A 144,179-nucleotide genomic window follows, 5' to 3' on the forward strand; every position below is an offset into this window, starting at 1 on the left:
CAGACTTTTGTTTCTCATCCCTCATCATTAGAAGAAATCTTTTAGCATTTTTGTATATAAACACATTGGCCATAGTCTTCCTGGTATATTACTACTACTGCTGCTATTACTATTTTAATTTTTAGATTAGTCTTTTAACAGATCATCTTGCTTGACGATCATTGTCTCCACTTGAATAATATACACATTTAGTTTCTCTGTGAGGTGGGACCTTGATCTTAGGGTCAGCTCCAGTAGATGTGGCCTTCCACATGAACACCTTGGAGCCTGGGTATGTCTAGCTTATTGAGGTTTTCTCCAATCCTGGCAAGAAACCCTGAAATATGGAGCTGACAGATATGACATAGAACCTACAGGAGATCCATATCATAGTTCTGTAACACTTACTTTAGCATTATAAAATAGAACAGATGTGTAGTTTTCTTCAAAAGCTGATAAGTCATTGGTTTCTTCTGGCTTTGGCTTCATATTTTGCCCTCTTACCATTATCCTGGTTGACAGTGGCAGTAGCATGTTTGTCTGATCTAAATTATATGCAGATATTTTATGGAAAGTTTTTAATAATCTTCCTCAGAACAGGCTGTCTTTTACTATACTTTGCACAAGGTTTTGAGATTATCTGTGCATCAGAAATAACTGATAGGAACATTTTATATAATGAAACGTAATCATATACTTTATAAAGTAGTAGGTAAGTGGCAAGAAGCTGCTTATGAAAGCTGAGTTCACAGACTTCTGAGAGAGGCTATCCAGTAGTTATTAACAACAGCTGAGACTGGATAGTAAAAAACCTTCTCCTACTGTCCTAAATTAATGAGTACTGAATAGAATCCAGCAAAAATTCTGACAGGCAGTTAATAAGATGATGTCTAAGCTGCAAACACATACCAATAAATATAGGCTGAAATATATTCACTGCCCCAAATGTTGTTTTTGTTGCTTGAAATAGCTGAAAGAGCATCTAGATCATCTGGTCCTGCTGCCTGTGTGTCTGGCAGGAAACACCATATGGCAGTGAACCCAGCACTTCCTTGGTTACTTGGTGGAAACACCTTTCCAGCACAGGCTAGGGACCATTCGCTGTCTGGTTTGTGGCTAAAGTTGAATTGTACAGGTACGACCAGACCATGACAGTTTTCCTTAGAACTGGAGATCAGTCCAAGCAAAAAAACCCAACCAACCAACCAACCAACCAACCAAATGATTCAGAACTTTATCTGTGATTTCTTGGTTTCCCTCTGGTGTAGTTTTGCCAGGGGCTTGTTGGTTGTCATGAGGAACACTCTTCATGTGTAGAATCTTGCATGTGTCTCTGCAATGACCTTTTTTGAGGTGATTTGATTCTTAAGACAACAACCTTGAACCTAGCTAAGCAGGTTAATAACAGCTGAGAACCTGGAGCATAGGCTGTAATGCCAGCTGAGTAACCAATTGAAAATATTGTCCAGTCTGTTGGATGAATTGAACCTGTAAAACCGCAGGACAGGATGGACCACAGCTGTGATTGCTACAACTCTTTCTTCAAGGACACCAATTCAATTCTGAGCTGAACTAATGGTGATGAAAAGTTTCTCTAACTTTAACTGAAGGTGAGTTTAGTATTTTTTTCCTTTTTTTTTTTTTCCTTTCTACTTAAAAGTTAGGCATTTAGTCAAACTAGTCTACCTTTACAGTCAATGGAGATGCTCTAAACAACCGGTCTAAATAGGTACCTGACCTCTATGTCTAATTTTAGAGACCTGTGCAAAGTCGTAGTTATGTTTAGGGGCTCAGTGAAAGGCAGATTAAAGGGAACTAAAAACTAATGCTGTGGTATTAATATAAAACAGGCAAAGGTCAGTCACATTTCTCTCCTCATTCTGCTCCAAAATGACAAGGCTGGATCCACAGAACCTTCTTTTGCTATCATGGTATACTGGGCTCATTAAGCAAGCATGGAGGATTTTTTGCTTACTCAAAACACTTGGTACCACCAGAAACATTATATTCTTCTGATGCAGTTTACAAAAGTGGTTTTGTCATATGGCATTTCTACTTTCAGTTTTCATTGATAGTGGTAAAGGGTGAGAACCTTCATCCTAATCCCTTTCAATCTGAATCAAAATTGTTATTTTGCTTTTTAAGCTGTTTTCCTGATGCATTTTCCCCTAGTTCGTTGTGCAACATTATTTTTGCTGGTAAATAAAGGGTTGTTTGTTTGCCTTTCATTTTTATTTTCACATCACAAGCAACTTTCAAGGGAAATTTTCTCCACTTATTTCCCAGATCCAGATTTTCCAAGTAAGGAGATAGTATCTTGGCATATTTCCAGCAGTTTATTCACAGAGAGTCCAATTCCACTAATATGCTCTCTATTGACCATTTGTAATTTTCTGTGTAGTTTTATTACTGACTTCACACTGTATATCAATTGGCAAAAGCTCAGTGGTTCATTAACATTTGTGTTAAACGCATTAATTAACACACACACCCCCCCCCCCCCCCCGTGAAAACTAGATAGCTCTAGGTCATAACAGTAACAGGACTCATCCTCTTGCCATTACATGTCCAGTCCAAGGCTTTAGATGCAGAAGTTGAGTTTTATAAGGTGATAAAGTTTTTGTGTATGTGCCACCAATACATTGGCTTGTATTGGCCCAGGTACCAAGATGTAACTAGATGCAAGGCAGCTGCTCTTTTCACAGTTTTATGTATTTATGGACTAGAGTATCTAAGGAATCAGAGTGAGACTGGAAAATGTAACACATCATCTCCACACAAGTGCATACAGGCTGGGCAGGATACCTTATTTATCTCAAAAGCTGTTAGGTCATGTGTGTGGTCAACTGGACTGAGCCCAAAGGGTTCACAGAATCACAGACTAGTTAACATTGGAAAGGGTGACTCAAGGTCATTCAGTCCATCTGCCCTACTGTCATCTTCAGCACGTTCCTCAGGGCCATGTCTTGTCAGCCTCTAAGTATCTTCAAGGATGGAGACTCCACAATCCATCTGCCCTACCTAAGAGTGTCATCTTGAGCACGTTCCTCAGGGCCATGTCTTGTCAGCCTCTGAGTATCTTCAAAGATGGAGACTCCACCAACCTCTCTGGGCCACTTAGTCCAGAGTTCAGATAAATTCACAGTAAAAATACTTTTCATATGTTTTGGTGGGGTTTCTTGTGTTCCAATTTGTGCCCATCACCTCTTGTGCTGTCACTGGACATTACTGAGCAGAGTCTGGTTCTGTCTTGTTTACTTCCCCACCCCGCCTCCCATCAGGTATTTATATACATTGCTAAGATGGATCCACAAGGATCCGTGGGAAGCCCATTCTATTCTGAACTGGCAGATGGATACCAAGCAGAGTGTTCCTGGGCTGCTGAAATGGCAGCAGATGACTACGTGTGGGCCACTGAACCAAAACGGTTCAGTGGCCCACACGTGTGTAACTTCACAGATATAGTGAAGTTGTGAGACCTTGATCCTTCTGGAGAAGCAGTGGGAAGCCCGGCAGGATAGACAGGGCTGTCTAACATGTCACTTGATGTTTGTATGTGGGTGATTGATTCATGCCTCCGTTGTGTCTGTCGGTATGAAATGACAGCAAACTATGTCTGGATTGTCTTTGTGTGGGTCTGCCTGGTGTGCTAGATCCTAAATGAGCAGATCTCTGCCTCATGCTGTGGTGTAATCCTAGTAGTCCTTTCTCCAAAAGCTTGACATTTTGAGTTGCTTTGGGAACTCCATTTATAATTCAAATATATTTCCATTAAAAAAACACAACATGAACTTTGCCAAGAGCATAATGCCCTTTCTATTAAAGCTTGACGTTCTCAATAATCTCTTGTTCATGTCTTTTCCACGGGAAGGTGAACCTGAATAGCAGTTAGGAAGCCAAACATTTTGTTAGATTTGGCTTTTGGTGCCTACCTAGAAACTAAACTGTGTTTTCCAGCCAAATATAAGTGAACACTCAGCCTCTCTAATGTAAGTGGGAGTTCTGTTGTTGGACACATGGACAAATGTTACTACACATATTTCATCAATTCTGCTAATTCTGGGAGTTCAGGACACCCAGCATTTTACAGATTTGGTCCCTTTTTGGCCTGGTCACTTACTTTGAATGCAGATTTGCCCAAGCTCTCTCTATGCAGTTTGCATATAAAATCTGATCGAGATGGATTTTTTCCCCCTATTACTTCTTCTTTTTAATCATTTTATATGTTGCAGTGTCTCTACAAATTAGAGGCTACTTGTGCACATTGACATGTATTTTGACACTGTACTTCTGCAAATCTCAGCGGGTTTGTCTTCTTTTTGTTTTAATGGAGCAAGTGGGAAATTTACACACCAAAGTGAAGAGAGATAGGAGAGGCAACCTCTCATGTGACTGTATTTAAAATACTGATGAGTTTGTCACAGTTGTGTTTCCTCTGACTTTGGGGAAGAGCACACACAGAACTGATCAGAGGAATTCACTGTAGCACCTGGAAAATTGTATTTTCCAGAAGATTAGAGGGGTAATACTAATTGTTGAGAGTTCATTTGTTAGGGAACAGAGGTGGGGGTTGGGTAAACCAAGTTTAAGCATGTAGGAACTGCCTCCCAAACCATTGCCCTTTTCACCTGAAATCTTTCTGAAGTTTCTGCCATTGCAGCTTTGCCCTTGGTGTGTCATTGTCTAGAATTGCTCATAAAGTAATTTCTGAATGAAACAACATAGAATGAAGGGTTGACATCAGGTTCCCTAACAGTTTTGCAACTGAGTAAGTCCAGGAAATTGCTTTAAAAAATAATGTTGGTTTTTTTTTTTTTCAGTAAAAATTTTCAGATCCATTTGTTTTGGAAAGTTTGGCTAAACATCTAAGCTAGAGTGGCTGCAAGTCATACCTGAAAGAGGATGCTAAATACTTTTTTTTTTATTCTTGTTGTTTCTGCCTGGAAAGAGTCAAACCTTGTGCCACAACACTGGGATTAAAATCCAGTGTTGGCAATTAACCTTGGAAATGAACTACTGTAAGCTTTCAGGGAGAAGTTTAAAGAACTAGTTTGAGACTGCGGAGATGCAGACTTGATTGCTAGCATTGTCACAGCCCTTCTATGCAATCAAGGGCAAGGCACTTCTGAGGGCATACACATCGATTTAATCTGGTCATCTAAATACTAATTATACAGGTTTTTAAAATTTTCTAGGTTGTGTCTGTTGTCAATGGATAGGGACTAGCATTCCTATCACTTTTGCCCCTGTGGTCAATTGAGAGAGACTAATCTATGTAAATAATCCCAACTAGCTTGGATTCCTGCTTTCGGACAGTACAAATTGCCTGGCATTATATCTTTCTCTTGACATAACAAGCATTAAATCTGGTTAGCAGATTTTAGATGAGATAACTATTTAATATAATTACAGTTAGATGAGATAAATCCTACCTTTAATCTCTGTATAAACTGATTTTCTCTCTGGAATATGGGAATAGTATTATTGTTGTTCCTCTGCTTTGTATGTCTTATCTATTGGGTGGAAGTTCTAAGTCCTATAATGTCATAGACAGTTTTGATCGTTTTTATTTATCCAGAGATGGAAATTATTTTCAAGCACCAGATAAATCAGGGTTAAATCAACATAGATTTTATTGCCGTGAAATGTTTGATCAAATGTGGTCATTATCTTCATAGACTCATGTAAAACAGGTAGCTTGTATACGAAATAGAAATATAAAAGATTATGTTTTTCACCACTGAATTATAAATTAAGTTAAATTAAGTGGAAGGAAAAAAACCCAACCAAACCAAACCAAACCCCTAAACCAATACATAGGACATTGTTTGTTGGTGACCAAGTGCGCACTCACATTTAAATACAATCACAACAGCTGCTGTACAGAACAGAATTAATTGTACAAAATAAAGGAAAGGAAAGAATAGCAAAAAAAAAGATCAGACTTCTCCAAATGACCTTCACCTGGCAAAGGAAAATGACTTTATCTTCCTCCCCCATTCCCCACACAGCTGTACTTGAAGTCTTGTGGAACCTGTAATGAGGGCAGAGGATATTTTTATACAGTTCCTGTATAGTTATGTTTATTAATTCTTCCTTGTATTGCAGGCTTGTGTCTTCTATTTATGCTGTTTTTTCTTGTCCTTAAAAATAAAGAATTAGAGCAGCAGAACTACCTCTCCAAAGGAAAAATGAAAGTAAAATTATCTTGGAATTCATCAGCAGCCCTTTTGGATACCTAAGACATCTAAGACCAAAACTGCTTGTTGGTATTAGAAAACAAACAAACAAACAAACAAAAAGTTAGAGAAATGGGCTCTTAGGACAGTAAACCAGCCCTTCTTGAGCCTTGCTGCAAAGTTGTGAGCCGCAGCTGTGCCACTGAGTCACGTTCAAAGGAAGAGATGAGCTGGGGAAATATTTACACAGAGGTCCAGGATTTGGAAGGACTATACATTGTGCCTGCTTTGTAGCAGATTCTTTTGTTTCTAGGAAAAGGTAAAGAGAAGCTTCAAAGAGCAGATTCCTTGTTGATTTGGAGAGCTGAAGTCTTTTCCCAATGAATGTTGGAGTTTAGCTTTAAAAAGCAGTAAATTAAAGGTCCAAATTCACCCCTTGTGCCAGTTCTCCAAGGCAACAGAATGATACCTGGAAGGAGCTATAGGGCTTAAGATGGCAGCATGAAGGACAAAATTCTTGACAGTCTTCAGTTGTAGGTGGCAGGGTCATCACTGCTTGTCTGTGGTTCACTCCCCTTTACAGGCCATTCGAATGCTGTTCCAGTTCTCATCATCTGCATAAAACTCTCCCTTTGCTACACATCTCTGCCACGTAATGGTACTAATGGAGGGCTATATAAACAGATATCCAAATCTTAGGGCAGAGGTTGGAGGTGAGAACGTCACTCCTGGCTCTGCTAGAGACTTACCTTCTAAGCTTAGTCAACACATGAGCTGTTTGTACTCACAATGAGTAACACCTTGCTCTAGAAAGAAAGGCATGTGGTTAGTCAGTGTGTTTACTTTATGAGTAATTTGCTAATAAACCCAAGTATCAACAGCTGATCTTTGTGAGTCAAATGTGTCAGGGCTTAATACAAGAAATAAGTTCAGAGACCTTCTGCAAGTGTTTTGAGATTTGTGGTGGGAAAGGTGTAGTGCATACAAAGCTGAGCAGTGGGCTGAAGTACAAATAGGATCCAAACACTCAGACAGCACTTGAGCTATGAATCTGTTTTTGGGGGTTTCAAAAGTAATGGGAATTCATTGCCCTTCCCACAAAAGTTTGGACACTTTTCTGTACCCCTTTGATGTTTTTGACCTGAATGCAATAAACAATTCCATGATAGATCAAAGAAAGAACTTTTTTTTTTTTTTCCCCACATTAGGTTATTTTTAAAGTCAAAAAGGTACAGATTTACTAGAATTTGTTACCAAAGAGCACCCACTAACTTCAAACCATGCCCTTCCTTCAGGCTGATCTAATTCATGAATGTGTTTTTAGATGGCAACATTTCCATAGAGATGAGGAGTAATAAAATGATTAAAAAAAAAAGACAATATGGGAACATTGTGCAGATATAAGCGGATGAGAACTTAGGCTGAGATTTTAATAGGAACAACAGTGAATTCGTTGCTTAAAACCCCACTGAAAGTTCCAATTTGAAAAAACAAAGGCATTTTGACACCGAACAGCTCTGATAACTAGTTCAGCAGAAAAGGCAGTAATAATTACTTTTTCCTTTCAATAAAATTATTGAGTACAATTACAAATAAAACCCAGAGAGCCTGTGAATGTCAGCAAACTTGCAGCTACCTTTTAAAAATAATTTTGCTCTTGATACGTGTTAAAAGAAAACCCAGAATGTTTGGGATGTAAATGCAGGTAGCCTCTTAATGGTAAGAAAATAGAGCAGTCAATCAGGTTGAATCAGATCTGGATTGAACTTGACTTTGATAGGTATATGTAGGGGTCATTAAGTCAAAACCTGGAAGTTTTGGGGCTTCAAGAGTGCTCAGGTTTATTAATATTAATAGATTAAAGGGCAATCCAAGTCAAAACTTTGTTTTCTGCAGAACAGAGGCTTATAGTGATTATGTAACAATGAAAGATGCAAGTCCTTAAATAAACTATTGTTGGGACCTTGGACCATATCCTGAATAGGAAAATGTTTCAAATAATGCTGTATACATATTATTTCCAATATCAGACATTTGAATTTGATTGTGATAAAATGCAGCTTTCTCAACAGTTTCACAGAATAATCTACCCAGCCAGTCATTCCTGCTTCTGCAGAAGGTTGATAATTTAGCGAAGAAAACTGAAAAGGATTTTAAACATTTTTTTTCTGCTCTTTTTTCCCCTCCATCAAAATCTAATTTAAATTTATCCACATCTTGGAGTAGAAGACCACAATCAAATTGCTTTACAGTACATTTTCACGTGGTAAATCTGTGTATCTGACACAGCCAGACATATAATCTGTCCCCCTCCTCCTTTTCTCTCTCTCAATTTGGGCAATAGAAGCAGCAGAAAAAGTTTCCTTTTCAGTTGTAATCATGGTTACTACTTTCACATTGAAGTATTTAATGTTCTAGAACAGTTCCACAATGTTTCTGTTGAAGAGATCTCTGAGGATCATTCATTTGATTTTGGCACTTCTCCAGAGATGCTGGAGTGAAAAATTCATTGAGCAGAGTTTAAGTTCTGTTAGGCACTTAGCTGATCTTAGTATGTTAAGGAGGTGGAGTCCCATGGAGATACACCTGTTTCCCTCAATGCATAGAGGGTGCATAGATAGCATTAAAGTAGGTATCTTAAGTTATATACCTACCACAAGCAAAGACAAATCTGGGCAAAATCATAGGATTCCCCCCCCCCCCCCCAGATTTTTTTATGCAAACAAATAGGGACTCATTAGTTCCTAGTGTATTTTTCTCACCATGTTGGCAATTGCCTTACTGACCTCAAGAGGAACAGCATCATGCCATATTCACTCTGTTTTCTTCCTTACATTTGAAAGGCGAGGCTGATCTTGTCAATTCAGTTTGACTCCTTACATCATGGCTGCAAATGCCCTTGGATATATGTCATAGTCCCTAGGTTTATCCTAGAGCTGGTCATCCGAGATGTAATACATGCTAACCAGTTCTAGAAAGCTACGATGTAGACACGTGTATGAACACTTTTATCCTTGGCTTCCTTTATACCTAGCTGAGAAAAGTACACACTTCCAGGGCATGATTCATTGTTACTTTGAGGTGAGATAAACTGCATACTGTGAGTGCCTTTTTCTCTCTCCTGATTATAGGGAGAGGAGGGTGATTAAGCCAGTTGTAGTCACGTGCAATGCAAAAACGCCACCATTATGTTCCAACTATTATCTGTGAAGAATGACAGGCACTTCCAGATGATCCCTTGCACCCATCCTAGACACTTGGTGTGCAAGTCAAGTGGCCACTCATAGGTCTCTATTGCTGTCTTCTGGGATCCTCCAGGTGAGTCTAGTTCTCTTCTAGGTTTCATGTCCTATCTGCCAAAACTCTGCGTCTGTCTTAGATACCCTGAAACATCTCAAATGGCTCTAAACACTTACACGTAGACAACTATATTATTTCCTACCTTAGAAAGACATGAATTGTCCCTTGGAAGAAAAGGTCTGGTTCTGCTGATCTTAAAAGGAAGTTTAGATGGCCAACATAACCCCACCCTGTAATTCCAATCCTTCCTAAGTTTCTCAGTAAATTGATGTCAGAGAAACAAGAAAGGGAATGTAATAAAAGTCTTGAAGAAGAAGTTAGAACATGGCTGGAAAAAGACTCTTGACTCAAAGAGGCTTGAGCTCAAACTATGCTTCCAATGTTTTCTGTGTGAGGATGTGTGGCAGATGGTAAAATGTTTCAAAAGTACATTAGCAAGGTTATTACCACTTAAATGCTGTGGACTACGCCAATCTGTCTTATTTGTCATTTGTTTTTCTTTTCTTTTCTTTTTGGTAAGTGAGTGGATTCTGTTAGACCTCTGCACCTCAGCTGGATTTCTAAAGACAATAAAGCTGCAGAAACAAGCTGTTGAAGAAAAGAAAGCATCATAAAATCAACACAACACAAAAGGTGACTCCAATTGCCTGCATTGATCCTGTTGAACAGAGACCCAGGTACAGCAGACTGCAGTGTTGTGGGACCAGGGGCTGAGAAGATAGAGGATAGAAGCCTGTGCTGTCAGTTAATCTGAAGTTCACAGAGGGATCAGGGCTCTTATTGAAACTATCAAGGTTTTTTTCATTTTAGTTTGCCATGCTCTTTCACAAGACACCATGGCTGCTGCTTGAATGGTCAGGACAGATTCCCAACAGGTTCTGGCCTCATTCCAGTGCAGCTTTATTGTACATTCCCATATGGGGATGAGCAGCCCCCAACACTGAATGGTTCATTTGTCCCACGACCCAAGAATTCCTCTTTTGCCAGTTTTCCATATAGTTTTCCCAATGGTGAGTAGATCAGGCATTTCCGATGGATCCGAGGAAGCCCTTCTTTAAATCTATCCAGCATGCAAGCAAAGCCAGGATGCTGGAACTGCGTGTCCGGCAACCGACAGACTGGCCCTAACTCTGCTGCTGGAGAAGAAAGTGCTTCAGATTTCATGTGCCACCTCAGCCAAGTCCAGAAGTGCTTATAAAAAACAGTGTTAGTGTATCATTCAGAACAATCAAATACTACGTGCACGAAAAAGTAGTTTAGAGCAACATAAATTTAAAAAAAGTGACAATTTCATCACACAATTACTGTACACTGCTGTTCTTAAGGTTGAATACTTTCCTCTCTCACGCTGCCTCTTTCTCTCTCAATCTTTGTCTTTTTTATTTTCTTTTTCTGATTTTTTCTTTTTTTTTTTTCTTTCTTTTTTTCCCCCTTTTTTTGGATTTGGTCCACTGGAGATAAATTGCCCTCAATGATATATATATTTAAAAAAAATATCAGCAGCAAGACTCTTGAAATAGATTCTGTTTGATGTAGCTAGTCTGTCTTTTCTGTTTTGCCCTCTTTCACAGCAGCCTCTGAAGTTTTCCGCAGGGGGGCTTTCTCCGCGTTGGCGTGTCCTTGGCCGGATTCCGCCGCTCCTCCGTTTTTGTGCGATGTGTGCTTTTCCAAGTAGTTCAGCATTTCACTGAGAACAGTTTGGAAAGTGCTTAGGGCAGCACATATTGCAGGAGTTCCAAAACCATGAGTGATCAAACTACAAATGGGAAGGAGACAGAAAAAGAAAAAGAAATACACACACACACATAAATATAAATGCACTCTCATACATCGAAGAGTTTACAGTATACTCATTTTTCTATAGTGAAATTCAAGATTTGCTCCCTAAACTATTTATTACCTATGGGAGAAACAGAAAAGAAAAGAGTAGAGCCGAAGAGCAGACTCCATAGAGCTTCAAAGGCTGGCTTTGTAGGAGTCTCAGTTCTGAAACACTGTGGGACAGATCCTTGGTTGATGCAGATTGACACACTGTTGTTGACTTCAGAGATGCCCAGAGAGGATCCGTGCCCTAGGCTCTCCAGCACTGCTACTTTTTCCAGTCCCAGAAGATTTGGTTCCCCCCTTCTCAGGTAAATAAAACCAGTTCTCTGTGGTTTGTTCACTCTTCTAGATCAGACTCTTGAACAAGACCTGGTTATTCTATGTGGGTATATGACTGCATCTGTACTAGGAAATTAAGCAATGCCAAGGGTGCAATCTCTGAACCTTAGCACAATTGGCATGGTTTGGCCATATCTGTGCTGCTAAGCTCCCTCAGCATCCAACAAGGTGAAATCGGAACTGCCTGTTGGGAATAGTTCCGGGCCAGTGCTAACGCCCAGACAATGTTTCAGATAAGGCTAGTTCAGCCAGGCTAAATTCACAGACCATACTAACCAAATAACAGTAAAAACAACCAAGTTCCAACCACGTTACCCTGGTGGTGTTGTATTTGCTCGTATAGATTCACCCTATTGCACCTTTCACCCAAATCAGGTGTTTTTTTAAGATTAATTTTTCTTACTGTTTTTCTGCACTGTAAAGTAGTTGAATTTCAGTGGTGGTCCCCACTTAACAGCTGCTGAAACGATGTATTGATGCAGTTGCCTGTCAGAGCTATAGTGGGTTAATTTCATCTCACTTTAGAGTAGCATTTCAGTGCACACATACATATCTAGCCATTTGAGATGTTTTGGGTATCCAGCCTGGGTTCCACCTGCAGATCCAGAAGTGTGCAGGATTCCTACAGGTCCCACCTCTTAGATACTGTCTCTGTAAGGATGTCTCAGCTACCTTAGGGTATTAGAAATGGCACTAGGGACCAGTTTTTAGGCAATCGACTTCAGCCTTATTTGTCTACATATGTGAACAGCGTAAGATGTTCATGTGAGGGCCAGGGAAACTCAAGTCGTACTAGACATCTTAGTATGGGCTACCAAGTTATTCTCATCATTATAATGGCTCATTTTGAGAAGTGGTAAGTGAAAAAAAGCAACATCCAAATCCTCCAGATTTTTACTTTTAATTTAGAAACATAAATGAAAAATTATTACAAAGGTTGAAATGTCATTGCAGTTTTTAAAAGACTGGTTTCAGTTATCTCAATCCTGCTCAGGGCAGAAAGAAGACAAGAGGAACAGAAGCTGATTTGCGGTTGTGGACATATCTGAGAAATCAGTATCTTATTTTGGTTTGGGTGAGGGGGAAAAAAACCCCACCAAACCACATTACAGTGATTCTGACAAAAAAAAAATAATATTTCCATCCCATGACCTATAAGATCTTGTTCCTGTGGTAACTCTCTGGGTGTCTTAGGCACCACATCAGTAAACCCTGATCTAATGCAGACCCACACATAGGTTAGAAATGGGAACATTTCACTTCTGCAAGAACCCCTCTCCTCTGCTCTTTGGCTTCTCAGTCTTTCCAGCTATTTTAGAAAAAAATGAAAAAGTAAGAACCAAGGGAAAAGAGGTTATACAGGACATGGACAATTGCTAGGGTGCTGGAAGTATGTATATAAAAAAAAACAGTATAGAAATGGCTCCGAGATACCTTTTAGGGTGATCTTTCTGTCTGCTGGGCATGGGAGCCCTGTTTGCTAGGAAAGCTGGTGTCCTAGGGAAGACACCAAATGTACAGGAGTCCTAACCAATACGAGAGCTAAGTTTGGAAATATCTCCCCATTTGAGACTGGGAGTGGCCCAGTCTTTTATAAAAGGTCTCCCAAAGGCTATTAACAAATAACTGGCTTTTAGAATGTTTATCCACCAGTCTCCAGGCACTTTTCAAAGCAGGAATTTATGTTTAGCTCCAGTCAGTAATGAGAGGAAAATGATAATTAAATATTTACAAGGACTATTTTGCAGACATCAATTAATAATAGCACATGACTTAAATTTGGACTCTTGAAGTTTGGACTTGTAGTAATATCTGCATCTTTTTCATTTAGCATTAAAAAGAAGTAAACTTACCTTGCTTTATTCATTTTTTTCCTAAATGCCTAGCATACTAGGAAAATAAAGATCAACATCTTAAGTAATTTTTTAATAGTAAAATAGTAAAAACAAGATCAGCAATAGCATATAGGTAAGAGTATTTTTAGCCTTTTCAAGTCCTTTTAGGAGTCAGGTGATTCTGAGATTTTGTGTTGCATTTTATGATAATTTCTAGTCTTCATAACTCCAGAGAAATGAAAATGTGATGGAGCTTACAATAACAGAAAGCAAAAAAAGGAAAATTCAAATGTATCATTACTAATTATAATATCTTATGATTTTTACACTGCTTGTGTGATCTTCTGGGTCTCAATTTGGGGAACAGACTATACCGAGACATATATTTATGATCTTGCATGCAGAAGAAACTACTTTATCTATTTTAAAAGTTGGCAACATCTAGAATCATTCATTTCAAGTAGATGTAAATAGTAAGTTTAACAGAGGATTGAACAGAAAATCAATCTTCCAGCCTGCTCTCTTTGAACCTTCCGACTCCTGAGCAAAAGGAATAGTACTGTGTCCATTTGATAGCTCAGTGCACCCCGAAGAGGAAAGTGGGAATACTACAGTGAACACTTACAGAGATCGCCTCAGAAATGATCTGTAGGACTAGAAACAAGGGTAGAAAACTTTAGTGTTCTAAAATGCTGAGCAAGACTGTAGAAAATACCAAATGGGGCAAAATCTGATATTAAGGTTCATAAACATAGATACCAGCTTGAAGGTGTGTACATCAAAGGTGCCTAAGCTCCCATTACCATCAAAAGGGACTTCAGGCACTTTCTTACCTGTAAGAGTCTACAGTGATTTGAGATGTCCTATGACATCTGAAACATCTGCACAGATTTGCTAGTTACAATATAGGACTGAAGTCCACCTTGCTTCCAGGTATTTTGATGCCAGGCATGTTACCCTTGAGTATCTCACATACCCCTAGATGTCGATGTTTAGGCAACTGAATGGAGCCCTGGGGCTTTGTTCAGTGTGGTCAGAGAAGTCTGGACAACGATTTATACACAAAGTGGATGTGTCTCCTTTATGGTAAGCTGCACCATTCTTCTGGTTACGCTGTGGGGTCCCGCAAGGGGAATAAAAATGTTTCTGGTGCTGTTTCAGATGTCTTATAGTAAGACATCTGTGTCAGGTGAGCAGGTAACACAGAGGGTTTACAGGGGAACAGCAGCCTTTTAAAGCAGCAATGGACTGATGGTATACATCATAGCATCTAAGAAGATCTTGCATGCTACTGTTTACTCAGCTATATCTTCTCCTAGATCTCCCTTGACTACATGAGAAGCTTAGACATCGATCTTATATTGAAACATACTATATTGAAACAAACATATTGAAAAAGAAAAAAAAGTATTTTATCCTGAGCAGAATCTTAAACTTCTAGTCTGAAAACTAGTATTCATAGGAAAAGGATTTTGTGGGGTGGATTAGGGGTCTATCACCTTTACAGTTTAGCCTCTTATGTTCCACTAATCATAAAATATGGCAGTTTTTTTGAAGATAACATATTTCTTATAAAAAAGGCAACTCTTTTTCATTGAAATGATGCTGCAGAGTCTCATGGCAACTCTCAGTTCCTGATGAATATATTCTTTTCCACAGATGGGTATATGCAGAGCCTATTAATTTTCTCAAGAAACTTATTAAGAGAAACCATTTTATGGAAAATTTCTGACCAGGCCTCCTTGCTGTGCTCCTGTGAGGGCGTATTTTTTTAGCCTAGCTTTATGTAATGAGCATAAAAAGGCCAAGAGATGTTATCTTCTACTTTATGTTATGTTTTTATCAGGTAATTCCCCTTTGCCCTAATTTTGGTGGACTTTATTTCTCTACACGTTGAAGTCTTTGAAAAATCTAAGCAAGTTGGGTAATTTCCCTTTGCTGATGAAAGTAAGTTTCAAGTTGGGGAGAAAATCTGATTTTACATTTAAATCAGACATGACAGACAGAAGATTAATGGCAAAATATTCAAATGTGTTTCCTGAAACAAATTTAGTTGCCTGATTTTTCAGGCTGACTGAGCTCCCACTGAAATTGGTTCATTTTCGGTACGCTCCACACCTATGAAACAACTTGCTTTCATTATATTTTCATTTGGGTTTAAAAGTGTGCAATTCAACAACGGTTTCATAATGGAGTCTTCTGAGTATTCTCAGCCTTGTAGTGTACCTTATTGCAATTCCTAGAAACAAACTTTATTGTTCTGAAAAGTGAGGCTAAAATTTCTGGGTTTGGTACTGTGCATGGAGAGCTGCAGAAAGAAGGTGACGAATATCAGGCCAACATATTATAAATCTGTATGCTTAAGGACGTTCAGACCTGCCTGCGATTCTGCCCAGCACTACGATGCAGTTATGGCTGCTCATGTTTTAATGATGGCCTTACTTAAAAGTGAAAAGATCCAAGTGTGCCTGAAGGCTTGGACTCTCGTTTGGCAGCTACCTCAAGGACTCCTCCATACCCCAGGCTGGTGAAACTAAGACATGCAGCAAAAGAGACAGATTCCCTCTCAGCAGGTGGGTGGGTGGGGGGTGGGGGGGAAGAGGCCATCTGCACTGAATGTTTACACCCTCATTTAAAATAAATAAATGCTTCAAAAGAATAATAATGAAGGAAAAACAAGCTTGAACTTATTGGTCAGGCTTTCTCAGAACTCTGAATGTGAAAACCACTTAATGATTACCCAAATCTAACAACACATGACAGATGACAAATAACAAGGTGTGATAAGACTTTTGATGGCTGTAAAGGGAACAGAAAAAGATTTGAACCTTTTCACTGATCCATGTAACATCCTAAGTTAAAGGTGCCCATACTGAGTTAGAGGTGCTTCTGTTGATTTCAAGGTCTGTCCTGTGAAGGTTGCCTAGAGAATTAAATTGTGATAACTTTGCTTTGGAAGGTCAGTAGGTCTAACCACGACACAAGTTAGACTGATAGTCAAGGTAAGCACATGGCCAGTATGTGTTACAGGGATAAGAAGCCTACAGGATCAGGATCAGAGTGACAAACAGCACAGACGAAAGTTGTCTTGCAAAGCAGGCCCTCATGCTTGTCTTCTGTTCATAATCAGACAAGTGTATGAAGGACATGTTCTCCTAAGCAGATGGACCTCCTTTTACCATGTGTGAAAGCAATGGAGAAAGTAAGAAGATAGAGCTGATACCCCATACTTCTAAAATATTCCATTTCAGCTCTGTTTATTTTTGACTTTGAGACTGATTTTCCACACTAGGAGAATTACCCAGGCAACATACCTGAAACATCCAAGACTTTGACTATGGAATATTTCTGACCTATAGACCAAAGATGAAGCCACGGCACTGTGGCGCACATGGCACTCACAGAATCCCTCAGATGTTTGCCAAAAAATGTTTCCAGCATAGCACACTATGTTCTCCAAATAAACCACTGGATAACACTGTGACTTGCTGGCTTTGAAAGGGGAAAAGATGTACAAGCTGTTGGCTAACTGTGGATGAAAAGTGGCCTCACTGCTCATTACTACCTGTGGAGCCAAACACACCAGCGAGACCACAGATCCAAGATGACTAGACAGTTTTAAAAAAGAACGAGCGCATCACTCACACAGGCTTCAGCTCCTTCAGTTTATCCTTTCATTTAGTTAATGCTCACATTTCTGGTCTATGGGAAAGTGGAGAAATTAATGAGATTCAACCAACTTGCCACCATGCACAGACTTTCTCCAGCGAGGCAGCCAATGCAGCTGAGAAGCCCCATTGCCCTCCTCAAATGAAAAAGACCATGAAGTAGACATTGTAAACATGCTGATGACAAGGGACAATGCAACTTTGTAATCCAGTAATTTGGAAGTGAGGGGATGGCATTGCTTTTTTTGGGAAACATGAATGTTCCTTAAATGTTATAAGAAATTTTAAGTGCTGGATTAAAATAAAGTCAAACTCTCCAAACTTTTTTCCATTTTTAATAAATGTATATTTTCTTTTTCCTTGGTAATCGTGGAACTTATTTGTTAATAAAGAGGATAAAGAAAAGAGATATTTATCTGTTCTCTTGACTCTATAAATTGTGACTTCAGGGAATTTCACACCCTTTCAAAAGGATTTTGTTCCTCAGCAGAGCAGGAGAAGGTGGTTGAACCCTTGCTACGGAAAGATCAAAGAGATAAACCCTGGGACAGTGAGGGGGAGATCCTGGAGGAATGAACTCTAATACCTTTAGTAAATGAAGAGCCAAGGAAAGGAAAGGGGGAAGAAAAAGAAAAAAAAAAAAGGAAAATGAAAGGAACAATTTGTTGATTACTAGTACCCCAGCACTATAGGAACCAGTGCTGTCCCTCAGCTAGCTGCATCTAAAGCCAGACTGGAAGAGATTATGGAAATCAGGGAACTCTAGAGGGCACCAGTGGTGCTCCACCACAAACTTCATTGCGCACCAGGCTTCTTCCAGTTCGTGCATCCAAACAAGAGGGCTTCTGCTGCTAATCAAGATGACTGGAATTATGACAGCAGTCACTCTACCTCCTGATAAGCGAAGAAGCATAAAAAAGAGAGAACAATATATAAGGGGGTAAGCACATCTGTAAAGACAAGCCAGAAGTAAGCCTTTGGGCTTGTCTCTTTGCTACAATTTAAAAAACATGTTGAGCTTCAAAACTCATTTCATTGCTCCCTTTTACCCTTCAGGAAGGGGGTTGTTACTTTCTCACTGCTCCCAAAGTCTGAGTCTTTTTTTTTTTTTTGTTCTCTGTCATTTTTCTGTGTCACCTTGTCAGTGTGATGCCAGGCACTTGCAGGAGACTAACAGCTCCAGGCTCAGAGATTACCTAAACAGCGAACCTTTTGTCTCTAACAGTTTCATAGGAAAGGTGTTTCATATCAGCTGGACAGCTAGGCAAAACACAGAATATTTTGTGAGGATGCTGATGGCTTTCATTGTCTAGTTTTATTATTCTGAGTCTATTATTTTTGTCTGGTTTTATAAGGTTTCTGCACTGAAGGAAGTGTCACTTTTAAAAAAGTAGTTTTGCCTTTGCTGTGTTGCTGTCTTTATATTTTATATATAAAATAGATGATCTGGGTGTGATTTTGCATCTTGATGAAATATAACCTTGAAGGTAAAGGATCAAAGCCAACTTCCGTACTCAGTGAGTATTCGCCTTTCCTTATACGATGGATGATATTAGTAGGGTAGCTGAACTTTCCAAACATTACAGATTCTTATAGACACAGAGTGTCCCAAAAGCAGACATAGAAGATATGTCTATACCCAATTCTACACATGAAGAAAGTGAGATTAAGAGGCTGACTAATGAGGTCAGGGAGTCTGTACATGTAAGCCAAGAAACAGACACAGATCTCTTGAGTATAATCTCAGCAAATCTTCTCTTTTCAAGTCTTTTTTTGTGATGATTTTTGGCTTCCTGGCACAGAATGTGGGTCATTTGTTTTCTGGTAACTCTAGTTTTCATGAGATTTTGGGGAACTAAAAAAGACTTCTGCCAAAAATTAGGAATAAAAAGAATAAAAATCAAAGCTGTTCTGATGCAAGGGCAGGTTATGAAGGCAAAGACAAGACAACACATGTGAGTGTGACTTTCAGGTTGCCTGCTGAATCTGCAGGAAGCTCAGTTACAACATTTGAATGGAAGTGAGAAGCAGATACATGCTCTATCCACCCAACAAGAGAGAGTTAGGGTCTAAAATCAAGAAAAATACTAATGTAGTGTTTTGGACATTTGGTCCAGCTGGAGGCATATCCTAAACTCTGCTCCTTAGACTGAAGGCTGGTTTAACACTTCATCAACAGACTTAAGTGTGAAGTGAAGAAAGCATGATCTCAGATCCAGAACTCTAGCTCTGGTTTAATGCAGAAGCTACTACATTAAACAACAATGCTCATGGTCTTTCATTCTCAGCCCAGCCTTAAATTTTCCTCCGCAAAAGGGAACAGCTTCAAGAGGAGCAATGGAAAGTGAACATGCAGGTTCATGGAACTTTTAGAGTACCTGTAAGGCTGGTAGATATGATGGCTTACTCACAAAAGACCCTTGCACTGAGGGAAGGACAGATGAATGTGAGACAGAATATCTCATCTAAAACAACCCTAGATCCCTAGCTTCACCAGACAGGTGAATCACTCTGAGGTTCCTAAACCGAAGCTAGGGAATGCCTTTAGTCACTTGTGCCTGCATTAGCAAAGTGAAGAGCAGCCAGGCTCCTCCTCTGATCATGCGTGGTCTAGTGTAGCCTGGCCTCATCCCCATTATTCAAACACTTTAACCTACCAAGTAATAGCCATGTCTAAGCTTCCATCTGAGAACATCCTCTTGACTGAGATAAGGCTGACTGGTGCCTGGGAATTGTTTGGGACAGGAAGAGGTACTCTAGGCCAAATCCATAACCAGGAACCACAGCAGCAATCAGACATTAACAGACAATTATGTTCCAGTGTCCAGGACCATACCCACACAATTTACTGGATTAGCTTTCATGTATCTTTTTTTTGTGTATCTTAATTTCTACATGTCTCCATTCCTTCTCTGAAATGTGGCAGAAACATTTCCCTTCTTCACAGCAGGGAACTGTACAACTGAAAATGTTTCATTCATCTGGTCTGGTTCTCTACTCTGAAGAGGGTTGGATGCACTGTATGTCTGGGAAGTGCAAAAATAGTAGATGAGTGATACACAAGTTAATCCCAACCATGTCCCATACTGACATGCTTCAGATCTATCTGTGTGCCATTAACAAGAAAAGGATGGAGCTTGCTGATTGTGCTGGTCAACATTGTTCCAGATCCAGCAGAAGAACCTGTTAGCCTGCAATGTCACCATTCAGAGTGGCAGGATTATGGGTGTTGGGGGTTATCCAAGGCTTCACCATCTCCCATCACAACTGCCTGCACCGTATATTCTCTGAATGTGTGTCTCAGAGCTCTTGTGTCTCTAGACAGGCTTGTCTTCATCTGCTGTAGGACATGAATGCCCTGGTTCACCATTTCCAGGCATTTTTAAAGTGAATTATACTCAAAGCCTTATATATGTGTTTTGTTTACATGCATCTTTTTGCTTCCTCTAAATATTCCAAGCCCCTTTTTCCCTCCCATCACCCTGGATAATTGAGAGCTGTCTCTTGGTTTCACTGAGCATGAAACCAGGCATCTTTGCCTGATCTGAATCCAAAACCAACCAGCTTACAATGATAGATTTGTATAATATTTCTGTCCTGAAAAAAATAAAGAAAGATGAAATCTCAGCTTTACTGCTATCAGGAGGATTTGAAAATAGTTTAAGTTTCAGGAGAAATTAAAATCTTAGCTTTTCCCTTTTGTAAACACAGATACACACACATATATGCAAAAGTCTCACATGATTTTGTGTGGTTTTGGAGAGAAGACTACTGAATTATAAGTAATAGAAGGCATTTAAAAAGAAACGAAGGTCCATGTAATTTTTTTTTCCTCTTTCTTCTTTCCTTCTTTCTTTCTTTCTCACTTTCACTCTCCTTTTCCTGATCCTCACTCTATTTTGAAAGCAAGGGGTGAGGGAAATATGTTCCTCTAATTAAAGCGGTAGAAACTTTTGGGTTCTTTTCTGGTACTGGTGTGCTGACTTTGCTCTCTACTGTAGTAGACTCCTAAATGCATTTACACAGATCAGCCTTTAGAGGACAACAAAGAGACACAAGTATCAGGACAAAAAGTCTCAGCACTTAGTAATGGAAATAGATTTTCCCAGGGTTTTCTTGTTTGCCCTGTGGCTTAATGCTGATTCTGTCTTCAGAAACTTGGCACAGGGTAGCTCAAGTCTTGCCTTTCAGGTCAGATACACTGCACAGGATTATTCTACTTGCTCCTCTGCCTTTATCATGAAGGAAACAAAGAAGAGCTGAAGGACAGCTTGGGTAGCCCTGCAACATACCACCACTTCTTGAACCTACACTTACATATATGCTTAGAAATCTGAGTTGCCTCCAACACCTAGCCCGTGAGGTCAGTGGCTTATATGACCCAGCCCTGACAAGGCTGGATTTCTCTAAGTCTTAGTATATTATTTATAGCAAAGGTAAAGCACCTGACTGGGTTGTAATAAAGGCTGGTGGTTCCCTGAATTCTCAAGCTACATATATATTAGTGATACGTATGCATCACTGCACCCAGGAAGAGTTTGGGACACTGCTAGTTAGACCAGGCAACAAAACCACAGGAATTCCTCAAAAAAAGGAGCACAAGCAGGCAATACATGCCTGTGTCCCTGGCACTACTTCTATTTTCTAATAAAAATATAATTTCTCTGCAACGTTACCTTAAAATCTGCTGAAAAGGGAGAAATCTTCAATAAAGCATGTGTACTACTGCCCTGGCTTGGGTAGCGCACAACAGCTGCTGCTGTGAAGGTAAAGATCCATGGAATTGCCTGTTCACAGTCAAACAAGACTGGGAAATCATTCTTCATGCACACTGAGTTTTCTGTATTCAGGTCAGATGGACATCTCAGAGAGCAGCTGCACAAACGTGGCTGTATCAGGGGTGTAGGAAAGCCTCTGTTTTCCACGTATCTGGTAAAGCTGTGCAAAACTCAGCAGTTTTCAGGCTCACTGGCAGCTCCTTTGAAGATTTCCCCTGTTTTATGCTTTGTATGAACTTTGAGTTTGGAGTTTGAGCAAACCCAGCAATTCTGATCCCTTCATGGGAACTATTCTGTACTTCAGGTTGGACACATGTTTGCAGATCCTGATGAATTGGGACTTAGTGAAAAAAACTTCAGAGAAAAGTGTGAGCTTGAAGATTTAAAATAGAGGAAATGGGAAACACTGTTTCGATCTGACCTGTGCCAGCCTGTGAACCCTGGTCTTAATTTGATAACACTGAGCAAGTAACATCATGAGCAAGTGGAGCACATAACTCTGCATTTAACAGCTGTAGGGTAATTTATTCCTAAAACCCCCTCCTTTTTACCCCAAGGTGGTAGAGGCTGGATTCTGCTGTAGGTGTCAGGTATTATAGCTCTTCAAAAAGACTTTCATTATCTTAGAGTTTATTCTAATAATAGAGATTTGTGTGATTCCTGTGAATTTTTCTGGTCATTAAAAATTCTTTGACTTTCTGACATCTTATAACATAAGCATACACATATATGTATAAAATACCCACTTTTAATCTTGTGGTTTCTTTGCTGCCTTGATTATGGTTTACAAGGCAGAATTTCTGAACCTCTTCTTGTTACATTAAATCTGTATGAAACTATATGAGATTCCCCCAAATAAAAAATCATCTCATATTGGTTAATGGTTGAAAAACATGCTATATTTATGCTAAAAACATTCACAAAACCTTGTCAGAGATTCCAGTGAAAGACTATGGTTTGTCCTTGCCAAATGCACTATTTTGGCTCCATCCCAATCTAGAGATTTATATAGCATGGAGACAGAGAATTTATTGTGAGAAAGCCTACAGTTCTGGAATACAGATAGAAATGAAGATGAAAAATTCACTATTGAAAAAGGATGTTATAGAAATTGTGATGACTGTATGGCGTCACTACTTCAGATTTATGTTTCCTCTGCAAGACCTATTTGTAGAACACCAACAGCTCTTGGGCATTTCAGTCATAAATAACATTAATTTAATGTGCGTAATCAGTTCCAGCCACTTATTAAGACAGTCTAATTTTAGACTCTGACTATTGTAGATGTCATCAGAGTATTTGATGACTATAGTATGGAGGTCAAATCCTTCTCCAGCATACAGCTGCAAAGCTCATTATCTATAGATACATGATAATTGTGTTCATTTCATTGTATATAAATAAGGACAACCTGCTCTTTTGGAAATCTAATCTCAAGTGGGACCTGTGATCAGGGATGTGGGGGCCCAGGTACTTTGAGTATTTGAATTCTTGGTGTTAGGCATCTGCTTTTTTAGGCAGACGCTTTCAACACCTTCTTATGAAAAGATTCCTGACTGATGTATAATGGCAAGCAGCTATTTATGCTTGTGACCCGTAGGAAGCTGTGCTGTGCCTCAGACAGCAGTGAGCTTGTTGTTCCTTGGTTACAAGGTGTGTTTTGGGGTACCAAGAATTTCTTCCTCTTCTCCCATCCCCAACTGATCAGAAGAAAATTTCCTGTGACAGAGGTTGGTTCGGTCTGAGGCTCATCTCTCAAAGACAGAGAAACCAAACGATCAGCCAGGAGCAGTCTGTGTTGAAAACTTGCCTCAGAAAATAGTTAATGCTCCTGGAAAATATGGTGAATTGCATTCTCACATCTTCCCTGGCACCTGAGACAGGCTTAAGTGCCTCCTGTGATATTTAACCTCAAGAAGCAAGTAGTGGTAGGAGTTCAAATGACCTAGCTGTGAAGGCTGCCAGATACAGGGGATGGGAATAACAATATTTTTTTTGCCTACACTAGATTTATCTTTACAATGTAAGTGTCTAGTGTGTACTGATTGGCTAAGCTCCCATTCAGCTGGAGATCTAGACTAGACTGTTCAGTCAAGGGAGTTTATAGAGACTGCTTAATTGTAATGCAGATTTCATGGGTTCTACAGACAAGATCCCTAGAGACGACAGCAGGAGTTACACACCTGGCTGACATGGAAGCACCTTCATGTAGATGAGTAGAGTTAGAAGTCTGGGTCAGAAGCTCAGTCTGACCTCAGCTTCTCTACAGTAGGTGGAAAAGGAACATGGCGTCAGCTCCGCCTGTGGGTCTGGCAGTACTCATCGTTCCTGAAGCATAAGCAGAGAAGGCTGTCTGATTGAAGCCCACGGAAGTATCTGTGTAGGATCAAGACCTGTGCTCTACTAGGTGCCCATCTTCAGTCCAAAACTTATTGCCTACAGCAGGCATGAAAGTGCTGAATGATCCAGGAGCTGCCTACAGAAGCTTTGTACTCCAACCTACTGAAGTGTGGCAGAGAAAGAAGGATGGGAGCTGTACCAGCTGACAGCTTTTGTAGCTGAAGCCTTCAGCATGTTATCCTGACTGCTATTTCTTCTTTAAACACAGGAATCCTTGGGGACTAGCTACCTTGTATCACATTTACTTTGTGTGCATGTGATGGGGAATTATCTATTTTTCCACAAGGCTAGGTAGCCCATTAAAATCCCTCTATGAGGATCCTGTATAAACATCTCTTTTGCTGTGCAAGTGTAGTTAGGTATTTTGGGGTGCATGTGTATAAGGGAAAGGGTACATAGATGTAAGTGGTATGTGTATGTGTGTGCACATCACTGCATGAGAATGGAAGTGGGGGTGTCTAGGTATGTTTGTATACAGACCGAATCCACACAGGTATGTGTATGTATAAATAGGAATGTGTGCATTTGTGGACCACGCGTTATCCTTGCCTTTCCTTAGCCCCCAACAAATAGATGGAAATTGTGGGATGGTGGGTATTTTGGATTCCATTCAAAGTCTGAGGGACTAACCATCACACCTGACTGCTGGGTGCCTCATGCTCTATCAGAAACTTAATAACTAAATGATGCTGGGATGTTGGAGTATAAAAATTGCCTGTCCAGCCAATGAGTGAAGAATGGCTCATCTGGCTGTGCTGAAGAACCATGCAACATCATCCTAAGGCTTGGTGTTACAGTCTGTAAAATCTCTCTGGAAAGGTTATATACATGTTGATTTTTTCAGATATCAGCTAATGGCTAGGAAAAAAATAATCTGTAGCCTCAGCTAGTCATGTATTCCCCTCTGTGGTCTGAGCAAAGACAGGAGCACCTCTAGGATGTTTCATCAAATTTATCTTTGATAAATATCTGAGATGACCCTACTATTTCAAAGTGACCCTCTGGAAGTTCCCATATCACTCTTGAATGTATCTATCACATAGCCTAAAGCAAATACGTGAAACTGTATGTCAACTCCTGGGCTAACAAACGTTTCTGCTCCCGAACCATCTATACACTTTTATCCATAACCTGGATAAAATTCTGATGAAGTTTAGACTTGGTCTGTATGTACCATGGGTCCTTGTCTTCATAATAGCTTCTTAGGCTGTCTACACCAGTAAATTAAATACCACTAGGGCACAGGCCCAGGAACTGAGTCTAAATATATTAGCAGTCTCTGGCTTCTTAGTCTGAACCAGCTCACATTCTCACAGACCTTTCCAGTGTTGTTCAGGAATTAGTGCAGTAGGACTTAGCAGGTAGTGTACTTTGAGGCTAGTCTGCTTTGGAGGCCAAAGAGTTAATGGTATGGTCATGGTAAGGTGATGTCAAATGGTCTCAGTAGCATGAAGGTGGCTCTGGAACTATTTAGTTAATTGGTAAGGATGCAGCCTAACTGCTCTTCCTTTCATTGCTGCTTCGATTCATGCATATTGTTGTTGTTTTGGCCCTGAACTTGAATTTCTACATTTCTGGACCATCCGCTTCATTGGTGGGCTTGTGATTTGGCTCATATCTAGGCCAAGACAGCTTTCTGGCCAGATGGGGAGATTTGGCCAGCAGATGTAGAAAATTACTTACTCAAATTCAGACTGTGGTCCTAGAAGCAGGATGGATGCAAGTAACCTGAACTACATTGCTGGGCAGCCATGTGCTTTTAACAGGCACAGACAACAAAGGGATTATAGACATTATAGTCTTCTATGTAAGGGAACAAATACCATTATGATATCATATGTAGTCTTTACCCAAAATATGGATTTTAGTTAATTGTTCCTCTTTCAAAATCATACCTGAAATGTGTTAAATGTCTCTGGATGTCGAGGTCTAATATTGGAGTCGGTCTGGAGGATCCGAGGGGTGATCTGTCTTGACTTAGAAGGTCTTGGAATTCTTTACATATTTGTCTAAAAGGAAAGTTGAAAACCTTAAATAAGACAGGTGTAATCCACTCCATAAAGCTGATTCCCATAACATGGTCACCTTATCCTGAGTGATCTCATTCATAACAGAAATGTTTGGCAGAGGCATTGTCAAAGAAATTAAAGGCAAAGAAATCCCCCTCTTGCTTCCCTGCCCAAAATTCTCAGAGCCAGCAACATACAGAATCTCTTGAACAGGAATAGTTCCCCTCTGGACCTGTATTAACACTGACATTTTAGAATGTGATTTCTCTCCCAAATTGGGCTCAGTTTGGCAGTGTTAAGTCTGTTAGCTCACCTACATTAGAAGCAAGGGTTATGGCTCAAAGAAAATTATGAACTGGCATTAGAACATGCCTGAAGCCTTTGTGTAAATAACCCACTACTTGTACGTTTGCTTGTGTGCACTGGTTTATCTGCAAATAGAAGTCCTGGTCATTTTGGCTTTGCCTTCTTGATCCCTGACTCTTAAGACAAATGGAACACTAAGAGTTATGAAGGAAAATGCTACCTTTGCTCTCCTAGCTTCCATTTGTGTTCATTCTCTGCTTTCTTGAAAAGTCTGGGACAGAAGAACTGCTAGATCCTCAACTGAGACCTCTCCTACAGGTCTGCCCAGAGTGAGAATTCATTCTTGCAGCAAGATTTAAATATCTTATTGAAACATTCATGAAAGTTGCTTTACATTTCTACCATGTATCAGGCAACTTAAGGTGTCTACAGCAGTCCAGAGAATGTGTTTCCTAACAGTGCTTCCTTCTTGCTGGTGACTGTAGGAAGAGCTCAGTGACTCACTCAGCTGTCAGTGCCTACACAACAGACAGGCAAGTGAGGCAAATCCCATGATCTCCACTTCTTCTCGGTGGTGGTTTCCTGGGCAATATATACTTTCAGTAGGTAGGATGCGAGACCCCAGGTCAGCACCCTGTAACGGGAACTCAGGCTTTGTCTTGCCTGGTCTCCCGCCAGCGTAGTAGCCCAACTTCTTTGAAAGGATGCATGGTCTTGCTGTCCTCCCTCTCCCTCTCAAGTCTTCCCTTATGTTTCTCAGGATGCCTCAGCACCTGGGTTAAAAACATCCCCCGGCACGCCTCTATATAGAGCCTAACACTAGGAGAGACCTGAAAATAAGGCCTTTTCATTCTTGTGATATTGTTGGATTGGGTCAGTTCATAAATTAGTCTAGGAATATTCTAACAACGTACTTTTTTAAAAAAGAAACCAAATGAGCTCCACTTAGTGCACATCCTTAGAAGAGTGCTATCTGGACCATGGGTGAACAGCAACACCACTTACTTTCAATGGGTTTATGATACAGTTAATCAAAAAAAGGAGAGGTGTCTGGATAACTCTATCAGGACTTCTCTAAAGGAGGATATCACTCTCCACTGACTGTATTGGAAATAAAGGCACATAATGTGGGGTCAGGAGGGCATGATGCCTAGCAGATGATCAGGACACTCACTTGAAATACCTGATATGAGCCTGACACTCAGCTGGATTGACTTAATACTGGTCACAACCACTACACGTAACCTAGCAAACAGTGCCACCTAGTAGAGTATACAGTGCCAGGGCTCATTCTCATGCCCTCATGCAAATTGTCACCATCTGATGAGGTCCATATAGTCATGCTCCTCTAGCCTCCTAAACAGGGTGGCTTCCTAAGAATGGATCCTGGTGTGTGCTATCTCCCAGAACATGCTCAGAAGGTGTTTGGAAGAGTTCAAGGAGCCATTCTAACATTTTAATAATACAGACAATTGCAATCTGATGACTCAGTGTGTATGTGATTTACTTTGTCAGCATAGTTGCAACCACTGTACCTGGGGCCAATTTCTAATAATGAAGAGTATCTCTGTGGTCTGTGACTTCTGTTAGAAGACTCTTTGCACATATGGTCCTAGATAAAGTTTGAGTTCTTCGTTATCATCTTTTAACTCTTGTCCCTTGGAACAGGGGCATAATGGAAAATAAGTGGGTAAACTCAGCTTCTTGGTCTTTACAAGGTCCTCCGTTGCCAAGTTACAAGCAAGGAAACTGTATTAACCTGGTTGTACCCTTCATTATATCACCATTCTGTGACCTGTGGACATAGACTTTGGACACCATAGCTTTCTCTCAGCTGAGAGGAGAAGAGGTGCAGAAAACTCTTTCCTGCTGTGCTGCTGGACTTCATCCAAGTCTTATTTCTGTAAATGCTTGTCATCTGCATGGACCTAGACACTGACTGCTTGAAAAGACAGCATCATCTTAGCCTTTCAGGCAAAGAGAGGTATTCAGCAGAAATGTATGTAAATGCAGCATACAGTTTTAATGAATAAGGTCCTTAGAGGAAAAACAGTTCCTTTCAACAACTGAAAACAGTCAGTCATTTTGGCTTCTAAACAATCTGCTATCCCCAGTTGGCCCTGTCAGCACTGCTCTTCTCTCCTTGCTCCAACCTCTACTTTCTACCTGTTGAAAAAGTTCATCTTAAAAATTCTTATATTTTGACAAAGGAAAGTGTCAGAACCAAGTGTGCAATTAAGTTCCCTTCCATCTCCACATGTCAAAAGTCTTTACTGAATGATGGCAGATTGAAAGAAAAGAAAAAAACTTTTTTATTATACATGAAAACCTGTAAAAAGCAATAACCTACTTTTTTCAAGGGGATTTCTAGGCAAAGTGGTATCTCAGAGCCTCCACTACCAATAAAACATCACCTGGGGTAGTGTCAGGGGGAGGGGCTGGCAGTTGTTTGCCGAGTTGGACTGTGACTTTGAAAAAGCAAAGAAAGATGGTTATGCTGTCTTAGGGGCCACAGGTTAATAAAAGAAGTCCTGGTCATTCCTACAAGGGAGGCACCTAGTGATTTGTGATAGATGGTCAGATGTTCCAGTATATGACCACGAAAAGATAAAACACTCTGTACTGGATCAGAGCAAGAGCTCATCTAGTCATGACCCTATCCCTAGCAGTGGCCAAAGCAAATGCCTCATGATGAGTACGAGAGTGGGACAAATTTGTGCCCATGGGTCTGATATATTCAAAGTGAGGTGGAGCTGCCAGATATTCAAAGACCAGATATCAGAGAGATGCTCAGCAGGTCCTGTGCATCCAGTCTCAGAGCTCCTTTTTCAGAAAACTAGCAAATGAGTCCAGAGTCATGAGCCACATGTTGATTATTGTGGACTGGCTGTAAGCAATGCCACAATAAAATTGTTGTTCACACTATTCTGTTTTGGTCCACATAAATGTGTGGATATCTGTCACATGTAGAAGGCCTTGTGCTGTGAAACTCTTGTGATTTTTCCCAAAGGACAGTGTGCCGCTCCATCAAGTGGAATTATTGATATGGCCTTCAGCAGTTCTGCATCTGTCCTAGCTGCAACATGATCAGGTTCCATCCCCTGTTGTAAAGTCACTCAGAGTCTCCCACTCCTCTGCAAGGTGAACTAATACATGCTTAAAGACCCTCTAAAACCAAGTGCCAGCTTTTTCTTTTTAATTTAATTTTATTTTTTTCTGTGTGGATTGCACAGACATGTCCTGAAGCCTTTCTAAAGAGTCTAGGGTTAACAGGCCAGTACCAACACCCTTTGGCCAGAACTATGACAATTCAGACCCTTTTTTTGAAGCATCTTCCTCTGGAGTGCCCAGATAATCATCTAAGTCGAAGGAGGTAAGTGGAGAGAAAGAGAATCATAGGAGACCTTCTTCTCCCGTTGTTTACCCCTTTCTTATTCTTTCAGCTCTTAACCAAAACTTGCTTCACTCCCATCCTGCCCTTGCTATCACTTGTGTGCAGTGCTGTATACTGGCTACACAGCCCAATCATCTCTTCTTCCCATGATAATTACGAGGCAAGTCTGATTCTTCATTGTTTAGACCATCGTATTGTTGGAATAACTTGTTGCACCAACTTATACTGTCCTAGGCAGGTTCTGAGTTAGAGAATGTGAGAGAGCATTTCCAAGAGGTTTTGGTAGGTCATGTAGTTTGACACTATTAATGTGGTTTGTTCCATGATAGAAAATGATCCTGATTTCATTCACTGTTAATACCAACACATCCTCAGATGAGGTAGGGCAATGAAGACAGTGTCATCTGAAACTCAGTGACCTCTCTGTGTTAAAGAGGGCTACTGGCATCTGAAGTAGCAGTCTTTAGCCTTCACTAGCCCATGGACCACTGTTCTGTGCATGGCAGCTGAACTACTTCCACTCAGGGTGGGTGGATTGCTTGATCACAAGCTATAGATGCCATTGATAACACTGGGAGCTCCTACTGGACGCTAGACACTGCTGCACTGCAGACAGTAAAGGCTCTGTTCGGTTACCCACACATAGATATGTAGTACCCAACTCATCCATAACAACACAGTAACACAAAGAGACCTGTGTGCTTCTGGAGCAGCAGCTGGTAACCAAACCGGATAACCCAGTTCATCCCAAATGGCAGTAGGTGCCTATGTCTGGGCAACTGAATCAAGCCACTGAAGCTGGATGTCTGACTCCAGAATGGAATTTCACCTGTATCCTGGGAATCTTGGAAATAATTTTGTTCTTTTCCCTAGTTTTTCCTCAAGACCCCACGTGTGGAAGATCTCCTCAGTTCTGCCAAAGGCACACTTTCTCAGGGCTTCTGGCTCTGTCCCACAGTGGACAGTGGCAACACACAGAGGCAATGGCACTCCGGTTCTTTCCGTAGGCAAAGCTTGCCAGGAGTTATTTTACCATCCTGGAATCTCACTGTTGTTTTTGGTGGCAGCATAACAACGCACCACTTTTTCTGGTGCCATAACTCACAAGCACATGAGACAGGGCAATGGTGACATTACTAAATTGACAAACCTAGAGCTTACATATGCCTAGTGAATAATTGAAACTCCTGGCAAATGCCTAGAGTACTTACTATCAGACATATGGAAGCATGTCTGGGAAATACCATGCTAACGTTAGCTATGTCCTGGACCCATGTCTCCTGTAGTACCTGGACAGGACTGGTCTGTGAGTCACTGTTCTCCTTCCAGGCAGGAGAGGGCAGTAGCAGCACACACATTGACCCATCTGTCCCACTCAACAAGCACTTGGGCTGCAGTAGAGTACGGCCTGCCTTTGTGTTAGCGACAGACCTCTCTGCTCAGTTTGCTGGTGCTTTGAAGTGATGGAAGGGGGAAGAAAAGTAATTTTGTTCCTTGCAAGTGCAGGATAGCAGGCTACAAGCCCAGAGTTCATGGGGGTTTGGAGTAATGCTTGCCCACAACTCCCTATCTCAGTCGGTGGTGGTGAAAAAGTAGGTATGGAGTGGTGAGAAAGGGTAGTGAGACCCTTGTGTGTCCCTCAGTGGGACAACCTTTGGAGGCTAGAGCCAGAAAAGAAGGGGGAAGTTCTGTATCTTTATCATTGAGTAAGATTTTATCGATGGGACAAATTCTCCAGCTGGGGCAACCTGCAGCCTTAACTCTTGCTTAGGTTGTGCTGCCCAGCAGGACCATCAGCTCTTACAGAGTCAGGGGGGCAGATTGTTAATGGGCTATGCAGTGATGGGGAGACACAGCTTGCAGCCAGGAGATGCTTCTTGCCAGCTGGTTTATTCTCATGTTTCTGAAAGCCTTTAGGCCCTTAAAACAAATGTGGATACAGGTAACAATAAAACCATATTCCACTTATAGTATTCCTTTTAATCTACAAGGGACTTAAGACCATGATGTGTGAGGTCTTTCGTCACCTTCATTACCAGCAAATGCCCCCTGAGCCACATGGTGCTCTGCTTATCACCCCAAAGAAGGATCACAGGCTGTATTCACAGGATTCCTAAGCCTGAGATGTTTCAATACGTGTCATCTCTGGGTCACCTGCAGGCCAAAGAGCTCTAGATACAAAAGGGACACCAAGGCCAGGGATCCTGGCAAAGCAGAAGGACGCTGGGATACAAAGGGCAATCCTGTTGCTGGTCAGCCTTCTGCCCTACTACAGGCTCATTCCTCTCTGTTGGGTATTTCCCAGACTGGATGATTTCCAGACATTTCCAGCACTGGGATGGTGGTTTGGCAGCTCAGGTTTCTGGCCTCAGCTCTCCTGCAGCCTCACTGTGTAACACTGCAGTAATCACAGGAAGAGTATGAACAAGTTCAAGGTTACCCCATGCAGGCATATCACACACCTAGTGTAGGTTTACATTGTTCCATGCAGACTATTTATTCCTGTTTCCCATAGCTCATGAAGGCTAATTCCTCCCTCATCAAGGCTAATTAACCTAGATGAAACGTTATCCTAACACAATGTTACTGCTCCAGGGTGGTGAGTGGCTCGTTTAGAGCAGTCGGGTGTCTGTGTGTCTTTAATGGCTTTAGCAAAGCTCCCCTGCTGGTCTGCATTGTTCCAGTGTCTTTGACTTCAGGGAAACTCTTGCAATTTCCATCCAGAGTGGATCTGTCCCTCTGCAAACCAGCTCTCCCTCAGCAGACTAATGATAATTATCCCACAGTAACTAGCACTTCAGTAGAAGCTTAGATCTGTTGCTCACAAACAGGAGGCAAAGCCAGTCTCTGTCCTATAGATCTTACCAGGTAATATCCCCTCCTCTCACCTAAACCAAAGCACCTGAGGAGATATATGTGCCCCCTTAGCCACAGGCAATGAGAACATAGCTACAAAAATCTCGTTGTAGTCAATAAGGTTCTTACAGCATCTCTAAAGAAGCTTGCTCTCGCTTGCTGTCAGTGAGTACTGTTGTGATAGCAGTCACCGCAGTCTCAGCTCCATACTCCCACTCCTCCCTCCCCCAGCCCCCAGATCCAAAATGGAGAAGTGACAGACAGATTTCTTTTTTAGTTTCCCCTCCCTTCTTACTTTGTCGCTAGGATCATCTTTTTCCTCGCTGTCTGCTCTTTCTGTTCCATGTGCTGTCTGGCAATGTGCTCTCCTACTGCCTTGGCAGGGAACTCTGTTTCACAGGTGTAGCCGAAATCTCTGGCCAAATGTAACGCTTCCCCTGCGGTCAAACAAAATGGGTCAGTCAGTTTTTAGGGTGGTGGTGGTGGTTGTCGTTGTTATTGTTATTATTATTATTATTGTTGTTATTGTTATGCTTACAGAATTTCTTCCGCTCTTAAAGAAACCCCAAACAATAGCAAATCACTTTTGTAGACATTTATTCCCAAGCTCAGTTACAGATCTCAGCCCCGTTGGGCTCATGCTTAGTCATCAGATGGTGCCAGCTAGAAGCAAGGAAGGGTATTTCTCTCATGAGAAAATACTGGTGAAGACACTCGGGTTTAGCTCCCTCCCTTGCCACCCGTGAGTACTGGGAAGTTGCTCAAGTTTTGTAAGCCTGCTTCATCATTGATATTTAAGGCACAAAAATTAACAGAAGGTAGGAATATATAACTCTGAAGAGCTGAGATTCAGACTTTGGTGTTTCACTTCTCTATCTCTAAATGAAGAATAGCCTTCTACCCCAGGAGGGAGCTGTAGGGGTAACACACATTTCAGCATATTTGCTTAAGGGTTAAGCCAGCAGGCACAATACAAGTGCCCCATGCTAAAGATGAGTAGACCCCAAAGTAGGGCATGAGAAACAATCCTGTGTCCAAAAATATCGCTACCAAAATTGACCAGACGAAATGAAAAGGGATGACAATGAAGATCACAATTGATGTTTTATAGGTGGTGAAAACAAGGCAAAGGGAATACGTTGCTTGACTAGCCTTTGTGAGAAGACTGTGACAGCGGCAGGCACTGAGTATCTCCCTACCGCACCATGGAGACTGGACACTATAACCCAACTCCATGCTGGTGCCAAATGCCTCTGGAAGAACCTGCCCCCCTCCACTAGCTTAGAGAACCCAGAATTTCGTTTTAGGGTTTACTGAACACTCTGGCCTGCGTGCTGTGACTCTGACAACCTTGGTGTGGGATTTATCTGATCAAACACAGCTGCCTGGGGTGTGAACATCTGTGCCTAAGTTAGTTTTTCCCTGGTGAGAAATAGGCACTTCCAGATGACACTTGCTCTCCTCTCACTGTAGAAAGTAGAAATAGGTCAGCTACCAGAAGTGTATGTTGAAGCACATCTGCATGAGGCACTAACAGAGATGTCTCCAGAACAGTTTTGGGGTTAAGATACTGTGGGGTTTGTATTTTATTTTTCTTTTTTTCAGTTGTGTATTTGCTTGTCGCTACGAGAAGTGGCATTGGACCCTGGCTCTTTGGAGACTAGGCTGATGCTCCAGGTGAACAATTAGGAAGGATGCAGGTACTGTCACACTTCCCTTTGAGACATGTGCAAGTGGAATTAATCTCATTAAATGTCAGTATTGATGTCTGACCTAATACTTTCAAGTCAGTGGAGACAAATTAGCACTTGAAGCATGTGTCATCCTATACTAAAGTAGAAGGCAAAAGCTGATCAGAGGAATTACAGAAAAGTACGGGTTAGAAGTGAGCTCAGGAGATCACCTGCTGCTGAAAGCATGGCCTTAGATTAGGTTATTCATGGCCTTTGCGAGCCTAGTCTTTAACATTTCCGACCTTGGAGATTCCACAGCTTTTCTGAGCAACATAATCAAATTTTTAATTATTAATTTAATTTAATTTAATCGTTAATCACCCAGAAGTGCTGATTTCTCCCTATTGACTACAATGTGACATGAGAGGACAGACACAACTGTGATAGAGATGGTGTGACAAATCCCGTCCCCAGCAGGACTGGGTCTGCTCTGCACAGACCTGGCCAAGCCAAGGAAGATGGAAACTTCCACGGGAGTAGTGGTCCTGTGCCAGGGGCAATGTGAGGCACGAAGAACAGCATGCACCGACCTCTATTCCAGACTCTATTCTCCACTTTTTCAGTTTATTGTCTCCCCTTCTATCATTGGAGTTTTTAGCAGAAAAATACCTTTTGTTTCCACGAGCCAGTACTTTGTTTTGTGTTCATCTGAACTAATCGGATTCAAGTACTACTAAAATACATGCACTGCTCCCAAAGAATTTGTTTGCTGACGCCAATCAACAACAACTTTCGCAGCTGTAACCAATTTTACAGAAAAAAAAATAAAGATTATACTCAAAAACATTTGGATTTATTTGGATTTTTTAAACATGATTTCCCATATGCCTAAAACCAGTAAGAAGTTAACAAGTAACCACTATCTCTGAGTTGAAAGGAGAAATGGTTTCCACTTAGTTTACAGCTTCCAGAAAAGTAAAAGAATTTTTTGGTGAAATTAAAATGGATTTCAGTGGTATTTTAACAGTGAGGCAGAATGAACAGTCATATAGCTGACTGCCAGTTTTGTATTTAAAACATCTATCTCAGACTTCCTCATGGATGAGAAAGAGTACAAATTTAAGCCATAGCTTCTAAATTTTCTGTAGAGCCGCTTCAAAATTTCTACTTCAGCTACACCTTTACTTTTCCTTAAATAAAGACTTAAAGAGTAAATCAATTGTAGAAGAGCACCAGGGTTTGCTTTTCAACAAAACTCCATTAAAACACTTGATAGGTTTGTTTTCATGCCAGCATGGAAAGAAGATGAAGCTGTCATCAGGTGGAACTACCATTGTCCATACAGCTCTGTCCTGCTTCCAGTCAGACCCAAGTAGCAATATAAGGCCTATAATCACCAAATAATTTAAACATTTAGCCATTGGAAAAGCAAAACTTTATGTGATGAAATGTAGGCATTTATTTAACATGGTCAACAACAAACTGACCGGAATTTGTGTTCACTCAATGTAAAAGAAAAAAAGGGAATGAAAAGATGAATTGTCATTCAAACTTATCTCTACAAAGATGGTGTATATTATTTACTAGAGTTGAAGAAATTACACTAAAATGTTTTGATGATCTGAGAAAATTATATAAAAATATAAAACATGCCCACTTTACCTGGAGCTAGGATTATTATTGTGATTGAATGTTAATGGGATATGAAGAGGTAAAATCATGAGCAAAAAGAAACAAAATTACTTATCTGCTTGTGGCTATAGATAGCTAAAAATGTAGATAGAAATGTACCTACTGTGTTTTGTGAGATAATAAATAAAAAATGTTTAAAATATATTTTTAAAACATATTTTTACTGGAAATGGAAAGCTGATGTACGCTACGAATGCACATTAGCACTATGCGTATTTATTCACATAAGCACACACTTCCATATGACATACAGAGTAGGAATTCTAAATTATAACATCAAGTTCTGAATAAAAATACAAACCTGGACATGAAAACACTCTGCAGAACATGATTTGTGATATCTCATTGTTGAGCTAAGATAGAATATTTAAGCCAGACCAAATGATGATTTGGTGTTTAGGAGTGGATTGTGATACACTTCTGTACATATTATTTTTTGTTAAACTCTGTGAATAGAGGTCCCTCATATTGCTGTACATAGGAAGTAAGTCTGCTTGGTGGGGAAAGTAGTTTGCACAAAATGTTGTAAAAGATGGTCTTTCTTTTTCTACATCATAATTTGGACAAACATTGATTTTAAGGGAGAATGTGGAAACGTGGGAAATGTGAACGAACCGACCTCTTTTACCTTAGATTTTCTGCCTTCTGCCCAGTTATTATTTACATCGGGGGGATTCATAGTAAAGTAAGAAATGCCTAAAATCCCTGGCTTTTATAACCGATTGCCTTGTTTCAATCTAAATCGAATATCTCTATGTGCAATATCCCCAGCTCTTTCCTTCCGCAGAGACAAAGTATGCGTCTTGATCCTTTCTCCTCAAACCCAGCACATGGCTTTGCAGCTATAGGCAGTGCTGCCTTTCCTATATAATTTGACAATTGACCAGAAAGCTTTGCCTGATGGAAAAGGACAGTTGCTGAAACTGAATTGGCAGCGACAACTCTGGAAAGCCTCAGCGGAGAGACCAGCCGCGTACCTTGACAGGTTTCTGTGGGCAGGTGCATGGAGCAGCATGTATGTCTCCTGGGTCTAGCAAGAGTGAGAGATGCTCCTATCAGAGTGAAGGCAGAAGTTGCATCCCAGGAGAGGGACACTCAGCGTCTGAATCTCCTACTCTCTCCTCCTCCGGATGCTCTACCCAGCAGAAATGCTACCCAGGGGGAGGAGGGACAGGCTGGAGGTGGAGGGAAAGTTTTTTCTATTTGTAGGGTGAGAAGGGAGAAGGAACAAATGGAAAGACATTTAAACAAAGGTTGGTGGGGGAGAAGTGTGACAGTTGATAGCACGGTGAAAAAAGTAACAGCTGACCTATTTTTCTCAAGAGTTTTGGTCCCCAAATGATGAATGCCATCAATTCTGTGTCCTGGAAATTTAGTGTCTTAATTAGGTTTGACAGAAAAACAAACTCCAGACTTTTTTATAAGTGCTTTTTATGGTTGGATTTGGGGTTTTTTTTTGTAAAAAAGTTTGGTGGTTTTAAAATAATTCATGCATTGATTTTACCTGCATCTGCAATTACATTCATGCTATATCTCTACCTTATAAGTGACCTGTCCAAACAGAAGTGGACATCTCTCCCCAAATCATTTCTTGCTCCCACTTGTGAAGCTTTTGACTCCTTTGATCCAGCAGTAAGGCTTAGCCTTGGCAATGCTAGCATTTAATGGAGGAGCCTTTATTGTATCAGCTAAAATATAGGAATTTTCCTTTTAGAACTGGTAAGAAAAATGACCTTTCCCTTCATCTAATCTAGGCACTAGAGGGCATCCCTCACCTACGCGTTTGCGCGAAGATCTGTCCCGTACCGCTGGGGAGAGTCCTGCCACGCCGAGTTCATTCTCCCAGTCTGTCTTTCCACCCACTGTGCCGATTTATGTGGATGGCAACGTAAAGAGAGATGAGCTGTTCAAAGAATCCCTACTTCGGGTCCTAGAAGTCCCTACCTAGACACTAAAGATGCAACCTGACCAAAACAAGAATAATAGTAAACACTCAGCAGCCATGCTGAACCCCACATTAAGTAAGTTTGTAGAAAACAAGGGGCAACAGAATAATTTTCATGAAGTCTGGAAGTTTACATGTCCATGCAGCCTAGAAATTCATTGCAGTTCCTCTGCTGGACTTAGCAGTACTCCCCCAAACTCAATTATTTTAGTCTGTTTTAGAGAAAGAGAAGTATTAGTCATGCCAGAGACTTTTGAGATGGCTTTGGTCAATATACCTAATCATGGTACAACTAATTTTGTCTTTTTGTAGCTTAAACAGATATTCCAGAGGTTGAGCATATTCCTGCCTTACAGAGATTAATTAAAGGCCTCGATACATTGAAGACTGTGAACATTTTTAGTAATAATAAACTTAGAACCATTTGAAGTAATCAAAAATGACACAATCCTGGCTCCTTATGAGAAGTCCACACAGTGCACCTGATATTTAGGGTTTTAATAAGACCAAAAAATCATGATGTCAATTTCTGTATTGATGTCACACAGAAAAAGCCGATATTATTTTCTTCATGTCCTCTAAAACCCAGAATAAACCTGTGTCTTTGTATTCTGCTTCTTAAAGCAGCAGGAGCCAATGAAGGATGGGGTTCCTTGGGGAAACCGTGCTATGAGTTAGTACCACCTGGGAGTATTATCTGCATGTCCAAAGCGAGGAAGCTTATACCACAAAGAGTTCAAGGAGCACTGCCAAGTTTGGCCAAGGATTTGTCACACAGACAGAAAATGAGCTTCATTTTGTTTTCCGTTGGAACGTTAAACACACATGGTGGTGAATTTCCCAGAAATTCCAGTGGAAAAAAATTCATCGTTAGCATGTCTAGGCAAATAGGTCTCTGTCAAAGTGAGCTCAGTCTCAGTATATGTCTTTAGGACTCAAAGTAAGGCAGTCTAAGAACAAAAGCAATACCATGGGCTTGATAATAGGTTTGATATTGGCTCTGAGTAAAGGGCAGGGAGGCAAGAACAGCTCCATCCCTGGGAACGAGGAATCTAATTCTGACTTACAGTAGAGGTACTTTACCATCAGTACCAGGCTAGCAGTTGAAAGAGGGCTTCCTCACTCTCAGTCTCTCGTGACGAATGAGTAACTGGCCATATAGCTCTGTTTATTCTTCCCTGCTAAGCCCTGAGATGTATGAAGGACTGTGAAGGTAGGAACAGTCTTTGCGCCATAAACTGGTATTTTTTCCAAGACTGTAACTCCATTACAGCTTTCTCTTTATTACAAGCAGGTGTGATAAGGACACACCTGTATTTCAGAGCAGCCCCACTGTAGTTCTGTGTGTTCGGTGGCCCCTGAGAACCTTTGCCCCTCCTCCTAGATGCTGAAAAACCTCTGTTGTTGTGGATTCAGCACTCCATTGCCTTGTGGAGTCTCCATCCATTGAGACAATAGAAACCTCAGTAGACAAGGCCCTGAGCAACCTCTCCTAATTGACCCTGCTTTGAGCAGGAGGATTGAACTAGAGGATGGGCAGAGGTCCCTTCCAGCCTCAACCTTTCCATAATTCTGTGATTCTGTGGTAATATGTGCTGAGAACTCAGCCTACTTGGCTAGATCTGTATGGACCTTTCAGGTTATGATCCTAGAAGTGTTGACCTTTAGGATGAGCTGAGTGCTCTCAACATCAAGGAGGAGGGATCTGAAATTCCCAGAGCTGCTACTTGCAGCTAGACAACAAACTGAGTACTTAGTGGATTCACCCAGAATAGAAGAGATTCAGGTAGAGTTTCTTCCCTTTGCCTGAGGGGTTTGAACCTGCATCTCCCTGCTGAAGGTTTGAAGAGCCTCGCAGTATTTGGTGAATGATATTTAAACAACAAATAAAGGCCAAGAAAGTATCTCCTGGGCCTCTCTAGAGTTTATCTGAAAACAGATTTCATTCATTTATGTGTGGGGGGAAAAGGCTTGTCTAAATATTATGCCTTCTTATGGGAGAAAAAAAATAAATCACATTTTTGGATCAGCTCCAGGAAATTCACAAGTTTTTTAAAAAAGGAGGATAAACAAACCTACTTGTAGAGTTGGTATAAGACATTCATCTCACTCACAAGAACACTTGGATCATCGATTTGTAAGTCAGATCCCAGCACAAAAAAACACAGATCAATGCTGAGGAAACTTCAGGACCAAATCACTTGCTGGGAGCCAAGACGTCTCAGAGTGAACTTCCATTTTGCCACTCATTCTGTCTGTGGCTTTAGGCACACCAGTTCTCCTCTTTGTACAAAATACAGGTTATGATATTTAACACTGGCCAAAAAGTGTTGCATACAAGGAAACATTTTAATTATGTTTATATTATATTGCAATATTATAAACCCTACCTTCTACCAAAGAAGTCAAGAGTGTGACATTTGCTGCTTTTCTTCTTCCTGCAGGCAAATTCAGTCCCAGTCTGTCTAATTTTTCTCGCAAGCAGCGTCCTCCATTCTTGGATTTTGCTCTATTGTGAGAGAACAGTAGGAGAGAGAAACTTGTCTTTATTCTGCACTTTTTCCCCATGTTAATCGATGCCTAGAAATTGTATACAGGTTAGTGACAAATGTGTGGGGTAATGCCTGCACTAATGTCAACAATGGAAAATCTTGCAGAGCTGTACTCTGAACATCCTGCTCGCCTTGTACAAGTCTTTCATGTTGGTCCTTTGACAATGTTAGACATTACAATGCCTTCACAGGGGCATCAGATCCTCAGACAGCTTTCCACCTAGTGGAACCTGTGGTCCTGAATTGGGCACAGAGCCTGGGATTGCAATGACTGAATATAAATACTAACAGTGCAGTCGCTTATATCTGATTTAACCACCCCAAGCTCCAAAGACAATCAAGAGAGAAACATGCACTTCTAGCACAATTAAACAGATATCTAGAAAGAAAGGGCTTTAGCCATCTATCCCACCTGGCTATAGGAGGAAGCCCGGTAGCTACTCAAATGTAGATGTCTACATGGAACTCAGCTCTAGCGATCCCTCTATGATTTATGTGGAGACCTGGGTACTTAGAAATGTAGGCTACGAAGCCCAGTACTTGCAAGGAAGAAGGATAAGGCAATAGGAAATGCTGAAGCCAAAATCCCAGCCATTGCTGGTTACCCACGCCCCTATCCCAAATGCCTACATTACTTTGCTCTCAGAAAATGGTTCCTGGTGCATCCCACACCTGCTTTTCTGCAGTGTCTCAGCGTTTGAAATATCTGAGACATGCCCACTTACACAGAAGATGCAGGTTCAATTTCTTCCTCAGCCTGAGGGAATTTTAACCTGTGTCCTTTAGGCACATGCAGCAGCCAGCTGGCAGGGAATTACTGGTGTTAAAATGCTTAAACATCAAACAGTGACTGCAACCCAGATCTCTCCCATCTCAAATGAATGACCTGGTCATTAAGTGATAAAGCCATCACTACAATTACACATTTGCTTTTGTTCAACAAATATTTAATTAACCCCAATGGAGGTTGAGGAGCTCTCATCTTAGAATTATTAAGCTATTATGACTATTAAGCATGCTTAACTGGGTGTTCTGAGGTGCAGGTTCAAGTTCCTTCAGGCCGAGGAAGGAATCAAACTTGGAATACCACCATTTGGATAACCGGTTTTACACAGTGAGAGATACCACAACTTTGGCCATGTTGTACATCAGGAAATGGCTTCTGAGAACACTTTATTCTGAAGAAAATCTAGTTGGGAAAACACCTAGACAGTGACTGCTGACAGGGTGCAAAACCCACCCTGCCAGGGCTCTGGCAAACCGTGAATGGGATTTAGTTTTGCTACATCTCTGCTGGTCAACTACAGAACATTTGAGTCTTTTCTCTAGTTGCCACACCAACAGGTATAGCCTGACCAAATCTATTCATTTACACTCTCTGCTTTGTAAAGCAGAATTAGCGTAGCCAGGCTGCTGGCTGGGACCAGTCCCTGGCTTTTGCTAACTCCTGAACCGTGCCCAGGGTTGATTTGAAAGAGTGATACTTGGTCTGGGCCAAAAATCGATGGGGATTATTCTAGCATTTTAACAGAAGAAAGAAATTGGCCTCTGTGATCGGGCTGATGCCCTTGCATTCTTCATAGCTTGCACTAGTGTTGAAGTCTGTGGTATAAGTATTTAAAGCATATATTCCTCTGACTATTAGCTGAAGGCCTCTGCAGGGTGAAGCAATAATGGAAGAAAATTTGGGGGGATGTAGATTTTGGATGTCAGTGCCTATAGAGGTAGTTAAATGGGGCTCATGCCCCTGAAACAATTTTAAGATTTGATGATCTGTAGTCAGTACTCTGCAAGATGGCTCGAGACAGCTCTTGGAGTACTACATAACTTAGAATATCGCAAGCTGGTTAAAACGACTTTCAGTATAAGCAGGAGGATCAGTGTGGCCTTCAGTGACAGCAATGCAATAGCCCATGACTTTCCAGCTAGTTTTGATCAAAGGGCATTCAAGTAGCTTGTGCCATCTAAGCTGATGCCTCAGGGACATTGCGACTTACATATGCCTGGCTGAATTACAGCCGCCTCCTTGTTCTCCACTTGCAAGGTGGGACACAGACTGCCTCTTCCCTCCTTTCTGCTGTGGCTCTCTGGAGGTGGCTGCTCTGGTCTGTGAAGGGTCAGAGGCAAAACTGTACCTAATTACTTCCCTCCAGTATCTCATAGGATAAGGAGAGCAATAAAATCAGCATATTCTGTCTTTTCTGTACTCAAAAGGCATGCGGAGGAGAAAGGAAGAAAAAGGCATCCCTGCGCTCCATGGTTTAGTTTTCTATTGAGCGAGGGCTGTAAATACATTCGGTAAAACAATTTACTTTTAAATAGTTTCTCAAGAAGAAGTAAGATTTGTAGCTCTGGTGAAATTTTCTGCACATTAAGGGCTTTTCCTGTTTTGGTTGGGTTTTTGTTTGTTTGTTTTTTTTTAAAAAAAAACATTCAAAACAAAGCAAAGCAACACCTATCAGTCTCCGATGAATAAATGAACTGACAGGGTAAAAAAAATGAATGAGTTCACTGAAAAATGCAAACCTTCTGTGAAAAACATCAACACAGTCTTCATTTTTTGTATTTATTGAAAATTTCCCTAGAAATAGTTTTCACCCCCAGTCCATCTCCTGTTTTCCCACATGGTGACCACCTATCCAAGTAAGGAAAGGGAACAAAACCTATTTGTAGAAAACCCAATTACCGAAATTACAGCACTTTCTAGGACTTGTTATTCTCACCTTCAACTTACCTTCTCAAAATACCTCCTAAGAGGGAAGCATTGAGGCATTCTGGTGGTGAAAGGCGCCTCTTCACCTCTGCAATGGTCACTTTGTACTTGGAAGTGGAGCTGAGTAGGGATAAGCGGCCAGGAACAGAGCAGAACAGGTCGGTGGGGTTAACAACACAGGTGCCACCTACAAAACAACAGATGATTTAGGCTGGGGAAAACCTCTTGTTTTGACAAGCTCAGTCATGAAGAAAAATTCTGTTGTTCACTTGGGGCTGGTTTTGTTATTGTTTTTGTTAGGGTTTGGGGCTTTTTTAGGGGTGTGTTGTTTGTTGTTTTTTTTTTTTTTTTTTTTTACATTGTATCACATTGTTGCTTTGAGAAGATGAATGCATCAAAATTTCAGCCTGGGAAAAGTGAGTTATTAGATCTCATAAGCTTTATAGTCAAATTAGATCATTATGGCTCTTTGATATAATTTGATTTTATGCTCAGCAGAAATTACATAATATCATTGCAAGACTCTTGTACTGACTATGATTAACAACATAAGATTGAATCGGATTCAGGTATCATTCACAATTTTAAAAATGCAGTTGGGGAAAAATGTAGGATGTTGGCCCTGCCAAGAAATGTTCATTTTAACTCTCATAGCAGTGTTTAGGATTACAAAGATGCACCGGCACTATAGGTTTGCAGAGATTTGCAGCTAGAACGGCTTTCCACACCTTTGAACCCTCGTATACTCCTTCTAAAGTTAGGTCAAATCCTCAGCTGATATGAATGATTGAAATCTATTGAGCTACATCAGTTTATCTCAGGTTAGTTCTAGAATTATTTATTGAAAATGGCGATTACTTGGCCTGGGTCTAAAACTGCTGAATGATGACCAAATCTTTCAATGAAGCCTGTGATCAATACCTCCTCAGGCAAAATCGAGCTTTTAACTTAAAGTTAATATGAGAGAGAGCAAGAGAGAAAACTTTCTCTGCAACTGATCCAAGAGGATAGAACAAACTCCCAGGGCAAAAAAACAGCCAACCAAACATCCTGAGGACTAACACATATTTAATCACCAAGTGCAAAACACTTTTCCTTGACCTGCCTTCTCCAACCTGACTACAATAAAAATCTCTGTGGAAGAAATAAATCTTACCACTGCATGCACAATTCTTCCCTGAGGGATATATGAGAAAAAAGAATGAGCTGCATATGACAGTGATATAAATATCATAGAATTCAATGCACTACTACTAGAAGGAGTTCAGATGATTTATGTGAGGATGATGATACAAAGACCTTCTTAGAGCAGAATGAAACTGTGCTCATCATTCAAGCTTAAAAGAAAGATACTGTATTTTTTAGGCTACCAGAATTTCTTCTTTCCTGCAAGCACCTTATTTTTTTGCACAAAACCCCATCTTTTTTGCACTGCAAGAGCTCACTTCATTATGCTTAAAAATTTTAGTTTGCAATCTAAATTCTGTAGTGTGAATAGAATAGAATGGAATGGAATGGAACAGAATAGAATGGAATAGAAAACAATAGTTCACTTTAGGCAAGATCTTAACACCTTTATTTTCTTCCACATGTAAACCTTCTTAAAATTAAGGTGACTATGTGTGTTCCAGTTTTAGCAGAGACAGAGGAATATAACTGAAGGACGAAACTTAAAGGCAGACTATTGCTTGCTTGCATAAGGCAAACAGAATTTCTTTCCAAATATTTCAGCTCTTGAAGGTATATTTAAACATTTGTGCTGACAGCAACACCAGAAAATAACATCTCTTGGTATAAATCCCAGATGGGTGAGATCCTGACTCAGTACAGCAGGGTATTTTATTCCTTTTCTAATTATGTTACAGGATAGTTATTAGTGTCCACATCTCAGACAGAATATAGAGGCAAACCATGCATCGCCAAACGTATATACACATCAAGGGCACTTATGCACATTTTTGCACAGCTCAAAGCTACAGTTCATGAGCTCATATGCTCAAATGCAGAAGTCTGGTGCCACATGCCTAAAATGTTCTTGGTTTTTTGTTGTTTTGGTGTTTGGGTTTGTTGTTTGTTTGGTGGTGGGTTTTTTTTCTTCATATCTGAGGCAAGGCTGTGAAGAAACCTATAAATATTTTCAATCAACATTTTCAAACTTCTGGTCTGTCAGGTACATTTGTGAAGAGTGTTAGCACTGAGTAGATTTGTTTGTTTGGCATCTTCTGCCACGCAGTACATATGCACACGTGTACATACACACGTCTCGAGAAAACAGTAGCAATGTGTACATATTTATTTACTTCAATAAGTCTGTAAATTTTATAATGAGTGAGACTGTACAGAAATCAGTGTCATATTAAAGTGTATCTTCTTGCCAGGTTAAGCCAGTATGTGCACCATTTATGCCAGATAAATAATTGTTCCTTTAATCCAAAAACCTGTTACCCTGCAGCTGCTCCTACCCTAACCAGAATTTACTGGAACACTTCTCATTACTATCAAATAGAAGACTGTTTACCCTCTACAATATTTTAAAACATCACGCCTATGCAACCTGATCTTAAAGAAAGCAATTCTAGGTAAACCAGGTATGGGTTAAAAGTAAAAGAAAACAACAAGCCTAAGTAATTTGCTTTCCAGAATCATGGAGAACAAGTTGCAAATTACAAGAAGGTAAAATCTGTTGCATATAATTACTTCACCATATTAATTATTCATTGACACAGCAACAGAGAGCGGTGTGGTGCTTTCTAGATGAAGCTATGTCTTTGTCACAAACTGTGTGCAGTTTTGAAGGCACGGCTCTCTTACCATAAACACCACCTTGAAGAAGAGATGGATGAAGTCCTGGCCTTTACACCAGGTGGTAAACAGAAAAAGGCATGACAGTAAGCAAAGGGAGGGCTGCTGGGAAGAGAAAGGAAAGGGTAAATGCAACCACACTGGAAGATGAAGGGTTAGGTTTCTTGCCAAACACACACTTTTTAGTGTGTTCCTTCCCCAGTGTTCTGATCATGCATTGGAGCAGACAAATGATTTGTGAAGAAGTGCATCTCAATGGGGAGAGGGCAAGGTATGTTTTAAGTTGCGCTAAACAACAGTGGCAACAATGATCTTTTCTTTCCTGTCCACCCAACACCACTGTAGGTGCTGTTGGAAATGCCAGTCCTTGCTCAATTGCCAAGCCAGCCTTGTCGAAACAGGGTGTTTGAGAGGTGGGATGCTAACAGATACCAGCTGAACAAGCAGGACAAAATACCCTCAAAAATAGAATGGAAATAATGCCTTTCATGAGTCTAGCAGTCCAGCCTGGAGATCTCTACTCCTCTTAGCAGCTTTTACTTGTTTTAGCGATCTTTACAGACTAGCTTCTGGTACATAAGACCCCATCAGCTCATCAGATGAAGAGCCACACACATAGCCACTGCAAAGTAATGTGCCCACCAGTGCACATAAAGATGGAAAAACTGTGGCCATTGCTCCCTGGCTGGTTACCCACACCACTGGTCCTACTGCAAGGCTAGAAGAAAGAAAAGGAGAGCAGGCAGAAGGGGAGATAGCTGGCTGGATCATCCAGCAGATTGCCTCAGCAATTTTGTGCTTCGAGTACCACATGAAATGGGCCTGTGAATATTAAAAAGACTGTTTTTAGGACAACTGTTTATACCCACAGGGAAGTGATTACGTGGTCTGGCCTGACATCATCTGTTGCCATAAGGTACTGTGTTAGAGATGACTGTAAATGGTGATCGTTGCACTCTTACAGCCACAGAGGTCTAAAGACACAAGCAAGCAAGATTTAGACAAAGGCGAAAAATCTTTTATAGTGCAACTGATAGATTAGGGGAAAAAAAAAAAAAAGGGAAAGAAAGAAGGGAAGATTTGAGGCACACAAACCCTTCTTCAGGGCTTCTCTTTCATTCAACTCTATTCAATTGCTTCTTTCTTCATGACAGAGTCCTACCCTCTGATCTGTTACCTTCATGTTGGTTTCAACAAATATGATTGTTCAAAAGGAAAAAGATGGGTGAGGAAGAGATATACTTTGTGCAGCAGACCACACTTGGGCGAAAGACCCAGGACCCAATGCTGCTGTATACTGTATTGCCCCAGCCACCAAGTCACCTCAGGAGGTTATATATAACCTCATCTAGCTGAAGGTGTCCCTGCTCATTGCAGGGGGTTGGACCAGATGACCTTTAAAGGTCCCTTCCAACCCAAACTATTCTTTCAACCTTTTCTATTCTATGATTATTGTCAAGTGGTCTGAAGGAGAGGTATAATGAAAGACTATTTTCATTTTTGCTAGCTTACTTTTGGGACCCAATCCTTTTCCCTCTGACTGCTTCATGCTCATCACAACATACTCCTTTGTGTGAACTGTGCTTTTGCTTTGTTTCCCAAGCCTAGAATGAACAAAAGTTAGGCCATGTGATACTGAGAAAGGTAGTTACAGCAAACATGGAGAGAGTGTTTCCTCTTCCTTATTTCTGTCTCCCCATCAAATAGCACAAGTCAGTACAAAATGCCAACACAAGCTGATGATGGGTTGTGTAGATGACAGCAGCAAGAACAACAGAGCCATACTCTAACTCAACAGTCTTGTCAACACAATGAAAATCCCAATAACACATGATGTGAAAAAAGCTTGGTCTGTTTTGATTGTAGGTTTCTCTTTGTATAGATGAAGAGGACAATAGGGTGGCTGGAGTGCAATGATTTATTCTGATTTAGTTATGTGCTTGGGCACCTGCTGAAACGTAAGTCTCTCTGATGCACTCAGAGTTAAATATTTGTGCATCTTTTCATTGACAAAATCCGTATTCTTACATATTTTATGCTTCTCATAAGTAATGTTATTGCTTCATTAGGCATGAGAAAGACAAATATCTGTTGACATCAATGAATGATTTTTACACTTTAAGTACAAACATTTTTTTTAATGCAGGTCTCTAATTTTGTATAGATACACACACCCTTACACTCTGCATAGTCATTTCTTATTTGTTAATCATAACAGCTGCAATATGATGGGTATTTTACGTTCATTCAAGATAAGGTAATCCCTTTCTTCAAGATATTCATCCATAAATATAATGCACTTATGGAAAGAAACATCATAATAAACTGGTGACAACAGTGCAGAAATACTGTGACAACAGTGCAGAAGTACTGTTTATTTTGTTTTTCAGGATTTACATGTTTGTGTGCTTGTGTACATTATTAAGTATAAGCACGCCTGAGTGCCTACAGATTAATCTTACATAAAATATTAATAACATGCTATGCTTTTTATTAGTCTATTATTTATATCTACAGGTGTTGTTAGTGGGAGTCTTCAGCTTATAGTATATTTTCTGTTCTGAAATTCTGGCAAGTTTACAGTACATTACAAAATTAAAAAATGAAAATCTGCTTCTCCTTAGCTTTTTTTCCCCCTAGTAAGTAGCAAATCTAAGCAAGCAGTGAACTGTATAGAGTTTATTTAGTACTATTTAATCCTGTGTTCAGTTCCAAAAAGTCAATAAGCAATTTAAAATATTCTCCAAATTATTCTCACTTGACCCATTCATCAGTCTCTGGAGCTAAATGTTCAAAATTCTAAAACTCATCAATATTTGTCAGGAAAAATGTAAGTGCTGCTTTGTTTATCACTTATTGTTACGGTTTTTCTTAAGTTAAAAAACTTAGCATCATGTATGTAGTCTTGTAAACCAGCTCGTTCCATGAATGTAATTCTGAGATAATATCCCTCACTACAACATTCATGCTAAGAAAACAAAATCATGCCTGCATGCACAAAACATGTTTGTTTGTCTGTTTGCTTATAATATTAACCAGAAAATTCAACAGGACTGAGGGGATGGTTAGCCGTTTTTAAGACCAGTCTCTTACCTACATGACGTTTATAAGGCTAGTAAGAGTGTTAAGGGTTTTAAGCGTAAGCAGTGTTAAAAAAATAACTGGGGAGAAGCCAGGTATTATGGTGGGAAACAGAATAGCATAAACAAGGGGAGTTGTTACAGGAATTCAGCTTTAAAGACTATATGAACTTGCAAAAGGATGTTAAATCTCAGGCACCCAGGACCAGCCCTCTGTGACTGAGACGGTACCGACAGAAGCACAGCAGCACTTGTACAGTTCCTGGGGTGAAGGATAGGACCCAAAACAGAGCCAAAAGAAAATAAACCTACTGCTTTTCTCTTTCCTATGCACAAGCCATAAGAACTCAGCACTTTTGAATCCCTTTACTGGGCCCTCCCTGAGCCAGCGTTTGGAAAAATTACTGGGTGGTGTAGGTGAACTTGTGGGGCTGCAGGACGAAGGCTTGAGCAGGCTGTGCATGGTGTGGGTTGTGTGTGCAAAGAAGGGATGAGGGGCTGAGGCTCTGCCCCTGGTGTCCCACGAGTGGGGTCTGCATGGGGCCGAGGAAATGGTGTTGAGCGTGGGGGAGCTGTGCTCGTCGCAGGAGGCACTGGCAGGTTGCGTGTGGTGTGTGCGTGTCGGGTGCCCACTTGTGTTGTGCTTCGACACACTTTGCTCCCTGCGTGCGTGCCTGAGTTTGCGGGGTGCCAGGAACTGCTCGGTGTGGTGTGCATGGCTCTGAAATCGACACTGAGGCAGGCCAAGCTGGGACTGTGTGGGTCACGACAACCCACAGCTCGGAACGGAGCAAAGAAAAACACAGCGTACACAACCTCTACCCCAGCAGGAGAGGGGAGCAGCACAGACCCCCAAAGTGGGTGAGATCCCCACCCAGGAGCTTTCCATCGCCTCTCTATGCCCAAGCCTGGAACACCCCTTTGCAGCTCAACAAGGCAAAACAACCAACCAACCCAAAACCCATTAAAAAAAAAAACCAACAAAACCAAACTAAAGGAAAAGCAGCCTAACCCTCAATCTCACGTCTCTTCCCCAAACTTCTCCCAAAGGTCTGGCTGGTGCAGGACCCGGGGGGCGGCTCCGCTCCGCGCCGCCCCCCCCCCCCCCCCCCCCCCGGCCCGGCGGCGCGCTCGGTGCCCGGCAGAGCCCGCTCTGGGCGGCTGCTCAGCCCCCTCCGGCCCCTTCCCCAGCACCAACTCCGGCCCCCTGAAAGTCGCCGACCGATTTGGCTTTAGTCGGCTGGAGATTATCTCAGCTGGAACCGCGAGAGCCATTAATTAAGCCAGCTATTTAGGGTTTTAATGCGATTTAAATTGGCCCTTGGAATAGAAAAGAAAAAAGACAACAGTGCTAATGACAGTGCATTAGGATCGGAACACAATGACGGGCTATTACAAGAGTCCCAAGGCTCTTGTAAGGTTCAGAAGAGCCGGGCGAAGGAAGGGAAGAGGACAACAAAGGGAAGACGAGGAGGGGAGCTGCCCTGCTCTCGGTGGGCTCCCGGCCGGGCACGGGGAGATGGCTGGAGCGCGGGGACCCCCGGCCACCGCCCCGGGACCGCCCGGCGCTGCCCAGCGGGAAGGAGAGCTGCCCTGCCCCTCCCCTCCCCCGCGGCAGGGGGCAGGGCCGGAGGGGGCCGGGGGAGGCCAGGGGGTCCTCAGTCACCCTGCGAGGTCACTCTGGCAGGTAACTCCAGTCAGGCCAGGTAACTGGCCAGGTAACTCCAGTCAGTTTGGCAGAGCAGGGGATAGCAAGGTGAAGGGGATGGCCCCTCTGCCCGTTCCTGCATCCCGGGATGCCTGGAGGAGCCCGCGGTGGTGGTGGGGTGGGGTGACACGCCAGCACCCTAATTTTTTCCCTTTCATCTACACACAAAGTAACAGGGGAGAAGATTCGCCTGGGGAGAGGCGCAAAGCCCTCAGCCCCTGCCCTCACCCGCCTTCTCCAATCTCTGCCCAAAGTCTCATCCTTAATGACTGAGTCATTAGGCGGTAGTTTGGAGTGTCCAAAAGTAAAATTAGAATGGGGGAGAGGATCAAGGCTCAGCGAGTGCCTTTCAAATAAGAGGTGATACCACCACTAAGTACATAAAAGGCACAAGCGAAAAAGGGGAGCGCCTTTCCCCGGATTTTATTGGTAGACTTTATGGTGACTGATGGTTGAGCTTTTAAGAAGAGGGTGTTTTTTACTTTCTTTCTTTCTTTTTTCCTTCTTATTTTTCTTTCTTTTTATTTTTTTTTTTAATCAAATAAGATCTGAGGGTTGTTCCTAGCTAGGCACTAATGCATTCGGATGTCAGTCACCTCTAAGCGATTTGACAAACTCAAGATCTCTTAAAACGTGCAGAGTTCAGATCATATTAATTCCCCAAAAATGTTTTGATTCAAAGTAGTTTGTATTTTATGTTGCCAAGGGCAATCGAAAAAGAGCTATTGCCGATAGGTTGGCCCTTCTCTCTTCATGGCCCAGAGGCGATAGCAGTATTTAAGCTTCTGAAATTAGCCTGGGGCAGGAACGATGGATGATCACAAAGCGAAACAAGGGCTTTTTTTGGAGTTTGCCATCTCGATTTCATAAAACGATGCAGGCCAAATGTCACCGTGTTGTCTTTTTAATCCAAATATGTGGAGGTGAGGACACCAAGCCTGCATACACTTCATGTCCGAGGGATGGAGAAGGGATGGGTGTGGAAGGGGGCTTGGAGGGCATTTTAAAAAGAAGGACATTCCCGGCCCCTCCCCCACCCCCACCCCACCCCCACCCCCCCAAAAAAAAAGAAAAGAAAAAAGAAAAAGGTTATTTTAAAAAGAGAGAGAAGGTAAAAGAGAGACAGGAAAATCAAACAGGAATCAGGTTATTCTGCTTTTAAAATGGCAACCTAGAGAGGAATTAAAAGGGAATGGGTATGTAATAAAAGCCTGAGACGATTAATAGGAAAATATAAGAGGGGAGGGATTTTTTTAATGATTAAAAACCATAGACGACTCCTGTAAATAGAAGCTTCATTTCTTCAAGTGATTTCTTTTGAAACGAGCGATCTGAATATTCAACTTTAAGGCAAAGCTCCACTCTGTATGTACAACATTAATATGATCTCTGCAGAATTTGGTACTCAGAAATATTAACATATCAAAGCCGGTGCCTGAGGCTAGAGAAGCTATCGATACAGGAGCAGTAGGAAAAGTAAAGATTATTGGTTCTGATGGTTAGAGCAGGGAAGCTCCGGGCTAAATCCTGCACACCATTAACTGAAAGTGATAGCATGGGGATCTCTGCCCTGGACTCGGTGGCAAATATTTTCTCTAGCTAGTAATTAGCTCTCCAGCACCTAAGCCTTGCAAAAATCTTTTACTTTCCGAGCCTCATTAAAAGCAAACACCAAATCACTGCACTAAACAATCTAGAAGGCAGCTGATATGTGCAATGGCAGCCAGAGATGGAAGCAGTTTGTGATGTTTGTCAGTCTTATCAGTACTAATACCAGGACTGCAAACCATGGCACTTTCTTTAGAGATTGCTTTTTTTGAGAGAGGACTAGGGAACGCTGTATTCCTCTGGGAAAGTATATGGGAAGTTTTCTTTTCCCTTCCTTCCTTCCTTCCTTCCTTCCTTCCTTCCTTCCTTCCTTCCTTCCTTCCTTTCTTCCTTCCTTCCTTCCTTCCCTTCCTTTCTTCCTTCCCTCCTTCCCTTCCTTCCTTCCCTTCCTTTCCCTTCTTTCTTTCTCTTTCTTTCCCTTCTTTCTTTCTTTCTTTCTTTCTTTCTCTTTCCTTCCTTCCTTTTTTTTCCTTTCTTTTCCTTTCTCCCTTTCTCCCTTCTTTCCTTCCCTCCCTCCCTCCCTTCCTTCTTTCCTTCCTTTGCCCCTTTTCTTCCTGCTGCTGCATCTAAAGCACTCAAAACCAACCTTTAAAAAAGTGTATATATTAGTGACAAAAATAAAATAAAAAATCTGACACGAGATGTTTAAAATATTAGGGAAGCCGCTCTCGAGTTAATATATTCTTATTGATGTATTACTAGAAAAGAAGTGTGATTTATTTATATGGGATACTGTATAGCGCTTAGGCGCAGGATGTTTTGATTACTGCTAACACCTATCGCTTTTTTTGAAGTCGGACAAAATATTTATTATGTATTTTTAATATACATTTGAAACTTATCCTCTCGCCTTTGATATCTTCCCTGAATATGCCAGGAGATAGATAGCAGTGCAGTAGTAGTTCAACACTTAAATCAGGGTAGAGAAACCCTCACATTTTCATGCTGGATTTCCTTTACTATCAATCTTTAAATCCTTGAATAATTTGATCGCTTTAAAAAGAGAGAAGGGGAGAGAGAGGAAGAGAGTCTTGACTGCAATCATCTGCACAGGTAATTGGAATCTGCTTAGCAGGAGCTGGAGAGCTGAATAAACCGGAGTTGAGCTGAGCTGAGGTTTGAGCCGCCCGTCAGCTGGGAAATGAGAGCCGCAGCCAGACTCCACAGGCACAGACCCCAGCTGATGGGGACTCGGTCCTCCTCTCCCTCAGCTAACGATCTCCTCGGAGGTCAGCTCTGGGATCAAACCCGAAAGAATTACCCCTTCTTCCTCGGGATAACTAGAGCCCACCGAAACCCCAGAGACGAGCCCCTGGGCAGGCGCAGGCACCGACACCACGACTCGGGCAGGACTTGGCCAGCCCGGCGCGCTGCCAGCCCTCTCCGCAGCGTCCGCCCAGCGCTGCCCAGGGAGGGGCCCGGAGATGTGGACACCCCCGGCCCCGCCGCTCGCCTTCCCCGCACGCCCCGGGGGGAGCGGCGCGGCGGGGCCGGGGCCGGGGCCGGGGCCGGGGCCGGGGCCGGGGCCGGGGCCGGGGCCGGGGCCGCGCGGCGCGGCGGGGCCGGGAGCTGTCCCTTCAGCACCACCGCGCCTCCGCCCGCCCCGCCGCTCCTGCCGCCCGCCCTGCCGAGCCGAGACGAGCTGAGCTGAGCTGAGCTAAGCTGGACCCCCTGGTCTGCAGCAGGTGAGGGGAGAGGGCACCCCCAAACCTCCCCTCCCGTACATGTCACCGCCTGTGCGCCCAGGTCCGCCCGCCACAGCTGCGTGTCACTGTTGTTTCGGTGTAAAGTTTGTTCAGGTTGAAATCAGCCCGCTGCTCCGGTAGGATCGCATCGCCTGAAACACCTCTTAAACATCTGCTTTTCAGGGCGATGGAATGACTAAAGAAAGGCAGTAACGGGTCAAGAAGCGCGAGTTCCAAGGGGCTGAGCCACCAAGTGTCCTCTCTCCGACTGCATTATTCGTTTTATATTGGAAAGGAAAGTATGTGTTTAAGCTTGTAAGAAGAATGTGTTCCTCAGGCCTTTAGACGACTTTTGTTTCTCTTTCAGGGTAAGTGACAGCAATAACAAACTCCCCGGAACGCTCAGGTTTCACAAACTCTGAAGAAATGCTTATTTAACAAGAGTTCCAAATCTTTCCTCTAACTTTGACGTTAGATATTTACATTGACAGATGGTTATCAAATGAAGTGACACTCAAAAGAGAGTTCCACACCGGTCTGTAGCGCTACTAAAAGCACATTTCCAAAAAAGCTCCTTCCTTTCCCCACACAAGATCAAACTGCCGATTTAACAGTCCTGCGCCAGGGAACACGTTTCTCAAACTATCAGGGACCAACTCGGTTAAACGGGGAATGATAAAAGGAGTCAAGGCGGCTCTGGATTCAGCGGGAGCATCCTAGAGCTACTGAGGAACAGGTCATTTGTAAAGTGCAAATGGACTCTGAAATGTGAAGTGCTCTAAGCTAGTTTGAAAGTGGTTCTGCCAAACGTCAATTTATCACTATTTCGGCAGTAATCCAAACTGCACTGAACAGTGAGGGAGAGAAAGAGAGAGAGAAATGGAGAGGGGTTTATGTTTACAAAAACTGATAGACGCAAGTATTTGTAACCTCTTACCTCTTCTTATCACACCTCCTTGCCCGTTCAGCACAAGTCCACACTGGGCCTCCACTGAGCTCTTAAGTAACGAGGGGAAAAAACAGGAAAGAAAGAAAATCAGACACAGAATCCCAGAGAGACCCCACAGACCTTTTGCTTTGTCACACGACTCACTCAGGAACAATAGTTAAGGTGAACTGGAAAACCAGTGACTCTCATCGAACTCCAGTACTCTGGCGAAATCCCACCGCCACCCTGCAGTCTGCCCCTGCTCCACCAAATGCACAATAATTATCAATTTCATTTCCATTTAAATAAGAGTTTCTCCTGAACTAGGGACTTTAGGTCGGCAGTTACATGACAGGGCAGAAGATAAACAAGTACTCTTGAGAGAGGTGTGTTCCCACTCTACCGTTGCACACACAAAGGTAAAAATACAGTTTTATGTAGTATTTTTGCATGTTTAGCTGCATATTTTATGGTGTGTATATATATATATATATATTTACACACACACGGAGCTAAATTCATGTATCTGTTTCCCGACACCTCTATACCGACTTACAAAGTATTCATGGAAGTAGACAAAGAGCACAAACACCAGACGACCTATTGGGCTTTGCCGGCTACACAGAGTCGTAAGGGTGTTGTAACAATGCGTGTGTCCGCACATAGGTGGGGATGAATATGCATCTTTGCGCACACACAAACAGAGGCACCCATGTGTGAGTGTGGGGTGAAGAACCATCCAAAAACCTGCCTGGGGCTTCTGGTGCACATCCGAAGAGATCTCATTTCTTTATTCTCCTGTTACAAGGCTGATTATTTGGGGATCTTCGCCCTCCTTAATAAATATTTTTATTGGAATGATAAAAGACTTGAAAGGGTTGGGTTTTCTTTGGGTTTTTCCTTATGTTGGGGTTAAAAAAACACAACAAACCAAACCTAAATCTTTGCCCAGTGGAAATGTGTTAAAGACGCATTTTCCTCTACAAACAAACGAGGTATTGGACATGAAAGAGGCCTTTAAGGGTGTTAACCTATTCAACAGCCCGTGAAGAGTTAAGTAAATGCGGAGAGAGTCGGTGCATAATAAAAACCCCACTTTACAAAACAATCTTTACAGTCCTGGCTCTCTCCCCCACTTTCACCATATTGGCGCTGGCCCTGTAAGACCTTCCTTTTCAAGGCTCTTTTTTATTTTAAGTGTTCTGCCTTAAAGTGATTATGAAATCAATATGAAAAAAACTTGGCGACTGAGCATAAATTAAAGCGGTGATGGGAAAAGGTGTGACAGTTTTCTTTGTTGCCCATGGAAAATCTTTTTAGGGCACTGAAAGATGCCACTCCAGCTCCAAGACTGTTTGCATCTGTTAGGCTGACTTAAACCGCCCTCGAAACTATTGGACATTCACTTAAAATTCTGTTCAGGGAAAAGTATATTTACATTTGTTGCATTTGAAATGAGGCATATGCTGATGAACGTTTTAAAAAGAAAGACTAAGGAGAAAGGGGAAGACTGGTTAGACCACAATTTTGGTTTAAAAGTATTTGTGTGCAGTCCTATTTCTGTTTGCCAGCAAAACGCTTCTTTCTAAGCCCAAGGTGATATTCGCAAGAGTCCAAGTTTGTTCTGAATCATCTAAATCGTAACGAGAAATATTAATATTTTCAAGTTGTCACCGCTCAGCCTTTTCGATACCTCAGTACACTCCCTCTTCTGTTCGGGAAAAGAAGGAGGAGGAAAAATAAAGAAAAGATTAGGTACAAAGGCGTTAAGTCTTTTACTTTCGAATGAAGTGTGATCGAAAAATTAATATTTTCCAAAGAAAAGCTGTTGATTTTTTCTTCTTTAAATAAATAAAAAAAGAATGTGCCTTTAGCAGCTTAACCAACCTCTTCTCCTTTTTTTTTTTTTTTTTTTTTTTTTTTTTAAAGGGAAACATGTTGTTTGGTCGGATGACATTGCATAAATGACCAGTTGAATGGCACTAAGTCGAAAATTGGATAAACTATGGTGCTTTTTTGCCCGGGACTTAGGCATTGTCTGCTGTCTTGCAAACGTTCCTAATCCCCTCTTTTGAAAAATACAAGGCTTTGTGCCTGCCAAAGAAAAAAAATTTGTACAGATACAAAAAAATCAGCAGCAGACGTGGTTATAAAAAGGAGTAAATAGGTTTTAGTTGAGCTGAGCAGTGAATGGCAGACTTTTTTTTTTTTTGAGGGGGGTAACATAAGGAGATCCTTGTGAAAAATGTAAACAAAAAATGGCCAGAGAGGGTAAAATTATATAGTGAATTTTAATGCAGAAAGCTAGGTTTAAATAGTTGGGGTTTCCTTCTCAGAGATATAAAAGATAACATTCTTTCTTGTTGGGTTGTTGGATTCTTTTCTCCTTAAAAAAAGAAGGAAAAAGAAAAAAAAAGGGGGGGTGGGGGGGGGAAGATTTCTTTTCTTCTCTACCAATAGAGGTTTGGGCGGGTTTTTTTTGTTGGTTTGTTTTGTTTTTAAAGGAAGAAAATAAACCTTCTTAGTTTTACAAACTTCGGTATATTTTTTTTCCCCGAGTCTTTGACCGCTACGTCTTTTTTAGAAAGACCAACATAGAAAGCTTTGTATGACTGGGAGCCAGATTTGGGGGAAAAGTAAGTACAGTAAATACGGTCCCATTTGTCTGTCCCCGCTGATCGGGAAGCCTTTAGTTCCTCACTCGTCGGGAGAAGGAAGGTTTGCTTTTGGTTGGAAGGGACTTTGCGAAATGGGTGTGAGATACAGGAGGGCGTTGTTTGTAATTTTGGAAAGAAATTTCAGTTCAGCCACCGGCTCGATTTACCGGAGGTGAAGTTTTAGTGCGGGGGAAAGTATTTTTGAGCGGATAAAGCTGATGGTTTGGATACATAGAAAAAGAATTTTTTTTGGATGAGTCCAGATGCCGGTTAGGGGGGAATGGGTGAGTGATTAGACGCATAGATAGATGAATTCAGCGTTATCTGCTTGTATCTCTCTCCCTATTAACATCTAGATCGCATATTGCGAGGGATTTTTATCGGACTGAGTATTTCTGACGAACGTTTGCTCCCGTTTATTTCTTCCCTGCCTCATGCCACGGAGTTCAACGGAAGGTTTGCCTTTGTATGTGTGTCGGAAAGGAGATTTATCTCCTGTCCTGTCTTTTTTCTTTTTTCCTACTCCATCCCTTCCTAAACACACCTCCCTGCTCCGTCCGTTCGTTTAAACGGTTCCGTTCGCCGAAAGAAAGGAAAAGTTTAGAGAAAGCAAGAAGCTGGGTTTGGTTTGGTTTGATTTAGGGTCTGTGTGACATGGATAAGGGGCTGTGCAGGCACACGGGGACCCGCACGGGCACACACGCACCCCAAGATCTCCGGGTGGGTTCCACGGTCTCAGCCATCACGGAGACACAACCCACGCGGGGAAGTCAGGCTCGAGTTTGGGGGGTTTTTTTGTTTGGTTGGTTTTTTGTTTGGTTTTTTTTTTTTTTCTTTTTTCCAAGAAAGGCCACTTGCCTTTGCCCATTTTTTTTTTCCTCCCCACATTTTTTGTTGCTACTATTCTGGAGGAGACGGGCTCTGGATCGGATTTTGGATGAATCTTCCCACCTTTGTATGAGCTATTCTGAGCGGAGGAAAGTGGGGAGGGTGAGGGGGGAACCGGGGCAGGGGGAGGGGAGGAGAAGGTGTCTCGAAAGGAGATCGCATGCTATTTACCTGCAAATCGTCTGCTCCCGAGGCTGCAAGCCCGAGGCTTGGTCCTGGCAGGAGTCTTTGATCTGGATGCATCCCATATTGGGATCCATGGCTCATAAGAGACAGGTCGTGGCGGCGGTAAGCATCTAAGCACCCCAGCTCTCTCCTCTGCTCGTCCAAGCAAGAGGACTTGAGCGCCCGCGCATTGTGCAGGTTGATAAAATCAGTGGGTTCCCCATGGTGGATCTGCTGGTAGTATTGCTGGGAGTGATGGAGAGAGTTCAAGGAGTAAGCGTCGGGGTTGACTGCCGGGTGGCTGTGTTGGAACTCGTAGTGGAAGGACTGGTGGTGCAGTGGGGTGTACTGGTGGTTAGTGGAGAAGTACGGGGAGGCGAACTCGGTGCCCGTGGTAGAGTAAGTGAGAGGAGATGAGGAGGAATAGGCGACGGTCGAGTTGGCCACAGACTCCAGGCATCCAAGCTGCATCAAACGGTAACTGTTTGATCCGTCATGACGTATCTGAAAGGAAGAAGTGAAAAGAAGACCCCAAAACTGGAGGTTTGTCATTGAAAACCCCGGGTACGGTTCTTCCAAGCACGCTGTCCTGCATAGCTTCTCCCCCTGCAGAGGCGTCTAAGCCTGCAAGCGGCAACCCCAGCAACAAAAGATCCTTTCCTACCTTGGGCTGGTGCCATAAAGGTCTGTTCAAAAAATCATAAACAGCCCAGCCTGCCCTTATAACCGCCAAGCGAAAGGAATCCACGCGCTGAAATAAAAACTATCTATCTATCTGTCCATCCATTCATCTTTCCATCCACCTCCTAATCACAGCTGTAATATCTGGGGCTGACACACAAAAAGTCATCAAACAGAGGAAACTACCGAGAATACACACAAGTCCCGTCCCTATGTTACAGCGTTACACATTGAGAAAGCTTTGCCGCCTGCTCGCCTTCCTTTCTTCCTTCCTTCCCTTCTTTTTTTTTTTTTGAACCCCTATTTTTCTTTCTTTTTAAAATAACGAATCAGATCCAAAATTCCCCCCCTCTTTTTCCTGCGTTTCGAAAGAAAGGAGAGTCCTGCTTTTTAGTGAGAACTCCCCATTCCTGGCGAGCTGGTGGTGATTTTTCTCCACTTCATTATATTATTAGGGGTATTATTCTGATTTTCGTTCTGGCAACGGTTTTAACGTGGTAATGAGTTGCCCTTTCTGGCGACAGATGTCATAACGAATTTTCTCTCTATACTTCTTTAAGTTATCTCTGAAGCCGGATTATAATTAAATGTAACGGTCCAATATGGATTTTAAAAAAATGGAAACAACCACACAGGCACATACACACACACATATGCACACACAGGCACACACACATCCACACACACGCGCACAGACACACAGACACACACACACACACACACACACTCACACACACAAAATACCTCTGCATCGTGGACGAGACCTGGAAAGGTAGTTGACATTTTTTGGTTCTCCGAAAAAAAAAAAAAAAAAAAAAGAGAAAAAAAACCCCCTCTGGATAAAATTCCCCTCTCCAAATTAAAAAAAAAAAAAAGGAAAAATTTGAAAAATCCAAAGTTCATGTATTTCCCCAAATTTTTTTAGAAAAAATCTCTACAGACAGAGAGAATTTGCAATGTATCTGCATAGATCAGATCTCTCGCTTTTCCATGCACCTCCTTAAAAACCTGTAGGAACAAAATTTTCCCTCTGCACAAAAGCTGCTCCCTGGATCAGATTTTGTACTTGCTGGGTATTTCTTTGGCTGATGTCGTAGGTCCCTTGGTAATATAGAAGTTTTGAAAATTAAGCATCAGCACTGAGAACTGGGAGGACAATAGATAGAGGAGCTTCATCCCAGGAGACAAGGAATAAATATTGTATCTTCGCCTAATAAGGAACTGTAGGTTCTTTCAACATTTTTATACATTTTTTCCTCCACTCTTTAGAATGCTTTTTCTTACCCAGGCTAATATGGGAGCGAATCTGATCGAAGGGGGTATTTTGTGTACATTTTATTGGGAAGACATAAAGCTAATATATATTAATATATATTATTAAACCATCCTTTTCAATAGGTAAGTGCTCCTTCCTGTTGATTATACTGCTTTTAAATACTGACCAGAATCTAACATTGCACATTTGTATGTGTCTGTTTAACTGTATTTTTTTTTCTAAATGAAAACTATGTGATTTGTTTTGGTTTAGGTTTGGTTTTACTTTTTTTTCTTTTATTTTTTTTTTATACCCTTGCATTTACATCGAATTTAAGTCCACCCCACACTCCAACATGCTTTTAAAGCTTCCTAATATGCTATCTTACAGGCTTCTTTAAATAGCATTTTCAACATAAAACTAGGGTGAGACCACAAAGTATCACTGCAGTGACATATGATATGGAATTATACATAAAATACATATAGATCTACGGGATTACACCTGTACTAGGAGAAAGAAAAAGAGGGAAGGTAACGTGTGAGCTGAAGACCACTGATGACTGTTTCGACATTTCTAAGTGCCGATGTATTTTAGTGATGGAAGTACAGGGAGGCTGCGTAGCCCTGGGTTGCAAAGCTGAGGGGGGTACGTTATTTATTTATTTAGGGACACCCGGTCCGAGGAGTTGTCACTCGGGGAGTGAGTCCCCTCTGCTTGCTCAGCTCCCCCCTGTCCCTCTGCCCCCAGGTAGGGGCTCTCCAGACCCCGAAGTGCTGCGGGCTCCTCCCGGAGACCGCCCGGGGGGGGGGGCCGCCCGCTGCCGGGCCAGCTCGGGGCGAGGGGGGCGGGGGGAGGGGAGTCACACACCCTCCGAGAAGATGCCAGCCCAAATGGCATTTCCCGGCGGGGTGGCTCTGCTGATGGCTAGCTTCCACAAATGATAAGCCTGGAGATAGGAGAGGGAGTAACTTGCTTCTAATTGCCATTTAATTTGGGTTGCTTTTAAGCGTTTAAGCTGCGAAGGTGTCTTAATAATAAGCCGCAGGCAAATACGCATGTGGCTCTCTCCTTCTCGCTTCCCTCTTTTTTTTTTTTTCCATTTTTTTTTTTTGAAGGTCCAGGTTTTGGGAGGGTTTATTGGTATCTGTTCATGCAGGCTAACAGGAGCTGTCACTCAGCCCTCTTTGCTTTCTCCAAATGGACAAAGGCACACGACTGGAATGGGGATGCATTGTCTGGGATGGGGAAGGGGGATTACCCAGGCTGGCGGAGGGGCCGGCAGCAAACACCTCGCACCTCCCCGGCGCGCTGCTGGGGGGCTCGGCTGGGCTCCCCCCAGCCCCCGCCCCCCTTCCCCAGGGGCGAGGGAAAGCAGGAGGAAAGCGAGAAGGAAGGAAGGAAGGAAGGAAGGAAGGAAGGAAGGAAGGAAGGGAGGAAGGGAGGAAGGAAGGCAGGAAGGAAGGAAGGAAGGAAGGAAGGAGGGAAGGAAGGAAGGCTGAGAGGGAGAGCGGGAGGGACGAAGGAAGGAGGAAAAGGAAGAAAAGAAGGAGGAAGGGAGAGACGAAGGTGGAAAGGAAGGAGGGAAGGGAGGGAGGGAACAAGGAAGGAGGAAAACGAGGAAGGAAGAAGGGGTGGAAGGGAAGGTGGGAGGAAGGAAGGAAGGAGGAAAGGGAGGGAGGAAGGAAGGAAGGTGGAAAAGGATGGAGGGAGGAAAAGTAAAGAAGGAAGGCGGAAAGGAAGAAAGGGAGGGAGGAGGAAAAGGAAAGAAAGAAGGAGGAAAGGAAGAAGGGCAGGAAGGGAAGAAGGAAGGAATTTTTTCTTTCTCTTCAATTGGATTTCCTGTAGTTCTAATGTTGTTATAAAAATAAAAACATTTCTCCCCAATATATATTTGACAAAATTCTAGACACCCTTCCAAGTTCACATTTTGTTTGGACTCCTCAAGATTTTGGTAGAGAGAATAAAAAACATGCAGAAATGGGCAAACTCTGCTCTTCCCAACGCGCGGCTGGAGCCTGGCGAGCGCAGCCTGAACCGCCACACCAGCCCGGAGCAGGACGGCTCAGACCCAACAAAAAAAAGTGACAGACACTTCGAGCACATCTTCCTAAGGGAGGGAGAAGTGTCCCTGCCCTTCGAGGAGAAAGGCAAACCCCCTCCCACACATCCAGGTCACCGCCGCGCCCCTCCCCCCCCTTCCCCCCCCAAGCTCGGTGGGTTTCCCTTAGCCGGTTATTTGCGTAGTGTAACTTTAGTCCTGTCCGGGTCTGGGTGTTGGGTTTTTTTGGTGGTGGTTTTTTTGTTTTGTTTTGTTTTTTTTTTTGTTTTTGTGTGGGGTTTTTTTGTTTTTTGTTTTTTGTTTTTTTTGGGGGGGAAGGTTATACATACCGTGGGGACCCGGGCAGGGGAGCGGGGAGCGCAGCCCAGCCCCTGTCCTGGTTCCCTGCAGGTCGGCTGCAATCCCACCCTCTCACCTCTGCAGGGCACTTTGTGTCCTACCCATTCCCGCCCGCCCCGAAAACTAGGGGTGTGGGAGAGGCAGAGAAGGGAGTTGGGAGCAAATTCCCTTCTTTTGATCCTGCGGGGACCGGAGTGCCGTTCTCATCATCCCGCACACAAGTGCTACTCTGGGAAGGGGGCTGCGCGGGGGGACACACGCACGGTGCAAGGGCTGATGCCTTCCCAACTCACTTCCCGAGCTGCCAGGAGATCACGCCGCTGCAAGAGATCCGTCTTGTGAGAGATCTCCCCCGGGTCCGACCCCTTCCCTCTCCACCCTCCTTCCCCAAGCCCACGCACCCTGGGCATCCCCACAGCCCCGGCACCAGCCAGCCCCGAGCCCCACTTCGCTTCGAACAACAACAAAGCCACCGAAATGGTTTTGTTTGGAGGAAAGTTTATGAGGAACCCGGCTTGCCAGATGCACGTTACTGGTCAGTTCCATCTGTTAGCTTCGCTTCCAGACCCTAAAAAAATCATATAGACCGTTTGCGCTTTTAACTACCCCCCCCCCCCCCCCCTCCCCAATCCAATTAATAACGCGAGTCAAACTGCAAAGCACTTATTAATTGCTCCCAAAGAAAATGTTTCAGGAAAGTTAATTGGGAGCTTTCTGGGTTTCCAACCAACAGCATGAGCTAATAATGGTCAGAGCAGACAGACTTTGCGTTGAGTTTCATTGTGGCTTGGTGCGTTGTTTATCCCCTGCTTACAGTTTGCTTCTGCTCCTAAGCTACAGAAAAGGGGTGTTTTGGTCTTTTTTAAAATTTTTTTTTCCCCCCAAGGGGTCTGAAAAAAGGCTGACTTGGCTGCTGGAAGGGATGTGGGAGAAAACCCCAAGCAAATAAAAGCTCCCTCCCTGGGATCATCTTCGTTTCCCTGGTAGTTCACTGGAGTGTGCTAAGTGGCTGGTGGTGCTGCAGGGACAGTCTGGGCTTGGCGTCTGGCTGCTGTGTGAGAGCAGCTCCCTGGGCTCACAGAGCTCTCTCACCTCATGTTTGACTTACAAACGTTTCCCAGCATTTAGGAGCCTGAAATTATACATTTTCCTTTCATTTTTCCTTCCTGCCTTAGCTCCTGCATTTTGCCGGTCACCCAATGTTTATTTTATTTATTTTCTAATTAAGAGCCTTCTTTTCCACTGAAAGTCACCAAAACTTGGACTTTGCTAGACCTAAAGCTCTGACCACTTTTCCTGGAATTTCTTGTGTCTGAATGAGACCAGAGAGCAGTTCAAGTCACCACAGGCAGCTGGGGTCAGCAGTGCCAGGACATTCCCAGGGCAGGGTCCATCTTCTGCAATGCCCTTTTCTGTGAAGGACCCAAAAAGAAGTCCCCCTTCAGCGGCTAGCAAAGGCATTTTGCTTAATACTCTTTTCCATCCGCTTCATCCTCTGCAGTTCCTAAAGTCTGTGGGCTGTGAGCTCTGGGGACACTCAGCTGACCTAAAAAAAAAGCAGCCCTGGGGTTGCTTTTGTGTATCACTTGGTCTTGCCCATTGTTTGCAGATCTGTTGTTGTCGATCCTTTGTCTCATCCCCCCCCAGCAAATCTTTTTCTCCTCCTGCTCCCCTGGTCTGTGTAAGTCCTCCCTCTTGTTTCGCAGAGTGGGTGAATCTGAACAAGGGCCCTCTCTGGGCTAAGCATCACCACCCCATCGCCCATCCCTGAATTTCACATGCAGGGAAGACCCTGGGAGAAGCCCAGACCTCCTTGGCTAGAGGTGCTGGTAGCACCCCTCCATGCATGCACAGAACACCCACCTTCATTTTCAGGCAAACCTGTATGTGTGCCTACCCTTCCACTCACCCAAATGGAGAAAGACGATCCCTGCCTGTTAAATAAATAAACCCTATACACTCTCAGGGGGAAGCAAAAAGAGACCATAGAGAGAAAATTTGGAGGTTTTTTCCTCTCTTGTTTCCCTTTAAGAAACATTATTTTGAGAGTACGGGTTACATTGTATTGCTTTTTCTCTTCCAAGAAGGAAAAAATGGAGAGAGAAAGATTTTGACACTGGCTATGGGCAAGAAGTGTGGAGAGATTTTCAGGGGGGTTTCTTCAAGCTGCAAGATCAGAGATGTCCTGCAGAACACTGCCCATTCGCCTTCCCTCTGAACTCAGCTAACCCCTCCAACGCCCACCACCACGTTTCCTCTTCCTTGTAAATTTGTATTCTGCTTCACCACGACCGCCAAAAGGCAACATAATGGGACAGAGAAAATGCATTTGCAAGCAATTAAAATGCCGTGAATATATTAGTTGTAAATTAAAGGAGATAACTGGTGTCTCCAATCATTTCTTTGATGGCAGCAAGACTTCCTGCTTGCTGAGGCTTTCATGAAGACTCAAAGGCAGCTATATTTCAACCCAGGTGCCTGGCATCACTCAGAGTAAATGCAAAAGGAAGAGGCGAGATGGCTTCAAACATGTCAATATCTATGAATATCGCCTTGCAAAAACCCAGACCAATGCTTACTTGGAGTGAATGCTATTTGTACCAGTCTGTGCCAGGATCAGGAGGGCTGTGCTTGTGGCCACTGCATTGCAATGTGACTTTCCAGACATTTGGTGAGGGTGATCCACTGAGAAACTCTCTTCACCTACATTTTCTGGCTCACCTACCCCTGTCCTCATCTTCCTTAGACTCTCTCTTTCCTGCTGGCTGCTGCCTACCGCTGGCCAAATGTGACTGTGAGCCCCACAGTCCCTGTCCCTCCCTTCTTATTTCTTGTGAGAAGTCATGGTGATGTGACTTCCCTGCTTTCTCCTTCAAGCACCTTGTCCTACAACCACAGATTTACTCCTTATGTGGAGCTGCTCCACATGTTTATACTCTCCACTTCAGTGATCTTGCAGCCATCTCATTACTCCACCTCCTGACTGTTTCCCCACATCTCCCTGAGGTGCTGAATGCCCCATCCCATCTGTCTTTGCTCTCCAGCCAGACCTCAAGAAAGCAGTTTCTCTTGGCTTGCACTTGTAGAGGCATGGAGATCCTACTGGGGAAGCTGCCTAGGGCCCCTTCTTACATGGTTCCTAGGGCTGTACCTGCTCCATGGAGGCCCCTCCACCTGGTCCTCCTTGACAATAGCTGCTGGTGTATCTTGGTCTTTCACACACTCCTGCTTTAAGGCATTTATTTCATTGCCACTGTTGTGTTTTCAAGCTGTCTATCTGCCTTTTTCTCTCTGCTTTAGGCACCTGCATCAAGAAAAACAGGCTGTCTCCACTCTTTCCCTTTTGGGATTTCCCCCCTTTCAATCTTCACACAACACTGCAGTTTTGCCAGTGCCTTTTACTGCCATGTTCCTAATTTCTTTCAGCATCTCTACCGCATCCCTTAGGGGGGTACACATGACGACTGTCTGTGGCAGCTGTCCTCTCTCCAGTTCTGCAAACACTGAGACAATGAAAAACCTCCTTCCCTCCTTCCAGCTCTCTCTTGAAAGCAAAAGCTACTTCTGTCACTTGCTCCTGCCAGTTCTTAGGGGCCATTTTTATTTTCCATTGACCTTATCTGTACTTGAAGAATACGCTATTACTTTATTTATCTTGCTCTCTTGTGCAGTTCATTCATCCCTCAACTTGGCTCCTCTCACATATCTTACACTGACTTCCCTTCATTAGGTAATCCCCCCAGACCTCTTTTCTCTTTGCTTGATCTATCTCACCCATACAGCTCACCTTTTCTGCCTTAAATTCTTTTCTGATTCTGTGGCTATCTGGAGGTATTTACTGCTGTGGGTAACAGAAACACAACAATTTTGGAGAACCCTTTAACAATCTCTTTGCTTTTCCTGTCTATGTAATGACTTGTCAAATTTCTCCTATTCTGTGTGTTTTGCTGTTCTGAAAGGAGATGTTTGGTTCTAATCACAGACTTAACTAGATGCTAATTACTCCTCTATGTGAAAGCCTTGCCTTCCTTCACATCAGTAGCTCATCAGCCAATTCCTCTTTGCTTGTAAGTGATTGATGTTTTTAAATTTTGGGAAAGGAAGCAGTCACAGATATCTTAGCAATGTTTTGTGCCCTCAAGTTTATACCAAGGAAAAAGCCAGAAACTATCCCTTAAATCTTTCACTATGATAACATTTTTTTTTCTTCAAATTGTGATCATGTATTTTCTTGCTACGACTATGCTTTCTAACTGCTTCAACTAGGATTTCTCTAGCAATATTGCTGCTGTAAGTTATTTCTGCTATTAATGCCACACTGGTAAGCTGTTAGAAGGAAACAGAGACACAACCAGCTTTGTTCATGAAATGGGATGAGGTTAGCAGTTTAATGGTAAAAGCAGCATGAAACCTGATTCTGGGAAACCACACAATGGTGAAAAGCCTCAAAATGTGACTTGAAAATTAACAGGAGTCCTGGTTCAAATTCTTGCTCCACTTCTTGTGAAGTGGACATTTGAAACTCGTCCTTCTAGACTTAATCATTTGTGGAAAAGTTTATAGGTTTCAAGAGGGACATTCCTCAGGACCAGAATGGAACGGTGGGGAAGTTTGAAGTTAGGAGAACTGTTGTCTGATATTTCCACTTGGCTCTGTAAACTGTGAAGTCCATACTTAAAATAGTCTGATTTCAACAAAATTTGTGAGATGCTTTCATTGACTTTTTTTAACTAGCTACCAAAGAAAAGTGATGAAGCCTAATTCTATAGAAAGCACTATAGGAAGCTGTGTGGGATATTCCTGCTCATTGATGTAGCATAATATCCATGCTGAAGCAAGGCAACAGGAAAAATCTGTATGTAACAAGGATTTTGTATCAGGCCATCAAAGTTCAGTGGGAACTGTCATCACCACCTTATATTTTGTTGCTCAGAAGAAAACACCAGTGATGAAACTGGAAATCTTCTAGTGCATCTAGTCAAAAGTTTTTGGTGTTTTTCTTCTCTTGCCAGTCAGCCCACAGGGCAATTTTAAACCACATGTAACCAGCTAAACTAGAACTTTAGAAACATTCCTGATCACAAACTGGCTAAGATGACATTATCCACATTATTTTCTGGATGCCTTTCGATATAGGAGGCAAAATCTTATCATTAAACTTCTCTCTGGTAGTGGAGAATGAAAACATTTGTAGACTGTGATGTATTAAATATGTACCTTATATTAGAATCATCCATAATTAATGCAGACATTCCAATAAATAATACAGTGTCAGGTTCTTTGGATTATTGAGTGTACTCCACTGTGCTCATATACTTATGCACTGGCAGTAATAGTGAGAAAGTTTCCTTATCTAATTAAACACTGCGTTCTACTATATGTTTAAATAGCATTAAGGTTGTGTCACAAACTTGAAAGAGTAAATTCAAAGGTAAGACTGACATCTTTGTCCTTCGCTCATGAGTCATATATTGATGGCTTCTCCCATTTTTTCCCCACCACCTGCATATCTGCATGGATATGCATCTTCATGGATCTTTTTTATATCCCTTACATTTAATTTGTAGCCTTAACACTAAAATTAGGTGTAATAGTATTAATATTTTAAAGAGATACTTTCCTCAAGAGCCTGGAATTGCTCTGAATAGCTCAAGTAAATCTGTATTTAGGTTAAGTAATATATAATTTTCACTGAACACATATATTTGTTAACAGATTTAAAAATGGGACTTGTATTGACCCAAGAATCCTGGGTAGGTGCGAAGAAACCACTATATATTTTTTATTGGTTCAGTATTCAGGCATTTGCTATTAAAATGCATAAGATGTATCCCCAAAACTGAAGCCAGCTACTTCAGAGACATAAGATTCCACTGAGGGAATAGTTATTTATGCTTTAAAAGTATTTTTTAATTTCCCAATTGATCATAATAGCTCATGCATAAAATCAAGAGATTTTGGGATTTCTATTGCTTTAAAATTGGGCATTAAAATTCATATGGCAGAAGGAGATTTTTTTTTTTTTTTCCCAGTTTCTTTCCAGAAGTAAGATCTTGTTTGCAGGATCTGATTCTGGAGTGATATCTCTGATAGGGGAGACATCATTCATAACCTGACAAGAGCTACTAGAGGACTGGTAATGAATGTGTTGATAGAGCTCACTGAGCTCCATTCTGCATCCTCGACTTATGTCAGTAATCCCTGTATAAGCCAGTTGTCTCTTTGACCTCTATGGGCCTGAGTACTCTAGTGAAGGTACAGGGGTCAGGCTGTAAAAGACTAGTACTCTCTTGCATGAGGGATCTGATCCAAAGATCATCTTAAGTCAATAGATCTCTTTCCCTCGAATTCAAAGAAATGTGGAAAATGTCCTAAACAAGTATTTGGATTTGTATTGTGCCTGAAATATAAGTAGAATAAAAGGAAAAATAGCAGTGAAATAATGTTTGCCTAGAAAATGTCTTTAAAAAGCAATTAAAAATGTTAGTTCCATAGTCTGAAAGCTGAAAAAGATTTATTATATTTTTGAGAACCATGAGAAACAATTATTTTCCTCCCTTCCTTCCTTCCTTCCTTCCTTCCTTCCTTCCTTCCTTCCTTCCTTCCTTCCTTCCTTCCTTCCTTCCTTCCGTCTTCCTTCCTTCCTTCCTTCCTTCCCTCCCTCTCTCCCTATTGTATAGTATTACCATTATACATACATATATATGTATATGTATGTACTAATGTTGTGGACAGCCTAATTATTCAGTTTCTAAACTGTGACTTAAAGTGTGATTTTCAGCAGTAATTTCCTTCAATTTGTATCGTCTGGCTGTTCTGAAATGATTATTTGCAGACCAGTGAATGAAACATTGGACGAGCAACAATTTTTGATTATACAATAAAATGACTGCAATTGAAGTGCAATGATTTCAGTATTTTAAAGACAATGAGCTATAGCTTACTGACCCTGTTCAGCAAAGTGCTTAGCTGAAAAAATGTTTAACTTTATTTCTGAGTGTAGACTTAAAAAAAAAAAAATTGCAAGGAAGCGCACTAGTAAGCAACATGGATTCAGGATGAAAACAGAAACTGGTATTCAGGTGAGCAGAGACCAGGATATAATTTTGGTTCCTTTTTTAGGGGTGAGGGACGTGGGCCATGTATTAAATGATGGTCAAATGAATATATTATATATCATAAAAAGACTCCACTTTGCTATTTCTAACAATGCTTATGTATATTTTCCATTTCCTTAATGAAATAAATCTGTCACAATAATGACCCTGTCTCTTCCTTGTACATCTATGTCTCTTCCTCATGTATATCACATATATACACAATACAGATGCATCATGCAATTTTGTGGTAACATGACATAGAAAGAGAGATATTTTGCGATAATTTGCACCACTATTTTATATCTTCATTTTAGACAATCAACATATTCATGTTAATGTAATTGATTCACTTCCCATTTGCATCAGCTGAACCTCTGGTCTACTGTTCTGAAATACAGAAACACACTCCTTATGCATGTGCAATTCCTCATCACATCGGTGGGAAGTGCTGAGACAGTGTTAGCAATCTCATCTACCTGCACATGCCAGTGCATAGCGTAGACTTTTCGCCCACTCATATCCCCCCAAATTACTTTTTCCATTAATATGTATCAAAAGTACATAGGAAGAGCTTGTATTTTCCTCAGATGGAAATATGAACACTGACTTTCCATGTAACTGTAACCCTGACCCTAAATTTGCAACCCTTAAAGATTAGCTTAAACAGAAGATCAATTTTGTTTATAGCAATGAGCATTGATTTTTTGCCCTGCAGTGCATGACACTGGCCTGGCCATTAATAGAGGAGAAAATATTACTCACTATGGCTAGGAAGTTCTATAACATAAAAAGAAGCTACATATCATAGAATCATAGAATGGTTTGGGTTGGAAGGGATCTTTAAAGGTCAGCTAGTCCAACCCCCCTGCAATGAGCAGGGACATCTTCCGATAGATCAGGTTGCTCAGAGCCCTGTCGAACCTGACCTTGAGTGTTCCCAGGGATGGGGCATCTCCCACCTCTCTGGGCAACCTGTGCCAGTGTTTTACCACCTTCATGGTAAAAAATTTCTTCCTGATATCTAGTCTGAATCTATATAAATATGTATCTGCGCGTGTATTTTTGTTAGTATATATATTTTAGATACATACATAGAATGTTATCATGGGCTTAATACCTGCTGCCCTGCAGGGTGGGTTTCTAAAATGAAAAGTTACTTTTCTTTATAGTCTTCAAAGAACCCCCTGAGCTAGGTTAGTTGTTTGTAGTAGCCCAGGGGAGGAAGAAAGCCCGTTTAGTATCCCTCTTCTTTCTTGCAGCAAGAAGCAGTCTGGGATGTGGACGCACCCCCCCACCCCGCCTCTCCCCCCCCCTCCTCCCCCGGCCGCGGGGTGAGTCCCCCCTGCGCCCCGCCGGCGGGAGCTGTCCATTCAGCACCCCGCGCCACCGGCTGCCCGCCCGCCAAAAAACACAAAGGAAGGGAAATATTAATTAATTAAAAAAAAAAAAGGGGGGGGGGAGAGCTTAAAAAAAAAAAGCAAAAAAAAAAAAAAAAGCAAGCCAATCTGCTCAATCCTCTGCCTGCAGGCAGACTCTAACGGAAACCACATATGCTTTGCCTCTCCCTATAAGAAATCTTCATTGGGGCATTAAAATACTTAAAAGGATTAGTCGTTAAATACTTGTACATTTGGTTTAATTCACTAGAAACGCTATGTCACTGGGTTACATCAGAAAGCTAGAGAGTTTTAATCTCACTTGCAGTATTTACCTAGATGTTTTATTCCTTCTGCTGCTTGTTACAGGGATAATATTAATATCCTACTTGTCCAGAGGGAGGAAGTTTTAAAAAAAAAAAAAAAAAAAGAGCTGGCGGCTGTCTGATGATATAAAAATATCAAAGAGACTTTTAAGGTGAAACAAAACAAAACAAGACAGCATGAATTGGAGCATGGCATTCCTTCCCACAGCCTGTTGCTTATTCCTGCTGCTGATGATGGAGGGGTAAGGAGCTGTTATCTTAGGAAAAGAGAATAACTTAGTAGATCACACAGATCTTGGGACATTGGAGGTGGTGGCTTTCTTTAAATCCATCTCCTTTTTTAGCCTCAGTTTCCCCATGCAACAGGTGTGCAGCTCCTTTGTAATTCTTCTTTCAGTGTAGTAGCTAAAATGACTCTACTTTTGGCAAGGGTCCAGAAGAACTTCTCTTCAACTAAGTAAAGAGACAAGGGCCATAAATCAAATGAAGGCACATACAGAAACTCCTTCCTGTGGACCTCTCAGTGGGGAGGGCAGTTGGTGTGTAGGGGGACATCATCATGCGAGCCTTGGCTCTTTTTGTGAGTCATGAGAGGACAGACTGTTACAGCTTAAAGCTTTTCTTAAGTTGTAGACGTTTCTGCACTTAGTCCTGACATTCCTTCTACAGCCTTACTGTACCTATATTCATTAAAAACCACCTCAATAATGAGATATCAGTGAAATTCTTTGCTTTTCAAATCAAGAGTTACTTTATTCATATTTCAGGCTGTTTGGGTGAAAAAATGAGAGAAGGGTAAAATGTCTGGTCCTATTTAAATGAATGATTGTATTGCCACAGATTTCTGTTAATTTCATAAGAAAAAACTCAGTGGGGTGGTATATATTTATTATTTCCAAGAAGAAAGCCCTGGATCTTTTCTAGAAAGGCAAGAAAGGATTAACACAAGACAAGTTCCATCAAGTTCTTTGTTTGCTTTGCAGTGTCTGAACAGCAGAACAACCCATAGCCAACCATTTTCATTTTTTAGTGGAGTTATTGCTGTTAAGAGTAATCTCACTGGAAGTTCTGGCTTCAACAAAGTACAGCCTAATCTCATGATAATTTCTCTTGGCCACCATCCTGAGTCAAGGAACCTCCAGAAATAGCAACATAGACTTCCCTGTAAAAAAAAAGTAATAAAAATACAGTGTCACTAGCTTTGTGTAGAGATATAGAGGAAAAATTACCATACATGCTCCCCATCTCCAAAGCGCACACATATCTGCCAATAATCTGGAATATAATTTCAGTGCTGAGATTTAATTTCATATTTTATCTGTCTGAGCTAAACAATACACTGTCCTACAATGTTGAGGTACGGGGTGAAGCCTGGGCAAGACTCATCAGATAAGGCATGCAGTTGTTTTGGATTCAGAAGAGAGCATCCTATGCTGGGATTGCCCAGTCATTCTTGCAAACTATGGAAGAGGGAGCATTCCTGGGAATAGACAAGAAGACTTCCTGAATGCCTGAATGATGTAAGAAATATAAGGAATACCATTCACTATACAGTGACTCAGGAGACATTTCTTTTTGCCTCTTATAATCAATTGCTTTTATTCATTTATTTCTTTGTGGAACCTCTCCCTCTGTTTTGAGGTGTTTTATACCTCCTAGACCTCTCAGCCTAATTTAATTTTTGGGGGTGTCTGAATATCACCCTGCCCTTGAGATAAAGGGCATTTTTTTTGTGAGGCTTTGTGCCTTGTTGTGCTTTTTTCCCCCCTTAAAAGCAGAGAATGGTTCCTTGTATTCAAAGCATAAACGCAGCTGCCCATGAGACTGCTTGGATGAGGACTAGATAAGAGAGTTACATTAGGGCAGAAATTCGGGTCACATCATATCAAACTGAAAGCATCAGGCCAAAGATACGCTTGGCTAATAATATTTATATACAATCATTTTAAATGTGAAAACTCCTGTCATGAAAGAAATCTCTTTTCTGTCTCAAGCTGGTGCAGGTATTTTCAATAGGGTTATGTTGCTGCTTGCTAAAATGCAATGCATTTGCATCTTCTTTGCATTATTTATTGTTATCCTGCAGGCTGGATTGTCACACTAATCATGATTTATGTCACTGAATTTTATCAGCTTCTGCCAGATAATATTTTCCCGTGGTGCCCCTGGACTTTAGGAAGAGAAATGCCAGTGCAAGTCTTTTACACCTGTTACACAGCATAGGTAGATGTTGCTTGTTGTCAGTCATGCAGAAAAATGTCTCTCCTTCAGTAGTAGCTCCTGGTATTGTGACCTTACCACATCCTTAGCAGACAGGCTCTTTAGTGCTTTCAAAGCCTTTAGAACCGTCTTACAGGAACACTGTATAAGTTTATGCTTGACAGACCAAGGGGAGAATTTTCCAAGTCACTGTGATGTGTGCTGCAATATGTGACATAGTAGGCACTGCATGTGATTAGAGGACAGTGGATGATTGGGGTGGGGATTGGTGAAGGTTTTGGGCTGTAAAGTGAAAGATCACTTCTTGCCTCTGCTACTGACTTTCTGTGTCACCTTGGACAAATCACCTACCAAGTTATATTCCTCATATTTTGCCTGTGTGGTGTATCCATTTCTTCTTTTCTTTTTATGTCTTACCTCTTTGCAATGTTAGCTTCTCAGGATGAAGACTGAGTCTTGCTGTGTGACTGCATGTTGCTTGAGAGAATGGGAACCTTGATTGGAGCTTGAGGCCACACCCAAAATGCAAAAAGTAAAGGTTTTAAAAGTTTTGCAACTCTTTTGTGGGGGAAAAAAAAGAAGTGTAACACACAAGATGAAACATTGAATCATCAGGACTTCCTTAAAGACTTGCTGCACTTTAACTTGTTCTGAGAGACTTTGCTGTGTAACAGCCCGGCTGTAGATCCATACAAAGAGCATGAGTCTGCTACTGCGATTGGCATAAAAAGACATTCCATTGCCTGAAAAGGTGAAATGAGGAGTCCAATGAAAGGTTCAGACTTTGTTGATTGGTCTGCACTGATAAAAGAAATACAGCCACAGCAGGTAGGGTTATTTAAACCAGACTTGAAAGAGGAGTGGGATAAGATCTGGCTGGCCCTTGGCAAGCTGTGGGATGACATGCCAAGGTTAGAAGGATGGAGTGCTAGCAAGGGCCTTAAACCTGTTGGTTTAAGATATGCTGGCTACACTGCAGCACACTTGAAGTATTCTAGTCCCCCTACAGCCAGGGGCTGCTGATGTAATAGGACCCCTCAGGAAATCACCAGTGAAATACCTCAGAGGAATTAAGAGGTGTTCATCTAAGAAGGTGATACAGCCCCCTGTAGATGATGTAAAGACTCTGGTACCTCCAGAGGGCAATTCAATACATCCTAAAGTAAATGGAATAGCTTGTCCCCTTGAGGTATCTACTGATGTCCTTTGGCTATACAGGGATCTTTGATCTCCATTACTTTCACATAGCTGAAATCATGTGAGAAGAATCCCAGTGGAAAAATTGAAGGACTTCTATACTGGTCTATACTGATCAGGTCCAAATTAAATCATCAGCCAAATCAGCTTATCACCAGTATCAACTCTTCCAGAGAAAAAGAGCTCCAACAATAGGAATTAGGGATTCTTCTGTTTGTATTTTAACATTATTAATATTTATTATGTTTGCATTATTGACATTTAACCAGTGAAATACCTCGAAGGAATTAAGAGGTGTTCCTCTAAGAAGGTGGCACAGCCAACAGACCAGCTGATAGGCTTCCACACCAATGCACACAGCGCGGGCAACAAACAGGAGGAGTTGGAAGCCACCATTCTTCTAGAAAGCTATGACCTAGTTGTCATTACCGAGAATCGGTGGGATGAATCCCATGACTGGATTGCAGCTGTCAATGGCTATAGGCTCTTCAGCAGGGGTAGGTAAGGAAGGAGAGGCAGAGGCGTTGCCCTCTACAGCAAGGAAAGTATGAAGAGCTGTCTCTGAAGAATAGCCATGAGCAGGTTGAAAGCTTATGGGTAAGAATCAGAAACTGAGTCAACCAAGGGAATCTTGTAGCTGGTGCCTACTACAGGCTGCCCCGTCAAAGGGGATCTATCGATGAAGCCTTCTTCCTCCAGCTACAAGAGGCACTGTGCTTGCAGGCTCTTGTCTACAGGGGGACTCCAACCACCCCAGCATCTGCTGAAAGTAGCATGGTGAGCTGTAGGCAATCCAGGAGAACCCTGGAACGCATCGAGGATAGCTTCTTAAGCCAGGTAATAGACAGCCCTACCAGAGGCAATGCAATACTGGACCTGTTGGTCACCAATGCAAGTGAACTAATTGGTGACGACAAGATTGGAGGCATCCTGAGCTGCAGTGACCATGCACTGGTGGACTTCACAGTCCTGAGGGATATGGGTCAGGTGAAGCATAAAGTCAGGACCTTGAATTTTAGGAAAGCAAACTTCCAGCTCTTCAAGGAGTTAGTCAATAGGATCCCCTGGGAAACTGCCCTCAGGTACAAAGGAGCAGAACAGAGCTGGCAGATCTTTAAGGATGTTTCTGTAGAGCACAAGAGCTGTTGATCCCCAGGTCTAAGAAACTGGGAAAGGAAGGCAAGAGACTGGCGTGGGTGAGTCTTGACCTGCTGGTCAAACTAAAGGCAAGAAGGAAATGCACAGGCAGTGGAAGCAGGGACAGGTATCATGGGAAGAGTACAGGGACGCTGCCCTGTTGTTGTGTAGGGATGAGGTCAGGAAGGCCAAGGTGCAGCTGGAGCTGAACTTGGCAAGGGATGTAAAGAATAATAAGATGGGCTTCTACAGGTCTGTCAGCTGGTAAAGAAAGGTCATAGAAAGCGTACCGCCCTGATGAGCAAGACTGGCAAACTGATTACAAAAGATGAGGAGAAGGCTGAGGTACTGAACAACATTTTGCCTCAATTTTCACTGGCAAACTCTCTTCCCACACCTCTTGAGTGGATGGACTGCAAGATGGGGACTGGAGGAGCAATGTCCCTCCCACTGCAAGACAGCAGGTTTGTGACCAACTGAGGAACATAAGTCTATGGGACCTGATAAGATGCAAGCCAAAGTCCTGAGGGAACTGGCTGACGTAGCTGCCAAGCTACCCTCCATGATTTTTGAAAAGTCGTGGCAGTCAGGTGAAGTCCCTGGTGACTAGAAGAAGTGGAACATTGCACCCATTTTTAAAAAGGGTAGAAAGGGGGACCCTGGGAACTACCAACCTGTCAGCCTCACCTCTGTGCCTGGGAAGATCATGGAACAGATATCCTAGAAGCTATGCTAAGACACATGGAGGACAGGAAGGTGATTTGAGACAGCCAACATGGCTTCATCAAGGGTAAGTTTTGCTTGACCAACCTAGTGTTCTTCTATGAGGGAAGGACCACATTGGTGGACAAGGGAAGAGCTATGGGTGTTGTCTACCTGGACTTCTGTAAGGCCTTTGACAGGGTCGTGAGATTCTATAGATTCTATAGGTTTGAGTTGGAAGGGACTTTTAAAGGTCATCTAGTCCAATTCCCCTGAAATGAGCAGGGACATCTTCCAGTAGATCAGGTTGCTCAGATCCTGTTCAACCTGACCTTGAATGTTCCCGGGGATGGGGCATATACCATCTCTCTGGGCAATCTGTTACAGTATTTCACTACTCTCATAGTAAAAAATTTCTTCCTTATATTTAATCTAAAGCATTACCCCTTGTCCTATTGCTACAGGCCCTACTAAAGTCTGTCCCCATCTGTCTTATAAATCCCCTTTAGGTACTGGAAGGCTGCAATAAGATCTCCACAGAGTCTTCTCTTCTCCAGACTGAACAATCCCAACTGTCTCAGACTTTCTTCATAGCAGAGGTGTTCCAACCTTCTCATACTTTTGTGGCCCTCCTCTGGACCCACTCCAGCCGGTCCACGTCTTTCCTGTGCTGAGGGCTCCTGAGCTAGATGCAATAGTCCAGGTGGGGTCTCACAAGAGCAGAGTAGAGGGGGAGAATCACCTCCCTTGACCTTCTGGCCATGCTTGTTTTGATGCAGCCCAGGATACAGTTGGGTTTGGGGGCTGCGGTGCACATTGCTGAGTCATGTCTGTCTTTTCATCCACCAGTACCCCCAAGTCCTTCTGGGTAGAGCTGCTCTCAACCCCTTCTTCCTCCAGCCTGTATTGATACTAGGGGTTGCCCCAAAGCATATGTAGGACCTTGCACTTGGCCTTGTTGAACCTCATCAGGTTCACATGGGCCCACTTCTCAATCTTGTCCAGGTCCCTCTGGATAGCACCCTGTCCCTCAGGCACATCAGCCACACTATTCAGCTTGGTGTCATCTGCAAACTTGCTGAGGCTGGACTCAATCCCTCTATGTCATTGGTGAATATATTAAATAGTACTGGTCCCAATACAGACCCCTGACACCCCTGACACCTCTTGTCACTGATCCCCATCTGGACATTGAGCTGTTGACCACTACCCCCTGGATGTGACAGTCCAACCAATTCCACATTCACTGAACAGTCCATGCATCAAATCCATCACTCTCCAAATTAAAGAGAAGGATGTTGTGAGGAGCCATGTCAAAGGCCTTATAGAAGTCCAGATAGACTTCTCTATAGGTGTTCCCTTGTCTACTGTTTAGTCACTTCATCATAGAAGGCCATTAGGTATGATTCTATAATTAAAATTACAGCCAGGTCCTTGAACAGGCTACTACAAAAGCAATATTCTTGCTTGGAGTTAGTTCTTGTCACCCATGCCAGTTCCCCACCTTTGTTTCCATATCCATTGCCCTTGGCTCTGAATTTCTAGTCACCTGGAATTTCTTTGACAGCATGCTGCTCCCCTCCTATTACATGCACACTACTCGTGGCATAGGTCTATTTCAGATGTTGTTTAAGCTTCTTCATGTGAACAAGGAGGGAACTTTCTTTCTTGTGCAATTTTGCATTGTTTGACGTCCTAACCTAGGGCTGAGTTTTCTGTCTTACAGCCACCAGGAGAGCAAAAGTTCTGATGAGAAATAGGAGAAACAAGTGTTTAAGTGCCACATGGTCTGTGGAGTTGCATTTTTTTGCATAAGTGGATCATCTATGACATTTTGCTTAAATAACAGCATTCTAACCTGGGGTACCAGATATACCATTGGTGTAAATCAGCACAACTCCCAAAGGACATGTGTTGATTTTACACCCACCGGACATGTGGCTCAGCCAGCCTGTGATTTTAGCACTTAGTTTTCTTCATGAACAGAAAATAAAATTATCATTTGCCTGTGATAAGGATATCTTTAATCAGGAACTGGGATCTACTGTACTGCTAGGTGTCAAAAAGACAGTCCTTAATTTAGAAGCATCTCGGTGTAGCGCAGAATGACTCCTTGAATGCAGGAAACAAGGGATAAAACAAAGTGACAATGAAAGAATGTTCAAGTGTTCAGTTTTATGTGGACACAACTGGTTTAAGGAATTAGGGTTTTAACAGTGAATGAAGATAATTCTTTTGTTTTCTTGAATATATATTTAGCTACAAGTGTTATCAGGGACCTGAATTCTGATCTCATTTCCATCAGTAGGAATAAAGAGCAGGTCAATGGAGTTACACTATTACAGAACTAAGATGTGCATCCTGACTATTATTCCTGAACAGATGTAGAAAAGGAACGTTATTGGTTAGATAGCCCAAATTTAAATTATTTCTAAGGATATCCTGTGGAAAGAAAATGAATTTGAAAAGATGTTGTAAAGGAAAATTAATTTACATCTTTTGTGCAGAAAGAACCTGTTGAATGACATCTAAAAGAGGATTAAAGCTGATTTCTTACAAGCAGCAGAATAATCAGATTTCTAAGCTAAAGTGGAATTAAGGTCCTTCAATTCATCTGCAAAGCTGACTGAAGTTGAATCATCGTTTGGTAATTTACATGTCATTTACAGGGGCATTCATTGTGCTTTTAGTACTGTAAATATGATCTGAACAGCTTTTGATCTTTTGCAGCATTTGCAGGAACATATTATTGTTTCTGAGAAAAAAAGGAAGAGTTTTTTAAAAAAATATCCGTAACGCTTTTTTTACAATGTCAAAACAAATGTGTCAACCAAATGGTAATATCTGTGCTAGTTTCATTTATCTGCACACGGTGGTTGTGAGGTTTAATGATTGTTTGTCACAAAAATACATTTTAGGAGAAGCAAGCAGATTGCTGAGTAGCAAACATGTTTTATGGAATATGTAACATTGTAAACACATTTTTGTTTCAATAGGATTTACAGAGGATTGCAAAATGAATGTGTTCATACAAAATGAGAAGTAGACAAAGCTTACATTTTCCTAGCTAAGTATTTTGTGTTCATTTGCTTTTGCTAGGAGTCATTTGCTACCATTAAAATTTATACCTTCATGCTTTTTTGTACTGAACTAGTCTCACCTTTGAACTGGGACTAATTCTTCTGACATATGTTTGACCACAGCTCCCATAGCAAGAAAACCCTCCCACATTTCCCACAACTGCCCACCTTGTTTATCTTGTCAATTCTCCCTGGAAGGATCAGATCTTTAGCTGTGCCAAAGCCCAGGGAAGTCAATGAAAAGATTCCCAAAGGCTTTGAATCAGACTCTGGTAGCAAAGCACCAGTGACTTCAATAGAATTACACCAATTTACTCCAGTTGAGGATTTGATCTGGCATTTAATACTGCACTCATCGCCATTCTGTCTGAGATTCTTCTTTAATACTTCTTGGAGGAACAAAAAAAGACATGTTCTGAAGCCAGACTTTTGGCTGGGGGTAGGGTAGAAGCAGCTAGTTTTTATTCTGAAAGATAATAGCTCAGTCACAGAATTTATTATACAAACTACATATACAAAAGTTTGTATATGCTTGCAGGACGATGATGTCTTAGAACGAATCTGTATTTGTCTGAATAGTATTATTGGCATAGATTATAAAGGGAATAGTGATAACATTTTGCCTATGTTGTTGACAACTGATTTATTCTGAGATCAGTCAAATTATTTCCTAGAGACCTCTATAAAGCTTATTTTTTGCCCATCAAATTCTTTGCCTCTTCTTGTTGACAAAGGTTTCAGTCCATTCAGGACCATGACACAGTAGCCAAACACAAATTACACCAGCCTGCTTGTCGATCAGATAACACAGATAACTTCAGTGTTACGATTATGATTCCCTCTCACCACTCAAAAGCCAATTAAAAGAACTAATCCAATATTAATTATCCTTAAATAACTAGCTAGATTCCAGTCAATGGAAATGGACAGATGCACCCAGAAAGTTTTTTACCTTCTTTGCTTTGGGCATCAGTTTTAAGATCTTAATCACCTTTTGGAGTTTCTACATCTTTCCATTAGATGGTAGAGAGCCTAATGAGCGTATTGGATCAGTTCTCTTGTTTAGGGGGCTGAACTCAGGCAGGCTGAATCCCAACAATACTGGTTTTATTAGCTATTTAAAGGCAATCACATTAATAGTCTTAGGAGCTATGTTGTCTGACACTGGACATTTACCTTAACAGTAGGATGGTCACTGGATTTTGAATTTTAAGCCCTCAGTAAACCTCAGGTCATTGTGCTGGTTTTGACTGGGATAGAGTTAGTGGTCTTCATAGTAGCTAGTATGATGCTCTATTATCAACAGTGTTGACACCAGAGGGATGTTTTTGTTACTGCTGAGCAGTGCTGACACAGACCCAGGGCCTTTTCTGCTCCTTATCCCACTCCGCCAGCGAGTAGACTGGGGGGGGCACAAGGAGCTGGGAGGGGACACAGCCGGGACAGCTGACCCCAACTGACCCAAGGGGTTTTCCAGGCCATATAATGTCATACTTAGCACATAAAACTGGGAGAAGAAGAAGGAAGGTGGAGGGGACACATTCAGAGTGATGGTGTTTGTCTTCCCAAGTCACCGTTAGGTGTGATGGAGCCCCGCTTTCCTGGGGATGGCTGAGCACCTGCCTACCCATGGGAAGTGGTGAATGAATTCCTTGTGTTGCTTTGCTTGTGTGCAGGGCTTTTGCTTTTTTTATTAAAATGTCTTCATCTCAACCCACGAGTTTTCTCACTTTCACCCTTCCAATTCTCTCCCCCCTCCCACCGGGGGGAGTGAGTGAGCAGCTATGTGGGGCTGAGTGGCCAGCTGGAATCAAACCGTGACAGTCGTACTTATTAACAAGGATTCATAAACTGAAAGCAAAGCACTTCTAATTAGGTAAAAATACTGCATCGTAATCTGTCCGTTATATGAAGAGCCACAAGCTGAAAGTTTTGGAGCAATCTAAAAGGCATATAGAGGTCAAAATCCTCTTGACATTTTTAGATGCAAAAGGCTATGAAATCCTATTAGCTTTGAAATCAACACCCCATATCTGGCTTTAAATATCCTCATTCCATTTTAAAATGTCACAACACATCTGAAATTAATGTCAATGTACACTGGTGTTCATACTCATATTTCACATATATCTGCATAGGAGACATCTAGGTAGTTCAATTTCTTTCTCTGGTTCGTGCTGCCTACCATCCCCTTCTGCCTTCCTGGAATATTTGGAGGATTTATTATCAGTTTAAATCCATTAACTACCAGATTTAGATGTCTAAAGATCCTCAATTTTCCAAATGACTTTTTGCATACCTGGTCAGAACTTAGTCTTCTAGAAATTTTTTTTGTCTGTTTTCTGTACCCTGCCCCCGCCCCCCCCCCCCCCCCCCCTTTAATTTCATCATCTTAAAGATACTTTTTCCTATGGTGCTTGCCTGTCTGATCCTTGTGTCCTCAGCTTTAATTTCCTCCATCAGCTTACAGTTGGCATCCAACATGAATAGGATGGCTGTGGTACCACTTGTACAATATTTATAATACTTAGCACTCTCTTGCCTATACCAGATTCCTATGGTATATGTACAACATCATCATCTTGTCTCACTGAGCCACTCATACTTCAGCCAAGAATTCTACAACATTTGGTTTGATGATTAGTTCCCTCACATGGACGAGCTACAGGTGAGCAACCTCTTCTTCCTTTCACAAGCCTGTCCAAAGGCAGCAAGAGTTTATTTCGGAGGTGCCATGGCTAACCTGTTCTCATATGGACACTGATTTCACACCTAGATTTTTTTTCTCTGTCTTCTCTCTTTCCTCTTTGTCTTTCAAGACACTCTCAGATGTTATTTTTGGAATGCAGCAATCAGCCTCATTGCATTGCTTGTTCTCTATTAAGTAAGCCTTTTTGCATTGATCAGATTCTGGTAGCCCAGTCTCACCACCTTGGCAGCACTCTGTGTTATGCCCACAAAGACTGAGTATGTGTCTAGGTCATACTGCACTTATAACAAAGCAAAGAAATTTCCCTTCCCTGAGAGCTGAAGGAATAAGAAAGGACAAGTGCTTGCAGCAAAGAAGAGACTTTGAGACGGGAACATCCTTTGCCACCATCAGGTATCCTGTCTATCTGGAGTTTGACAGGACAGAAGAATGTATGATATCTCCAGGTACAAACAATCGATGTAGCTGACATCTGGATGTCAGGCAAGAATAAGCAAAGCAGTCAGCTGAATTTAATCCTTTGGAGTTAAGAAATGAAACAAGATATAATCACTGTTGTGTATTTTCCTATACAGATGCTATCTTAGAAAGAAAACTAACCCTACCTTTTCTGCCCTTTTGGTCTGAATACAGACGTCCTGACCTAGGATCTTCTTCACCGCATGGCTTCAAATGAAGGTATGAGCTGAGGAGATCTTCGGATGAGTGGGAAAACAGAAGTTGCTGGATTTTTTTTCCAAAGGTCTTTGTGTATGTGTGTGTGTGCATATGTGTATTTGTATAAAATGCTCTAAAAAAAGGTCAGGTGTCTTACTGCCCATGGTGGGGGCATATCCTACTGTTTAGGAAGATATTGATATTTTTGAATGGCTATAGACAATAGGGAAAATGATAAATCTATGGTCTCTCTTTCTTGCTTATCCAATTCCTCTACCCCGTTGGAGGAGTTGGCCTTTTAGTGACCATAAATTGTCACAGGCTTTATATATATGGTGGCTCCTCTCAGGCCCATGGGCAGCTCATCTATAACTTTTGACTGTTCTAGGAAAAAAGTATACTGCTCAACTGTTTCAATGATTATTGACGTATGACTCATATCCCTTCAGCATTTCGTCAGACCTTCAGCCCTCAAGTGAATACCCCAAAAGAAATAATTTGTTTGGTCAGATTTCCACAGACTTGATCTTCGGTGAAGCTTGACAACTTTTTTTGCCAGAAAGCAGAATGTTTTGTGTTTTATTATCAGTCAGCTGAATTTAGCTCTAAGTGACCAAGAAGAGTTATTTTGGACACCATCAGGGCCACACTTTTGACTGCTTCTGGATTTCCTCCTTGGCTGAATCCTTTTCAGCAAGGTTCTAAAAGATATTTTTGGTGGTTAAAGGAACTAGAAATGCCTCCACCTGGCCTGCTCCATACTCTTTTGAATTTTACACCTTTGTGAATGAATGGCTGTTTTCTGCTTCTCATCTACCTTAGGCATCTGTTTAGGCCTGGGTGGATTGGCCCATGAAGATGTCTTTCTCTCCAATAACTCTAGAGTCATCCCACATGCTTGCCTAGATGAAACAAAACATCTGACTTTCAAATGTCTCTCTTTAAAGGGGGTGAATCCCATCCTAAGTTAGCAATTTTATATTTTGGAAGCTGCAAATACAAAACTTTCCCCCTCTTCATCTGCTCCTAATTGTTCTTTTCACTGCTTTTTGGTATTTTGTGTGTTCCTTCTTGTTGCGGATGACTGCCAACTGCTTTTATCTACCAAACAAGTAGATTATGGCACCATTTCAATGGAGTGATTTAATATTCTATTTCAAGAGAAATTCTGCTCAAGTTTTTGGCTTTGATTCATTGATGTGGAGAAATTGCCTTGTTAGTAATGATGTTTTATATAAAGCATCTAAAGACCTTTATAAAGAGTTGCCTGAACTGATTGTTTCTCTATTTTGTAATACTACTCAATACATTAAAAGATTCAGGGGCATTTTATAGCAGTCCTGGTTCACTTCTACCTTGCTTTGGGCTGATGCAATTAAACAGACATTGCGCTACCAGAGAGCAAAGCAAATACTATGCTTAAATAGACGCAGTTTTAGGAAACGAGGGTTCAGCTTTGTCTTTGGAATGGACATCCTCATTCTTACTGTCATTATGTCATTTTCCAGCCGTGAGTCCCTTGCTGGTCATCAGACCTCACCTCAAAATGAATTGTCTCAATTCAGTGCAACTCCCCGAGATCACCATTTAGGATACAGGCCCATCATTACTATTGATATCCTTGGAGACTTGTCCCAGGAGTGTAGTACCAGGAAGATTTTGCTTGAAATAGTTTTTACTTCATCTGTAGTATTTGTGCAACCAAGCTAGAATTGCTTAGTAATTCTAGTCTTTTTTCTGTCTCTACCATTAGTCTGAAAATCTCGACCTCTTGAAACCAGGGAAAAAAAAGTAGCTTGGAAGAATTTCCATAATTTAGGATAGGAAAAATGAAAAATATCTAAAATATTAGGTTTAGATGTCAAAGATGGCCTCCATTATCTATCAATCAATCAATCAATCAATCAATCAATCAATCAATCAATCAATCAATCAATCAATCAATCAGTCAATCTATCTATCTATCTATCTATCTATCTATCTATCTATCTGTCTATCTATCTATCTATCTATATCTTACCAGATAATACCTCTGTATTTTTGATCCTTTTGTTGGAACTATTACTTGAGAATCATACAAACTGTTTCACTTTTCACCAACAGGGGCTGTAGAAACCAATTTTTTACTCTTCTCCTAATCATAGAATTCACATCCACAGAAACGTCATTTTTATAGGAATATAAATACAAATATGAATATAAATATTGAAGGTAATTAATACCAAAACCTATTATTACTACTTTCATTAAGAAAACCCCAACAGAATTCTTCCTAGATGAGTTCGAAGTTTAGTAACTACTTAGATCAGAACTGAAATCAGTTTCATTCTATGTTCAATTTTCTGCTAAGCATGTTTTTTGTTGTAAGAGCTTCTGTGTAAGGAAAAAAATTCTGAGAGTAAGAACAGAATTCACACCATTTGTGAATAATCGAGGGACATCTCTTTTCCCTAATGAGTCTTGTCTTGTAATTGTATTTTTTGACTATAATTCCCAAGTGGAGAAAACCGATGTACGCATATATATACACACATACCCCCACACTATACTCTTTGCCAGCTAAGTAGGAAAGACTGATTTTATATAACATGATGTATGATATTCCAAGCAACACAAGACACTGTGCCATCTACTAGCATGCCAACAAAACTGCTCTCTGAATGCTAAAAGAAGCAGCAATTATTAGCTGAGTTCATCCTCATCCCTTACCTTGGTAAGTCACCAGTTTCCTGTCTCTCATGTTAACTCAAAGGAAGTTTATATTGACAAGAAACCCAGAACAATCTCCTGGGTGACTCCCTATCTGCTGGAAGCTGCAGCAGTTCCATTCTTTTTGCTTCCTACTGTCACAGCAAGCTGCAGGCAGAAGCACAGCAAGCACTTTCCTAAGGGAGCAAATGCCAAGCCCATCTCCCTTTCTGCTTTGCCTGTGATTGTGACTACGAGTCAAGTGAAACCACTGTAGTGACAATGGAACGTTTCTAAAGCAGGCCAGATTTACATGCCAAAATTCAGAATAAGCCTTGTGCCTATTTACTTTGTTAGACTTCTGACCACATTATAACAGCAATTCATTAAAATTCTTGATCTTTGATACTATTCACCTGATAAGATGACAATAATGATCCTTCTGGACTTGAAAAATGGATATTGTCATAGTTAAGATGCTTGGTGTAATCATGCTTATATACTTGGCTTTACCAGGACCTAAGCCCAACGAGAGCAAAATGGTTTGCACAGGTGTAGCTGAAAGAAGAATTTGGCTTTGGGTTGCCATTCTCAAAAGCAAGGTGGTTTTCTTTGTGACAACAATTTACCTTCCTCAATCAGAATTAGATTAGCTAGATTATTTCCTGAAAATAAAGCTTGGAAAAACCCCTAGCTTTTTCCATTACAAAGAGAACATCAGCCAAAGAATAAAAGGTTACAAGCCTTTAAGACGTACAACACCAGACACACAAATAGAAGCGGGAGAGGAAATGTATAGCGCCAACCAAATTTGCGCAATAATTAATCACAAAACACTTTGCCTTCAAACTGAACTACAGCAATGCAGCACTGGGTAAATTTTATCCTCAGAGCCCTACTTTGCATGGGGTTCTGTGAGGCTTAATTAATGAGCCTTTGTATTGTGGTGGTTGGAGATCCTCAGATAAAAGAAATTGATACACAAGTGGAAAAACAAACAAATGAACAGAAAGGGAAACAAGAAAATAATAAATCTCTACATGGGCTTGCCAGAGTTAAAATGCCATTATTTCAGCTGTGATTAAAGGATACAAGCTTTAAGAAACTGCAGCAGTGAGCTTCCTCTGTGGCAGAACACTGTGGTTTTATGACATAAAATAGGGCTGTTGAGTTGATTAGCAACAGTGTCCCTTAAAAAAAAAAAGAAGCAGCTTCCTATTCACATTCAGCTTAAATAATTAAATTGGTATTTACAAATTCTGCTAAGATCTTTTGTTATTTCATTTGGCATGTGTTGCTTTTTTTTTTTTTTTTTTTAGGACTAATAAGTAAATTGCAAACATACATTATTCTTCACCATTCTCCACTCACTTTCCTCCCACTGGCAACCAATCTACCAGAATTTTCTTCCATTCCCATTAATTGGTCCTTAGAGAATCTCCCTCGCATACCTTTGCAGTGACAGTCAGTGAACATTTCTTAGTAATACTGAGTCAGAAGCCCTGTGATAGCTCGCAAGTCACATATTGAACTGGAGCTGTACTACTCCCTTCCATTATGTTTAATGCATGAGGTTTCTTAAATGGCATGGCTCAGGTGATGGATCATACTTTTACTTCCAGAGTATCATGAGTTTCTCTGGTTATTTCTATAAGATATTTATATATATATTTTCCTAATGTAATGATTTCCTGGCAGTCCATATCAAGTACAATAGCATGGCAAGCAAGTTAGCCTCATGTTTTTTGAAGCTGCACAATCACTCTGTCTCAAGTGACCATAGCTCTACAGGGGAGAGGTAAAAAAAAAAAAAAAAAAAAAAAAAAAAATAGCCACAACTCACAGACACTGATATTTTTAACGTTTGAAAATTTTAAACTGGAAATTTCAGTATAGTATGGAATCCACAGGTTTTTGCAGAATTTAAGTAATCCATGACATCTTTTATTTTAAATGCATATTGCTTAGCAGTGCTACAAGGTCCCAGGTGAAATCAGGTGCCTGCTGTGCACACTGCTGTACATAGACATACAGGAAAAAAATAATTCTTTACTAGCTCAGAGAGTTTATAATCAGAAGATGTGAGAGAAGCAATTATTCTCATTTTTTTGGAGGAAGAATTAACATGCAGAATGATGAAGTGTTATCTGGAGACAACCTTCTATATGTATCTAATTTATTTGTTGTGAGGATTTTAGTTGTTACATACTGAAAACAGTGGGGTGGTTCAGGCTGGTGCAAGCTTCCTGCAACTGTTATCAAAACACGTAGGTTAGCAACCAAGGGTGAAATTTAATACTTCTAATTGTAGCAGTGGGAATAATTTCAGCCACCTCTGGTTGTGCTGAATCCACAGCAGGTCTTTGCCCACTTGATTTTCAGCTGCCAGTCCAGAAAGGTGAACGTACAATTAAGTCGTCACATCTGCTAGCCCCAGACAGATGTCTTATGCCCTGTAAGGCATATCAAATACCACTTTGTGCACTATAATGGGTTTTGAGCTCAAATCTAAGGAAATTAGATTAAATTTATAAGTATGAAGAGAACGAATAGAGCAAGCTAGACAGCTCCAAGGGCTGATTTCATCCTTCCTAACAGAGGTATCTGGAAAAGATGGGTTGGTTCACATTCTGGAGGGACCCAGCCCTCTCCCCTAGGAGCAGAGGAAGGCTAGAAGCTTGGGTTATGCAGGATACATATCACTGAGGTACCTAAATTCATCTGAAACCCTCCTCGGGTGACTGATAAAAATGAAGTAGATAAAGCTGCTTTCCCTTTCTCCTTCTCCTACACTTAGGATAGGAGCCATGAAAGGTCACTTGAAATTCTTAAGACATAAAGACACTGAGGTGTTTTGAAAGAGTAGAGCAGTTCTATATATCAAGAAAAAATCTTTTAAGACACCTGACTGCAAATCCTTTTGCTAGAAGAGGCTATAACTGACTTTATGTCCGTACAGCAGTTCTCAGGGTGAATTGTTACCTTGCTAAGGCCTCTCTCTGCTGCTGCAGGTAAATAGGGATATTGTTGGAACCATAATTTGTGTTCCAAGGGTGGAAAGCACTCATATTACAATAGAATGACTTTTTGTAAAAAACATTATCAAGAACCACAGCTATTCTACAAACAACCCAAACATACTTATTATTACATATGTTACAGAATCATAGAATCCCAGAATCATAGAATGGTTTGGGTTGGAAGGTATCTTAAAGATCATCTACTTCCAACCCTGCTGCCATAAGCAGGGACACCTTCCACTAGACCAGGTTGCCGAAAGCTCCATCCAGCCTGGCCTTGAGCACTGCCAGGGATGGGACACCCACAGCTGCTCTGGGCAAACTGTTACAGGAAAGCTAAGAATCAGATAGTGGGCAAATATATTACTTTCCCTGGTACTTTCTGTGCTTTTTCTTGAGATGGATTGCATCTGCCTTCATCTTCTCTTGCACCTATAAAGAGTGTCTGGGAATAAAGTGATGGGTTCCCAGATGCAGCTGGAAATGGTAATTTTGTTGATAGAAATTGTCACTGTGCTGAGTTCTCTTGTGGATGGTGTTCAGCTGTGGATTAGTAGCTCACAGATTACTGCCTGTGTTTGGCTTCTCAAGGTGCTGAAGAAATGTCAGTGTAGTGATGACCTTCTTCTTCTTAATAGCTACAGCTCTTCATGCTAGGAGGTGGTGATTGTGTAAATATCCTTGAGTGTGAGAAGACTGGGTGTTTAGTTTCTGTATATACAAGAACAACGGCAAGTATTTGCTTTTTTCCTCATGCCTTTGAAGCTATTTTATTTGGCCCAGCTAGGTTTTATTTGGCACGTATACCATCACGTTAAGCAGAGCCAGGGTTTGTTCCCAAACACTGGAACTTGGTCATCTGTACTATTTACTTATTAATGAATCATTTTGGCCTGATCCAGCTAGCAGTCTGAAATAATTCCTAGGCATGGTCAAGAGTTAGAATGGGCTAGAGATCATTCTCAGCAGGTAGTTTAGGTGTTGTCACTGTGTTTTAAAAGGATGTGACCAGACTGTCCCTAGTTATCTTAAAGACACAGAACAGACCCTGGGACTCTAATATATCGGTAAAGATGCAACCATTTGAAATACAAACACAATAAAAATAACATCCTTCCCTCTTTTATAGGCACATATCCAGAGATTATAAAAATATGATCCATACTGAGTGCTTTAAGGGGAAAATATTAAATTCCCTGCCAACGTTCTATAGGAAAGGGTGCTGCATTCACACATATGTATACCAGAATTGTCCTCCTTGATGACAAAGTGCTATCGATATTCTTCGTATGAAGCTGAAGCCCAGAGGTTTGGGTAAAATCATTCTCATGCATAAGAATATGATCCTTTATCAAAAGGGACCAATGATCCATGCAAGCCTGTCTGACTAGCATAGCCAGAACATTCTAGTTTCTGTAGCCAAAGGCAGCAGTATGGCCAGCATCAGGATTAGTGGTTACCTTGGTTCCCCCAGTTTCAGCCTAGATGATTATGTGACAGCTAGGTCAACTTGCCTTTGGCATGAATCTGGAGGGAGGATTAATTTTGTGCCACAGGTTTATGGTGAAATGCCTTAATCATTGCTACTGCTCCTCATGAATCCCATAGTTAAGAATGTCAGTTCTGTTTTGGAAAAATATTTATCCTGAAGTAACACTGTTTCCTTCTTTCCTTCATTCCTTTCTGCTTCCTTATCTCCCTGTAATGAAATTTCAGTTGTTATTTTTGAGTCTCAGACATGACTTTTACAGTTTGTGTAAAGCAATTGTTTCTAAAGTTAAACTCCTTATGTGTTTTTTTTTCCCCACCCATATGACAAATGAAAAATGCCTTTTTCCTGAAAAAAATTAATAGAAATTTGGTTTCTTCAACTTGGCAACAACTGGTGTAAAATTCTAAGATAGATCGGTGGATTTTTCTAATGAAGGACTACTCTTCCATTTTTTTTTTAAAGAGCAGGGCTGTCCCAGATCAGCTGAAATCAAGGCCATGTTTTAAAATGTAATGACTGGATTTTGCATTGTGAATGCATACAAAGCAAGATGTCCCATATCTAGTAGTACAGCTGGAGTTTATCTATCACTGATAAAATGGGCAATGATTAATGGGATGAAATTCATTGGGCAATGATTAACGGGATGAAATTTGAAAAATGAAAAAGTGAAGAAGTTCAAATGCTGGATCCTGCACATAGGATGGAGTAATGCTAGGTGCAAATGTAAATTGGGAGAGGGGTGGCTGGAGACCAGCCCTGCAGAAAGGGATCTGGGGGTGCTGGGACAGGAGGCTCAGTAGGAGTCAGCGGTGTGTCCTGGCAGCCAAGAGGGCAAACCGCACCCTGGGGTGCGTCAAACACCATCACCAGCTGCTCCAAAGAGGGGATTATCCCGTTCTACACAGCACTGGTGCAACACCACCTTGAGTATTGTGTGCAGTTCTGGGCCCTGCAGTATAAGAAGGGTGTTAAGGTACACAAATGCATCCAGAGGAGGGCAACAAAGCTGGTGAAGGGTCTGGAAGGAATGTCCTGTGAGGAGCGGTTGAGGACTTTGTATTTATCTAGTTTAGAGAAAAGGAGGCTGAGGGGCAACCTCATTGCTCTGTACAGCTTCCTGAGGAGGGGATGTGGAGAGGGAGGTGCTGAGCTCTTCTCCCTGATATTCGGTAATAGGACTTGTAGAAATGATTCAAAGCTGCACCAGGAGAGTTTAGACTGAATATTAGGAAGCATTTCTTGACAAAGAGGGTGATGAAACACTGGAACAGGCTTCCTAGTGAGGTGGTTGATGCCCCAAGCCTGTCAGTGTTTAAGAGACATTTGGACAAGGCCCTTAGCATGTTTTAACTTTTGGTCAGCCCTGAAGCGGTCAGGCAGTTGGAGCAGATGATTGTTGCAGGTTCCTTCCAACTGAAAATGTTCTGTTCTATTCTAAAATCTCCTTCTACAGAGACAGCACAGACACTTTTTGAAAATGTCATCCATTATGGTGGGGAAATGTATTTGAATTCTCCACTTCTTGTATATTCAAGGTTTACAAGTTTGATCTAGTGAAGTATTTTCTTTTTTAGCCATTCAGTTTCTCATTTGAGTTTGGATCAGGTTGTGAAGATGTCTAGGTACCACCAGTAGGTGAATGTGTGGTAAAATTTTCTGCAAATGAAACTGAATATAAATAACAAGAGAGGGGAGAGCAGGATGACAAAGGCTGGTGGTCTTAGAAATCAAGTGTCATGGTACTCACACCTTGTCTACAATGATTAATAATTGCTGTTAAAATGACCTGTAGCAAATCTGAATGACAGCTATCCTCATTGAATTACAGTGCTTTAAGGTATGGTATGTGTAATAAGATAAAATCGGATGTCTTAAGCATAATTGGGAAAAGTTGCCAGATGGACAAGTAGAAATTACTGCTCCTTGGTGTTAATCATGTGCATACAGCAATTTTCTTTTAGAGACCCTATTTTTGAGATGGAAGCTCCTGATGCCTAAATTGGGAGCTCAGGGTAAGTCATTAATGGAAAGACATCAACAGTGAGTCTCACCTCATATAACACTGGAAACCAAAACCCACCAAGTATTCATCTAAGCGCATCATGCTGACTGCTTCTAGAGCTAATAGAGAAAGATAATCCACAGGGGACTGGTTCCTATTTTATGAGATGCTGTCATATGCCATACTGAGTTGCAATCTAGAAGAACACCTTTCTCCAACTAGAGAAGGTGAATCGAGGCACCTCTGTTAAGTACCTGATGTTAATTGGATGTTAAAAATTTATAGGGCTTCAATGAAAGGCTGGGAAAGTTCACAGAGGAGAAATCCACAAGGGTTTCCTAAGGTGTGGATAACATGAGTCAAGAATTCTATTGGCCGTGAATTGCTGAAAGATGGGAATAGTACTCAAGGGGAGTACTACCTAATCTTTTTCTATGTTCTGTTCTTCTCAAGGTGCCTGTTTTGGGGCCATATTTTAGAGACAGGTATGGAGATATATGAAGATGAAGATGTTTGATCAGGCCTTATAAAACTGCTCTTTCTTTCTGATATGAACATACTGGTTTGTGCTAGTCCTGATGTGTCATATCTCATCAATTCCCTAAAGCTGAGTGATATGGGAGAACACATTGCAGTATGTCAATCACATTACACTTATTTGGTATTGTCTGAAATTATGACCATTGTAACTCTTGGAGTTAGACCATTGTAGAACGTGTTGATCTAATGCTATCTCTACTTGCTGTTCCTGTAATAATGTTGGACATTGTGGAAAAAGTCATTACACTGTAAAACTGATGCACATTTAGACCTGCTGTCTATATGACAGTTAAACTCAAGCATTGCTTCACTTTGTAATGTCTCATCTGTGTGATGAATCATGGCTTTTTGGGGTGGGGTGGGGAGATGTGGGGAGGGATGTAGGGAATCAGTGATTAATTTGCTTTGCAGCTATTTTTCTTTCTCTCAAAATATGAATCAAATGCCTCAAAATCATTGGAAAGAGACTCCAGATAGAATTAATCTAATGTAATGCTGATGTTGGAGATGTAAAAGTCTACCTTTGAGCTATTCACCCTGGGCTTATTTTGTGGTCAATGGAGAGGAATAGGTATTTCAAGGCTGTAACTGATCTCAGCAAAAGTAGAACATTCAAGTAGGTCAAATGAATCAAGCCTGAATGTGTCTGCTTCCTTCAAGGGCAGATGTAGATGTCTACATTAGAGAAGTCTAAAGTACCCCCTGAGTGCTATTCCATCCTTCAGCAGTTCAGAGGTACAAGCAATGATCAGCTAATTCACAGTCAGATTATTCTGAATTCCACTAAGATGATAAGAACATAAGAGAGATTTTACTGAACCTCACCATCTATCTCAGCATGCTGTCTCTGATAGCTGTCGAAAAGCAGATGCCCAGGGAAGAGCTATAAAAACAGGGCTAACATATCATATTTCTTCCAGCTTCTTTCCCAGCCTCTAACCATCTGTAGCTTCAGAACTCTCTGAGCCAGACATGTTTTTGATGTGTTCAGTAATCAAGGAACGTGTCCCATCTTCCTGCAAACCAATGTTAAAGACTTAACCACGCACAGCATCCCTTGGTAAGCAGGCCCTCAGCTTAACTGCAGGCAGTGTAATGAACTTCCTTGCGTGCGCTTTGTTCCTGCCTTCTACCACTTTCATTTGAAACAGAACAAAGTGACCTGTTTCTCAATAAAGATAGCTGGTGTAGAAAGGCAGTCTGCTGGCTTTCTCCAACCTGAACCATGCAAAATATTGGTGACGGTATAAACCTGGGTGCTCCAGTAAGCTGTGCTACCTTTTGTTTGTTCTTTCAAACACCATAGCTGATGCTAGGCATCTGAACCAGGTGTCTGGAACTACAGTCCTTTGGACATTTCTTTATCTACTGTTGGAAAAAGGTACTCAGGTGTTTTATGTTAGACTCCTGAACTGTGTTTAAGATAAACATTGTAAAGAGTGCCTTGTTCTGCTCTAATTCCAGTGCAACAGAAAGTTGTCTATGCTCTTTGGGTTGTGACGTGGCACATTTTACCTATTAGTAACTAGCATTTTGGTTTTGTTCTCAAATTTCATTTGCCAAAATTGCAATTGTTGAGATGTCTGTCCATTTTGTTTGATTTTCTTCTCAAAATTCTAGCGTTTATTCACAGTTCTTAACCTAAGCACTTGTTTCACAAATGGACTTTAAAGCTCAGTAAAAGATGAAAAGTTGAAGAATGACAAAGAACTAAGTCTGGCATATGGAATTTTTTGTGAGGATATTCTGAAGTAGAAGAAGTAAAAACTGCAAGTAAAAGCTGAGTCACTGTGTCTGTGTCAAGGGCTGAGAACAAGGTTTAATTAACCCCCTTGCAGAGCATGGCAATGAAGTTAGACATGATCTATTGATCACGGACAGTGTCTAAGGTATAATATATAAGAGAAATAGAAAAGTAACATGATTGGAAGACATGGAAGAGACAGAAAGGGAGACAGCTAGATGTTTTTGGAGGCTGATGACCACAAAGGAAACACCACTTCTTTATTTTCTTGTAGGATGTTGGCTTATGAAGAGAAAAGCTGCTGTACAGCTAAATCGTGATAAAGAGGAAAGAAAGCATGTGGGTGGAAATAAAAAAAGGAAGAAAAAAACTTGAGAAGGCCTTGTAAAGGTAAAAAACCAAATGTGAACAAATGAAACTATTTTTGTTCATCTGGTGATAATTGCTTCTGAGGCTTTCCTTTCTTGTCTCTTTCTCTGTGTATTTATCCTGCCAAGAACTGGTTTCCTACCTGTTCTACAAGACTTCTGTGACTTGCCTCCTTCTTCCTGCCCTCTTTCTGACCCGGCTGAATTCTCTTATGTCTTCTACATGCCTGCTAATTTCCAAGTCTCTTGCTGCATGTTACAAACATCAGACCTGTCAGTCACAGCCATGAGCAAAGCCTAAAACAAAAAGTGTGCTGAACCTCCACCTTCACACTAATATTTCATGTATAGACTGATTTGGAAAGGTTGGTTCCATCTTCTGTTCCTTCGTGATTTGCACTGTTTTCATTTTCGTGTATCTGTGGTCTGTATATGAAAGTACTGTCATCTCCCTTGAAAGCTTGATTTCATGATAACACTTCCCTTCAGTAAATATTGAGAATGATTTTTTAAATTTTCAGAAACTACACCGAATTAAGTAAAAAATCATACCTGTTACAGAGAGCAACAAGATTTTTTTTGTCACTTAAGCCAATAGAACTTTTTTCTTTATTGAGAAACATAATTTCTTTAGAATCCTACCAATTTTTGTAGCCTAGTTTTAGTCTTGTTCAAATTGTTAGAAAGCTTTCACATAATATCAGAATAAGTGGCAGCAGATTTCCATTATTAATTACATACTGCAACAACGAATAGCTAAGAGCAATTATTGGAAGATTGACAATGGGCAATGAAAATAAATCAGTTAATCCAAGCTACACAGCAAATACTTTCACATAACCAGCAGCATCTTCCAAACCAGGGTAGATGATCTGCAAACAGTTCAAAATTCTCCACAAATACTGTTTACAGCAGACAATGTGTTGACAATCAGACAAGACTGAGATTAAATAGGGTCTGGCCTTATTTGTTATTTTTGTTTGCCAAACATTCCTTTTATAAAATACACTATATTTGGGTTTATTTAGTTGTTCACACATCTCACATGAGTATCACTCCTTAATTAGCAACACTAATGAGGGCATATGACTCAAAAATCATATTAAAATCTTCGCTGTTTAAACAATTTAGATTTACAAATATCTTAGCAAAATGACCATGTCATTCAATATCAAAGCATCCTTATCACCTTCTCTAAACAATCTTGTTCTGAAGGAGAATATATTTCAGCACCATCTTTCCAAAATAACAAATAAAGCAATGTTTCAATAGAAAAAAAATAAAAATTCTGTGTCCAAATTAAATCGTTTCTACACTCATTTCTACTAGGTGAACTGAAGAAATACTAGTAGAGCTAGATCCATAATGTCATGGAGAACTTCCCCATGGTCCATGCTGGAAGGGTCTAGCAGTGTTCTCTGTTCCCAGGAAGGAAACAGTACTCCTCACATATTGAAATATTGTTTGACCGGTTGGTGGTTTTGGTTTGGATTTTTTTTTCTTGTTTTGGTAGTAGCAAGACAAGATAAAGAGGAGTCTGCAGAAAAGTTTTGTTTTTCTGTTAACTTAGGCTCACAGACACTGATATAAAGCTTGCTCTCACCACTCCTGCTGAAGAGCTCACACTGTGTTTAGTGACAGACAAAACAGGGGTCAGATTGACACAAATTTTAGACCTCTGTCCACATATTTGTGGCCTCTGAAGTGCTGTCTACTACTAGCTGGTAAGGAAAACCAAAATCACTCCTACAGCAGGCAAGGGATAATGCTGGTGATCTTTTGGTGCTCTGGGCCCTTTCACACTGGGCTACCAGATGGGGAGGTTCATATTGCTGAAATGTGTAAATAATCTTTTTTTTTTTTTTTTTTTACTAGTAAAAGTAATGCCAGTAGCACCCCTTCAGAGAGCAGAGCATAGACAATTTTTTATATTTAGTGGCTGGAAAAGGAAGTTACTTTCTTGCCATGTCTAAATGTTTCCGCTTCCTTGCAACACAACAGAGGAATTCATTCTGCTGTGCCCTTTTTCTGGAGATAAACTTGGGGGCCATTGACATAAAGTAGGTCAGGGCTCCAGAATCCCTGGTCCTGACAACACCAACTGCAGAGAAGGCAGGACAACAAAGCATCAGGAATAAGACGACCAGTGAAATGATCCAAATTGTATTTGGCTGAAATTGATGGTGGGATGAAAAAAACATTTCAGTGTTTCTCTAAGCTTTGCCTATACTCTTATGTTCACATTCCAGCTAAAGAAGACAGTTCATAGTATATAACTGTTCTATGGGTGTAGTGAAGAAGACAGTGAAGAGGATAGTGTCAGTGCTTTGGTCTGGTTTAGTAACTGGCTTTTCCGTGGATACTGTAAAGGTACTTTCAGGAAGCTCCTCCTCTTCTTTCCCACCTTTGGCTTAGACCTTGTAATAATCTCTGCTGTCCTTACATGGTGAGGGCTGAATCCCTGCTGGCTCTTTTGGTTCCAACTCTATGGTCCTTGGTTCCAGCTCTAAGCCAGTCAGCCCTTGATCTTTAGTTTGTTCATGGCTCTGAAAGCATGCCAGAACACCACATTTCAATTCATAGATTCACAGAATGGTTTGGGTTGGAAGGGACCTTAAAGACCATCTAGTTCCACACCCCCTGCCATGGGCAGGGACCCCTCCCCCCAGCCCAGGCTGCCCCCAGCCCCGTCCAGCCTGGCCTTGAGCCCTGCCAGGGATGGGGCACCCACAGCTGCTCTGGGCAGCCTGGGCCAACGCCTCACCGGACTCACAGGGAAGAATTTCTTCCTCATATCTAATCTAAACCCACCCTCTTTCATTTCTTTGGTAAGAACTTGTGCTGGCATGGCTTCATCGCCTGCTTTTTACATCTTTTTCCTCGTTCAGCTTGCAGGCTCCTGGAACCAAGGACACTCTCTTGCTGGGTGTTCGTGAAGTGTGTGGACCGCTGGAGGCTATCTAGAGGAACTATCTAATTTGACTTTCTTGACAAATAATGAATTGTTAATTACAGTAAGTCTTTTTTTGATAATAATAAGAACAATAGCATAACTTTATAAAAATCCAAGCTAGTTGGTACTTTTATATTCTTATCTAGAAACTCAGTGGGTGGGATTTGTATAATCTAACTTCAATCATCTATAAATTAGGTGTCCATTCTGGTTTGCCATTTAAGTTGTCTTTACAGTCAATGGAGTATGAGATGTATTCAGGAGCTGATTCTAAAACTGGTGTGATGAAACATCCTCTGGAGAAACATATCTCTTTCCAGTTTTTAGAATATGACTAGATCAAATCAGTTGTATAGACTTAGGCTTTTAAAATATGGAGAAATAAATTCTAGATTCACAGAGAAATAGATAGATCTGGATTCACCTAAGTGAGGAATGTCATTGGTGAGATAGACATTCCTCAGTGACTTAAGAATCTGCAATCCCAACATTAGGATTAATTTGTGTTTGAGGCATTGCATTATATTCAGCATATTTTCTGAATGCAAACTACAGGTCCAGTTCTGAAAAATATTGCCCACCTGTCAAACTATAAATATATAAATTGGTTTCAGTGTTTCAGTATTTGCAGGACTGGATCTATGTCCGAGGCATGCAACTCATTGGGTACGTTTGAGCATGACTGCAAAAGAGCAGAGGTCAGTGCATGTCATTTCCAGATCGGCTGGACTTTTACTTCCCATTATTTTAAATGTATAGCTGAATCCATATTTACTCCACTGTTGCCCTGCCATTTTGCTGACAGCTGTGATTTATCTGCCTGATTTCCTTAATTTGAAAGTCCTCAGAAATACCTTTTTTTAACCTTGTTATCAGACCTTGTTTTCCCCCATTTACCTCAGCCAGGCAAAAGGATTTCTGCATTGAGCAAGGGGTTCAGGGTGCAGCCCCCCCTCTGAGAAAATCTGCTCTCAAATGGCCAGCTGTCCATCTTAGAAGTTCCTTGCCAGGATTTTATTGAGGTAGAGGGTGCGTCATAGTTCGACCTCATGGCTGGAAGGTGTGGACACTGTTGGAATGATGTCTCATAGGAGCTTGAGTCATCCTTGCCACTAACATTAGCATAGCCCAGGCTGATATTTAGCATTCTCTTTGTAGCCATAAGCAAATTGTAAAGCATCTTCAGTGAACCAGGCTCCAGTCCCCCTGAACTCAGCAGGATTTTTGTGGTTGAAATAAAATGTAAGTAAGCTTGGAGTGCAGTTTCCAGTCTGTAAAACAGAAATCATAGCCACACAGCAGAGCACTTCTGCTTAGTTTTAACCACATGGGTAATTCTTTCTACAGGATCACTGCTCTGCTGAACTCCAATGTGCTAAAACCCTATGCAAAATCAAGGGCAAGAAGTTATAATTATCTCTCAATTGTGTTGACTTTGAATTATTTTCTTGTATCACACAGATGATAGAAGTGCTTTATAGAATAATAATAATAATGATAATAATACTATAACAAAAATAATCATACCATGAAACTCTCTTTGCTATTATTAATGTAAGGTGGATGGCATTCATATCCTTTATAGATGGACTTGCATAAATCCTTACAGAGATATTGCTTTCTGAAATGAAAATTCAATGACATTATCTTGTGTGCAAATTATATCATAATTTATACTATACATCTTAGGTAAACATTTGAAAACAGATTTCCAAGGCCCTGTCTTAATCTTAATTTTGCTTTTCAACAAGGAAACAGTTACTGGATATAGAAAGCAATAATATAAAACCAAGTAACAACATGAGTCAACACAAACTGATTATTTGCACACACTTTCCTGCATCCTAATTGCTTTCAGTGTTCTCAAAACACCATTAGGTGGAGAAATAACAACTTTCATCATACAATAAAAGGCAATTACACCAACTTGGAGAAGATACCTTGGGAATCTTCATATCAAGCTTGATTTACCCTGATGTTAGGCAAACGTGTACCAATTGCAACAGTTTTGACTCAACTCCAACACAAAATAGAGTTCCCTGAAGTTCACTGGAGGTAAAGCTACATTTTCACAGTGGTCCCTTCTGGCCTTTAATCTATTAATCATGGTCTTTTTAGATTGAAGTACCAGAACTAACTACATGCCCCATCTTCCTGATTGTCTCCTACTCATTTTCCTATAGTCTCTCTTTCTTGTTCTATATTTAAACTCCATGGCCCTTTCCAGCCTTAACATATGCAGTGCATCCTACCTTCCTTGTCTGAATGTGCTTGTGAAACCGGGTAGCCTGGTTTGTATGGCCATACCAGAAGAGTTATTCTGAACAAAATAAGGTTCTGCCTGATTGACACCTTCAACACAAGAAAACATGTGCTTTATTACAAAATAAAGCAATGCCTGAAAAGCCAGTCCAACGTTAGCCAGTAGAGTAATTAAAGTGGAGCTGGTTGGCACCCCCCCTGCATCCGGGATCAGAAGTCTCAAAGAACTGGGAAAGCCACTCCCTGCTGTTACTTGGAACAGCCATGGGAGTGATCATCATTATTTCCAGGAGCAAAAAAATCTCATTTACTCATTATAGACTCATTAACCCATAAATCCTAATACCTCCTTTTGCAGAAACAGCTATATAAGGAATTAAAAGGCTATCTTTGCTCTAGTGTGCTGGTCAAAGGCAGAGATCAGCTGTATGCACCTCACAGTCTGTGCCGACAACAAATCATTTTTCTCTTCCACAGAGGTAAAGAAGGTGGAGAAATTATGGAGTCTTTTACTGGGTCCAGTTTACCACTCTAAATTACCTGTCATTCAACTCCTTGTCTGTTTTGCCTATATAAAAAAATACTTCTATAACACATTAAAAACATATATGGGCATTGTATCATTGAAATCAAGGGAGCTTGCTGCAGGCTGTGGCTGGAACTTGTTGGCATTCACACTTAATACACCAGGTAGCAACGTAGACCAGGTAGGAATGTAGACCCAAGACCATTGCATAGATATCAAGGTGCATCTCAGCCTTGGCACACGTCCTGCAAACTGGCCCCAGACCCACTCTGTTAAATTCAAGCCTTGCTGGATTTTGCTGGATTCATTGCACCACGTTATATGCAGTTTATTTGCATGCTGTGGCTTTGGAACAGTGTCAGAAAACATGTTCTGACTGAATGTCTGACACTGGAAACTGCAGAGAGTTGGCTAGATTTCCTATTTCCACAAAGAAAGTTTCCCAGTGGAAAAAGAGAACCTATCAGGAAAAAGTACAGTCCAAAGCGTGATTCTGAATGACATGGAAAATGCATAACAGCCCTAATTTCTTGTTATTAATACCTTGTTATATGGAAAAATACAGACTTTGTCTCTCCCTTCTTTCCTTCCTCCCTCCTTTCTTTCCTCCTTCCTTTCCTCATTCCCTCTTTCCTGTCAGCTTGTTCTTGCCCTCTTGCCCTTCTTTTCTCCTTTCCTCCCTTTTTCTCTTTTAAACATTGTGCTCTATGCAGTCAGGTTTGCTTTCACAGTAAGGGTTTTAAAGAAGTTGTTACACTATGTAAGACTGGTCCAATGCAAATAGTTATTAAAACTTAAAAAAAATACAGTTGTTATTCTCCTGTTGTTAACTGTCTCTTATCAGAAATTCTATATATATGACAAAGCAGAAGCAGACAAGTGTAAGACAGGATTTTTCAGATGAAAAGCTAAAATGTGTATCAAAACTGTGTATCATTATTATTTATTACTTGGTTTGTGTAATCTTCAGGGTATCAAGTCTACATCTTGTGGTGGACGTGGCAAACCAATCCCTTTAAAAAAGAATCCAAAGGTTTGTATAGCTACTTTCAGCAAATATGTAACAATTAGACCTTCAAGATCCCTCAGTTCCTTCAGCTAATGATGAAGTAAATAGTGGACACCTTATTACCATAAAAAAAAAGAAAAAAGAAAAGAACTAATACTACCATTAGTAATAATGTGGTATTATCTATTCTTCAGAGTTCCCTAGACATATAAAATAAAGAAGAGTTTAACCAAGTGCCAAACTAAGGAATGAAAACTTGGTTAGATTCTCTGGTGTTTAATGAAAAAGTAATCTTTTTTTAAAAAATTATTTATAAATGATCTCTTTATTATTTATGAGGGTCTTCTTGTGGAGTAGAGTCACTCACAGTTATGAAATTTATTTGTTTAACATCTGTGAGACCTGTAGACTGATATCAAGCTTCTCACTGAAATTGGGTTCAAAGTTATTGGGAGAGGGCAAAGGGACAACGAAGTGTTCGTACACAGTATGAACTATAAGTTCATATAAATCTCTTCGGTCTTAAACAGTCAAAAGGCAATCTTCCTCCACAGGCAAAATACTGTAGTGGAATAGATCAGCTTTAAACTGATAAATAACCACAAAGACAAGGCGGCAGTGAAAGAACCAAAAGAAGAGGTCCTGCAAGTTTGCATTTGCTTATTTATTTTTTTATTTAGCATTTTATATAGCACAACCAACTTTCATAAAGCTTTCATAAAGCGTAAAGCTTCAATCATCAGAGTCACCTCAGCTCTGGGAATCTAAATTCTATGTTGCTTTTGTAGGCACTGAGAAATTGATGGCCTCCAGAAATCACACTTACTATGGAGTGAACAGCTCCTTGCAGTTCAACATCCTTACTGGATTTGGCACGTTGATGAGTCATTCATTCCTGGGAGTTTTTTAATTTAATCTGAAGTTAATTTCGTTATGCTTTGATCTGCCCTTCATGTTTCAGTTTTACTTGTGCTATATAATTTTGTACTCAGAACACGTATGTGCATTGCAGGAGGCTGTTCTATGACACAGCAGCTTTGGGAAGTAGATAAGAAACACACCAACCTTTACAGCCTCCCAATTTACATAAAACAACTTGGGATTTTTCCCAAAATCCATTGACCGTATCCCTCAACCCAAAATATGACAAATGAGTATCTAATGACATTTTATAAGTATTGCACAAACTGCTGAGTGACTCAATACATGTTTACGCAGGCAGCTCTTATTCTCATGAATGTATTTTTTTTTTATATTTAGAGTGGGCTACCTGTGGACTAAGAAAATTATGCTTCTATGCATTCTGTGACCGTTTACATGCATGGGATTACCACAGGGGCTGCAAAATTATCATACCTTTTTTCTCTTTTTTATTAACATTTTAATTTCCACAACACAATTTTAAAGAAATATTTCCTACTTTGTGCACAAGGTTATGTGTTTAGCGTTACTGCTACAGTCAGTTCCCTGTCTATATAGGAAGCAATAAACTGGTTTACCCACAAGCTGATTCATGTCTTTAGTCCCCTCAAATGTCATGTTGTCATAGATGCAACAAGAGTGATGACTAGGAGGGGCGACAACGGCAGCATCACCCCTGCAGATTCAGGGAAGGGTGCTATGGGATATGGGTTTCAGGCAAGCCACTTCCACAGCCACCGCTGGTGACAGCTGTTGGCAGCCTGGTAACCTGCTATGCTTTGCAGGGTTCTCAGACAGTAAAGCAAAGCCAGTAAGGAAGGTGGACAGGAGTTTGCACTTGCTATTGTGAGGCGAAGGGGAAAAAAAAATACACCTTCCTAGTTTCAAAAAGAGTTTTTTCACCTGTTAAGATACCACATGTAACTGGCCATTGTATTAGTGCTATGTGGATGTGCATCTCGGGGAGGGAGGACCAGCAAGGTGGGAGAACTGGTCTCCTTTTCATGAATCATGGTCCTGGTTAGGAAACGATTAGGTTATAATGGGAATTTTTTCATGCCATTATTTTTCTGACCAAAACTCCATAACTGTTGAATGCCTTTGATTCCAGTTAGTTCTGCAGACCCAGCTTTGAGTCTGTGGGCTGGCACGTGTGTCATCAACTGCATTGTTAACTGGAGTTGATACAATTTCTAACGAAAGTTAGCGGCAGGCTACCCACTGACTTCAGCCAGCAATTGCAATTTCAGAAACCATGTCACTTCTGATGATGCATGAGAATAGAAGGAACATGGGTTAAATTTTGGCTCCTAACATAGAGTATGTGGGGTTGACAGCTGGAAAAATAACCCACCTTTACCTCTAAGCGTGTTATCTAGCTACCTGCCTATCTCTAGATACTTCTTTTGGAGCAGAATTAGGGGGGTTCTTCACTTGACAAGGCTGAACATCTAATGGAATATTTTATTTGCATGTTTTTTTAGAGATATAGTGAGCATTTGGTCTTTGTCAAAGGTTTTAGTCTTATATTTATTTTAAACCTTCAGAAAATGTGTCTTATATTGGGTCTTTTCTCACACTGCAGCCATCAGAGGGATAAGAACCTAGGATGTGAGGTATATTTTCACAGTTTAATCAACTAGAAACAGATCCCCACATTGATTAGTATCTCTTGCAAAAGACGTTTGTCAACACTGAGTCATCAAGTCAGTTCTTGCTATATTATTAGTTAATACAATAAAATGAAGTTTTGCTCTAAGATACACTATCATCTTGGCAATTGAACATGAAGTAAACTGAAGATACAAGATAATTTTTTCCCAGTGATTGATTAAGAAAAATATATAAAAATCAAGTTTAAGTGTAACAGAGCAAAAGGCAACTCCTGAGAACTTGTCATGCAAATAGCCAAAGAAGAGAAATCAAGGAGAAGATACCACCTGAAACTGCTTTTTCATTATTGCATGTGGTTCCTGTGGTTGATTTCTGTAATGTAGAGTAGTTCAGGATGAACCTGAGAAGTTCCCGAACTCTTTTTGTAAGGGGGATTTGGAGATCAACACTTAATTTACTGAAGCAGTGCATGTCTGTGATTTGTCAAATGACTTCAGAAAGAAGGAAGAAGAGAAGGGTTAGATCATTCTTCTTGAGGTCTAGGGGAGTTTAATTGGAAATATTTTTTAGTGTTACTTCAGAGCAGATATTTTATTTCCTGATGTGGAAGGGATGGATGTGTAAGGACTAACCAGGAAGAATCCCAGCCCCACACAGCTACTCAAATAAAAATGGCATTTTACTGGAAATGTGCAGCAAAGTAGGCATTGTGAGTTCCAGTGTGAAGTTTATGTCCTTTGTTCTAGTTACATACTGGCTCACCCTTGTGTATGCTAAGTGCTTTCAGTGGAGCTGCTATATGTTCAGGCATGCAGAGTGCTCACAGTTTCATGTTTATTTGGTTAGGTGGATCACACTTGTCCCTAGATTCTCTCTAACCTCACTTTTTTTTCAACACTTCGTTTGAAATTGCATGTGCTTTTTGCAAGACAACCTGAGCAACAGCCAAGATAGCCTTGATGAAGTAGTAGTTGACCGTGACTTGATAAGAGTTGCCTTCATATTGTCACTAGTAAAGTTTTTGGGAAGACAATGTGGTATTAAAGGTGGAGCAAAGCAAAGTGGCTTGATGTCCTCAGGGCTTTATGCAGCAAAAGCATTTGTTTGTGTATGTGCATGCATCTAAATAGATCTTCAGGGGAGAATTCACAAAGGCTAATTTTGGCCTGAAGAGATGAATATCTCTGACTTGCCCTATAGTCAGGAAAAAGAAGGAGGGGGAGACAGGCTCCTTCAGGCAGCGATTAAGGACAGCCCCTTCCAGAACTTATTTCTTTCCTCTGACCCAACGGAACCAAGCGCTGTAGGCTGGTGTTAGCCTTTATGGCCACCACCCCTAGAGTGTTTGCTGTTAGCCTAAGAGCTGGGATAACTGGACCTATCAGAGGATGGACTTCTACTTGGAAAGTGTAAGTCATGACTCATTAAGCCTTTGGTCATGTGAAAATTTACATGCACCATTAAAGGCAATGAGATTGCTCACAGTGCACAGACACCACCACCGGGGCCCTGCTCACCATCATTTTTAGTCATAGCTCAGAAAAAATTATATGGATACGTAGCTGCAGGCCTGATGGACAGCAGAGCTAGTTTGAACAGTTGTTTGCAAAATGATGATTTGTCAATAACAAATCTACGTTCTAGGAAAATAACTTTGTCAAGACATCATGCTTTGGGAAAGGTTTCTCAGGTCCAAGGGAGAATTTCTGTCTGGCTATAGGTGTGCTGGAAAGCGGCCAACAGCCCTGGGCTACAGCATTCATCTGGGGCAGGGGAGACCCAGGTTGGCTCTGCGCTGCCTAATTCAGCCCAGGTGTTTGAATTTTTCTTCCTGTGTTTCAACTAAGTGATCTGATGCTTTGGTTAACCTAAGGTGGGGTATTTCCCTCTGGAAACCCAGAAAGTCTTCAGCTACTTCAAAAGGAAAAGGAAGCAGATTTAATTATAAAGCAGCTTAGTTAAGAATGCATTCAGATTTACATTTCCCATTAAAGCATGCAGGCTTTTATTGCTAAAAGCTTGAGAAGACTGTTTTTGGAAAAGCACACTGTATAAGAAAATATTTTCCTGTCTTCGCTAGAAAAAAAACATGTTCCATTTTCTCACTGCATTTTGTATTCTCTCTGGCCCCTATTATTTGGTAATTTTGGTAATGAATTCTGAACTTGTGTTTATCCATACCTTTCCTTATTAGTATATTAATTAATGCATGAATACCTTTATAATTTATTAATATACACATTCAAACTGGTTTAAACTGGTTTTACAGTCAGGAATCACATATTTACTGAGAACTATCACATTAGACCAATCTTTCATGCCACATTATGACAAGAAGGCATCCATCAGAAGTACCAGTCCTAATAGGAAGTGGCTAGCTTAAAAAAATCCCATATTTTTCATAAGACAAGAAAATATCTTCCCATTATGTTTTTGCAAGTGATGCTGTTGACTCAAAAAGGGCAACTTGCAGTCAGTAACACTGAGGAATCCGCAGTGTGTTTAATGGAGAAAGTAGTTAATTTGGTTTTTGAAAAGAAATCACAGACAGATGAAATGCCTCATAAACAGAAATTTCATCTGCAAAGTCTTTTTACTTTTCCAGTGTAGTGGACAAAAAGAAGATAATACTAAGCCGTTTTGTGTGATTATTCCTGCTCTTTATAAACAGCAGCAATGTATCTCTTTATTTTAATTCCAGTAATGTTTTTTTTCTTTTAAGTACATAATTATTGATAAATATGGACAGAGCAGAACATGGGTCCGCTTTGAATAACTGCTAGCATTTTTTTATTAGCTTGACAATTAAATGTAATATTTCACATACACTGTTCAGCTTCCTGCAAGAAGAATAAAAGCATTGTTGCTCAATATCTCTAACTCCATTGTGTAGCAAAGGAATATTTTAAGAGCATTATTATCATAAGAAAGATGATAAGTTAGTACTTTCCATAGAGAGTGTAACTTGTTCGAAAAATTAGAGAAAAATCGAAGTATTTTTAGTGAAGAGCCATTTAAAAAAAATTACTTGTTTATTTATTTTAATGGCAACATCTTTTAGTTATCGATACACTTCAAAATAAATTCACATGGAAAGTTTACAAAATTACTAGTGTATAATCCTCAACAAAACCTCTTTTCCCTCAAAAAGACACATGGAAAGTTTACAAAATTACTAGTGTATAATCCTCAACAAAACCTCTTTTCCCTCAAAAAGAAGGAATGCTCACTTTGATCCTCACTTACAATGCTTTGATGAGTATAACAAAAAAAAAAAAGGCTGACTGACAAGGTACAGATGGTATCCATTGACCAGAACCCAGGTGTTCCTGGCCTTGGAGCATTCAGGCTGAGCCCTTTCTTGCTTGCAGTCTTTCCAGCGCCACTGAAGTGAGTTTCCCTACAATAGAATCTCAGGGGAGTGTTTTCTGCACCACCCCCTGCACACAGCTCAGTCGTTCATCCTTGTTGGTGACTTTGAGTGTTCTTCAGAGAGAGAGACGAAGTTTACTTTTGAGCCCTCTCAGTAAAGTGAGTCTCCAGCTGTTAAATTTGTAGATAAGTGAGCAAGTTTGGGCGTTTTTCTGCCTGATTTCTGAGCAACTCGGAATAAAAACCCAATGAGACTCACACAAAAATGAAGTTGGGAATGCTCCAGGGAACAGCCTTGAAGAAGAACATTAGAGAGCACTGGATGTTGGTGGAGGGAACCCAAAGGATGGTAGCTGTGAGTTGCAATGGACCTGAAGTCCACCTTGGCTCTGCTTTGGCTTTAGCACTCAGCAGAGAATAAAAAAAGAAAGAAGGAAGAAAGAAGAATGAGTGATGATTTTATAATAAGTTCAAGAAGGTGATTTTAAACACAAAAGCATCCCTGCTATCTCTCTGCAGCCAAATACTTCCCAAACAGCAAGCCCTGTATTGCTGAGCAGTAGAGCCCAAAGGCCAGATGCTAATTGAGATGTTCAGGCATGAATCCTGGGCAATCCTACTGGCCTCAGTTAAGACACTCCATATTTACCCTGATTAACTGTGATTATGCTCTGCCTCTATGAAAATAAGCAGCTAAGGATCCATTATAACATAAGGCTACAAGTGCTGTAGAACAGCTGAAGCTGCATATATGCACACATACGCACACAGGTTTAAGGCTCTGGGCATACACTGTTATTAATGCTTGTATTTAGCACCTGGACTAATACTGCAGTCATCTCCCTGAAAATTAAAGCAATGCATTGTAATGCTAAACTGATAAATCAGCCTGCAAATACATCCCCAGAAATATTTATTTTGCCAGGGACAGCTCTGCTGTATGCTGTGCTGCAAATAGAGATGTTTCTGAAGACAAATGGGCTGAATTTTTCGGAATGTGTAAATCACCAGAGTTCTGGGATGTTAACATAAGTACACCAATTTTCATGAGCAAAGAATTTGACAGTTTTCATGGAAAGTAATGACTGTTTAGTTACAGTTTCAGCTATTAAAATTAATTACTTGGAAATTCCTAGGCTACATTTATTAAATGGAAAAAATTGCCATAAGGGTGCTACTTTAATAACCGTGCAACTAGCTCACAAAAAAGTTTCGGCAGTTATTTTTCCTTACTGCATTTTTTGTTGTTTTGTTTATGGTTATTTTGACCATATATTAGTTTAGCAATATTTCAGATCAGCTTTAGAATCTTAAAGTTTGGTACGAGGGTTGCTGTAAGGCTATATTTTTCTATCTGATTTTGAATTCTTAGTAAAGCAAAAATTATACAGATGCTGTAAGCTGTGTTTTATTGCATTTTTAATGGAATGAATGTTAAATATTAGAATTGTCACTGGTTTTAATGGCAATAACCCCTTAAAAAAATAAAATATAGAACCTGTATGCTTTCCTTGCTTAGAAATGCCCTTGTTAAATCTTAACATATTGTTTCCCATATTTGAAAAAAGAAATAGATTTACAAATATGATAATGAGCTCAAGTTTACCATGAAGCCTGAGAAGAGCAGACATCACCCTGTAAAATAAAGCACTTCTAGAGCCATTTGCTGTGTGCTATTGATATTAGATATTATGTAGGCTACACTCTGAGTACGATTACCTTACAAAATTCTGTTTTAGAAGGAAAATGAAATCATTAGTTCATTGGAACTGAAAATTTGCAGTCAATCAGTAGATTAAGTTCACAGTGATCAAGAATTACTATATTAAAATTCATTAGCAAAAGGAAAGGCATCATCTATAAAATTGGGTTAAATGGCTTAACTGGGTTAAGATAAGTTTTTTCTTGCCTTTGCTTTGTTTCTTGTAGTTTCACTGTTTCTTGGATATTCATTATTTTGTGTATAAGAACAATGAAAAGTTAAAGTAAAACTTCAATTTTGCTTTTTGGAATAATTTTTGAAACAATATAAAAAATACTGTCTATTTTCTTTTTCAAATCTATCTCCTTTTCATTTTATTTATCTGTTTTTATGTATGTGTTAATCTGATAGGAATGTACCATAGTCGCAAATCTATTCAGTTCTACTATAATACTGTTCTCCTAGGAATAATAATAATAATAAAACACCCCCCACCCCCACCCCCCTGTCCCCCCCGTTCTTCTTCAATAACTAGTAACAGAAAAGCTGATTTTATATGCATTCCTACATGTAACTTATTTTTTATGAAATCATATCATGCTGTACCCTATAGAAGACTGTCTCCGTAAAAATGTTACACACACACAATTCTAAACTGCTGTACATATTTTGCAGTTTGAAAGCCTGTCACATTATAGATAAAAGCCACAAAATCCTACACCACCACATCTTTGAAGTTTTACTTTTATTTAGATTAAGCAGTGAGAATAATTCTAGTAGAGAAATATCCACTTCTGAATGCATGCCCTATAATCTTTTCTATTTAAAATGACACCTTCTAAACTTAAACGGCTGGGTAAATATACTAAATTATTGTTGTGATAACCGTTGGCATTATTTTTAATAAAAATTAAAAATTACCTTTCATAAAACTTACTGCCTACAGTCTTCTCAGTGAGTGTGATTCTGAACACAGCATTATCAGACCAGACTGGAGATTTCATGTTACTTTCTGCATTTCAAGCCTTAATATTAAACACTTTTCTTTGCCTAGTATTAGTTTCATATGTTAATATCATTTTTTATTAACATAATACAAATATCACTTGCAGTACTACATCCTTCATTGCTAGCGGCTTTCGTATCAAATGTCACAGCAAATTTTATTTTCGCTAATAGATTACGACTTGTACATTGTATTAGTGAAAGTGAACATTATTACAGGATGACACTAAAATTAAAGAACATACTGTACAACAGCACATAACACTCTGCTAAATTACCTTCTCCTTCTGACCCACTCTCTAGCCTATCCCACCCCACAAGATGCTATCAGAAGTTCTGTTAGATATTTTATTGCTTCTTTGGAGAAAACTTCACCTTTCAAGAACCTCGCTATATCCATTGTCAAAATATCACATTATACAATTCACTGGAAGTGAACTTATTGCTAAATACCCATTAGGTTCCCAGGAGATGCCTTACATTAATTGTTTAGTGAAAGCACCCTTAGGCTATCACTAGGGAAGAACATTAAATGCATAAAAAGAGAAGTTGACAGAGATCCCTGTAGAACAAGATACATCTACTGGCTTAAAACTTCTCCAGGAAGAATCCTGCGAGTCGCTGCTCAAAATGGTCATTTTGGGGTTATTTTTCTTCCTGCTCCTGCAAGCACAGATACAATTAAACTGAAAGGAAAATCAATGCTTCATCAGCAGAGGTTCTTTATAAAGTGATTATGAAAAGCCAAGCTGGGGGTGGTAAACAAGGGGAGGAAAAAAGAAAAAAAAAGGTCATTGTTTTGGACCTGAGCTGTCCGTGTGGCTAGTGGAGATAATAACATGGAAAAAGAAAAGTTGGAGAGTAGGGAAACTGCAGAACCAGTGCTACAGATGAAACAGAAACTAAGAAAAAAGAAAGATGGTCGGGAGAGATAAGAGGGAAAATGAAGACAAGAGAGACAGGGTGCTCAAATGAGCTGTGTATTGAGAAAGGTTGTACCGAAAATGTCAGCTAGCTGCTCACGAGCGAGAAGTCCAGTTCAGCAAGGAAGCCGGAATTTCAGCAGCTAGGCACATCATTATCTGCTACATCTCCTGCATGTCCCCTCAGCACCGTTCTTTTCCCTGGTACTGATAGCTGATAGATCTCCTCTTGATTATGCATCTAATACCATTTCAACTATCTTACTCTACCTTGTATTTAAAACACCTCTGAAACGAACCTGTATTATACCCTGTATATATATATATATATATAAAATATCATCTTAGGAAAAGATTTGGGGCTTTGGTATTGCTGCCAAAGCACCACAAGAGGGGGCACTAGTTAAACAAGACGCAATAATGTAACACTTTTCTCAGGGTTTTTGCTTTTTGTCACTCATAAATACAGAAGAAATATTCTCTTTCCCTGCTGCACTAAAATATGATGCTGTTATGTTGAGAATATTTATTCCTATTGGGATAATTAACTAAGAGTATCTACCATGAAGATATATTGTAAAAAGGGACATAGAAGCCTGAGTGTCCTCAAAAGTAATTAGCAAAATAAAATTAAATTTTTCTTCACATCCCCCTTAAGAAAAAAATTAACCTAAGAGGAAAATCTAATCTTCTTTTTTTTTTGGGCTGAGTCTTCAGATCTGTTTATAATCAGCATTTGAAAACATGGGGCTCCTGGATATTGGGATGTGCCTATATTTTCAACTAGCCATGCCTCACAGCTTGTGTAGTCATTTGTCTTTGTAAAAAGCGTACACAAATTATATTACTATGAATTTTATTTTTATTTGGCACTCATTTTGTGCAGGTGCAAATGCCTGCAAGGCTGTAGAAATCAAGCATATGTACATTGACACTTTATACTAGCTGGCTATCTTAAAGGCTTGTATGTCTTTAATAAACATGTAAGTACCTCAGTCTGTTCAGGATTTTTCTTCAAACAGCCCAATGAGGTAGGAAGTATCATTATGTCTAATTTTATGTTTGGGGAGCTAAGGCAACCAAGGTCTGGAAACACAAAGACATTCAACTCCCACTGAAATCACTGGACTCCAGGTGATCCCATGTATGTAAGTAGCTGAGCCTAGATATTTTGCCCCAGTGGAGAGGTCAAGCAACTTAAATGAGGGATCCCCAGTCCTAAAAGGGAAGATTAAATTCTTTTCCTTGTAAGCAAAATACCTGGCCCTAAACTACCTTTATTCTCATCTGCGCTTCTTTTTATCAAAGTGCAGCTATCTAGGTTCATGCCTGAGCCACGAGGCTTTCACATTCCCAAATAACTGATATGCATTTAGTGGTGCTGTTCCTAACATGCAATGTAAGGAGGCTCAGAACTCATTTTTTCAGCTCTTCCAAGATTTTATGGCTTTTTCTGCACTGAAGTTGCCAAACCTGGCTAAATACAGCACTTCAGACTGAATTAGGTTACTGAAAACTCCCTGGTGCATGTTCCCACCAGTTCACCCATGTTAATGATTTGGGTAAATGAGGACAACAACTCAGGAAAAGAGGCATTCTGTTTTCCAGTATTGCTGTGGGCATTGTCCCCGATCTGCCCCAGTACCAGAATTATTATGTACCACTAACCAATTTCTAGCTTGGTTTACTGTGGAAGGCCAACAAGCTACTGAATGGGAAGCTATCCCTCATCATGCATCTGATCTCCAGTCGACAGAGTGGTCTCCAGAGCAACACTAATGCACTCATTTCAGTGTCTGTACTGGGAAGTCTCATTTGTTTCTCATTATGGGATTAAAATAGGTTTGTTTAACTCAGCACAGTTTGTCCAGCATGAGTAGAGTTGCAAAAAATGGCAAATCTCTCTCATGAGGAGGCACGAAGCTGATGAAAAAGAAAGGAAGACCGGTGGTTTAATTTTTAGCTTAGAGCTTGAGCAGGGAAGAGTCACCTCCCTGCTCTGTCACAGACCATCCTTGTGATCTCAGCTAGACATCTCCAGAATAGCTTAAGGGGTTGTTTCACAAGCAGCGAGGGTTGAATTAACTGTTCATTGCAACTGAAAGGATTAGGAGCTCTGTCATCTCTCACTTACCTTGAGCCAGGCTTTGCATACCTCCCATGGCATGGCAATGCCAACTCAAGCTTTCAAGAGGTTGAAAAATAACCTGGTGCAAAAGAAGCTTATTCTTATTAGATTAGTGAGCTGAACTGCCTGGCTGTGCAGTTGGGTGAGCAGCATTGAAAGCTTATGGGAGGAAAGGACTGTGGTGCTGGTGCTGGGGATGAGCATGGGGAAAAGCAGGAGAAGGAGGAGCAGGAAGGTGGCCGTGCATCTTCAACATCAACAAGCTTGTCTCGGCTGCCTGTGAAACACATCTGTGTTAGGCAGTCAGAGTATATAATGGATGGGGAATGGTGTGGACCCTGAATGGGAACCATCCCTCTGACCAAGGACTCTCACCAGCAGCTGGCTGGCAGTGTGAAGAGGAGGGCAGCTTTCATCCTCATGGTGTTCTGCGGGGTTCATGGCCTGGATTCTCTGGCTAATCAGGGTCAGCCATCCATAACCCTTCTGCAGTCTGGAACACTGTCTCGCAAGTCTCCTTCGGAAAAGGACATGACATTTCTATCTGGAAGCGCTGGGTTAAGAGTATTCACTCAGAATATGGGGTGTTGCTCTTTTTTCTATGAGGACACAGGGTGTCACCATTCCTACCTTCCCAGTCAATCCCCTAAACACCAGGTTATATATTGACATTCCTAGCATGAGGTGACTTGATGAACGAGTTGTCAAGGTGCTGACAGATAAAATTTCTAAAAGGCGTTGATTTTGTATCAGGACAAGCTACGTTGTCCAGTGGACAACATATTTTTACAGTGCCAGCAGCTGAGCAAACCAAGGAGCATCACACTTGAAATGCTGTCAGATTCACAGCCTATGGAGCATCCATATGACCTTTGTAAGAGCTGCATGTGCATCAGGCTTGGTGTGAACACAATCCTGTTGACTAGGAGGGGATACGGGCATGCAAAGAAAACTTTGGCATGAGTTAGAAAAAAAGTGTGTTCCTATACAACATTTCAGTAAAGAAATTAATGGTGTAAAAATGCAGTCTAGAGGCTTAGTACACTGTTTGTCTTGTGGGTGATATCTCAGAATATTTCCCAGGGTATAAAAGCATAGGAATCTACATCAGACCAAAAGTCCACTTAACTTGATGTCCTGCCTCTGACTGGTGTCACAGAAATGCATACAAAAATGAACCATTTTCCATATCATGCCTTCCTGGGACTTTTCTTGCCTTGGGGATGTTGAGAGACCAGTTATGATGATGCCTCTGATGGACTTTTTTGCCATGACTTTACCTCACCATTTTTTAAATCTATTTACCATTTGGACTCCACAGCACACTGTGATCAGTTTTTCCACAGTTTAACTGTGTATGGCAAATGTAATTAGTTTTGCTTGATTAAAACTAGTTACTGGGGAATTTTGTTGCATGCCATCTAGATTTCTATATTGTTAGAAACAATGAATAAACCTTTCCTATTCACTTTCTCCACATCAGTCATCATTTTACCTACCTTTAGCATATGAGAGGGGAAAGTTCAGATCAGGTTTATGTTCTTTCCTTCTCTCTTGAGGTGTAACATGCTTGTATCTGATTTCAGCATTCAACAACCTGGACTAGAACAATCCTATCTGGACTAGACTGCTATCTGGAACTCCTCTACAGATGGCCACCATCTATGCACAGGCTGAGTGATCATATGGAGTGAGTCCTATTGAATCTGTAGAATTGGTCTCACTGCTCATGCACGGAGGGAATGCCCAAAGCACACATCCTGAATATCTCAGATCTACTGGACTTTAGTTGCAGGTTCAAATTATGCACAGCTAATATCCACCCTGTCTCAAATTCTTCAGACTTGTTTTAAGTGTAGCACAGGTCTGAAACTTCTCCAAATTGAGACACTCACCCTGAAAGTGCCCATGTGTGCACCATATATATATATATTTACATATAGAGGGAGAGAGATAAGCTGAATAGGCAACATTATTGTAAGTGATGAGACAGAGACAATGTCTGGCTCTGGAAGGAGTCCCCTAAACTCCCAGCCCTGAAATGACTGAAGAGACCAGAAGGAGAAAGAACTCAGTGACGCACAGTTTGTTTAACTGTGGCTAGAGAATAAGGCTTTCCTCGCTCTCCATGTGAGGTCATCTTGCATACTCTATGTTTGTACTGCAATATTCCTCCAGTTTCCAAAATAGGATGACCTCTTCCAAACACCAGCTTGGAAATGGCTCATATTAACATGTTATTTGGCAGTGACCTCTTTGCCCTTCTTAACTGTGTACCAGGCTTCAACTTAACAAGTTAAAAGCAAAGGTGGTCAACATCCAATATCTGCATCCATACCCTGCAGTATTACATTTACTAGCATTGCCATAATCCCAAAAAGCACTGGAACTTCAGGATGAGGTGTGTCAGCCTGTACATGCCACATATTAGGTCCATTTTATTGTTCCCTTTTTCTGCACCCTCCTTCTGGTGCCACCATCTCAAGTCTGTGAGGAACAGTGTCATGCTTTTTCTTCCAGGGCAGGTGAGACTTGGTACATGAGGCCACAAAGAAAGATTTCATGATGTTGTGGATAAGGTGTTGACTTTTGCCAGAACCCTATCATCAAATGATCCTTGCTAGAGGACATACACCCTAGGAGGCAGCTCACTGCTACAACCCTTTTTTTATCATGTTGCCTGAACATACATTATTCTCAGTTACCCTTATGTGAATTGATCTGTGGAATATCACACTTCAATATCTGGCAAAACTCACGAGTTTGGAAATGGGGAAGGAAAAGCAAAACTACAGTGAAAGGAACCATTCTCACTTCCTGAAGTGGGGACAAGAAAATGCCTTAAGGTAGGAAATGTGGGGGAAAAGAAAGCAATGATGTTAGAGATGGTCACTGGAGCATTTCCATGTTGGTCATAAATGAGTGCATTCGGGATCAGTCCAATCTAATCTGGAAATCTGTTGTGCAAGTGTCTATGTAAGAATGAGTCACTTACTTGAGAGTGTCTTTATAGTCCAGACAAATAAAGACACTCTTCCAGGATGGATCAGAGGAATCACACCTTAAAAGTGTCTACTTCATATACGGTAAACCTGGGTTTAATCTCTGCTTCTACAGGAAGGAATTTAGCTAACACCTCCATGTCTGACCCATAAAAAGCAGGGGAACTCTAGGAAGGGAGGACACAGGAGATGGTGTGACCACGCTTTGAACATAATCCAGCTTTATGATGTGCTCTAAGAACACCTACTAAAGCAGGGTCCTCAAGTGAGACAGGTGGAAGAAGGCTGAATTTGAGGATGCCAAGAGCCATATAGGTATTGACTTGTTGAGTTCTGTCAGCATCGAGACACTTCGTGGCACAATCACAGTTAGGCCTTAAGTAAACTTTACTACAGAATACATAATATTGGGAAGCTGGTTCAGTTAATCTAAATTTTCCTCATTTGGGGATTTAGGCACCTGAATTTCATGTACATCACCAGCAGAAACTCCCTCCTACCATCTATTTTTGTTCTTTCTCTTCATGTAAAAATCTAACCCCAGTAGTAACCACCATGTCTGGTCTTCTGGGAGATTGCCATCAGATGACTCCTTTATGCTTCTCTAGTTTTAAACAAAAAAACTACTTAAATTCTAGTTTTTTGAAGCAGTCTGAGAAATGCAATTAGCCTATTGTGGTACCTCACTTTTTTTTTTTTTTTTTTAAGTAATCTACATCTCTCCAGAAAGAAAACAGCCTCTACATCCTCTCTGGCAGGAAAGGATCCTAAACCACCTTTCGTCCATTTCATGGGACTGCCCTAACCCGCAGGCATTCCCAAAGGGGAACCATCCCTTTTTCTGAAGGTTACAAATTAACACTCAAGAATGAGAATGTCCTCAAGCCATAAGGAGCCCAGGAGCCTGACTCCTAGAAAAGGGACAGAAATGGTGTGATGGACCCTTCTCCTAGGGGTGTGTCCCTTGCCTGTAATCACAACATAATTTGCAATTATGGGATAGTTGTTCTGAAGTGTAGAACTATTGCTATTAGTATATATACATACTTAGAGGGAGCAATCCTTACTCCATTAGATGCTTGTTTTAATTTGGGTATGGGTAGCTGAGCTTCTAACAGTAGCCATGCATCTGAACAGGCATTTTGGTGCATTAAGTTCAGTTAATAAGTCTATTTTTTTCCTAATGCACATGAAAGTCTTAATGACCATGTAGTTCCTGGGCCAGTCGGCGGTTTAATACTGACTTATTAATAAATATAGAGCTTGGCTAAGTGAGAGGGTCTTCTTCACCTGCTACAGTTCCAGTTGTAGTATTTCAGTATGGTCATCTACATAACACACAGAGCATCTGTCATTCTTCCTCCTGCCAGGCAACATTTCCACTTCAGTGTAAAAAGATGTAAAGGTAGAAGATTAAAAACCGACGTTGTTCAGGCTTTTGAAGGGGAGGGAGTTGATGATGCCAAGTCACACTATTGCAGTTTCCAGCCATGTAGTGATAAATGTTTTTGACTCATTCCTCTCTGATGGAAATCCCTCCTTTGGAAATTGGAGAGCTCACAACATCCTCACAATATTGGCTTAAACTATTTCCGTTGACTTGACTCTGATTTTCCTGAAGATGGGTTTATTTTTTTCCATGGAAACTGAGTAATGGAAAAGAGCTCTGCTCAGAATTGTTTTTAAGACTATGGTTTAATGAGAAGCACAAATCAATCTAGTCTAAGTCCATGCAATTAATTAAGGGAGCAATTCCTTCAGAAGCAATTCTGGAACAATTCTTCTGTTCCTTTTCCTTACCCTGAATTGGCAATCATGTGGCTGAGTAATCAGGTGGATCAGATAGGCACTAGATGAAAACTACAGGGTTTTTTTTTTTTTAATCTGTCTTGTATTTAGAAGAACTATTTGCCTGATATCCTGATTCTGATATTTCAGGACCTCTGTGATGCCGTAATGGAGACTGTTGAGAAGATGGAATCATCCCTTTGAAAACAGCCTTAGGTTACCTTAAATTCGCTGTGGAAATATACCCTCTGTTTAGGACAGTGAGGCTTGTTCTATCTCTGCATACATATGACAGGGTTACTTCACTGGGACTTAACTTAGTTGCATGAGTCTATGATCGAGATCAGGATTCCCAGGGTTTAAACATTGAAAACTGATCTGGCAAAGACAAAAGCAAAATTAGAGCCACATTTACAAGGAACTTTGTAAAAAAAACCCGGCTATTTTCCTTGAAAAATCATTGTTTATAGTTCAGAGGAGGAATTTCTCTAAGGTAATCAAAGAATCACAGAATGGTCAGGGTTGGAAGAGATCTCTGGAGATCATCTGGTGCAATTCCTTGCTAAAGCAGGACGCACAGAATTGCGTCCAGGCAGGTTTTGAATGTGTCCAGAGAAGGAGACTCCACAGCTTCTCTGGGCAGCTGTTCCAGTGTTCTGTTACCCTGAAGGTAACAAGGTAAAGAAGTTCTTGCTCATATTCAGGTGGAACTGCCTGTGTTGTAGTTTGTGCCAGTTGCTCCTCCTGTCGCTGGGCACCACTGAAAAGAGCCTGGCCCCTTCCTCTTGACCCTTGCCCTTAAGGTATTTGTATTCATTGATGAGATGCCCTCTCAGTCTTCTCCAGGTTAAACAGGCCCAGCTCTCTCAGCCTTTCCTCATCAGGGAGATGCTCCGGTCCCCTCATCATCTTTGTGGCCCTTCGCTGCCCCCTCCCCGGCTCCTCCCCATCAGTTCTCTGTCTCTCTTGAACTGGGGAGCCCAGCACTGGACACAGTACTCCAAGTGTGGCCCCACCAGAGTACAAGAAAGGGGAAGAACATCCTCCCTCCATCTGCTGGACACGTTCCTTCTCATGCACCCCAAGATCCCCTTGGCCTTCTTGGCCACAAGAGCACACTGCTGGCTCATGTGCAAGTTGCTGGTCAATATTTATATTTATATAAACATCTATATACTATATACATTTATAATGTTTATATTTGGGCATGAACTAATTTTCACTGTTGAACATCCTCTTAAAGTGATAGCTGAGAGAACCAGGTGGGCAGAGTACCACAGGGCTGAGACCAGTTTCATCCGTGCTAACAGAATGCACCCCAGCCACATGGATGCATGTGGACATCCCATAACATTTGCATTTGGACAAACCCATAACAGTAAATACTAGAAGTATCTACCAGTAGTGGATGCTTCTAGTTACTATGAGCCACAGCTCCAGGTCTTGTCCTCCAAGAACACCAGTCCCTTGGACAATAGGGTGAGGATTCATCTCACCAAATTCAAACATTTGCAGCATAGAAATATAAATCTGTGGTACTCATTATAGTGTCTCTGAGTAATCAGTGGAAAGAAATAAACTCTCCGGGATGTTACAGGTTTCATCTTAACTCAGGTGTCTAAAATAGGCCATGCGGATCTAACTAAAGAACCAGACTGCACGCTGCTACCAAGTATATTTTCTGCCTTTTATCTGTACAAATGCAGGAGAAAAAAAAACCTGGCTCCACGGTACTCAGATTGGTAGAAGCTTTTATGATTCAATCTGCTGTATAAAGAAAAAAGAGAGAGGGAGAAAACAGTTGGTTTTATGTGGTATTACATACATTTGGCTCCATTTTCATATTGATTGTATATATAAAAAAAGGGAAAAGTAAATAAACATGAGGAGGATAATGTCCCAAATTGAGTTTTATCACAAGTGCCTCCTGCTGGGATTTGAGAGCAAAACCTTTCCTTGAGGGGACAGAATAATATCATTTTAGTTATGGCCATATTCTTCATTTAGAACCTCCTCATCAGCATGTCAATGCATGTTATTCACTGCTTGGAGAGACAATAAAATCAAAGGGCCCATCTTTAGAACGAAACATGCATGTTACCAACATTTACACTACAGAGATCCTGGCCCTTAATAAAACCTACATCCAGTAGCGAAGTTATCAAATGGAGTTGTGCTCATTTTCTTTTATACGCAATGAAGGAGCACAATATATCTTTACCAGCAGCTGGGAAATTAATGCTACAACTAAAATGACATTCCGCGTCTCAATGAATGATTTCCTGTGGGGTTCGGAGAGTGGCTGTGACGAGAAGAGGTGTGATAATGGATCTAAGTCCATAATGCATTTATCCCCAGGTGCACTTGCTCAATCTGTTCCTTGTGCAGCTTTTTTGGGCTTAGTAGGACTTTTAGAATTTTATTTTGCTGCACTGAGGCAAATGATTATGTTTCACTTTTAAAAATCTGTGAAAAGGAAGGTTTCTGTGCTTGTGAAATTGTGTGGAATGAGATGGGGCTTCTTTGCTGTTTTTCAGAAAGGAAAGAATCGAGATTTTTCAACGGTAGTGCAAAATAGAGTTGTGCTACTGTTTCTTTTGAAGATAGGGAAACTGAGGCACGCCACAATACACTTTCATAAGCAGAAGCAGGCTGCTAAAATCCATCTTCTTTCCTGTGCTGGTCCTTTCTTACAAGGATAGCAAGACTGCAGGAAACAAGTCTCCTTTTACAGCTCAAGTGCAAGTCATTTCTAAGCATGCTTTGTATTAAGGTTTGCCTGTATTAGTAATTGAAAAAGGGCTAATACATGATTAATGAATATTATAAGCATGTTACAGTCCCAAGTTACATTTCTTCAAGAGGACAGTAAGAGCTCCAGCAGATTTTTTAGGCAGTAGGTTGTATGTCAGGCGTTTACCCCATTGAAATTGTTCAGTAACCTGTATGAAGGAATTAAGCACTGTTGAAAACAGCTCCTTAAAAATGGAATTGTAATGTAGTGGATTTGTCTTCTGTGAAGAAGCAAAATATGCAGAGAGGCAGAACAGTGTCTTGAAATAAAATAGAGAGAATGTTCATCAAATCAGGCTGGTGGAATATTATAACTTGAAGATGACTGTGGGAAAAAAAAAAGCTGTCTTATGGCTTATATTGTCTTTCTTAAAGGGGAAAAAAACTCACCTGTTTTGCTTTCATTAAATTAAATGGAAGGTTATTTCCAGTGCTGTGTGGTCAGCCACTTGACTGTTTATCTCTTCAGTATCATCAGTAAGTAATGTTAGTACATTATTGTCACAAATGCATACACACTAGATATCATATATATTGCAAAACTATTACCATAGTCTATTAATATCATTGCTGTTGTACCTCTGAAAGCTGGGATGTGAAATTTCTGGGTAGAGGGAGCTTGGGTTTTTCTGGAAGTGCCTGCACATGAGCACAGTTACCCACTGCCTAGGAAAACTGCACAGCCCACATCAAAGCTGTGGTAATGGGAGAGGGAAATACAAATCCATTGGTTCACTGTGTATTATCTGCCTTCAGGTTTGTATGGTGCTGAGTGCTCTACAGCCATGGGTCCAGCATTTCCAGCCTGCAGTCTCAGTGCTGGAGATGCAGAGGTCTAGAGGTGGTGGCACGGAGAAGTCATCCGTTTCCCCATCAGGTTGCCTTGGTCCTGGCATAACCTGACTCACTTGGCAGTGAAAACCCCTCTCCTCTGTCTCAAAATCCCCCCATGGTCTGTGTGCTTCCCCACCTGCCCACGGGAGGCTTTGTGAAGCTGTTCTGGGCCGGAAGATGCTGAGCAGCTAAAAGCAAAGGTTCCTTCAGGACTTCCTACCTCCTGAAATGCCGTGGGATTGCTTGGGAAAATATTGTAAAAAGGCAACATACAGCACAGTTTCCTGCTGCCGTAAGTATGGTCTGAGTTGCTCTCCACAAGGCTGAGTAACTCCAAAAATCCAGGAAAGGTAACAGATTCTGTTCCTAACCTCAACCCTGTCGGGGAAAAAAAGAATTATGGGGAAAAAAACCCCTGCAATTATCCAACACCAGACACCCTTCCAAATCCAGCTCACCTAAGCTATTTTTTTCGCCCCCTCCGCGAGCAAAATGAATGCTGCAAGCAGTCACAGTGTTAATGGTCTTTTTTTCACGTCGCTTCCCCTTGCTACCCTAACTGAAGGCAGAACTGCAGAGACTTGAGGAGACTCTTCATGCTATCACTTCACAGGCTGGAAGGTGACAGCTTCGCCAGGGACTAATACGGGCCGACATAATTGAATGTGGCCTGCAGCAAAGCAGCTGCCTGGAGCCACTGTTGATTGTAGCTGTCATCAGGTGGAGCCTGCTGCAGTAAAATACGGTCCGGAGGAATGCGGCTCTCGTGTGTGGCTCCGCGGTGATAGCTTATTTACTCTTACCCCACTACAACAGTTTTGTAGTTAATAATTGTCAGTATCACACTGTTGAGTGAGCACAGATGCTCAAGCTCTGAATCATCAATAATCCTCCCCTTAACCTGGCCTCAGAAATTAAACAATGGCCTTAGTATTCCCATTTTCTGGGTGTATATTGTGTGTTGTCCTTTTATTTTACTGTTTTTTTTTTTTTTTTAATGAAGAACCTTAAATGATTTTAAAGATATTTCCTACGCCTGTTTATTTAACTGTCACAGGATGTGGGAGAAATATAATCTGCTAAATTAGGCATGAAAAACTGTACACAAGGAGAAGGCTCCCTGATTTCTGCCTTGAAAGAGAAGTGACTTTAATTACAAATTCAGATGAAGAAGCAATCACATCTTCCATTTATACAGCTTTTTTTCATTTCAAAGAATCTCACCACAATGAACAAGCAATAGGTTTAATCTTTTCTCCTTTATTTGGAGATTGTGAAGTGCAGAAGGAGTGTGAGAATATTTCATATGAACAAGGCTCCAGGAGCTCTCTCCTAGATGCAGTAATGTGTATCTCAGATAACACTGATCTTTGCTACTTGAGCCCTGCCTAAACTCTTAGTGGAAAACTAGGGAAGCCCCAGGATAAACTTGGTCTATTTTTTTGATTAGTACCATTCATAAACTATTTATAAAACATAAACTGTGTATATGATATTTAAATTTAGTATACTAAATACAATAGACAGAGTATCACATACCGAATGTAATATATATTTAGTATATTTAGGGTACCATATTCAAATTTAAATATAAAATACAAACCTTGGTCTGTATTAAAATATATACAGACCGAGGAAGAAAATCCTGTAGCTTTAAAATGATTATGTGGTTGTGCTGATAATATATTACTCTAGTTAGGTTTAAGAAGTGCCATTTTACTTTAAATACTTGTCATTTGCATTTACAAAATAAATCATATTGGTGTAACCGGCTTTTAGACATCCAGTGCTTCCATATCAGTTGGCAACTAAGGAGGTGCAGAGCTGCAGGTACATGAAAGAATTCAAAGTGAGTTGGTTAAAAAAAAAAAGGAAGCATAAGGCGGCATATTGGAGAAAAGATATGTCAGCCTACACCTGCTGGAATTTTGGATTTGGTTACTTTGCTGTTTGTTACCTCCTTGGCTTCCTAAGAAATTAGCTTGCTGGGGATGATGACGAGGAGGTTGGCTACATCTGCATTGCAACATTACGCACATGTTCCTTGCTGGGACACAGGAGCGGTGCACCCCTTTGGATGTCTTCACAAAGTTCTGTCCAGCCTGTAGCACTTGGAATAGCCCAAATGCAGGCTCAAGAGGTCCCCAAAGGCTCTACAAACTCAAGTTTAACTTGCAGAGAACTCTTTCCAAGCAGCTTTTTGGACTGTATTTAGGTTTTGATTATTTCGGTTTTGCACGCAGTCCAACCCCCCAGCTGCATTGTAGTGCAGGTAAAGGAGGTGGCAATTAGTTCTGTTATGATCATGATTAATCTTGTTGATTCTAGTTTCCACCTAGGATTACATTATGGATGCTGCTTTGATTTGGTGCTAAAGGGACAGAGAGCAGCCTTTTGTCCTTTGTCCTGATTCTGAACTTCTCTTACGTTGCTTCAAATTAAAAGTAATCCTGGTATGTAACTGGTGTACAATAAGAACTGTATCCACTGCGTTCCTCCCATCTATGAACCTCCTGAATGAAAGCTGGGGGTCTGACTTTGATTGACCTTACGGTAGTTTCACAGTGGTGTAACTTTAATGACTTCAGTGGAGTTACTGCTGATAGATAACCTCATGAGTAATCAAAAGCGGAACGGATCGCTCACGCAGGGCTTTTCTACTGCAGACAGAAACAAAAGGTATTTCTTTCCAGACCCGCAGCTACTTAGTCCGTTGTGAAATATTTCTTCCCTTCCTTGACAGAACTGGATCTGCTGTTTATGAAAAGCAAGTATTAATTATACAAGGTTTAGCCACAAACATCTGTTTTTTCTGCTTTTAAATAAACATGTCCCTTCAGCTGGTATGGAGTGTTCACCGGGAAGGGAAGAGATGTACGCTGCAAAATTTCACTGTGGGTTAAGACAAGTGGTCTGATCATCTTGTCAGGGATGATTCCGTACCTTACCCAAAACACGAGCAAGCAATATTCTCATAAACAGTAAAAAAATGTATTTTTAGTAGGGGGATCGTGATGTCGTCTCAGCTGTCTGCTTGTATTTAGATTTTGGGAGCTTGCAAGAGGATTAAAACCACTTGTTTCTTTTCTTTCTTTCTTTCCCTTTTTTTTTTCTCCTTTCTTTTTTTTTTTCTTTTTTTTTTTTTTTTTTTTTTTTTTTTTAACTTGTCACTGCAATAAAGTTGGAGGTGGCTCTGGGGAGTCCTCTGTAAAGTACAATGCCCTGGGCTATGGGAGATGGAGCCCTCAATAACTGATATGAAAGGTCCTTAATTAAGCACTTAGCATTTCAAGGCAGTTATCACGGCTAGCCCACAGACCGAGCTGGCAGTCCGTCACCACCGATAGGCCACCTAGATGACTAACATGAGTTGAGTCGAGTCTTTTGTACTTTAGGCGAGGAGCCCCGAGGCACAGGCTGATCTGGTGACCCTCCCAGATACACTTTCTCTGCCGGAAGGAACTGGATATCGGATGTGACAACACTGCAGACGGGAACGTGTTTTTTTTCTTTTCCCCCCTGAAGAGCAGGGATTGAGGAGAAAGTTAGAATGACAGTGGCACTTTCTTGGCTCTGTGTGTTGGTATGAATATGACCAAACCAAATGAATGAATAATTATGAATGTATTATGAAAACAGAAGGGAAAATCCTGTTGGTGTGGTGCATTCAATTATTTCACCGATTACATATGGCCATTGGGAAGTTAACTAAGAAAGAGACAGCTCGTCCCCCCCCAGTCCCGCTCTCCTTCCAGTTCTCTTTGTAATCCTCTGGACATGAGAGCATAACTGTTTCAGGGGAAGTTTATCTTTATATTAAGGAGAGGGGGAAGACTTTTGTGGCATTAAAATGGAAAGGGTTAATGGAATGAACTATAGATTAAATTGTAAAGCAATCAAAGAAAACCAAACACTTTATAGCAGACAACCATCTTCTGGTGTTTGGGTCTGTGTCAAGCCATGGATGTGGAAAATTAAAGCCATACTGAGAAGGGAAATGAACCATGTCTAATACATCCCCAGCAATAAAATGTTTTCACTAGGACTGTAAAACTGTGGCTTACATTAGGAAAAAGAAAATCAAACTATATGTCAATTCCACATCATGGGACATGAAGTGTCCACAAAAATTTATATTACTATTTAGAAGTGTTTCATTCTGGTGTTTTATTGTGATTGGATGCGCCCTTCTCAGTATCTTTTGACTGGTATGAAAATGATTTGAACTACTTTTTTAGCATTTATTTTACATCTATTACCTGTTCTATTACTTTTTATTATTTTATTGTGCTTGTGTAGAGGATTTTGCACAGTTTTCATTATAATGTAACATTAAGTCAATTTATTTGTGTATTACACGCTGTATAATTGCACCTTTTTTGTGGAACAATTTGGATTTCATTATCCAACAAATCAGCAGTGTTACATTTTGAAAGCTCTTGTTAGAAATCAAGTGCATTTTCCAACTAAGACAACAGAGGTCAAGTTTGCATCAAAAAGGGAGCAGAAGATTTCTTGCCTAAAACACTTGCACAGATGAGGAAGGTCGTGGTGGAAACAGAAATGCTCATTTCTTTGAGAAAATATTTAATTACTATGGTCCAGATCAATAGAGATCAATATTTGCAAGAAGAGAAACAGCACGGAACAAGGTGGTCTGACAAGGAATGAGTTTGAAGGAGAATAGATCAAGGCAAAACCAAATGGGTGCAGGGAACATGTAAAATGTAACAGCATTTTTGTTTAATATTCTTCTGTATAACATTCTGTTCCTTAATTTACAAGTGCCATAAAGAGTACAACTAACATAGGCAAAACAGAGTGTGCATCTGTTTGTGCAGATCTGCTTTGCTATCATTTATCGGGCTGAAACCTTTCCTAAGAGGTGACGTACCAGCAATTCCATCTCTCTCAAAGGTGAACTGAGAGCCTCTCTGAAAAAGAAATGCAAAATAATATTTTTAATATCACACCAAGAATGAGAATATATGTGAAGAATCAAACCTTCTTCCTTTTATAATGTGCAAAAATTGCTACCTGGATCCCTCAGCTCTTCTCTGGTAGTTATTACAGCTTCACGCAGAAAAAGTTAAAACTAGCCCATGAATAAATAAATTAGCTTGTTAAATCCTGAAATCCTCTAGTTATAAGGAAACCTTTCCACTCTTAGACCTCCTATGTCATTCAACTGTCTTACTGTGACAGAGTGGAACCACCATCTTCAGAGGGGTATGATCTCACACCTTTTTCTTTTCTGTTTAGCAGGGCCTTTTGATTGAAAATATTGGATTTACAGGCAGGGATTTATGTGTGTGTGAGCACAGTGCTGAGCACAACCGATCTACAGGATCACTTGAACTTTGATGATCAGTGAGCCCTTCAGGACTTTCAGAAATGAAGGAAGAAATGGAAATAACCTGCTTTTAGTGTTTTAAATGTTGTCAGCTTTTATGTGGAATTGAAATCCCTTGAATGGAAATGGATGCAGAAAATGAGAAACGCAATGGTATTTTGCAAATGCAATTTTTTTTCTCATATTGAAACTATTTTGCTTTTGATAGATTTATTCCTCTAAAATATTGTTCTGACAGACCTTATGCTCTGCACTGAAATTCCTTAAGGAAGATGTGAGTAAAAGCAAAACAGATTTGGATACTTTCTCAAATGTAACACTTTTTCAACAAATTGTCAACTTCACTCTTGAACTGTGGCTTAAAGTCTTCACCTGCTTCATGGTAGCAGATGAATCAGAAACCCCCCCCCCCCGCCCCCCCCCCCCCCCAAAAAAAAAGATGAACATTTAAATTACTAATAAAACCTTTTACTCAGTCCTTTAATTCTCTTTTCCATCACAACTGGCTCAGAAGCTCCACTACAGAAAGCCTTGTTTACTTCAGCCTCTCTCCCCAACCACACATCAAATCACAATGTATTTCAACACCTCTCAAAGGTTAAACAAAGGACTGAGGACTACAGCAGAACAATGCAGAGTAATCACTGCCCAATAAAAAATCATTTTTTAAATTTGTAATGTAATCCCGTAATTCAGGTTCTGGACTGTTTTGGGTGTGTGTATGTGCCATATGTTTGAATACTCTAAGATTCAATGCTCCCATATTAAAAATATTACATATTTGACACCCCAAATTCTTGAGTTGGTTTGAACAGCTAAATAGATGCAATTTTTCACATTTCATGAGACTGATTTTAGGAACATGACCGTCCCCCTGTGCTGGGCACTGGTGAGGCCGCCTCTGGACCCCTGTGTTCAGCTTTGGGCCCCTCACTGCAGGGGGACGTGGAGGGGCTGGAGCGTGTCCAGAGCCGGGCAGGGGGCTGGGGCAGGGGCTGGGGCACAGGGCTGATGAGGAGCGGCTGAGGGACCTGGGGGGGTTCAGCCTGGGGAAGAGGAGGCTCGGGAGATGTTATTGCTCTACCTGAGAGGAAGCTGTAGGCATAGGGGTGTTGCTCCCTTTTCCCAAGTAAGAAACAATAGGACAGGAGGAAATGGCCTCAAGTTGTGCCAAGGGAAGTTTAGATTGAAGATTAGAAAGAATTTCTTCACTGAAAGGGTTGTTAAGCATTGCACCAGGCTGCCCAGAGAAGTGGTTGAGTCACCATCGCCGGGGTGGTGGTGGGTATTTAAGATGTGTAGGTGTAGTGCTTAGGGACATGGTTTAGTGGTGGACTTGGCAGTGCTGGGTTAATGGTTGACTTGATGATCTGAAGGGTCCTTTCCAACGTAAATGATTCTATGATTCTATGACAACGGATTCCCCCTACTCCTTTTTTTGATGTTTTGCTTTATTTTCAGTGAATGTTAGCATCTTTTATGGGCTGAGATGAGCTGAACAGCATACATACACAGGAAGTACATTACATATCAAACTCCAGTGCTATGATAAGAAATGTTTGTATTTGAGTCCGAAAAAAAATATCCAACCCCTGTTTCCAGACAGAGATGAGTGAAAACCTTTATTTCTTTCTGGTAGATGGTCACATAGGGTAATCGGCAGAGTAATGAACTCCATCACTTTAAAATGTATCATTAGAAACCAAGTTGAGCAGCTGAGTGGCTGATGATCGAATGTGAAGTATTTTGTCTCAGTTCCTCAGTTTCCCACAGACTTATTGAGTGGGTCATTAAAGCCATTGAAATCCAGAGCTTCAAAAGATTTTTAGTTATTTAACAATCAATAACCCTGAGGATTTTTGCTTTTTCCTTTCCTTAACTCAATTTCCAATGTAAAAGGGTAATGGAGCTTTTCTGTGACTGCTCTTGAATAGCCACGATGCTTGCAGTTCGACTGTGATCCTAAGAAAGGGAAACAGTTTTTTTGAGGGCAAGATCTGAACAAGTATCATTTCCATTCAGTAGTGAATTGTCGAAGTCCATTAGAGTGATAAAAACATGCTAGCATATGAGTTCTCGGCAAGACGTTTTCTAAAAGGAAAAAGACAAGCATGACAGCATATTACAAGCAAAAAGAAAATTACTTCAAAATACATCATTGTTATTATTTTAACCCATTCCAACACTGTGACAAAATCTTGCTCCTATTGAATTCATAGGAAACACTCCCTAAGCTCCATGGAAGGTTTAATTGATCCAGAGCAATAGGAAGAATCTAGAACCTCCGAAGACAGGAGAAATTCACCAAAAATGCTATAGAAGAGTGGGATCCCCAACATTTTCAGCACAGAGTGCATAGTCTTAGCAGCTAAACATCTAGATAATTTTCAGAGTTTAACTTTGAGCACTCAGATTGAAAATACTTATTTCAGTATTAATGGCAAACTGTTAAATCTTTGCAGTTGATTATTTGCTTTTATGATTGCTTTTAATCACATAGAGGTGAAATTTAGTAAAGACCCTGCACAAAAGTATGTAAAAATATCACAACAACATACATACAGGAATTGCTTGTTTATTTTCTCTGACATAGATTTATCTTGATTTTTTTTTTTTAAAATGACTATTATTAGTTATAAGAACTTAATATGCTAATACTTTATAACAAAACAAGTAGGTGTTAATTAAATTTGTATCTGTACATTCATATATCTATAAATTGAATTTATATTTTACCAGTTTGGATGATGTTTTTATCTTCTACAACGTACCTGATGTCACAGTCTCCAATTCTGAAACCATTTTCTTAATTAAAACACAAATGCCACAATGCACAGAACAACCGTATATGACATCATGAAACACAAGTGCAAGATCAGAATATTGGACTTCAAAGACTAGATGTTTCATGTCCTGAGGAAATGGGCAACCACAAAATAGGCGTCAACCACAATGTCACCTATGCACCCTATCGTGCACAGTTGCCCATAAGACACTTCCTCATACCTTATAGAAAATAGGTGGTAGCTGTAATACAGATTGCTGTGCATGATCAAAATTTTGTCATAATATGACAAAGTGAACAGGGGATAGCAAGAACATTACCAAAGGCCAATAACTCTACAATAGCAGGGAATTTGTTCATGAAAATAATACAATAATCCTAGGAAGCATGGTATGCCCTATGTTAAAAGAAGACACTTCCCTCCTGCTGTAAATAATATAGCATAGAATAAAATAAAACTAAAAATGAGAATTTTCCAGTGTGACCAATGGATAAAAACTGTCTCAGCATTCCAACTATAAGAATAAATTTTAACCCAAACCTCTAAATGGGAGACACAAACTAGGCACGCTATAATAAAATGGGAAGAGGACATACCCTACCTAATTCCTGTCTCCAGGACTGCACAGGGATATGAAAATACCCTAAGCTGACAAACACTGGCAGTTCTCAGTTGTTCTCAAAGTAACAGTTCTGTCACATAATGGCTCCATGAAAGTGCAACCTCCTTTATTTTTTAATAATCTTGGTTCATGAAGTATTCCTGCTGATTCCTCCACACCTTGAGTAAGTATTTATGACCATAAATACTCAGACTCTTTAATGGGCATTTGTACTAGATGCAGTGGAGCTACCCCAGAGATCTCCCATTATCTTTACCAGTGTTTTTTCTTCCATGTTCATCCATTTCTGCTCTATATTTATCTCAGAAAAGCATCTTGAGTCCCAAAGAAGTGTTTGATAATAAGAATTCATAAGCAATGACTTATGCATAAGCAACGACCTATTTACATGCAACTGATTCTGTGGGGAGAGGGAAACTGAACCTAGGATGGCAAACTGCACGAAACATTGAAGACCTGTTTAATTTACATACCTAATCTGGGGATGGATTCTGCAAACTGAAATTCAGTTTGTCACCTCCTTACTGTTTATTGCCCCTTCTAGGAAATAACTGGGATTGAAAAGTCCTTAATTGGGCATCCTGGTCTACTAAATCAGAAAACCCCTCATTCCTATGAAGGCAGGGCATTCCTTTCCCTAGGCAGGGCATCTGCAGTGGAGTAGGATTTTATTGGTATTTATGTGTAAAAAACCCAGTGTATATGAAAAAATGTTTCCAAGTGAGAACAAGAGTTGGGTGTACTGCACTGGTTTTGGTTAGAAGTTCAGGTGTGCCTCTAGCAGCAGCAAAATCAACAAAACCCATTTCTCTTCTGCCCCATATTCCCCAGTTTCTCATTAGTTGGTTACAAGTATTGCTGAAGGTGAAGAAGAAAAAAGCCCAAAACTGCTATGACAAATGAAATTAGCGTAGCAAAGGCTCAGATAAAGAAGAAGTAGGTTTTCTTCATGCAGGGTTGTATAATTATAATTATTTTATTTTATTGTTTGCTGGGGAGAGTCAGAGTTTCAAACTACTGGCACGTAGCTATTTCCTCTCTTGTGAGAAAGATGGGAGATGACATGTCAGTGCAATTCTTTGTCAGAAATATACATCTGCATGAAGAGAGTAGAGTTAAAAATTTAATCTGCAAAGCTATTTAGAGAGTGGATAGGCCTTGACAGGCCTCCCAAATGTATTAAAAGAACAAGAACAGCAGAGTTATAGAAAAAAAAAGCTGTTGCAAGCAAACAGAATGAACCTAAGCTTTCTTGACAGAATCAGTTTGCCAAATGACTTTAAAATTGCACTATGTCTTGTAGTTTTTTCTTAAATAGATTTTAATTTCAATGTGTAAAGCAGAAGAAACTAGCTTAATTTCAGAGACCTGCGCAGGTTTTTTCCTTCAAAAAGAAAAGAAAAGGACCCTCACAGTGATGTTTAGTCAGGTCATGAGACTGGTGAAGGAAGGATGGAGGTTGAGCAGTGGCTCAGGACTCCGGAGAGCTGGCTTCAGTTCTTGCCTATGCACAGACATTGTGTGTGACTTTATGTGAGTTATTTGATCTTGCTGGTCCATTTTTGCAAGGATCTAAGTAATATTCTGAGATTTGGGTTCCTGTGTCACTGAAGTGCACATGGAAATGCCACCCTTTTTACCACATCCTTCCCTGACTGTGAAATGAAGATGTACTGCTTTCTTTATGGGTCTTTTCTGCATATATAACAAGACTTTGAGTCAGGGCTACTAAAATCAGGTGGTAGTCACCTTGCCTAAATAAAGTTGCCTAAATGTTAAACATCTATTCTAGATCAGTTTTGACTTTTTCTGCAGTCAAGAGTCAGGCATCGCCAGAGACCGGTTGTTCTATCTATTTCAGATAAGCCTGTTAGAATAGGATGAATCACACTCTGAAAAGCCCTTTCTTTCTCCATGGCCTGTGGAAGAAATATCGGTGACTGATGCAGACTTTTTCATGGCTCAAGCCAGGAATCTTTTACATTGTGAAACACAATCCTATCGCCCGTAACAGGAGAGTCCTCAGCACAAATAGGTTTCTAAAAGCAATGTTAAAATCAACAATACAGGCCAGTCAAGTCTTAAATATTGACAACTGGTTCTGTCCCTTGGAGCCAAACCTGTACCTCCGACACGTACAAGTCTAGCACTGCAGAAGTGTTTACTCAGTTCTGGATATCATGTGCTTGATATGATTGTATGGAGTTGCTGGCTGAAAGGGAGCCTTCAGGGCTGTCCTGCAGAAGGGTGTTTGCTTCATGGCATGGACAAAATAGAGGGCAGTTCCAACAGATGCTGAGTTCCTTGGCTGCTCTTCCTGTGCCATATATCTGCCTGACAGTGCTACTTGAAGCATAAGATTTTAAGTACCAAGGAAAAAAGCACTTCAAAGATGTAACTAGAGCAACTCTGGCCACGTGTAACTACTGACCATGAAAACTCAAGTCCATATGCTGCTGAATGACCTCATAAGACCTTTCATAAAAAATTTTGTTGATATAAAACTATATCACTTGCAAGGTAGTGTGTAGATTAGGAGGAAAAAAAAAAAGGCCAAAGTTAAATTCTGGATGAAATGAATCATTCTTCTGCTCAAACAATTCTCTTTCTCAGGAGACAGTGAGAAAGCAAGCTGCAGGTGGTAGCTTCTACTCACCAGTTATTGGCACACCTTGAAAGCCTCTGAGAGAATTCTGGGATAAAAGAGGTATAGAAACCCATGGAGAACAGAATTAAAGTTTGCATAAATTTGTGTGGTGTTTCACACAGGTGAACCTGCAGGCATACAAACGGACTCAATGAAGTTGATGAGATTTCATTATAAGTTTGAAACAATTTTTTTCCCCCACATAATCAAAGACTGCTACTTTCAAGGCTTTATTTCAGTATAAATCAATCAGTCATTAAGATTATTGCAATACGTTTGCTTTTGTCCCAGGTTCACCTGTATTCCCAGTTTAACCGATCAGTGTGGATGGTTAGCTCATCGTGTGAATGACACTGATGGTTCCTGTCCTCTTGGGTGATTCTATTTGTGACGGGGAGGTGTTGGATATAGCATCGTGATTTACAGATTCTAAAGTAAAACTATAATCTGACCTGATCTTCTCCATATATGGAAAAAAAAGATCTAGAAATGTCCCAACAAGTTTTGAATTGGAGAATAAATATTTCATAGAATAGTTCACTGCTATTATTTAGGCAAGTTGGCTCAACGTTTGTTTAACTATGAAAAGTACATCTTCTCTTCCTTGTTTACTACTTGCTGGTAGATCCTGTTTTGACTCCTGTTTTTATTAAGAGTAGCTGTATTTTTAGGTTTTATTTGGATGGAGCCAATTGAAAGAAGAATTTCTGGTCACCTCTGTCTGTGCATGGGCAAATGTTTATTTTTCTCTCCTGGTAAGCATCCCATACTTCAAGGAAAATCAAGGAAGAAGTTGTCCCAGCAGTTTTTTTAACATACCAGAAGAGCAGTGGGCTCTGGAGTGAAATAGGTGTTCCACATCTACTAGTGTAGTAGTTTAAGATCAGAAAACTGGAAATGGCAAAAGTTAATCAGAAGGTGATAGAGTTTGTACAGAACATGACACAATTGAGTGACTTACGTTTCAACTTTGAGTAAGCCTCTAAGCTGTGATTTCCTTTTTTGCATCTTCTTTTTTTTCCTCATTTTCTTCTTTTCTTAAAGAATAGTAAGGAGTTTTTTTACCATTGTGGCTCCTGTCAAGTGTCAGTTCAGCCACAGTATTTACAGATTTATAACTAGTCAAGCTCAGCAATTCAGCGAAGTGCTTGAGGAAAACATTATCTTTTTATATTTTATTTCCGTGGCTTTTGATTCATAGATTAAGGGGTCATAAGCAGGTCTTGTTGGCATGAGGAACAGGTCTACAAAGAAAGAAAAAATGAAACATCAGTTTTTCATTCCAAAACTCACATTTTGCTATTATTGAAATCTTTAATACTGATAAAAAGAATGAGGGAAGAGGCGGGAAGGAGTATATCTATTTTCTTTTCCATTATCTTTCTGATCTTACCTATTAAAAAAAATATCTACACTGTATTCAAATATTGCATTTTATTCATGCAGACTGTTTTAGTCCAATTTAATAAATATTTCATATTTTTATGTAACAATAGCCCAAATAAAATGATTTGAAATAAGAATGCTGAAAACATTTTCATTCTTTAACAATGAAGTGTTTAATACCCTTTAATAAGATTATTACTTTAGACTTGGGTTTTTGATTCAGGCACAGCTTCAGTGTCTATTCTGACTTAGAACATCTTTCTTTTCCAAATGCCCAAACTACCTAGAGGATATTTTTAGTTTCCTGCACTACTGTTATACCATAGCAGTCAAAATTACAAGAATACATTGTATAAAAATAATACCAAGATTCCCTGAAGAGGCGGGTAGAGGAAACTAAATGGATTACATAAGGAAGGGGAGAATAGAGAAGGTGGAGTAATTGGGAAGAAAATGCAGAGACCTGCACCATAACTATAAATGACAAGAATGCAGACAGTACTGTTTGTGGTTACAGGAGTGAAATAGAGATTTAAAGGAAAAGCTGGAGGGATTTTGTTTGTGATACATCTTCGAAAGCACTGCAACCCCTGGATTTGATGTCTAAATATGATAATCAGAAGTCAGAGAGACTTTATTATTCTTTATCTTCAGCATGGTGCTGGGGAAATTTTTAGATTTCTTGGAGACAAGGTTTTCTTAGTGAACTTCAGAAATACACTCTCTTAGCCTGTAGTAGTCTGCTGTAGTTAACAGCAGAGGCTGTTAAGAAGTCACTGCTAAATTATTTTTTTTGCCTCTAGAGAGTGGTTCATCTCATCCAAAGACAAAAAATACCCAATATGAATCAGATGATTCATAACTAGAAGAACCTATTTGTTTCATCTGAGCACAAAGGAACTTTGGGTGATGATACCTGACCATAACACATGATTCAGTTGAGCTGTGTCCTTTATTTCACACCGAATACTGTCCCAGATCTGTACAGCTAAGGCCAATGACTTCTAGTTATTGTGACTTTATGCTTCTTTAAGGTGGAAAATAGTATTAGTTAGCCAAGAGAGTCTTTTAATGATCCTCACCTAAACATGGCAGCACTGTGGCTGTTGGAAGCATGACGTCATGTCAAGGAGTCTTACTTCCTTCTAGGAATATGTATGTGTACATATCCATAGACGTGTAAATAAACAAGATTTTAAGAAAAACTTACTTTGGAATTGATAATTTATTTCTTTGTCAAGGACCTATCACTGAAGATATTTAATAAGAAAGGAAAAAAGAAATACCAGAAATGTTAATGCACAGAGCATTGATACAATCAAGGACTTTGAGAAAAGGGGCCTGCCTTTGATTTTTAATGTTTTCTAGGCATCAGTATGTCAGTCATTATTAATTTTTACATAGCTAGAATGCTGGTTATGGTACTAAAGCAGCAGCAGGATTTTTAGTTCTTATATTGAACTGCTTGGTAATCTACTGGATCTAGCTGTTGTGCATTCATCTCAACTTATATTTGTCCAAAATTCTATTTGCTTGGTTTTATCAAAAAATCCAGAATTGGAAATACAGCAGGATATGGGAACAAGACAGGTTATTGGGAAGAAATATAGTAACTCCAAGTGCAATTTAGCCAGTCTATTTTAACAGTAGTTTTGCAGAAATCTGAAGTAGTGGAAGACGTAATAAAGTCTTCAGATAATAAATTATTCTTCAAAAAGTAGCATCAGACCCTGATGAGAGTTTGAATAATTTAATCTTTGAAAGTATATCACTAGAACCATGCAAAAATGATGACGACCAATTTTAGAGTAGTACCACCTCTGAATAAACAGTCTGCCCCCCATTCTATCCACCCAATGTATTGACCAAGCTTATGCCTCTCTAAGACACCTAAAGTTATTATAAATCATGCTTGTCTGGATGCAGCATTTCATGCTTACAGAAACTCATACACTGAATGCCTTTGTAATACTTCAGGATGTAAAATATCCTCAGGCCTTAGTTCCTATTGAAGAGTAATAATGTATCCCTTGCATTTAGAAGCCTATGAAGGGCATAATTTTTATTCCCAGTCTTAGCCTTTAGGTGTCAGATTAATAGGGTGTAGAAGATTTAAAAGTAGCATCCTGAGGCCCTGAAAGCAGGATTCATCTAACCTAATTTTAGCCATCTAAAATTTAGTGGCTCAGTTTAATAGCCTACACATACTGTGGTTCCTAGTGCCATCTGAGACTTAAGAGTTGCAGCTGGAGTCCAGGTGCAATACTTTAGGCTCTCCCAAATGGCACTAAATGCTTGTGTTTAGCCAGCTGACTACTCAATGTCTACTTCATACTAATTACCTAGGATGTGATTCGGTTCAAAATTAACACACCTAAATTTAGGTGTTTGCAATGTAGATGCTTGCATAAGTACTGCATCTCTAAGCTTCCATTGTTCACAATGGGAATTCAGTCAATATAGTTCAGTTGCCCAGAAGTGTTCATCTAGTGCCTTTTGAGATGGCTGAGGTTATTCCTCATGATCTTGTTTTTCCAGGTCATGGGTCTCCTATAGGTCCTGTACTATACCCAACATGACCATGCAGATGTCTCAGACACCCTAAGGCAACTCTGATGTGGTTAAGCAAGTGAAACAATCTTCAGGAGGTTCTTGGGAATTTTCTGCTGGTTAAATGGAGATGACCATTGTCTGGAAGGGGAGCTTAGTCACACAGGGACTAATGTGACGAGTGTCAGTTGATATAACACATGATTTATGGGGCTTGTACTTTTCTAGAGCTAGATCTCAATTTCTTAATCTGTGATGATTTCGTGGCCTCCGTTTATGCCTTGCTAAGTGCCCATGACCAGATTTATTTAAAAAGGATAAACTTGATTTTTTTTTCTTTTTTCTTTTTTTTTCAGAGGAGTCCAAGTGTGTGTTTTCACCAGTGTTTACAGACAACAACATGTGCTCGTCATTCTCTGACCATGTCTTAAATTATCATGTTTTAAAAGACGTTTAGTAACATTCCTGTGTCACTGCTCTGGAGAAAAAACCCTTGGGAATCTGTTTAGTCACACCTGAAAATTAAACAGGATGATTTAATCAAGATATACCTTTTATTAATATTCCTTGTTAATAACAAGTAAACTCATTTAATGCAGATCTTCCTTTCAATCTAATCCAAAAATGGAAGAAAAAAACCCTGTGAGCACATATGTTGAGTAGCACCGTACAAGAAAGGAAAAGTAAAATTGCAAACTGAGGTAAGATTGTTGAAATGGGGATAGGAAGAAGCTCAGTTATTCAGGAGGGAAAATAACAGCATAGAACAGCATGAAATAATAAAGGAAAAGATAGAAAATCACCCAGGAACATCAAGAAGGCTGACCCTTCTACCTTGTGACTGATCAGTTTGGGTCTTATCAGTGACGGTGAGCATACCAATGCTTAGAATAGCAGCTCATTAACCTCAGCTATCTTCTGTATTTATTTAAGCAATGGATAAGGGCTTTTTATTTTTAAGTTGTGTATATTTTGTGCATTTACATTCTTCTTTGTACACAGGTCAAGGTGGCAAAAGAAAGTGACCCGGAGAAGGAGGGTTACAACAGAGACATAACTGACACCTCACTAAGAAGTTGCACAGGCTCTCGTTTACTCTCCCTTCCTCTCCCTGCTTTGATGTACAGCTCACGTATAACTGCTTTTAAATACTGGCATGGGTCCAAACATGCACGATGCTTGGTGAATCAGTGCCCAAATAGTTACAACCAATTGGACTGCTAAGATTTGCTAAGAAGCAAATCAATAAATGCGGTTTTCCAAGTCTCTGGCTGCCAGCGTTGTTTCAGTACATTTAAGGCAGATATTCAAAGAAAGGATTTCGACTTTTTTTGGTTTTAGTTTGTTTTTAGTGTGCGCTGCTACCTGCATTTGTAATCAGATTAGCATTGCTCTTTCAATAAGCTCATTGGTTTGGGATTTTCCTAGGGAAGCCATCATGCAGAAGTTGTTGTCTAGGGGTAGCAGGCAGGAAAGGCTAATGGGAATGACATGTTACAATTCCAGTCCTCACAGACAAGTACTGAAACTTTAACATATGTTTTGGTACTTCTATGAGATGTTTCACAGAATCAGAGAATGGTCAGTGTTGGAAGGGACTTCTGGAGACCATCTGGTCTGACCCCCTGCTATAGCAGGTTCTTTGGACTGACCTCAATTCTCTCTACTGAAGATTGAATCCAAGATATTTCTTTAGTAACATGTATTCAAAACACAGCTGAAAGAACTTACACTGCTGCTTTCTCTACCTAGAAGAGAAAATATTGTGTCCAAGAAGAGATCCATTTTCATTTCCTCCTCTGCCCATTTTTCTAACATTGTCTAACTAAGCAATGACTAATAGCCTCTTTTGGAGGTGATTCCTCACCTTTTCTAGCAAAGCCATTCTACTTGTCATGAAAGAATGAAGGAATAACTAAGAAAAAGGGAAAGCTTGAGAAAGATGTTAGCTCTCCGTATTTGTTCAGGCACTTAGCTGGGATGGGAAGAAGAAAAAGTGTTTAAATTAATGCCTCTAATTTTGCCTGAAGTTCATTAGGGAGTTTTGAGATGAGTGCACAAAAAGTTTGAACTCCTGCAAGGGCTTAGGGATAGTAAATTTACACACTGCATAGCTGGATCACGGGAAAAAAAGGGGAAACACCTGCAGGCTGCTGTACCTTAAGAAGGTACAGTTGCTGCTGTGTTTTGCCAAAAGCCTGATCCAGTAAATACATTGGTTTTCCTCTTTGGCTTATGTTTCTTAATAGAAATGAATGAACACCACTTTGTGATCTTGGAGGAACCTGCACAAGAGCTGGGTGCTGAAGGGGATCTGGTATGTTGAGACTGAAGCCTTTCAGAGCAGTTCCAGATCATGCGTCAAGCACCCGAGAAGCTTCAATAAATGGAGAGAGGATGTGATAATGACAGATTTAGATTTATGTGCCCAACTTTTGTCGGTATCCCACCATAGGTATCTATGCTTTACTGTCAGAGCGGGTCACTGTCTGTGCTTATCTACTGTGGAAGTGAAGTAGAATAATAAAACAAGCAGACAACAGACTGACAGGATAAGCAATTAGGGTAAAGAGTGTATTCAGCACATTAATCTGTGTGTGTGAGCATGCATGCTTATGGGTTAGTCACAGACTCAAATTTTCAGCAAATCTTTTTGCTTTGTTCTTTGTGCTATACGATGGATCAGCTAAGTCATGAGATCCTTGCCGAGATGAACTGATGTTTGCAGAACGTTTCTGTTTCATCCAAGCATTTTGCTTTTCAGTGTCATGATTAAACATCTCCAGGTTCAAACCCAACATTTTAACATTTTGTCAGCCCAGTGGATAATCTATGTTGAGAGAATGGATTTGTGTCTTCTAATGGACTATGAAGAAGGTTTTTTAATATCTTATTGATTTGGATAACTGTGACTAAGTTTTCCGGACCAAAAAGTAAACATGATTTTTTTTTTTAACTCAGGAACTCCTAAATTCAGTTTTCATAGATAGTAACTGCAAAGCATAACCACAGATACTTAATCATAGATGACTTTCCCTAAAAGACAAGGAGTATATTAATAATGACACACTTTGAGGCAGTGGGGAACAAAAAGAAAGAAAGAAAGAAAGAAAGAAAGAAAGAAAGGAAAAGAAAGAAAGAAAGGAGGAAAGAAAGAAAAAGGTTGAGCAACTGGAAATCCTAAATGTTTTTCCTGCCTTTTGGATCTGGTCTCCCAAGAGCATGACATTGGTTATCAGGTCCAGCTCCTTGTTATTACAGTCCATCATATCAGTCATACTTGGCCAAGATTCCACCCAAAAAGGAACAGTAATTTTTTTCTCATTTAATCTCATTTTTTTCTCTCTTTGCAAATACTTTTCCTGAATCGCTTTGACCTAATAATTAGAATCTGCCAATAAATTCAGATCTTGGTCAGCTTCCACATTTGGGGTTTAAGTCTGATTCAGTCCTAGAAGAATCAATTCACTGAAACGCAAGGGTACAAGTACTACTTTACTATATCAGCTACTTACTGATCCCCTGATGTTCCTTCCTACATTGCCTCTGAACACAAGATAAGGGATTGTATTAAAAACTTTAATGCCTTAAAGTTGGATTCAGAATCTCCACTGATTCATATATGCAAAAATTGCTAATTACTTTAAGCCTAAAGCTAAGACCAGAGTTTTCCAAATCTTTCATGGTGCACTTAACTATAACATAACCACTCCTGTCCAGTCATGTGTTGATGTAGATTTATCCACTACCTTTTCTGCTTCCTTTTTTCCTTGGCTTAAGACAGAGTATATCCCAAGTCTGTTCAAAATATTAAAACTAACTTCATGCCACACTTTTGTGTATTTAAACATTTAATAAAAGGTAAGTTATGCCAATTTTTTATAATATTCATTATTGTGTGTCTGTAATTAAAAGAATATTTTGGTTGGGTTTTATTTAGTTAGGGGTTAGGGTTTTTTCTTTTTCTCTTTTTTTTTTTTTTCCATGTTAGCTTTGAGAAAACAGGTCACCTCTGCAGATAGATTGCAGCAAATCTGATTTATGGTCAAACCCTACAGAAAAGGAATCCCTATGAAATATTCACTTTGATTCAACTGCAGTGGGAAAATGTAAAAATAGAGAAAGCTCATGACATGATATATGAAAATAATTCATTCTGCTGTATATGAAAAATGAGGGGATCCGACAGCATCAATGATTCATCCTCTGCTAATACAAATTCAAAGTAGAGGAAATGCCGGATTTTGTAAAACAACAGTCTGACAAGATTTATGCTGCCAACTATTGTTTCAGATCATCATTTCCTGAAAAATGGGAAGATGATTATTGTGTTTTCACCTGCTGCAGTTTCCTAGCACACTATTAGCTTGCACAAAGGGGTTTCTATCTAGTTTCTACCATCCAGAGACATATTAAGATTGTGAACAGCTGGTGAACTGTTTTGTTACTGGTTTCATGCATGTCACTCTTTTTTCAAAGCATCTCCTGTCCTATTATGCTGATGAAATTTTCTTCATCAACACATTGGGTCAGCTACTCAGCTGGTGTAAATCAGCATAGCTTCACTGAAGCCAACAGAATGAGGAGGATTTACACCAGGTGGGAATCTGGCCCATAGATCCTAAGACAAGCAAATAATTCACAGTGCATTATTTATAGGGTGAGTTTCATATGATTTTCTATTTATGAAAATCTTTGATTTATTCTTCATTCCATGCAAAATTGCTTCAGAATATTTCCTTTGGCAAAGAATCGTTTGGACTGCATATGTCTCAGTTTTCAGGCGACGGGTACATTGCTCATAGTAAGTTGATGTAGGATTGGATAAAGACACATGAGTTTCTCAGACTATTGCAGACCATTTCCTCTTGTACTTGCTCTTGTTGACACAATCATTTGAAAAATAATGTTAATATTATTGTTTTATTTTATTTTATTTAATTTAAGAGCTAGAACCATGGAGCAGGTTCTGTTATGCAGTCCATTGGTAACGACGATTCCTTGACCACAGTGGAAGATCCACTGAAATTTATGATTATGACCACATATGGAATTATATGTGTCCCCAGCTAGGTGGAATAATGTGATTGGGTACATAGTGACAGAAAAATGATTGGGATACTTTTGGAATCCCTTCCAAACTTGCAGAGACCTTTCTTACCTGCTCAAGCAAGTCACTTTAGCTTCTCTATACCACATTTTCTGTATCTGTAAAGTTTTGGAGCAATTCACATATTTTTAAATTTCCAAAAGCTGGGCATTTATTGTGAAAAAACTGAGGATTTCTACACTCTTCATGGATAACTTACCCCACCCACTTTAGACATGTCTTGGAATGGGATGGAGTTGCCTAATTCTATGAGGAACTCCTCCTTCAGCTGCTCTGAATACCCTTGCAGTATTTGGGCTGGAAATAAAATTCCCCACCCCCCCACCCCCATGAAATTAAAATAAGAAAAGTTCATTATAAGAGTGCAAATAAATTAACATTTGTGTGCCTTTAATGTACTTCCTTTTATCTCTGAGGACCAAAACCACTGCCACTTTTAAATTTTAGCTTAATTCACTAAATATCACTACAAAATCAGCCCACTGCTTTGAGATGTTGCTTCTTCTGTCCCAGTGACTATCCATCCCAGTTTAGCTGAGATGAAGCTACTTCACAGTGAATATTATTCTCAAGACCTTTCCCACAAAGTAACACTAGATATAGGGTTGGATTCAGCTCCCTAAAATGTGGTGTCTGGAATCATAGAATGGTTTGGGTTGGAAGGGACCTTAAAGATCATCCAGTTTCAACCCACCTGCCATAGTCAGGGACACCTTCTACTAGACCAGATTACTCAAAGCCCCGTCCAACCTGGCCTTGAACACTTCCAGGGATGGGGCATCCACAGCTGCTCTGGGCAGCCTGGGCCAGTGTCTCACCACTCTCATACTGAAGAATTTCTTCCTCATATCTAAATTAAATCTACCCTCTTTTAGCTTAAAGCTGTTTCCTTTTGTCCTTTGTCACTACATACCCTTGTAAAAAGTCCCTCTCCAACTTTCTTGTTGGCCCCGTTAGGTACTGGAAGGTGCTCTAAGGTCTCACTGGAGCCTTCTTTTCTCCAGGCTGAACAACCTCAACTCTCTCAGCCTGTCTTCATAGGAGAGGTGCTCCAGCCTTCTCATCATCTTCATGGTCATTCATCTAGTGCCATTTCAAGAGCCCTAGGGCACCTAGCACAGCTCCGTGGGATGGGCAGACATGACACAGAATCCGCAGACGACTCTGGACAGTAGCTGAAGATCAGGCACATCACCTTAGGGTGTCTTAAATGGAAGTAGAAACCCGTCTT

General features: G+C 40.7%; 1 protein-coding gene across 1 annotated transcript; it reads right to left on the reverse strand.

Moving 5' to 3' along the window:
* Positions 1-9,982: 9,982 nt before the first annotated feature.
* On the reverse strand, positions 9,983-59,983 carry TFAP2D (transcription factor AP-2 delta). The gene is made up of 7 exons (XM_014281834.3): positions 58,970-59,983; positions 55,263-55,323; positions 43,464-43,629; positions 40,568-40,686; positions 33,163-33,304; positions 26,198-26,311; positions 9,983-11,214 (listed from the first exon to the last, which is right to left on the reverse strand). The coding sequence occupies exons 1-7, from the start codon at positions 59,513-59,515 to the stop codon at positions 10,995-10,997; spliced, it is 1,368 nt and encodes a 455-aa protein (XP_014137309.1). The 5' UTR covers positions 59,516-59,983; the 3' UTR covers positions 9,983-10,994.
* Between the last annotated feature and the right edge of the window lie 84,196 nt (positions 59,984-144,179).

The sequence above is a fragment of the Falco cherrug genome, chromosome 6 (assembly GCF_023634085.1).
Source record: "Falco cherrug isolate bFalChe1 chromosome 6, bFalChe1.pri, whole genome shotgun sequence".
NCBI lineage: Eukaryota > Metazoa > Chordata > Aves > Falconiformes > Falconidae > Falco > Falco cherrug.

Bases quoted from the DNA above. Each gene is read 5' to 3' on its own strand.
- TFAP2D (XM_014281834.3), bottom strand. From the start codon at position 59,515: ATGACAAACCTCCAGTTTTGGGGTCTTCTTTTCACTTCTTCCTTTCAG. The intron at 55,324-58,969 runs GTAAATAGCATG...TCGTTACTTAAG, and splicing joins CGGGAGCAGACGATTTGCAG to AGCTCAGTGGAGGCCCAGTG. The intron at 40,687-43,463 runs GTAAGTTGAAGG...CTCTCACAATAG, and splicing joins TTAGGAGGTATTTTGAGAAG to AGCAAAATCCAAGAATGGAG.